The sequence below is a fragment of the Malus domestica genome, chromosome 10 (genome assembly GCF_042453785.1).
Source record: "Malus domestica chromosome 10, GDT2T_hap1".
Classification (NCBI taxonomy): Eukaryota; Viridiplantae; Streptophyta; class Magnoliopsida; order Rosales; family Rosaceae; genus Malus; species Malus domestica.
In genome coordinates, this window is record NC_091670.1 from 124,846 (window position 1) to 269,024 (window position 144,179).

The 144,179-nt window shown below is 38.0% G+C and overlaps 3 protein-coding genes, 2 long non-coding RNA genes and 1 other non-coding gene across 8 annotated transcripts; 2 read left to right on the forward strand and 4 right to left on the reverse strand.

The window, feature by feature from the left end:
* Window positions 1–21,986: 21,986 nt before the first annotated feature.
* On the forward strand, window positions 21,987–24,519 carry LOC114827236 (uncharacterized). Of its 2 annotated transcripts, none has more exons than XM_070806671.1 (6): window positions 21,987–22,647; window positions 22,918–23,156; window positions 23,261–23,479; window positions 23,600–23,698; window positions 23,791–23,871; window positions 23,955–24,519. In XM_070806671.1, the coding sequence occupies exons 1-6, from the start codon at window positions 22,428–22,430 to the stop codon at window positions 23,973–23,975; spliced, it is 879 nt and encodes a 292-aa protein (XP_070662772.1). In that variant the 5' UTR covers window positions 21,987–22,427; the 3' UTR covers window positions 23,976–24,519. The 2 variants fall into 2 exon arrangements, with proteins under 2 accessions (XP_070662772.1, XP_070662773.1); XM_070806672.1 differs by having other exon boundaries at window positions 23,603–23,698.
* Window positions 24,520–55,903: 31,384 nt separating this feature from the next.
* LOC103419997 (uncharacterized) lies at window positions 55,904–57,525 on the forward strand. The gene is made up of 2 exons (XM_029108890.2): window positions 55,904–56,151; window positions 56,240–57,525. Exon 2 carries the CDS (start codon window positions 56,312–56,314, stop codon window positions 57,446–57,448), a length of 1,137 nt encoding a protein of 378 aa, XP_028964723.1. The 5' UTR covers window positions 55,904–56,151; window positions 56,240–56,311; the 3' UTR covers window positions 57,449–57,525.
* A 3,552-nt stretch (window positions 57,526–61,077) lies between these two features.
* On the reverse strand, window positions 61,078–62,173 carry LOC114827235 (uncharacterized). The gene is made up of 2 exons (XR_003776449.2): window positions 61,867–62,173; window positions 61,078–61,590 (listed from the first exon to the last, which is right to left on the reverse strand). It is a non-coding gene; the product is annotated as an uncharacterized lncRNA (long non-coding RNA).
* Window positions 62,174–81,564: 19,391 nt separating this feature from the next.
* On the reverse strand, window positions 81,565–81,672 carry LOC114819352 (small nucleolar RNA R71). Its single transcript, XR_003766409.1, has one exon. It is a non-coding gene; the product is annotated as a small nucleolar RNA R71 (small nucleolar RNA).
* Window positions 81,673–82,322: 650 nt separating this feature from the next.
* On the reverse strand, window positions 82,323–88,290 carry LOC139188346 (uncharacterized). Of its 2 annotated transcripts, XR_011571722.1 has the most exons (6): window positions 87,886–88,290; window positions 87,451–87,479; window positions 85,581–85,629; window positions 83,807–83,886; window positions 83,299–83,358; window positions 82,323–82,532 (listed from the first exon to the last, which is right to left on the reverse strand). It is a non-coding gene; the product is annotated as an uncharacterized lncRNA (long non-coding RNA). The 2 variants fall into 2 exon arrangements; XR_011571721.1 differs by lacking the exon at window positions 82,323–82,532 and having other exon boundaries at window positions 83,193–83,358.
* Window positions 88,291–111,274: 22,984 nt separating this feature from the next.
* On the reverse strand, window positions 111,275–114,541 carry LOC103454051 (protein BEARSKIN2). The gene is made up of 3 exons (XM_008393638.4): window positions 114,227–114,541; window positions 112,339–112,619; window positions 111,275–112,145 (listed from the first exon to the last, which is right to left on the reverse strand). Exons 1-3 carry the CDS (start codon window positions 114,390–114,392, stop codon window positions 111,405–111,407), a joined length of 1,188 nt encoding a protein of 395 aa, XP_008391860.1. The 5' UTR covers window positions 114,393–114,541; the 3' UTR covers window positions 111,275–111,404.
* Window positions 114,542–144,179: the final 29,638 nt, after the last annotated feature.

A 144,179-nucleotide genomic window follows, 5' to 3' on the forward strand; every position in this document is an offset into this window, starting at 1 on the left:
TGTCAGAGGGTCGAGCCTTGGTTGATCCTAGCCAGGGATTTGGGCATGACGCTCGGCCTTTAGCCTGTTCACCTCTTCGAGGAGATGCAGGATAAGAGGGTCCTGAGTGGAGTCAAGCATCATTAGAACTCTCAATTGCAAGTTTTCCTCATCCCTTTGAAGTATGGAAGTTTGGTCAGAGGCATGTGATGCGTAAAATAACTAAACACACAAATTAAACCCTCTTTTTATCAATTGTAGTAAAGTATGTAAGTAGGGATCGTTCTAGGCCGGGGATTAGGAGGGATTGCTAAATCACTTGGAAACTGACTTGAAAACGTGAAAACAAAGTTTAAAACACTAACTAGACTCAAAGAATGCAAAACTATACTTTAAAACACTAAAACAAACCAAAAGACTCAAAACAGCCCCTAAACACTCAAAACTACCTTAAAAACACAATCTGGGCAGTTTTGGGACTCTCACACAAACTTGGACAAATTTTGGTTTTCTAATGAACTAAAACACTTAAAAACATAATCTAAGACAAGTTCTAATTAATATGACTCAAAGAAATAAGATGGGGTTGATTTTCGACGAAAATAATTAAATTAAGACAAGAACAAAGTAAACAAATTCTTAGACAAATTTGGGTGAATCAAAACACTCTAACACACAACCAAAACAGAAATTAAACACTTTGAAACACTAAAGTAAAAGGGGGATTTTGGTTTTAATGAATTTGAAAACAAAACAAACTTTGTAAAACAAAACAGATTGTAAGTGAATTTGAATGAAACTTATGGATGGAAGATTAGCTAGGAGGTTCTTCTCCACATATGTCACACTTGCATACAAAACGATTTCCAGTTGCTTTTCGATAAGCTATGAATACTCAACGCCCCAAATTAACCGTGAATTGCACTAATTAACCCTCAGTTTTTTCCACAAGTTATTAGGTTGGATGATTGCATACGACAACCCAAAACATTCCCTACAAGTTCCCTACATGAATTGCATAATAGAGATACAAGCAAGAATCATTAAGTTCTATGAAAAACATAAGCATTGACGAGGCACTCGTTACTATGATTTGCATGAAACTTATGCCAAGAGTTTACTTAACGTGATTGTGACTAGCAACCTTCACTACTTGTGAATATAAGTTTATAACGATTAGGTGAAACTCCCTTATATTCTAGCGTCAAATTCATGCATGAAAATTAAGCGTGCACTCTTAACCAACATACACAAATTAGTTTTTATATGAACGGATAAGTAAATTGAATTCACAACTTATGAATCACAACTGGATGTAATCAAATCATATTGCAAGTATGAACATAGTTTCGAATCACCCCCTAACTAAGAGGGGTTTAGTTCCTCATACTCACAAAGCAAAGATACATAAAATTAGACATTAAAATCAAAGGAAAGAAAACACCTAAAATGCTCCAACTTGGTAGCAAGTGCATCCAAGATTCCTCATTTCCCTTGCTTGCGGCAGATTGGGTTATGGACAGATTTTGGGTAGTTTTATGATGTAGAATGGATGGGGAATGGTATGGAAGGGTTTAGGGTGAGTGTGGAGGAGTGTTTGATGGTTGGAGGGTGGTGGAGAACTAGGCAAAGAGGGTGGAAGAAGGTGGAGTGGCTGTTATGTTTTCTAGGCACTAGAATGGTGTTTTTGGGGTGTTTTGCTTCCTAGGGTGTGTATGGACGAATTTTTGTGATAAAATGATGAATATGGGGGATTGTCCTTTGGCCAAGGGGTGTAAACATGTATTTATAGGCCCCAAAAACCTTAGAAAATCAGGTTAGGTTAAGGATGAAATGCATGGCAATTTGTGTGTGTGGTGTGCAATGGTCCAAGGGTGAAAATGAAGTAAGTGTGAAGGGTAAAATGGAGTGGTGTTGTAGCTAGGGAGCATGAATGATTGTGTACATTGCATAGAGATGGAAAAGGAGGTGAAATGTGTCAACAAATGGGTCAAAGGTGCAACAACATGTGTTGCACATGGCATTGGATTCCAAATGTGAATGATGGAGCATCAATTGGTGCATGTAATGGATGTAAATGTTGTCTAAAATCTAATGAGTGAAGGGAACAAGAGGTATCAAGCAATTGAGTGTAATAATTAAATGAATTGAAGCATGAAATTAGAAATTATGTAGGGGACAAGAGTGATTAAGCATGGCATGGAATCCAAAGGGAATTCTATGTGGTTTGCATGGCAAGGAATGCAAGTTGGGGTGACAGATTTTTGGGCTGTTTTCTTCATCTTTTGGACCATAATTCTTTATATTCTTGGCCTCTTTAGTTCTCAAATTCGTCCATCCACTTGGCCCATGCATTTGCTATCCATTCCAAGCCCGAAACATGCTCCAAAGGCCTCCAAAATGCATCTTCTTGCATACTTTGTACTTAGAGTCTGAAAACACACAAAAATAACTTTAAACACTAAAATAACTAAGGAAATACAACGTAAATGCACAAGAACAAGCTAACTAAGTCGCATAAATATGCTCCTATCAAATTCCCCCACACTTAGCTTTTGCTAGTCCTCGAGCAAACAAAGAAATAAAACGAAACAAAACAAATAAAATACAACCTAAACCTTCCAACATTTGCCTCAGGGATTCCAATGCATATGACATGTTAAAAATCATTATCCCCACAGATTTGAATCATCTTCACACTTAAACATGTACTTAATCATAGTCACTACTTACTTGTTCACAATTAATCGATTAAAACAATGTTTTTGATGTAGTAACATGCCTTAGAGAATTTACTCAATTCCTTTCAAAGTATGCACTCAATTTTCACTCAGATTTTCTAACTACACACCCTATACTAGTTATATGTGAGAAGATTGATGTAGATATGAAAACGAACGCTCACATATATGTATCACAAAGAAAGCAATTTCTGGAGTTAATAAGCAAGTTTAGATATGATCTCATGAATGGAATGCTACTACTTAGATGCGAGAACCAGTGACACCATATGCTCATACCAAATTCAAACTCCACATATTGAAACGCATGACACTCAAGATGAAGTTAAGGGTTGTAACGGGGCTTGGGGTGATGGCTAACAAATGAAGGATAAGGATAACAATCGTTCTTAAAGCAATAGCAAGTAAAGTAATGAAATTGAAACTTAGAATTCACTTAGATTGCAGAAATCAGCTTTTAGACACGAAGGGAAAATTCAAGCAATAATTAGGGCCGAATTCTATGTTTTGGACCCTTTCTTCAACAAGCAGCACTTTAAAACTCTTTTTCGCATATTTTTCAACTCTTTTTTTTTTTTTTTCTCAACTCTTCTTTTCTTTTCAACAAGCATAATAACTCACACTTCCCCCACACTTGTTTTATGCCATACATTAATCAAAAGAAATTCAATTTGAATCATGTTTTACTATGCTTCAAGAACAAGGGTATGGATGGTCCTAAACTAGGCTAGGTAAGGATAATGTGGTTTAACAAAGAATGTAGGCTATCAAGGCTCAATGGGGTTAACTTAAACATAGAAGGATATGGGATACATGGCAGTTTGGCTTTGGTGGTGGTAACTACACAACTTTATCTTGAATATGTTTTATGCAAATCAATAGCATGCTCTGAATTAAATAGGCATGAGTTCTAGCATTTGGAACTAAATGATGAAACGCCTTCTAAGTAATAACCAAGCAAAGAATAATGAGATCATGCAACGACTTTAGAAAACAAGAATGCACAGATTTTAACTCTCCAAATAAACGTTTAAGCTCAAGTCTCACAAGGTTGTAGCGTTAGTTTGAGTTCTTTCCTTCAATCATGTTACAAAAACTAATTTTTTTTCTTTTATGATTACATGTGATTTCATAAGTTATAACCACAACCACGCATAAATAAAGAGTAAATCAAACTTTCATCCATGTTTATAACTCTCTTTAACAGTCATGCAATTACAAACCGAATCCTCATCATTGTGTTGGAAGGTACCCTAAGACACAAATAAGCGCACAAAAACAACTCTTTTTTGGATTTTCAAAAACAATTTTTCAAATTTTTATGAATTTTCGGATTTTTATGTCAAAACACATTGAAACACTCCAAAACAACTTAAAAAAATACTTAAAACAACAAGGAACAACACTAGAAGTAATGGGTGATAAATTTCTACGAATTTCATGCAAAACAATGGTTACCCCCCCCACACTTAAATCAAACATTGTCCTCAATGTTTCAAGCATATACTCACACCAAAAACAAGCAAATAACAAACGACAAATAAACATGACAAATATGGCAAAGTAAAAACCAGACAGAGTAGAGTTTAAGAACGCAAATCTGGTTTTGGAGATAGTTGATCTTGTTGACTTTCCACAGCTTTGATCTTGAACTGGATTGGAATTGTACGGCGAAGCTTTGCTCTTTGGTGATGTTGCAATTCCTTATTTGTTCTCCAAGCAGATGTGGCAGCTTCTCTAGTTCTTTATCTCAGACTCCTTCTGCTGGGTTGATTGTGCAAGCTGCATTCTTCTCTGCTTGTTTCTTCTGCATGACGGGCAGGCACGAGGTAAAGGTGTTGGTCTGTTTCTTTCTTCAATCTTTCCAAGTGCCCACCTCTTGCTTTCTTTCTCCTTGTCCCTAGTTGAGGATGAATCAGCACGTTGTCTCCACATACTTCGAGGTATCATCTTCACTTCCCTTATACGTGAGAGACGAAGCGGAAGCATAAGATGATGAGTACTCGAGAGCAGGTGCTGGCTGGAGAAAGGACAGGGAGAAAGCATGATATGAGATACTCGTGCTCTCAACCTTTATGATATGAAATACTTGTGCTCTGGATGAGTTGTTTGCAGGGGTATCCCAGGGGATGAAAAATACAGAGTGACTTGAGAGGGTTTGTTGGAAAGCCATTTCAGAGAGGATGAAGGGTTAAGTGAGGCTGAAAGTTGGGTGAGACTGCTTCACTTTGAAGTTCAACATTTATAGAATTTTCTTAATGGCTGGGAAGGCATTGTTCCATTACTCGTGTCGGCAAGCCTGGGATAATTTAACAGTAGTTTCCACGTGCATTCCGCTTCTCCAAAAAATTTCGACAGATTGCGCGTGATTTACGCAACGCAGATGTGCAAATTGACAGATGCTGACACGTCTCGATAAAGTAGAGGTCTCTTTAATATCTGGAATTTACGCTTCGAGTTCTGAGCTTCGTTGAGGGCAGAGATTGCATGTGACAAGTGCTGACGAGGCTGAGAGAGACAGATGGTTAGAATCGGTGCTTCGACAGACTGCCCGTGATTTTCGCAAAGCTGAGTTACGTGTGATGGGTGCTGACGAGGCTGAGACAGTTGACACTCTTCGGTATCTGGAATTGGTGGTTTGTGAGCAAGCCCAACTTTTGAGAAAGCTGGCGCCTCTTCGATCTCCGAATGGCTTCTTCGATTTCTGAGCTCACCTCTTCGATCTCTGAAATCCCATCGCGTGCTGATTTTTATAGAGATATGCAGGACGTTCAAAGCACACTTGAATTTCTGCCTGAAAAAACTCCCGTTTTGCACTTCTACGATCTTGACTTGTCCGATCTCCTCTTTCTTTAACACCTCTAAAAAATGTCTGGCCCTTCCGACCGTCGTTTTGACTTGAACCTTAGTGAAGGAGCAGCCCCTCCTTCTCCAGACAACATATGGCGCCCATCCCTCATATCCCCTACTGGTCCTCTTACCGTTGGGGATTCGATGATGAAAAATGACATGACCGCTGCGGTGGTGGCCTGGAACCTTGTCACCCCCAGAGATAACAGACTGCTTGCTAGACGGTCTGATGAATTAGCGGTTAAGGAGTCTCTGGCTCTTAGCGTGCAGTGTGCGGGTTCTGTGTCCAACATGGCCCAACGCCTATTTGCTCGAACCCGTCACGTTGAATCGTTGGTGGCTGAAATACAGAGTCTCAAAGAGGAGATTAGAGGACTCAAGCATGAAAATAAACAATTGCACAAGCTTGCACACAATTATGCCACAAACATGAAGAGGAAAATTGACCAGCTGCAGGAAAATGATGGTCAGATTTTACTTGATCACCGGAGGTTTGTGGGTTTGTTCCAACCGCATCTGCCTTCGTCTTCTGGGGCGGCACCGCGTAGCGAAGCTCCAGCTGATCAACCTCCGATACCTCCTCATTCCGTGGCCCCACCGAATGCTGAGACTCCGCCGACTACTGCAACTCCGCCGACTACTGCGACCTCTCCCAAGCAGCCTTTGTGAAGGCTTTCTCTTGTATTATGCTATGTTTCTTTATTTCCCAGTTTGCTGTTCATTTCCACGAAGTTTAATGTTAAAATCCTTTGCATATTTGTTAATGTTTCAAAATAGAAAATCACAACCAAAAATAATTAAACAAGTAATAAAATTGACAATCAAGCAGAATAAATGGGTTGCCTCCCTTAAAGCGCTTGCTTTAACGTCTTCCAGCCGGACGATGAACACAATTACTCCCCACTGGAGCCCACGGCATGCAAGGGAATGTCCTCCACAACATGCTCAACAAAGTTCTCATAGATTACATCCTTGAACGGAAATGGATAGTGATGTTTGTTGATGGGTGCGTTGTGTTGCCTAAGGTTCATGTTCATACACCCACCATCGGGGATTTGCTTGGGTACCTGCACTAAAGAAGGGAACCACCTATCAACTTTAATGGAAATTGTATTTGGATTAGGTGGCTTACCTATGTGTTGTGATGAAGTGGCAGCAATGTGAACATTCTTCCCCATGGTGCGTTCGGCCCATTTGAGCATTTTGAGAGCAGTTGCCGTATGATCCTTGTGCGCCACTCCAATTTCCTCGTCTTGCATGGTGATGCATCCTTTGTGCTTGGTGCTGAACGGTCCAGTCCTATCTTTTCAATTTTATCAATGGCACAACAAGAATGAACAACATTAGGAGTCTCAATGGATTCAGAAATTTTAAAACTAATCATGTCACCACCAAATGCCATAGTGACTAATCCTTTGGCCACATCAATCTTCGTTTGAGCCGTTTTCATGAATGGCCTTCCAAGGAGGATGGGCAATAAAGGGGCATGGTCCGATTCATCCATTTCGAGGACATAGAAATCTGCCGGGAAGATTAAATGATCAACCTGCACTAAAACGTCTTCCAAAACTCCCTTTGGATAAGCGTTAGATCTATCGACCAATTGTATGATTACACCAACATTTTTCAATGCTCCTAAGTTCATAGATGCATAAATGGAATATGGCATAACATTTATAGAAGCACCTAAATCAAGCATGGCAGATTTGAAACGGGTATTACCAATGACACACGGAATTGTAAAACTTCCCGGATCTTTGCATTTGGGGGGTAGTTTATGTTGCAAGATGGCGGAGACATTCTCACTTACATGTACCACCTCTTTCTCCCGGACACGTTTCTTTGTTGTACAAAGCTTCTTTAAACACTTGGCATACTTTGGGATTTGCTTTATGGCATCAAGGAGGGGAATGTTGACTTGCACCTTTCTAAACGTCTCTAGAACATCTTTTTCCTCCTCTTCGTTCTTTGATTGCAAAAATCTGCTAGAAAAGGGGACATTCAAAGGAAAAACATTAGTAGGAATTGAATTTAACACATTCTTACCCTTATTGGACAGATTTGAAGGTTTAGGGGCCATGGACACTTGCGGCATAGGCGTGTCCACCTTTGCCGTGGGTGGGCATGCTTCATCCTCCTCAAATTGAAGTTTTTCATCCTCTTTGTGACCTGTTTTTGATGAAGAACCTGCCCCAATCTCTTTTCCACTTCTCAAGAGTATGGCCTTTGCACTTTCAAAGCCTCCCTTCGGGTTTGGAATGGTAGAACTAGGAAGCCTTCCTTGGTCTCTAATCTGCCCAACAACGTCGGCAATCTGCCCCATTTGTTTCTCTAGTTGGTCCACTCTTTTGTTTTGATTTTCCTGCCCATTAGTCAAAGTGGTTAGTAACTTAACAAGTGTATCATTATCCAAAGCATTACCTGAATTATTTGGGGCAGATTGTGGTTGGACTTGAGGGGGTGCGTATGGGTTGTTGCCTAAAGCCTCCTTGTGGTTGGGCTTGTTGTGGCTCTCTCCATTTGAAGTTTGGATGGTCTCTCCACCCCGGATTATACGTGTTGGAATATGGATCATGCCTTGGCTGATTTTGGCTTTGAAACCCAATGGCATTAGCGCTCTCCCATCCACCATTCTCGATGAGTTGAGGACACTTTTCGGATGCATGTCCTTGGATAGAACATACGCCACACACCATGGGTCCTTGAATCTTCATTCCCTTGGCCATCTGTGAAACAAGAGAAGTAAGATTAGCTAACTGAGATTGAATATTGGAAGTGGAACTTACCTCATGCACTTGTTGCCCTGGGGGTCCTCTTTAGCCTACACCCTCGTATTGTTGAGCGTTCAATGCTCGATTAGCAATCAACATTTTTGCAGCCATGGGCGTTTTGTCTACCAATGCTCCACCCGCCGAGGCATCGAGCATTTGACGTTCTAGTGGTAGGAGCCCTTCGTAGAAGTATTGCAAAAGCAATTCCTCCTTCATCTGATGCTGTGGACAAGAAGCAACAAGTGATTTAAATCGCTCATAATATGTAGGAAAAGACTCACCTTCATCTTGTTGAATTCCACTTATTTTTTTACGAAGAAGAATGATGCGAGAAGTTGGGAAAAACTTCTCCAGAAACGCCCTCTTCATACTCTCCCAAGATGTAACTGTACCGGGAGCCAACTCGTACAACCAATCCTTGGCTTTGTCCATTAAAGAGAACGGAAAAGCCTTCATCTTTAAAATACTTCCGTCAACGGTAACCGGAGTCATACTTGAGCACAACACTTCAAATTCTTTCAAATGTTTGTTCGGATCCTCCATGGACAGCCCATGGAACTTTGGAATGTGGTGGAGCAAACTTGACTTTAACTCGAACTCTTCAGTTTTACCTTGAACAGCCATGGGATATTGGATACACAATGGTGCGGCATTATCCAAACCCGAGGCAGCAAGCTCCTTGAGCGTACGGTTGTCCATGGCTATACCTTGCTCTTCTCCACCCACTTGTGCCGTGGGCTTCTCTTCAACCTCAACTTCTTGCTCTTCTAATTCAAGCTCGGGACTAGGAGGATTAAACTCTTGCAATTTCTTTTTCCTTCTCAAAGTCCTCTCAAAAACACCGTCAAAGTCGGAGATATGCTCACGAACAGGTTGTGAGCTACGGGTCATAAACTAGTACCTAAAAACAAAGAAAACAAAACAAATCAGCAACTTAAACAGAAACTTAAACAAAATACAATAATTCGAAAGAAAACAATCCAAGAGATTAGCAAAGTTGCTAATCCCCGGCAATGGCGCCAAAATTTGATGCGTAAAATAACTAAACACACAAATTAAACCCTCTTTTTATCAATTGTAGTAAAGTATGTAAGTAGGGATCGTTCTAGGCCGGGGATTAGGAGGGATTGCTAAATCACTTGGAAACTGACTTGAAAACGTGAAAACAAAGTTTAAAACACTAACTAGACTCAAAGAATGCAAAACTATACTTTAAAACACTAAAACAAACCAAAAGACTCAAAACAGCCCCTAAACACTCAAAACTACCTTAAAAACACAATCTGGGCAGTTTTGGGACTCTCACACAAACTTGGACAAATTTTGGTTTTCTAATGAACTAAAACACTTAAAAACATAATCTAAGACAAGTTCTAATTAATATGACTCAAAGAAATAAGATGGGGTTGATTTTCGACGAAAATAATTAAATTAAGACAAGAACAAAGTAAACAAATTCTTAGACAAATTTGGGTGAATCAAAACACTCTAACACACAACCAAAACAGAAATTAAACACTTTGAAACACTAAAGTAAAAGGGGGATTTTGGTTTTAATGAATTTGAAAACAAAACAAACTTTGTAAAACAAAACAGATTGTAAGTGAATTTGAATGAAACTTATGGATGGAAGATTAGCTAGGAGGTTCTTCTCCACATATGTCACACTTGCATACAAAACGATTTCCAGTTGCTTTTCGATAAGCTATGAATACTCAACGCCCCAAATTAACCGTGAATTGCACTAATTAACCCTCAGTTTTTTCCACAAGTTATTAGGTTGGATGATTGCATACGACAACCCAAAACATTCCCTACAAGTTCCCTACATGAATTGCATAATAGAGATACAAGCAAGAATCATTAAGTTCTATGAAAAACATAAGCATTGACGAGGCACTCGTTACTATGATTTGCATGAAACTTATGCCAAGAGTTTACTTAACGTGATTGTGACTAGCAACCTTCACTACTTGTGAATATAAGTTTATAACGATTAGGTGAAACTCCCTTATATTCTAGCGTCAAATTCATGCATGAAAATTAAGCGTGCACTCTTAACCAACATACACAAATTAGTTTTTATATGAACGGATAAGTAAATTGAATTCACAACTTATGAATCACAACTGGATGTAATCAAATCATATTGCAAGTATGAACATAGTTTCGAATCACCCCCTAACTAAGAGGGGTTTAGTTCCTCATACTCACAAAGCAAAGATACATAAAATTAGACATTAAAATCAAAGGAAAGAAAACACCTAAAATGCTCCAACTTGGTAGCAAGTGCATCCAAGATTCCTCATTTCCCTTGCTTGCGGCAGATTGGGTTATGGACAGATTTTGGGTAGTTTTATGATGTAGAATGGATGGGGAATGGTATGGAAGGGTTTAGGGTGAGTGTGGAGGAGTGTTTGATGGTTGGAGGGTGGTGGAGAACTAGGCAAAGAGGGTGGAAGAAGGTGGAGTGGCTGTTATGTTTTCTAGGCACTAGAATGGTGTTTTTGGGGTGTTTTGCTTCCTAGGGTGTGTATGGACGAATTTTTGTGATAAAATGATGAATATGGGGGATTGTCCTTTGGCCAAGGGGTGTAAACATGTATTTATAGGCCCCAAAAACCTTAGAAAATCAGGTTAGGTTAAGGATGAAATGCATGGCAATTTGTGTGTGTGGTGTGCAATGGTCCAAGGGTGAAAATGAAGTAAGTGTGAAGGGTAAAATGGAGTGGTGTTGTAGCTAGGGAGCATGAATGATTGTGTACATTGCATAGAGATGGAAAAGGAGGTGAAATGTGTCAACAAATGGGTCAAAGGTGCAACAACATGTGTTGCACATGGCATTGGATTCCAAATGTGAATGATGGAGCATCAATTGGTGCATGTAATGGATGTAAATGTTGTCTAAAATCTAATGAGTGAAGGGAACAAGAGGTATCAAGCAATTGAGTGTAATAATTAAATGAATTGAAGCATGAAATTAGAAATTATGTAGGGGACAAGAGTGATTAAGCATGGCATGGAATCCAAAGGGAATTCTATGTGGTTTGCATGGCAAGGAATGCAAGTTGGGGTGACAGATTTTTGGGCTGTTTTCTTCATCTTTTGGACCATAATTCTTTATATTCTTGGCCTCTTTAGTTCTCAAATTCGTCCATCCACTTGGCCCATGCATTTGCTATCCATTCCAAGCCCGAAACATGCTCCAAAGGCCTCCAAAATGCATCTTCTTGCATACTTTGTACTTAGAGTCTGAAAACACACAAAAATAACTTTAAACACTAAAATAACTAAGGAAATACAACGTAAATGCACAAGAACAAGCTAACTAAGTCGCATAAATATGCTCCTATCAAATTCCCCCACACTTAGCTTTTGCTAGTCCTCGAGCAAACAAAGAAATAAAACGAAACAAAACAAATAAAATACAACCTAAACCTTCCAACATTTGCCTCAGGGATTCCAATGCATATGACATGTTAAAAATCATTATCCCCACAGATTTGAATCATCTTCACACTTAAACATGTACTTAATCATAGTCACTACTTACTTGTTCACAATTAATCGATTAAAACAATGTTTTTGATGTAGTAACATGCCTTAGAGAATTTACTCAATTCCTTTCAAAGTATGCACTCAATTTTCACTCAGATTTTCTAACTACACACCCTATACTAGTTATATGTGAGAAGATTGATGTAGATATGAAAACGAACGCTCACATATATGTATCACAAAGAAAGCAATTTCTGGAGTTAATAAGCAAGTTTAGATATGATCTCATGAATGGAATGCTACTACTTAGATGCGAGAACCAGTGACACCATATGCTCATACCAAATTCAAACTCCACATATTGAAACGCATGACACTCAAGATGAAGTTAAGGGTTGTAACGGGGCTTGGGGTGATGGCTAACAAATGAAGGATAAGGATAACAATCGTTCTTAAAGCAATAGCAAGTAAAGTAATGAAATTGAAACTTAGAATTCACTTAGATTGCAGAAATCAGCTTTTAGACACGAAGGGAAAATTCAAGCAATAATTAGGGCCGAATTCTATGTTTTGGACCCTTTCTTCAACAAGCAGCACTTTAAAACTCTTTTTCGCATATTTTTCAACTCTTTTTTTTTTTTTTTCTCAACTCTTCTTTTCTTTTCAACAAGCATAATAACTCACACTTCCCCCACACTTGTTTTATGCCATACATTAATCAAAAGAAATTCAATTTGAATCATGTTTTACTATGCTTCAAGAACAAGGGTATGGATGGTCCTAAACTAGGCTAGGTAAGGATAATGTGGTTTAACAAAGAATGTAGGCTATCAAGGCTCAATGGGGTTAACTTAAACATAGAAGGATATGGGATACATGGCAGTTTGGCTTTGGTGGTGGTAACTACACAACTTTATCTTGAATATGTTTTATGCAAATCAATAGCATGCTCTGAATTAAATAGGCATGAGTTCTAGCATTTGGAACTAAATGATGAAACGCCTTCTAAGTAATAACCAAGCAAAGAATAATGAGATCATGCAACGACTTTAGAAAACAAGAATGCACAGATTTTAACTCTCCAAATAAACGTTTAAGCTCAAGTCTCACAAGGTTGTAGCGTTAGTTTGAGTTCTTTCCTTCAATCATGTTACAAAAACTAATTTTTTTTCTTTTATGATTACATGTGATTTCATAAGTTATAACCACAACCACGCATAAATAAAGAGTAAATCAAACTTTCATCCATGTTTATAACTCTCTTTAACAGTCATGCAATTACAAACCGAATCCTCATCATTGTGTTGGAAGGTACCCTAAGACACAAATAAGCGCACAAAAACAACTCTTTTTTGGATTTTCAAAAACAATTTTTCAAATTTTTATGAATTTTCGGATTTTTATGTCAAAACACATTGAAACACTCCAAAACAACTTAAAAAAATACTTAAAACAACAAGGAACAACACTAGAAGTAATGGGTGATAAATTTCTACGAATTTCATGCAAAACAATGGTTACCCCCCCCCACACTTAAATCAAACATTGTCCTCAATGTTTCAAGCATATACTCACACCAAAAACAAGCAAATAACAAACGACAAATAAACATGACAAATATGGCAAAGTAAAAACCAGACAGAGTAGAGTTTAAGAACGCAAATCTGGTTTTGGAGATAGTTGATCTTGTTGACTTTCCACAGCTTTGATCTTGAACTGGATTGGAATTGTACGGCGAAGCTTTGCTCTTTGGTGATGTTGCAATTCCTTATTTGTTCTCCAAGCAGATGTGGCAGCTTCTCTAGTTCTTTATCTCAGACTCCTTCTGCTGGGTTGATTGTGCAAGCTGCATTCTTCTCTGCTTGTTTCTTCTGCATGACGGGCAGGCACGAGGTAAAGGTGTTGGTCTGTTTCTTTCTTCAATCTTTCCAAGTGCCCACCTCTTGCTTTCTTTCTCCTTGTCCCTAGTTGAGGATGAATCAGCACGTTGTCTCCACATACTTCGAGGTATCATCTTCACTTCCCTTATACGTGAGAGATGAAGCGGAAGCATAAGATGATGAGTACTCGAGAGCAGGTGCTGGCTGGAGAAAGGACAGGGAGAAAGCATGATATGAGATACTCGTGCTCTCAACCTTTATGATATGAAATACTTGTGCTCTGGATGAGTTGTTTGCAGGGGTATCCCAGGGGATGAAAAATACAGAGTGACTTGAGAGGGTTTGTTGGAAAGCCATTTCAGAGAGGATGAAGGGTTAAGTGAGGCTGAAAGTTGGGTGAGACTGCTTCACTTTGAAGTTCAACATTTATAGAATTTTCTTAATGGCTGGGAAGGCATTGTTCCATTACTCGTGTCGGCAAGCCTGGGATAATTTAACAGTAGTTTCCACGTGCATTCCGCTTCTCCAAAAAATTTCGACAGATTGCGCGTGATTTACGCAACGCAGATGTGCAAATTGACAGATGCTGACACGTCTCGATAAAGTAGAGGTCTCTTTAATATCTGGAATTTACGCTTCGAGTTCTGAGCTTCGTTGAGGGCAGAGATTGCATGTGACAAGTGCTGACGAGGCTGAGAGAGACAGATGGTTAGAATCGGTGCTTCGACAGACTGCCCGTGATTTTCGCAAAGCTGAGTTACGTGTGATGGGTGCTGACGAGGCTGAGACAGTTGACACTCTTCGGTATCTGGAATTGGTGGTTTGTGAGCAAGCCCAACTTTTGAGAAAGCTGGCGCCTCTTCGATCTCCGAATGGCTTCTTCGATTTCTGAGCTCACCTCTTCGATCTCTGAAATCCCATCGCGTGCTGATTTTTATAGAGATATGCAGGACGTTCAAAGCACACTTGAATTTCTGCCTGAAAAAACTCCCGTTTTGCACTTCTACGATCTTGACTTGTCCGATCTCCTCTTTCTTTAACACCTCTAAAAAATGTCTGGCCCTTCCGACCGTCGTTTTGACTTGAACCTTAGTGAAGGAGCAGCCCCTCCTTCTCCAGACAACATATGGCGCCCATCCCTCATATCCCCTACTGGTCCTCTTACCGTTGGGGATTCGATGATGAAAAATGACATGACCGCTGCGGTGGTGGCCTGGAACCTTGTCACCCCCAGAGATAACAGACTGCTTGCTAGACGGTCTGATGAATTAGCGGTTAAGGAGTCTCTGGCTCTTAGCGTGCAGTGTGCGGGTTCTGTGTCCAACATGGCCCAACGCCTATTTGCTCGAACCCGTCACGTTGAATCGTTGGTGGCTGAAATACAGAGTCTCAAAGAGGAGATTAGAGGACTCAAGCATGAAAATAAACAATTGCACAAGCTTGCACACAATTATGCCACAAACATGAAGAGGAAAATTGACCAGCTGCAGGAAAATGATGGTCAGATTTTACTTGATCACCGGAGGTTTGTGGGTTTGTTCCAACCGCATCTGCCTTCGTCTTCTGGGGCGGCACCGCGTAGCGAAGCTCCAGCTGATCAACCTCCGATACCTCCTCATTCCGTGGCCCCACCGAATGCTGAGACTCCGCCGACTACTGCAACTCCGCCGACTACTGCGACCTCTCCCAAGCAGCCTTTGTGAAGGCTTTCTCTTGTATTATGCTATGTTTCTTTATTTCCCAGTTTGCTGTTCATTTCCACGAAGTTTAATGTTAAAATCCTTTGCATATTTGTTAATGTTTCAAAATAGAAAATCACAACCAAAAATAATTAAACAAGTAATAAAATTGACAATCAAGCAGAATAAATGGGTTGCCTCCCTTAAAGCGCTTGCTTTAACGTCTTCCAGCCGGACGATGAACACAATTACTCCCCACTGGAGCCCACGGCATGCAAGGGAATGTCCTCCACAACATGCTCAACAAAGTTCTCATAGATTACATCCTTGAACGGAAATGGATAGTGATGTTTGTTGATGGGTGCGTTGTGTTGCCTAAGGTTCATGTTCATACACCCACCATCGGGGATTTGCTTGGGTACCTGCACTAAAGAAGGGAACCACCTATCAACTTTAATGGAAATTGTATTTGGATTAGGTGGCTTACCTATGTGTTGTGATGAAGTGGCAGCAATGTGAACATTCTTCCCCATGGTGCGTTCGGCCCATTTGAGCATTTTGAGAGCAGTTGCCGTATGATCCTTGTGCGCCACTCCAATTTCCTCGTCTTGCATGGTGATGCATCCTTTGTGCTTGGTGCTGAACGGTCCGGTCCAGTCCTATCTTCTCATACTGCTCCTGGATGGCCTTATTCTTCATTGCGATCTTGTTGTTCTGAGCCTCCAGCTTTTCGACTTTAGCTTGAAAAGCGAACTTCTTTCGTTCCTTCTTTTGCTGCCTCACACTAGGCGCGATGAGGGTGTCATTCTATGTGCTGTGGCTTCCTTCACTCCCCATGTTGGAGAGTGATGCCTGGTCAAAAGAGAGTGTACCAATGGTGGAAACCAGCTTAACAAAGCTGAAGATAGTAGGAATAAATGCGTTTCCCACAGACGGCGCCAAATGTTGATGCGCAAAATCAGTGAGGACTTTGGTACAACAGAAAATGTCAAGTTTGTGACCTTCGCTAGATTAATCCGATCACTAGTATGGATAAGTATGTAAATGGATAGAGACAGGGAAGCAAACATAAGATGTACGTGGTTCACCCAGATTGGCTACGTTCACGGAGTAGATGAGTTCTCAACAAATTGTGAAGGGTTTACACAAGTACATAGGTTCAAGCTCTCATTTAGTAAGTACTAGTGAATGATTTAGTACAAATGACATTAGGGATTATTGTGGGAGAATGATCTCCTTTTATATAAGAGAGTTTCTAGCTTTGTTTTGACATTGACACGTGTCGTGTTGTGATTGGCCTCTAATGTTAACACGTGTCGTGTTGTGATTGGCCTCTGATGTTGACAAATGTCGCTTTGTGATTGGCCTCCTGGTGGGAGGGAAACTCTTCTAGGTCCTTGACGGTATAACGTTGACCGATGCTTGGTAGTTTCAGGATTGGTCAATTATGGTACAAACAAATTTAAATAGCTAACGTGAATGACAACTTTAATTTATTTAATTACATTCAAAATAAAATTGTTCGTATAATTATATATATATAAAATTAAAAAAAAACTAAACTAATTAACCTAACTACTCAGGTAGGTGCTGAGGTAGTGCCTGAAGGTCGCTCAGGGGCTCAGGAATGCCAATGCTAGAAGCTAACATTGTTTGGGCTATCCCAGCAATGTACATGCACTGCTTCTCGATCACGCACAATAGCTGTTCGCTCAGAGCAAGTTCTTCTCTCAAGCATGCCGTTTTTTTTTAGCGCTCAGCTTCTTCTCCTTTGCACGCTAGCTTTGTCTTCATTTGCTAAAGTCTGGAAGACGTCACGGTTAAAAGATTAGAGCTTACTGAAGAAGAAGACACCCCGAGGTCCCAAACTTGACCCGCTCCTAAGACGTGAACTTCCTTGCGTTTTCGTCGCCCAACTCTGTCCATCATCAACTGTAGAGACACTTCTGGATCAGGTGTTAGATTCTCCATAGGAACGTTCGGTTGCTGCTGAGATAAGTTGGCGAGGTACACCTCATTCTTTTGCATCACAAAAGCCTACCAAAGAAAAAGAAAGGAAACCAATAGATTATGGATCATAATTTTAACCTTATTTATTGAAATGAAATTTACAATTAAAACATAGAAATGAATACTTACAGAAATGTCGTTTGTGACCTCTTTACCATAACTGGCATGTGTTTTCCCCTAGACCTCAACATCTAGGAAATGCGAACTAGTCACCCGTCGTTCCTCGATCCAGTTAGATAGAGGTCAAGAACCAGAGTGGTGAATGTACGACTTCTTCTCCTGATTACCATTATTTACCGCATATTTTTTCTATAAATTAAAATATATTAATTAAACTTAACTAAAAGAACGTTAACTAAAATTAAAATATAAATAAACTGACATGAAATTTTGGCTCTGAAAATGAGTGCACAACTACTGCCACTCGCCCATCCTTTCTACAAACTCATCAGGTGAATCGTTAGGAGTTCTATCAAGAGACGCACAAGTATGGTAGTAGCAGTGTAACTTGTACTTCCACTCTATGTATTGCTCTCTCCACACCCGGTCTATGAACTGGACACAAGCCTTGTCCTTCATGTCCCACTTGCTAGTTTGAAATTCCCAAAAAAAAAAACAACAAACCCAAATTTATTATTTTAAAACCACATTAAATAAGTCAAGGAAACAAATTAATAAATTAAGAAAGTTGTACACTTAACGAAAGTTGTCTGTCCATCTCAGCACGGGCCCCCCAAACCTGGTGACAATGGGCATTTGGTGTGGATGATGGCACCCATGTTGGCGAGTTAACAAACTGTTAACTTTGTCTTAAGGTCGATGGTGAATCGAGAGGTAATCAACCAGGATCTGCTTCTATGTGAACTGGGTGATCTGGTTATTCACCAACCCTCTGCAAATACCCTGAGTTTTGCTCTTCGGCTAGGTGGGCAACTTTTTGTCTCCCATCTGTTGCACGGCCGCCAAATCAACCTCTACGCTAGAGTTATCTTGAGCAAGGTGGGATGGGCACTAGTAAAAAAAATAGGTTGCGCGACGAACAAAAATTCGTCGCATAAGACGCACTTGCGCGACAAAAAACAAATTCGTCGTGCAAAATAGAAAAAATAGAGAAAATAAATAAATTAAACTTGCGCGACAAATATTTTTTGTCGTCACTAAAAGTCAGCAAGAAAACGCGGGTAATTGAATTTGGCGGGAAACACTTGCGCGGCGAAATTTTACTTTTGCGCGACAAATATTCGTCGCGCAAGTTCCACCAACTTTTCACCTTCCAATACATCTGAATCAAGTAAATCTGAGGCTATTTAATGCAGATGTTTGCGCGACAAAGAGTTCGTCGCACAAAGATCCTAACTTTGCTATTATAGGCGCTTCCACTGTCCCTTTCTTCACAATTATGTTCGTGCTAAGATGGCTGATAAAAACAACAATGAGAGTGTGCGCAAGGCTGACGCGCATGATATGAGAGAACATTTTGCGTTTGCTTGTGCAATTGCTGCAGCTATGAGGAATAATTGCCCTACTGCTGAGTGGCATTCTTGGAAAGATGTGCCTGGAAATGTGAAAAAGCTTGTGATGGATGAACTATTAGTAAGTATATTGTTTATGGATCAATAATTTAGTTTGCGAAATTTTTAGTTATATGTTGGAATTAATTATATGTATATATGTGTAACAGCATAAGTATGTTTTTGATGATGAACCGAAAGAACAATTGATGAAGTTGCTGGAGGATGCGTTGGAGGAAGGTTACAATATGTGGCGTTATGAAGTCTTGCAGAATGGAGCAGGATCATCCAAATAGTAGTTTAAAGTTTATGTTTTGTATGACAATTTTAAATTTAAGTTTTTTTTTTCTAATTTATGTATTTGGACTTAATTAGGTTTGAATTCTTGTTCGGTTTTTTTTTTTTAGACCTAATGTAAGCACCCTGTCTATGGTTTATATGTGTTTTTAATCTTTAATGAATATCGTACTTATGCTGAAAATAATTGTATGGATGAAGACATAAATTATTTGTAGAATAAATATTTAAGGTATTAACTATTTTTAGAATAATATATTAGGTATTAATTATTTATAGAATAAATATTTAAAGTATTAATTAATTTAAGAATAAATATTTAAGGTATTAAATCGTTTGTGAATATTTGTTTGTAATTATAAAGTTTACGTAAACATAGATATCTATGTTTACGTAAACTTTGTAATTACAATTATTTTATTCTATTCGTCGCTCAATATATTGCGCGACGATAATTCGTCGCGCAAATACACCTTGCCCGAAGGATCCATTATACAAGCTTGGGTGTCATATGAGGCACTTACGTTTTGTGGAATGTATTTAAAAGATGTTGAGACAACTTTCAATCGTCCTCCTCGCAATAATGACGGGGGTGTGAGAAAGGAGAAACTTTCAGTTTTTGCCCAGGTCGCTCGACCATTCGGAGATCCTATTTGTGGCGAGTCGTTTTCCAAGAAGGACATGGATGTAGCACATTGGTTCGTACTCAACAATTGTGACGAGACACTGTCACACCTAGACGAGCATGAAAATATGATGAAGCAGACACATCTTTCACATTTGTATGCCAAGAAACACCATGAATTGTTTCCGCAGTGGTTTCTCGAATATGTAAGTTTGAAGTGTTTTGTATTGGACATATATATTGTACCAATTAAGTTGCTCGAACTAAAAAATTTAAATGTTTGTCTAATATTAGGTGAATCAACTGAAAGCATCGAATTCCCCCGCGTACAGTGAAGAGTTATATAACTTAGCGTTCGGACCAATTCGCATTGAATTATACTCGGGCTGCCATGTCAACGGCGTCAAGTTCTTAGTGGGTGCACGAGATGACAAGTTGTGTACACAAAACAGCGGTGTTCATGTCCCCAGAGGAGGCGAAAGTACAGATATTGAATTCTATGGCAAACTAACAAGTGTCGTGCAATTGCTTTATAAAGACCGGTGCCAAGTGATCCTATTTAAGTGTCGATGGTTTGATACACACCCAAATAGGCATGGAAGTGTGAAAACAGATCATGGATTACTATCAGTGAACACTACCAAAACTTAGTACGATGATGACCCTTACATATTAGCAACCATGGCAAAAAAAATTGTGTATCTAGATGACCCTAAATCCGTGAGGGGTTGGAAAGTTGTTCAGAAGATGGATCATAGGAACGTGTATGCTATACCAGAACAAGACCGTACTGACGACGACATCAACAATGTTGCTGACCAATGTCTTGAATCTTTCATGGAAAGTGGTGCGGAAACACTCCGAGATACTAATCTTATCCAAGAACCATTTCAGATAGATGGAGTATCTTCAATCGAAATACCGATTCAGTCCATCACGATTGACCTCGATAATATTCCACGATACGATGGTCCAGTGCGCACGAACGACGATGGTGATGTACCTATCGATGATAAGGAATGGGACACTGAAAATGATGATAGCAACGAAAGTGAAAGTTATTATAGTTCGGATGAAGATTAAGGCAATTTTTTTGTAATTTTTTTGTAAAACACATGAAATGTTTAATGCATTATATAGAGTGATGGAAAAAATGGTATGAATGATTCCCATTTTATATGTGAATTACTTTGTAAATAAAGTTGTTTTGTTTGTATTTTATAATAAATTGTAAACAAAATAAATTAAAAAAAAACCAATTTAAAACACAATTGCGCGACGCATAAAAATTTTTTGGTCGCGCAAATATACTTTGCGCGACGAAATATATGTATTCGTCGCCCACGTGTCTGAAAATTCAATTAAAGCGCTTTTTTCGCGGAAATTTTAAAAAACTTGTGCGACGAAATATATTGATTCGTCGCGCAACTGTTTGAAAATTCAAATAAAGCGCTTTTTTTCGCGGAAATTTTAAAAAACTTGCGCAACGATTGTTTAGCCTTGCGAGACGAGCACTCTGTCGCGTAATATTCTATATTATTAACTCCCGTGCATCTCGTTCCTCCCTTACTTCCCTCTTCTTCCTTTTTTCCCCGCGCTATACCCTCTTTTTCCTTCCTCTCTATCTTCGTCTGTCTCTCCTTCACTCATCTCGTCTCTTCATCCCTTTCTCAGTCCTTCGCCTCTTTTTCTCCAACAGGTAATTTCCTTTTCAGTTTTTAGTTTCAATTTTGTTTATTGACTGGAGGTTAGAATTAGGGTTTTTATTTTTTCAAATTGGGGGCGGTGGGGTTAGATTTAGGGTTCGTAAATTGGAGGTTACATTTAGGTTCTTAAATTAGAGTTTTTAGGGTTCTTAATTGGGGTTAGATTTAGGTCTTAACTTAGGGGAACGATTTTGGGCAGTGAGGTTAGATTAGGTTTTCTTAAATTGGGGGTTAGCTTTAGGGTGCTTAACTGGGGGTTAGATTAGGGTTCTTAAATTAGGGTTTTTTTTAATTTCAAGTACAGGGTTCGAATTAGGGGTTTTCTAATTTAAGTACAGGGTTCTTAAATTAAGGATTTGCATTGTTGACTACCACGATTTGTTGATATATAATGGGGTATTACCCTTTGTTGTTGCCTTATTAATATGATAGACTCGATTGTGTTGCTTGTTGAATTTGGCCTCCCAATTTTGAAGTTACATTTACGTTTTGATATTAATCTTTCTTTTTTGCACAGTAATTTGAATTCCTCCATTATAGTTTAGATTATATATATATTAGATTTTCATGAGAGGTATTAGCAAACTTCTTTTGCTGCAAATCGCAGAGCACATGAACTTTGTTATGATGGGAATGTTTCAATTATTTTCATATTTCTACATCTCCAAAATCTGCCCATATGCATTTAGAAAATGCTTTTGACCAACCAATGGACTGGAATTCCCATATGTTTATTTAAGTTAACAAGTTAATTTGAAATCAAATCAACAATTAGCAATCCTTTTGTAGCCATTGAAGTTGTAAGCATGTGAAAACTGAATCAAAATCTGTGTACTAAACAAATTGATTGCCTACTACTGCCGCCACAACACCTAGCCCGATGACTATACCTACTACTGCCGCCACTGCTCCGGCAGAGATGGACCATAGGCTGGTCAATCCGGTTCACTCAGATGGTCCTCCAATCCCACAGGCACAGGCATTGTCGACTTCTTCGGTGGTGTTACCTATTAGTGCCAGACGAACTCACCGACGCCCCCGCACTGTGGACCAGATGTCGCCATCGGGATCCACAACCGATGCCTCCGGTACACGGCCAGGTATACAATCCTAATTCACTCCCTCATTCCCTTGTTTACTAAGTTTTTTTATTTTAGGTTCAATTTGTTATGTCATGTAAGGATTAAAAAGTTTTCATCGTTTCGAACCTTTTATTAAACTGTTGTGATCATTGTGTTGGATATGTATATTGTTTATGTTATTTTCAGGGTTTTGGGAAATGTTTGAATTACAAGGGAGGTTATGTCGAAATTTTAGTAGGATTTTTTATTAGTTATGGGTTAATGATTTTTTTTTTCATCTCTTTGCAGCGAAGAAAAACACCCGGGGACCTTGTCGGCAATTGAAGACGGGGAAGGTCGCCCGGGTGACCAACGGTAGTATCCCAATCGGATACGATGAGCGACATCGGGCAGCACCAATGGCGGAGCAGTATAGTGCATTGGCCCACGACATTGGGCATGTCGTGCGGACCTTTTGCCCTATGCTGTGGAAGTCTTGGAAGGCGATGTCGGAGGAGACAAAGATTACGGTGCGCAATCAATTGTCCGTAAGTAGCATCGCCTTTTTAATGCCTTTCATGTAAAATTTATATATTTATATGTATTACTGTCTTTTATTACTAATGCTTTCAAAATATTTGTTATATTGCAGACAAACTACAATTTGGAGCACATGGACGAGGACAAGTTCGCGTATGTCAATCGGCTCTTCTCCGAACGCTACAAGCAGCGGAAGAGTGACCTACACCAATGGTTCCAGGAGTTTGATGATCCACAGGTCGCTCTTGAGGAGGGATGTCCGAAGGAGTTGGAGGACCGACAAGATAGTTGGGTTTGGCTTTGCGGTCATTTTAAGGACCCGACATATGTGGTGCGTTTTTAATGACGACTTCTTCATTTTACTTTTTTTATTTTTTAATAATGTTTATTATTAATTTTTTTTAATTTTCTTTAACTATTACAACTAATACGTTTATTTTTTGTATAACAGAAGAAGGCGAAGGCAAACAAGATCAATCGAGAGAATAAGACTCTTCTCCACCATTCGGGTTCGAGGCCTTTCTCCTATAGGATGGAGGCGCGACGGAAGGTATATATTACAACTTTCATTTCCAATTTTAAAATGTCGCTAATAATTTTTTTTTTTCGTACTAACATTTTCCTTATCTTTTTCGATTTTAGGAGGGTTTAAAATTTCCGGAGATCGACGTCTTTGCTGACTTTTATGTTCGGCCTGGGAATGAGTTAACCCAGTCCCTTCATGTAAGTAATTTCTTATGCATTAAACATTTATACTAATTCTTTCAAATTGTTTTCTATTAATAATCCATGTTTTTTTTTCACAGACAACTATGGTGGAAAAGTGACAGGTGGTGCTTCAGGAGTCCGCCTCCCACCTTCCTTCGGACATGCCAATAGAGTCTGTGGATCCCCCTGAGGATGCAGGATTTCACATCGTCACTGAGACGTTGGACTAGACTTTCGGTCGGAGGCCAGGGACATATTGTCGGGGGATGGGAAATGCCAGGCGTCGGGAGACTGGAGCCTCGTCATCCTCGCAGTCAAAGACCAAGGTTACGGCTTTGACGCAGGAAGTTGCTGGGCTGAGGAGTGAGCTGGCATCGTACAAGTCTCAAATGTCAATGCTTGTGTAAGCCCTCAGTTCCTCTGGAATACATCACCCCGGTTCTTCTACACCATCGCCCTCACAACCCTTCCACACCGAGCAAGCACAGCAATCAGGCTCATCGACCTCCGACCTCGTCCCCAACTAGCAGCAATATTACCAAGCACCTCCAAATGACATGCCTATAGATTTTGCCTCTTTATTTTCGTAGTTTTGTTCCCTTTTTTTTTTAACTTTACATTTGTACGTACATTTTATGAAATCTGTTTTTTTTTTTCCTTTTATTCTATTTTTTTTATTAAAAATTACACGTGCGCGACGACGAAATGTCGTCGCGCAAAATTAAGCGCGTCTTACTTTTCATCGCGCATTACCACATGCCTAGTATAGATTTCATCACGCAAAAAGTTTTGAGACAAATTACCCACAAACGCACTTGTACTCATTTATATCGTACGACGAAAACCTTTGTCCATATAACTTTTGCGCGACGACTAGTAAAGCGTCGCGCAATTGTTAAGACGCGCTACAAATTTGAAGATGTTCGTCGCTCAATGTCTTTTTTCACGAGCTTTGTGCGACAAAATATGCGCGACGATTTTCTGGTAGCCAAAGTTTATGTGCGACCAAATAATTCTTTGCGTGACAAAATGTCCCTAGTCGCGCAAACTGTTTAATTTAGTAGTGGGGGTAGGGGCTGCCATAGGCTCATGGCATTTGCGGCTGTGAGTTGAAATTTTAAATTTGATAGACGAATTAGATTTCTTCAGAACAGTATATTTGAATGAGCTGAAAAATTGAGGAAGAAGGGGTGTTTATAAAGTAGATGTGGAGATGAATCAAATGGTAGGGATTGGATGTGGTACTTGTTTTGGGATATTTTTTTTATTATGAATGTGGTATACTCTCTATGTTCTTCCACATGCAAGACATCCAAGTAATTTTTCGTCATAACCTTCTCCGGCATAGAGAAATTATTCAAGTACTTTTCACGGCGATCCTTATATCTTTCAACTACTAGTTCTAATATAACCATTAGAAATCTTATAGTTAACGCAAACCTCCACAATTGCCTTCGACTCTTTCATCTTCTTACACTTACTCCTTTGAGTTTTACCACCAATACTACTCGCCAGACCTCCATAACTGAAGGTGCACCTCATTCGTCCCTAACTAGCTGTGTGGGCCCAAGCATCGTCATCTTCTGGTTGTGGACTCCACCATAGCTATTGCTTTGCTACTGCTATTTTTCATAAGGTACTTGGGAACCTTGTGCAAATTGATGAAAGGGTAGGGTTTGGGTAGTGAAAAAAGGGGTATTAAAGCAATTAGTAGTGGCGGTTTGATGGAAGTTCGTCGGGAAGGTTGATCGCCCTAAACCCTAAAACCAAATTAAGCCTAATTAAATCTTTGTGCGATGGAACTTTTTCAAGTTCGTTGGGCAAGATTTCACTACCTTTCGCGCCATTTTTCCCCTTAATGTCAAATGCTTTCCGACGAACAATGACTTGCCTAACCAAAATCATTTGTCACACAAAGCTTCTGCAAAAACAAAATGTTGACCATATTTGCCCGACCAAGACAATTTTCGTCAGGCGAAGTCTATTAACCCGTTGAAATCCCTTCAGGCAAATGGTAATTTGTGTTAGTGTTCTTACATTTGTGCCTTACATATGTTTTGAACACCTAAGCCTCCACTACAATGATGTGTTTTGTTGTCAAAGTAATTTAAACGTGTCTTAAACATCACTCAATATATGTGATTTAAATGTGTCTTAATGCCTTATTTTTAGTATGTATTTGTGTATTTTTTTTTAAACTAGGATGAAACCTAGGTGCTTAGTAAGCATATTTTACCAAGTTGGAGACGTATTATATATGCTATGCATATTCACACCTCATGATTACTATTATGACTTAGCTTTTCAGTTGGAAGGATTAAGGTGGAGTTGTCATTACGTTTTCATATAATCGATAAGTGTAGTTGTGATCATATATTTACCAGTAGGAGCTGTCAAAATAAGGAGAAAGGTTAACCAATGTGAAGCTAAGTACTTATATATGCCGTCCATTTCATCCAAGAGGAAGAAGTGTCTGCCGATTATTTCTCCTATAAATATGTAGGAGCAGCACCTCATTAGTTTCAAATGCAGCAAATGTATAGTTGAGAACTAAGGTAGTTGAGTAGATATGGTGATGGCATGCAATGCATGGAATTGTCCACGTAGAGAGTGAAAAAAAAAAAAAAGATGTGAAGAAAGGGAGACAACAGAAAGGAAAGAAAGTGATTTCATGTGGATATTTTTAGTAGGCTTGTAAATGTGCCAATTCATGCATGGTCCATCTCTTTCCCTTGCACTACACCTCTCTGTGTCCCTCCATGTCTTTATGTGGAAAACATATGTGCACTTCCCAAAGCTGCTAATCCCATTTTTGACGCCATGTTGAAATTAATTATCACTTTTTCCGCGAGTTACTCAACCAAAATGTTCTTCGCACTCGTTATGTTCCCTTTGTTCATCAACTAGCTGATGTGTTTACCAAAGGTCTCTCATACGAACGTTTTCAGTCTCTTGTTCTCAATCGCAAGCTCCACCACATTTCGTCTCGCTTGAGGGGGTGACAAGACTCGCACGCCATCAGCTCCTACACTTATGCCATCATCGACATAAGTCAAACCCTAATCACAATCATCCTTAATTGTAGGGGTTCTCCTTATATTTGTAATCAGAATCATAGCATGATTGTATTCAATTTACTTACTATAAATATGACTGGTTAGTGAACACTTGTACCTATAAAGATATCAATGTAATATTGAACAGGGTATCAAGGTCATGACAACCAAAGCACATTCTCCTCTCTACTTCAACCAAGTCTATATTCTTATACAAATAGGTCCATATTTTTTACACTACGTAGGTTCCAATACTATCACGAGATGGAGGGGTAGAGAAACGTATGAGTATTGGACGACTGAGATAAGCTCAGAACATGTAGGGGTAGAGATATATAGTGTGATAGAGGTGAGCAATTCGGAAGCAAGACCTTTTAATTGGGGCAAAAGGAGGAGGAAGGCAGGTGGTATTATCTGGCAAGTGGGGCAACTGTCTCCCGATTGGTTTGACCAAAGAAAGTGACAATCCGATCCATTCCTAGGCATCCTTGCTATTACTTTTCCTCCCCCATATGCCACAGCCAGCCGTATACCCATATCAAACTCACAGTCACACACCCTCTCTCTCATTCTCTCCAATACATACATGATGTATACACACAGTATTTTTTTTTCCTTCACATTAATTAATTTTTTTTGATCGACTTCACATTAATTGTTTGTTTTTGTTTGTTTTTTTCTCTCTCTCTGAGGTGTGAGGACTCATTGACTTGAGTCCCTTGCACAGAGAGAGTGGGAAAGCAGAGAGAGAGAGAGCTGGTGGGTAATTGTGTTATTAATTTATTACCAACACATAACGCACGCATGCACATGCTGACATTATGCATGTTTGTCGCAATGTCTCATGCTATGCAGTCATGCTCATGCTCACATGCATGCACGGCTTTACTTTATCTTTTATCCTACACAGACACAAACACACCCTCGAGTTCCTGCAGGTTCGAGCTCAGTAAACGCTTGCGTGGGGCTCCACTTCTTTAGTTCAAAATTCAGTTCAGTTTGTACGTATTCGTATTGATAGATCCGGAACACAAGATTGGCGGATGGAAATAGGGGTTAAAGTGGTCTCAGTATCACTTGAGTTCAGAAAATATACATATGAAGGTTTTTTGAGGACTCTCTGTATATTTAATACATGTTTATTTTGTGTTTACTAAATGTTTAATGTAAGAGAACTTTAACGAAAAGATTCTGGTACGGTTCACTTTAACGAAAAACCATATTTTTACACTAAAAAGTCAATCCTGGTGCTATTTACTTTACCCTTTATTTTGTCCTTATCGTTAAAACTCAAAGTTTTCAAACATTTTTCATTAGTTTTCCTTTAATGTAATCCACGTGAGGCATATTTAGACAGATTGTGTTGAGGACACTCAAAAAATTCTCTCTATAGCACTTACCATATTACATCAGCATATGCTGAAATCTGTAGATATGTGCACAACAACTCCACGAAATGAACAAATTGATTTATTTTTACACGCTTCGCGCTCTATTCTTATCTAAAAAATTTGTATTAATACGAACCCCCAAAATTTAAATTTGGATCCGCAACTACAAGTTCCTACAATATTTGTCATCATAATATACGTGACATATCATGCCTAAAAAATTTTGTTGTTCCTGTGGTGGCCTGCAGGCCCTGCACACACATGATGCCGCCCCCTTATATATCCATATATGTTGCCGTAGCTAGGCGCAGGTGAGGTCCTTGTTGGGAAATGAGGATTTTATCTGGATTTTTTTTGTAAGGTCGAAGATCTTTCAATCGCGTTTGTTTATAGTACATCATACAACTAGTTTTCTTCAGTACTATTCATATTTAATTTTAAATAAAAAAAAATTACAATAATTTTTAATCGCATAATATACGAACAGACATAATTAGAGAATTCCCAGAATACTCATCAAAAGAATCCGAAGATAATCCTCTTTCCTTGTTGGGCGGCTTCATTTCTCACTTCTCAGTTTAATTATATTCTACTTCGTACATATTTACGTAAACGTAACATAGGTACAAAACTTTGGGAACCTTTCATTTCCATCCAGCTTAAGCTGAAGCTGATGACATGAATGCCCATTTTTTCTTTCAATTCCTTTGGAATAAATTTAGGGAAAATTAATGAAAATGACTTGAAAACTTTGAAAGTTAATCAAAAGCCATGTGATAACTTTATTTAATGGTTATGACAAAGCCCAACACTTAACCAGTCCAATCAAAATGACCCAAACATTGAGTTCCCTATTTTACCGCTAATGCCAAGCTCTCCCCGTTCAATAACTCTTTCCCTTTCTCAATCTCTCTGTCCATTCTCTGCTATTATTTTTATTTCCAATTCAATTCCACTTCCTCCATTGTTGCAGTTGAATTGATCGAATCTCTCCCTCTTTCGATCTCTCCACCCAACCTGTTTTTCATTTTCAATTCAAATTCCACCATTTTTCGAATCAACTGAATCAATCGAATCCGATAACACGGGCGAGCGTCTCAGCATCAAGCCTCTGGAGCTCAGTTTCTCCTGTTAATATAACGCACTCTCTTTGTCGATTTCTGCAATCGAATAATGATGACGGTGGAGACGATGACGACCGGGAAGCTGGAGCTGCTACGTTTGTTTTTGTTATTGAATTTTTGGTATTGAAATTCTTGAGTGAGGAAATATGTTTTCTTTTTTCATTTAAAGTTACTGAGTGAGGGTTTGCTGCTCCCCTGATTGTTGAAAATACAACAAAGAGGTTTGAAGGAGGAGTGCCATTTTTTTGAGCTTTATGAATGGCCTTTTCCTTTTGGGTGGGTTAGTTTAGGAATTAGTTGCTGTCTTTCTTATTTACCTCTAATTTGAAGAAGAATTGCATTTTTGGTTTGATGGAGGAGTGCCATTTTTTTGAGTTTTATGAATGGCCTTTTCCTTTTGTTATTTACCTCTAGTGAACTTATTTAAATATACAGATAGGGCAAAGCATTCGAGACAATAGCATATATGGTTGGTGTAGGGAAACAAATAGCAAAATAGCAAAAATATAGTTATTAGCTATAGGCAGCATGGTTTCATCGCATAATCCAGAGTGTTGGGGGCATGGTTTATAGCCATATATTGGTGGGGAATGGGAATGAGAAATAGCATATAATAGTAATAATAAGATCTACATTGCAGGATTACATACAGAAGAAAACTAGTCATACTATTGCAGAGGTTGAAAATTGTGGTATAAAATCAAATGAAGCAAACTAAGATAGGCTTTTTATTCAAAATGGTCCCTGAGATTTGCATCATCCATAATTTTGGTCCCTAAGATTTAAAATCAATAGAAGTAGTCATTGAAATCAATAGAAGTAGTCATTGAGATTGTCCACCATCCATGATTTTGGTCATTCCGTTAAAAACTCTGTTAAGTGTCCAAGAGCTCTTGGCCGGAAGTTTGGGCAATTTTCAAAGCTTCGTAACTCAACCGTTTCTTAACCAAATTCGACCTATAATATATCAAAATGAAGATAAGAAAGTGTAGAATACGATTATACCTATTTGGAAGCCCAATGGTTTCCGGAGATGACCGAAAAATAGATTGAAAGGTGACTGATCCGCGGAAAAACTGGAAAACTCGCCGGAAACTGGGTAAACTTTAAACGTTCATAACTTCTTCAATACTCAACGAAATCAAGTGATTTAAACTAAAATCATACTTCTCGACGAGGCGAAGAGAATGATATCTTTCTTGACTGCTAACTCACCGTGGTTTGGTCGGAAAAATGCTCGAAAGTGGCTAACTCGAAAATGGTTAGCCACTTTCGAGCCTTTGTCTGACCAAACCACGGCGATTTATCCTTTGAAAAAGGTATCATTATCTTTGTCTCGTCAAGAAGTATGATTTTTGTTTTTGAATCACTCGATTTCGTTGAGTATTGAATAAGTTATGAACGTTTGAAAATTGCCCAAACTTCCAGCCAAGAGCTCCGGGACACTTAACAGAGTTTTTAACGGAAGGACCAGAATCATGGATGGTGGAAAATCTCAGGGACTACTTCTATTGATTTTAAATCTCAGGGACCAAAATTATGGATGATGCAAATCTCAGAGACAATTTTGAATAAAAAGCCACTAAGATATAAAACATAGGAAATTTCAATCCAAATCCAAATCCAATTATTGAATACCAAACACAACTTTACGAAACTCAAATTACAAATTCACAATACGATAAACAGGTAAATGTTTCCCTTCACCACGTCCTGATTATCAAGAAAACACTTCCATGCATAGAGTCTACATCATTATATTCCAAAGTTGTTGAATGCTAGTCCACTTTTCAATATACCAAATATCCAATTCTGTAAAGCCCCAAATTACATAAATCAAACATAACAAAATATATATTACTTGAATGACTGAGATAGAGAATAATAAAGTTAAGAATCTAAATCCAAATAGTAAAAAAAGAAACATTCTCAAGAGTCTGAGCAGCAGCATGATTCCACACACTGCAATATACAAAAGAATAAAATATTTTGGTGCCTTAGCGAGCAAGATAAAGGTGAAGCTTAAAGGGACCACTGTACCATTGGTAAGTTGTGAAACATGATGAGCATGTCCAATAAAGAAGAAACCAAATTAAACCTATGATACAAAAATACTGCATAAAATGGGAAGTAAGGAATCATTTAATAACTATATTGTAGTAAAACTTTTTTATTTTATTTGTTGCATCACTACTCTAAGCTAGACGAGAGGGAGGGGGAAGGTAATGTTGTGTTTTCTTAATGAGTTTGATCTATAATAGTAGTATTCAAAGCAAAATTTCCAAATTTCTTAATGTATAATACCCGGTTTTGTTAATGGAATTTGTTGGGACTTCCTCTCCTTCACATTAGCTAATCCCAATTCGAAACCCCTATTTGATTCCCAATTCAATACCCAGTTTTGTTTATAACCAAAAAGATGGAAAAAAAAGATACAAACCCCAGATTCGCAATTCGAAAACCATAACCCAATATTCCCAATTCGAAAACCCTAACCCAAGATTCCCAATTCGAACCCTAAATCCCTAACCTAGGATTCCCAATTCGAATCCTAAATCCCTAATTGTTCTAATTAAAACAATTCATTAGAAAAAAAATGAAAAAGTGCACTAATAAATAATTGAATTAAGGGAGAGTGAATTAAGGGATACTGGGTGCTTACCTAGTAATGTTGCGGCGGCAGTGAGAAGGTGTGGAGTCAGAGTGCGGCGGCGGATGTCATGTGCGGAGGAGAGAGTGACAGAGAGACAGAGAAATAGAGAGAGGGAGAAAGGGAGAGAGGGAAAGACTGAGATAGTGAGTGATGAGAGTGAGATATGGAGAGAATCAAGAAAGAGAAAGGAGAGTGAGATTCAGACATAATCGAGAGATAGAGAGAAGAGTGAGCTTTATAGAGAGTGATAGAGAGATTAAGTCTGAACTTCAACAAAATAAAAACGCGCCCAATGTTCGCCAAAAAAATCGAATTTGTATATGTTTGCGTGACGAGGGTGTTTTAATTTTCGTCGCGCGTCCAGTTTTTAAATAAAAAAAAGAATTTTTAAATATTTACGCCACAAACATTTCCAAAACATCGTCGCGCAAGTAAATTTAATTTATTTTTTGTTTAAATAAATAATTAAATTTTTTTTGTTTAATTAATTTTTAACAAATTTTAAAGGAAACTTTTGTTTGTATACAAAATAAATACCATTCAATAAATATCATTACATTTACATCACAAATTTTCATTAATCCTCGTTTGAACTAGAATAAATATCATCACTTTCATCATATTCAAACTCCCATTGATCCTCGTCTGTAGGCACGTCAACATCGTCGTTCGCACGCTCTGGTGCATTGAATCGTGATAGATCCCCGAGGTCAATCATAATGGAGTCGATCAGTATTTCGATTTCAAGACCTCCTGCTACCTGATATGGTTCTCATACAATAGTCATATCCTGCAGTGTATCTGCACCAAGTTCCGTTAAAGTCTCCAGTTGTTAGTCAGCAACGTCACCATAATCGTCATCGTTAACAAGATCTCAGTCTGGAATATCATACAGCCCTTTGTGCTCAATCTTCTGAATTACTTTCCATCCCCTCCTGCCCTTAGAGTCATCTATATAGAAAATTTATTTGGCCATCGTTGCCAAAATGGGTCGTCGTTATACCAACATTTGTTAGTGTTGACCGATAGCAAACCATCGTCTCGCTTAACACCTCCAACCCTTCATGCGTTTGTATCAAACCAACGACACTTAAAAAGGATAACTTGACTGCGGTCTTTGTAAAGCAATTGCACAACACTTGTAAGTTTTCCATAGAAATCAGTGTTTGCAATGTTGCCTGCACCCGGGACATGTACCCCACTATTTTGCGTACACAGCTTGTCATCGCGATCAACTGCCAAAAACTTGATGCCGTTTACATGACAAGCGGAGTACAATACTGTGCTTAGGGGTGCAATAGTCAAGTTGTACAATTCTTCAGTATAAGCGGGCGAATTCATGTCCTTCAATTTCTTCACCTAAATTAATGATAAAAAGTTGACGTGTTAGTTTACCATTTACAATTATGCAAATAACCCAAAACACGAACAACTTACATTGTCATGAAACCAACAAGGAAACAATTCATGGTGCTTTTTGGCATATAAATGTGAACGATGTTCCAGCTTCATCAACTCTTCATGATCATCTAAGTCGGTAATTGTCTTGTCACAATTGTTAAGTACAAACCAATGTGCTACTTTCATGTCCATTTTGTTAAACGACTCCCCTCTGATTGGTTTGCCAAAGGGTCATGTAATTTGGGCAAAAACATAAAGTTTTTCACATCTCACACCACTGTCATTATTGCGTTGCTGTCGATTGAACGTAGTCTCAACATCTTGTAGGTACATTGCACAAAATATACACAACTCAAATGTGACTCATGCCTCCATGATTGATCCTTCGAGCTTTGCCCTGTTTCGTGCACTTTTTTCTTATTCACCAGTAGTCTGCATCAATAAACAAAATAACGTGTAAAATTAGTCAAATCGTACATACATCACGAACTAAAGTATTTATGGTGATTAAATACTTTTTTATTAGATACATCCATCGATAGTTGACGGGTTCGGCTAGAAGTGCCTCATCGGGCAAGTGAATCATGACGTGGATCATGCTTGTGAAGAAAGTTGGAGGAAATATTTGTTCAAACTTGCATAGCACTTCAATAACATTGTCATACAACTGTTTAACATCGGACTTGCTCAAAGATCTTGCAATTAATTAAGAAAAATATCTTGCCAACATCATAATCGGCTTCACCACTTCTTCGGGCAAGAGGTGTCGAATTCCTACTGGGAAAAGGCGTTGAAGTATCACATGACAATCATGACTCTTGAGGCCTGAAAATTTGCCTCCATCCATGTTAGTGTAACAACCGATGTTTGAAACATACCCATCCAAAAATTGTATAGAAGATAGAAATTGCAAAAACTATTTCCTCTTATCTAGTTTCACCGAAAACAATGGAAGCTTTTTTTCTAGCTATGTCTCCGTCCCTCGTCATCCATAAACTTGGCCTAATGCCCATTGTTCCAAATCGATCTGAGTTTTTATCGTGTCCTTTGTTTTTCCCTCGATGTCTAGTATAGTTCCGACCAGTGTATCAAACACATTTTTCTCAACATGCATTACATCGATGTTGTGTCTCAATTTTAATTTCGACCAGTACAAGAGCTCGATCAACCTCATCTTGTGTGTTTAGTTCAGATGTGTGTCTGATCTTATCCTATTTACGGATTTCCCCAACGGAGCAAAATCCAAACGATTCACCTGAGCCAAAATTTCATCTTCAGACCATTCTCTGGGTCTTGGCCGAATCTTTGGGTCTTTTAGATTATTGACCAATGGTTGTAAATAAACATCAATAAACGTGCCCGGATCTTCGGTTATCAACAATGTCATCATCATATATTCTTTCTTCATGCACTTCCAATGTGGCAAATTATACGAAATTGCGAAGATTGACCAAGTGCTATGGTTTTGATTTAGAACCCTGAACGGATTAAACCCGTCTGTCGCAAGTCCCAATCTAACGTTTCGGGACTCACGTGCAAAATCGAGGTACAACTGATCAAACGCTTTCCATGCCTCTCAATCTGCAGGATGTCTCATAACATCGTCATCCACTCGTCTGTCCTTATGCCACCTCATGTCACTTGCAGTGTGCGTCAACATATACAATCACTGCAACCTGGGCTTTAATGGGAGATAACGCATAACTTTTTATGGAATCTTCGTTGTTCTATTCTGAGATGTCATTTTAAACTGTGACTCATTACATATAAGGCATTTATCCAATGCTTTATTGTCATATCCCAATCTAAGATCATTCAGCACCTTCTTTGCACTTTTATGATCTTTAGGCAGATAATTGTCCTTTGGAAGCATCATCTTGAAAACCCCCAAAAAGTAATCAAAACACTGGTTCGACACACAAAACTTTATTTTTCCATGCATCAACTCAATAATGGCCGTGAGCACCGAAAATCCTTCGCAACCGGGGTATAATTCTTGCTTGGCACTTTTTAATAGTTTTTCATATTTTTCAAATGCTTCACTATCCATGGTGGGAGGGACATCATCTTCTACTTCCTCATTCGTATTTGAACTAGTGTTTGGGAAAAACATCATTGATAATGTCCATAATTTGTTGATTTGGGTCCACAGTAGATTCAACTGTCTTCACTGCTCGGGTAATGTGTGAGGATGAAGCATATCTGTTCTCCATGATGATTCCACGTAGTATAGATCTCCATCATCCCATTTTGACTAAATGGTATCAAACAGTTTCAAAATATACAATCATTGAGTTGTTACACTTTCTACAAGGACACGGAATTTGAGTTGAACCCTGGTTGTTTGCAATTGCAAAATCAATGAACTGATTTATTCCATCCAAATAATCATCAGCACATGTGTTAGGATTATGTATCCACTATTTGTCCATATCACCTGCAAACATAAAAAATTTATAAAGGTTACAACAACTTCAATTATGACATGTCACCTTATGCCTCCAGTATGGGTCCTATCTCATTCGAGAATGAACAGTTACATGTTGTAATTTACGGTTCCAACACATTAGAGTTCGATCGTGGGAAAATTTCGGCAGCATCTCCCTGCAGTTCTTCAAGTGCACGACATAGATACAAAAAACTACGATGCACTCGAAGAACGCAAAGAGATGCTACCAAATTTCCCACGTTCAAACTCTAATGCGTGAACCGTAAAATACAACATGTAACTATGCATTCTCAAACTGTACAAAATTTTGGAACAATTCAAGAATTAATTGGATCTTAGTCATGCTTTCACATCCATTCGCGAAATCCAACTAATTCTCAAACGAGAAACTAAGCTCATATGAACATTGCAAACCATTTTTTGTACATCTATACAAAAATGTTTGCATACAAATACATAAACTCACAACAATTATAAACTACATACAAAACAATTTAAATGAATGGAAATTAAATAAGTTAGTTAAGAAAATATACCTTCGAGATTAACAGCAACACAACTAGAATTGCTGGAAATTCCAAGAGGAAGGCAGATGCTGCAATTGTTTTGCAGCTTCTGCCTTCTTGCATTCTGGTTAAATTCAATAAAATGAACAGACTTTGCACGACAAAAGCACCGTTGCACATAACATGGTACTTCCACTTTTGGCGCCATCCAACTACACTTTGCCGCGTTTTTAGAACACTTTGAGAGACGAACTATAGTTCGTCGCGCATTACCTTTTTTTTTTTAATTCTGTTTTTTGAAAAAAAACAAAATTGAATTTTTTTCATTCAAGCTTCCATTTTTTTTTCAAACCACACAAATGTGACGACCCGTCCCTAATTTTCCTGGAAATTTTCTCTCCGATTGTGTGATTTGACGATTTTACCCTTTTGGGGAAAAATGTAATGTGACGTGGATATGTTTATGCAACTTTAAATTATTTTTCTCGTCATTATAATTATATTACACTCGTCGTTATGAGAGCGCGTTAAATTATTCAGTGTTGAAAACATTGTTTTGGATAGATTCCGTCTGATTTCACTTGTACGATTCTATCCTATTTTCCCTCTTTAAACTTGTCATGTGTGCCCTTCTTTCATACCAACCAATCCACTTCACTCCTCACACTTCTCCCCCAATCAGAAACTGTTCCCCCCATTTCTTTTCAGCCAATCAGACATCACCATCATCATTGTCTCTTTCTTCTTCCTTCTCTCTCTAACCCGTGTATCTCCTTCTTCTTTACAACAGGAAGACCATCATCTTTCCTTCACAGATTGAGCAAACCAATCACACCATTGAACTCTTCCCAACCCCACGAACCCAGTTGTACCCTCAGATCACGATTTGGACGAGTTTGACCAGTCAACTCGGAAGGTCTGACTCAGTGCTTTTGAGTTCGACGAGTTTCAGGTCGAGTCACAAGGTTCTAGGACGTGGGGAAGCTTCCTTATAACTCCATAAGGTCCCTAGACTAGGTTTGGGGAGGCGTTGATGTGAAACAACTCGAGTTCAAGAAGTCAAACTTTTGGTCAAGACTTTTGAGGCTTTTTTTAAGGCCATTTCCAGTCCACTTTTGGACATTTGGAAGGTACAATCTTGTTCTACTCTTCATAAGCTTCATTTGCTTATATATTTCATGAAAAATGGTTGAGAAATGAAGAAGATATGAAGTTTTGAAATTTTCCTTAGTTTCCGACGAAACTAGATGGTGGCGACCGACGAGGCTCACCGAAGAAGACAAGGGAATATTCCATCAAAGTTGACGGAATATTCTAACGATGTCAGGTAACGCCATTAACTTCTGTTAGTTAACTTAATAGAATATTCCGTCAGTTGGACGAAATATTCCTACAATTAGGGTTTTGGCCGCGCGTGGTGGCGCGTCTGGTCGTGGCTTAGATTGCGCGTAGCAGCGCGTCCGGCCTCTGTTTTGCTTTCTAAAAAATTGTGTAGGTTCGTGATGTTGAGCAGATCATTTTCGTATATTTAAACCCTAGGTTTGAGCAAATTATGAGGGTTTTATTTAAGTTTCCTTATATGTGTTATTAACCTAATTAAAATTAGTAATTTCACATATAGGGGAGACTTATCCTGAGGACGTACGTGGTCAAGCAAGGCGAAGGGGCTACGATCCTTCGACATATCAGTGAGTAGGCATTTTGTTTTCGTATATTACGCATATACTTTATAGTTTCCATAAATGTTTTAAATAGGTTTTAAGCATTTTATGCCATGACTCATATATTTTAAAATCCTATAATATGATTGAGTTTTATGCATCATCATGGCATATTCATATGCATTATACCTGCTCATAAGTGTTGTGCATGTTTGAAATGCTAAGATATCACGGGACACACAGGTAAGTCCAGGTAAGGTTATGTGGTGAATTGAAATGGTTAAATCTCTATGGCATGCTTTTACATATAGACTGCTCATCATTGCTACACCTTAGGTGAGTGCTCAGGCCCGAGCCAGGCTAGTCCTTCACGTGTATGTTCACCTCCCAGCATTGCACGCTCACCTTGGATCCAAGTAGGTGCTAGTCCTATCGTACATGTCACATTAGGTGACTCCGACTCGTAGGTGACCCGCGCATAGCGCTAGTCTTCACGTGATCGTAGCACTAGTGCTAGTCTTCACGTGATCATAGCACTAGAGCGATTATTATTACACCTAGTTTTGTCGTATAGCTCACATTAGGTGACTTCGACTTGTGTATTAGCATATGACTGATGAGCGACAGGTGCAGTCGTACAGGTCATATTATGTGACTCCGACTGACATGTTAGTATAGATTACAGCACATGATCATATATATACTGTTGTTGAGAATATCTATTATGACATACTTCTGGACATACATTTGGCATGCATTTGATTTTCATACCTATACGTAGTATGATATTTTAGAAACTATACATGTTTTACAGCGAGGGGTTAGTATGTTCGGATAGATAAATGGTTTTATAAATCTTTATTTTTGTGCCCATTCACCCTTCTGTTTTTCGTCCTTCCAGGTCTTAGATAGCTGTCTTATTTTATGGCACACCAGGATCACCCGGCGATTCTGACATATCTCCACCCTAATGTAGGAATTGTTCTCCAGTGTGTATTAAGTACATTTGCTAGATCGACTGCACTATTTATTATCTATGCTCTAACATTGTAACTCTTGGGTTTTACCACTTCCGCACACTCTTTTTAGTAGTTTAATTTAATTTCTAATTCGGTTTTAATTTATCCACATTCTTACATCACTTGCACCTTGGTTACATTATCTTCGGGTGACGGCCAACACTCCTTACCTCGGGGCGGGGTGTGTCAGTTGGTATCAAAGCATAGGTTTAGGCAGTCCTGCATTCCTCATTTGTGCTATAGGTTCTAATAATTCTTGATCTCTTATGTTAGGACCATGCCACCTCGTAGAGAACCACATGTCCATTCCGAGTCTAATTTCCCCCATTTTGGGCAACTTGGAGAAGCCATTGCTAATGCTATTCAGTCCTCTCTTCGTCCTCCATAACGGACTACCTTGGAGATAATGTCCCATTTCCAAATCAATAATATATTTGGCAATGAGGGGGCTGAGAAGTTAGAGATATGGCTCGATCATGTTAAGAAAACTTTCAGAGTTATGTAGCGGCAAGGGAACCTTTAGCCTGATAGATGGGTCGAGACAGCGACCTAGTTTCTTCGCTTAGGAGCAGCGTCATGGTGGGCCCAGGAGTCCCTTCAGTTATTGGCTCAGGAGGCCATGGATTGGGATGTTCTTAAACGGCGGTTTGAGGCTAGATTACTCATCCAGAGTATAAAGATCGTGTAGACATCAAAATTTTGGTGAAATAAATGTTGGCCAATAATTAAAATTTCAATGTTCACGTGTCACATAAATTTTATACGTAGCATGTAACTCAACGAAAAATCAAAAATCATCGGAAAAGTCATCAAACAGGACACTGGCATAAATGATTTATTTCATCTGATTATTTAAATCCAAAAATCAATTTTTGAAATTCTATAAATAGGAAGCCAAGGCATTCATTTTCATTAACCAATTCACATCACACCAAAACCTTGAAGCTTTGAAACTCTAAAAGCCCTCAAGCAAATCCCGAAGAATCAAGAAAACACTATTCGTTCTTCATCAAATCCTCCTTCAAGATCAAGCCCTGATAGCCCTTGAAGAACTTTCACCAATTCAAGATCAAGCCCTGACGGCCCTTGAAGAAAGTATTCATCGTTCATCATCCGTTCATCCTAAGATCAAGCCCCAATGGCCATTTGGATCAACAACATCAACAAATCCACACATCCAACCGTTCTTCAAGATCAAGCCCAAAAGCCCTTCAAGATCCGTTCATCCATCAACCTTCAAGATCAAGCCCAAAAGCCCATTGAAGACCCGTTCATCAACTTTCAAGATCAAGCCCAAAAGCCCTTGAAGAAACTTCTCTCAACCATCAAGATCAAGCCCCAACGGCCCTTGAAGAAACTTCCAACCGTTCATCCAAGATCAAGCCTCGACGGCCCTTGGATCAATCGCACATCCATAAATCAACACCTTATGGAGATCGAATCAAAGGATCAAATTTGAAAGAGATTGTAACCCCAAAATTATTAATACATTATCTTTATGGTGAGAAATGTAAGATCTTCACAGATCATAAGAGTCTTCAATATCTTTTCACTCAGAAGGATCTTAATCTTCGTCAACGAAGGTGGATTGAGTTGCTTAGTGATTATAATTGCATAATTAAGTATCAACCAGGTCGTGCAAATGTAGTGGCTGATGCACTAAGTAGATAGACTCCAGCTAGACTTACTGTCATTTATGCTTGTCATGTTCCTCTTCTTGCTGACTTGAGGTCCACTGGAGTAAAGTTTAGGGTGGAAGATAAAGATGAAGCCATACTTGCTAACTTTCAAGTTAGGCCAGTTTTAGTGGATCGTGTGCTTGAAATGCAAATGGATGATGAAGAAACTTAGGAAATAATTCAAGCCATGAATAAAGGGAAGAAGAAAGACTTCAGGGTTAGAGAATCAGATGGCATGCTTATGCAAGAAGGAAGAATGTTTGTGCCAAATAATATGGAATTAAAGAAGGCAATTCTTGATGAAACACATATTTCAGCTTATGCAATGCATCCAGGAAGTACTAAAATGTATCATACTATTAGACCATTTTATTATTGGCCAGGTATGAAAAGAGAAATTGTTGAGTATGTAAGCAGGTGTGTCATTTGTCAACAAGTCAGAGCGGAGAGAAAGAAGCCTTTTGGATTGATGTAGCCGCTTCCTGTTCCACAATGGAAATGGGAAAATATTATTATGGATTTTGTGTACAAGCTTCCTCGTACACTAAATGGTTATGATGGAAGTTGGGTGATTGTTGATCGGCTTACTAAGTCTACACATTTTATTTCGATGAGGGAGAAATTTTCTTTAAGCCGAGTAGCGGAATTATTCATATCGAAGATTATGAAGTATCATGGAGTTCCAGTTAGTATTATCTCGGATCGTGACCCAAGATTTACTTCTAAGTTCTGGGTAGCATTTCAGGAAGCTTTTGGTTCGAGATTGCTTTATAGTACAACATATCATCCTCAAACAGACGGATAGTTAGAAAGGACTGTTCAGACTTTGGAGGATATGTTGAGATCTTCGGTATTGCAGTTTGGTGACGCTTGGCATAAACGGTTGGATTTAATGGAATTTGCCTACAACAACAACTTTCATTCAAGTATTGGTAAGTCACCATTTGAGGCACTTTATGGAAAATCTTGTCGTACACCTTTATGTTGGTCAGAGGTTGGCGAAAGAGTTTTAGTGGGCCCTAAGATTGTGGACGAGACTACTCAAAATGTTCAGGTAATTAAGTTTAACCTGAAAATGGCCCAGGATCTACAGAAGAGCTTAGCAGACAGACATGCCACTGATCGGGTGTTTAAGGTAGATGATTGGGTAGTTTTGAAGTTGTCACCGTGGAGAGGTGTAGTACGGTTTGGAAAGAAAGGCAAGTTAAGTCCTAGGTATATCGGGCCGTATTTGATCACTGAAAGAGTTGGTAAAGTTGCTTATAGGCTTGAGTTGCCTTCATAATTGTCTAAAGTGCATAATGTGTTCCATGTTTCGATGCTTCGACATTATATCTCAGATCCTTCACATGTGATTCCTCCTCAACCTTTGGAAATTAATTCGGATTTGACTTATGATGAGGAGCCAATGACTATTTTGGATTGGAAAGATAAGGTTTTGAGGAATAAGACAGTGCATTTGGTGAAAGTCATATGGAGAAATCATTCAGTGGAAGAAGCTACTTGGGAGACAGAGGACCGGATGAGAGAGATGTATCCACGCCTATTTTATGATTATTAGTGGATTGTAATGATTATATAAATTTCGAGGATGACATTTTATAAGGTGGGTAGATTGTCACATCTCGTCCCAAAATATTATACTTCTAGGCGTGAAATTACTTATTTACCCTTGGACGTTTTGCGTGGTTATGTGGGTTGAGTTTTATTTGGACCAATTCAAAGATTTTCCTAAGTTTTTATAACACTTAGGACTTAAAGTGTTTGTTTTGTGTGTTGGAAGACCAAGTAGGACCACATATACACCTAACCTTTCCCCTATGCACTCTCTCTCCTCTCCCTTTCGATTTTTCCTGCAACATCCATACAAGTGTACGGATAAATCTCGAACCCTCTCATTCAGTCACGGATCGACGTCAAGAAGGTAAGATTCGAACTCCTTACAAGCTTCTGAGTTCGTATATGCTATTTTTAGAACTTGAAAGCTTCAAAAACCCGGAGAACTCTAACCCCAGATTTCATGCACTGTTCATACACTAATTAATGTGAGGTTTTTAGGAGTTTTTAAGGACATAGGGAGCTTTGGATCATCCTCATGAAGCTCGAAGAAGAAAAACCAAGCAATTTGGACTTCGGGAAATCGAGTTTGACAAGTTTTAAGTTTTCGTCGGATTATCGAACTTTCTCCGTCGAGTTTTCATGGGTTTCAAGCCTTGAAATTGGTAAGGATGTGTTCTTCTAGTTATAAGCTTTAAATTGAGGATAATTTCATGAGTTTTGGTTAAGAAATGACTGAGATTTAAGGATTTTAAGATTTTCCAGTTTTCGACGCCGGCCACGGTCGCCAGAGTTCGAAGGTAGGGGATGAGGGAATATTCTGTCAACTTTGACGGAATATTCCTAACGGCGACTAACGGCGTTGGTTATTTTAATGGAATATTCCTTAAATTTAACGGAATATTCCTAACGGCCGTTAGGCCTCAGTTAAGGTTTGGCTGCGCGTGGGGGTGCGTAGGGTGCGTGGCGATGCTTGAGTGGTTGGAAAATTTTTCTGAAAATATGAGGATGTTCGTGAGGTTGTGTAAATCACGTTGGTATATTCAAACATCCCATTTGAGCATTGTATGAGAAGTTATTAACTAGTTTTGTCTGTGTACTTAAAATAACGTTTATTTAGTTATTTCGTATATAGGTAAGACCCATCCAGAGGACGAGCGCCATCAATTGAGGCTCGGGGGCTACGACCCTTCGACTTATCAGTGAGTGGGCGTTTGGTTTTCGCCCCTCCAGGTTCTAGGTAAGAGTTCGTTGGTGGATTACGAGGGCTTAGCGGAGGTTCTGACAATTCACCACAAATGCAGGATCACCTTTAGGCGTTGTTAATTAGTAATCATCCTGTTGGACTACACCTAGACTTATTTATGTTTTGGTTGTGTATATCTCACTTAAACTTGCACTAGCACTTTATCTTAGCCGATACTTCTGGTAGTTGGTTTTTATTTATTCGTATTTCACTTTATCTTATTGCTCCACACTGTGCAGATGGTTACGTCACCCTCACGTGACAGCCAACATGCCTTGACCTTGGTCGGGGTGTGTCAACTAGGAAACTAAATAAATTGAAATAAAATGGGAAACATAATCCCAAATTAACTTGGTAAATTCGCCTAGAAGCCTGCACAGCCATGTTTTGAACCCAAATCAACTCCAAAACCAGGCCAAAATAGCTGGATTTAAAGCTTGAACTATTCTGAACACTTCTCCAGAAAGCCACGAACCCATCTGAGATCATCTTGAACTCCAAAAACGTAATTTAGGCCCAAAAACGTCACTTTCCAGCAACGCGCACTGCTCCTTCATTTAATCTCCAGAAAATAACTGCGTGGTAGAAATTGCTGAAATTTTGACATGAACCAAATAAGGAACACACGAATCCTCCAATTTGAATCACTCCAAAATTCGTCTGTTTGGTCATGTTTTGCTCCAGAGGAAGTCGAATGTCCTACATTAAAAATATAAAGCAAAGTATCAAAATTCTAAAAAAATAATTACCAAATACTAAGAATAGGGTGAAATATATAATATAATATTCACTCATCAAGCCCTTCTTAAGATAGTTCTCCAAAAACAATGTATTGATGTTAGAAAGTAATAACTTAAATCAAAACAAACTTTAGGACTCACTGATTGTGACATGCTCTGACCCCAATAACACAAGTTACGAGGCCGTAATGTGCTGACCGACACTAAATTGACCATATAACCCCATCGAGAGATGATGTCACAGACTAACTTAATGGCGAAGCAATAGTAAGATATTTATTATGTGCAAGAATTTGAACAAAAAACGTTCATAATAATAAATCCAAAGTTGCTACAAGTTCACTTATCAATCTCCTCACTTGGGAACACAAATTATCTCAAGATTAAATCCCTTATTATCACGTAACATCAAAGCAACTAGAAGTTTCACACAACAGTAAACACATAAAAGTGCAGTGATATGCATAATCAATAGTGCGATCATGCAATTATTACAATAAAGATACAACTGCAGTAAATGAAACATCACCCTAAATCCAATGGATGAAAGCCTCACTGCCAATCCCATTCATCACCACCGATGTTCTCTTTATTCTCGTTACATCTTGAAGGGGTTGACAAAACAAAATGTGAGTGGACTAGTTTTATCACATTTAAAATCATTAAACATAATAACCCCTGTTTTGAAAACATATACAGTGAAAACTACATACATAGTAGTAATACTAGAATAATAGTAGTCAAGATCGACTCAATCTTGCTTGTCATGTCAAAGAAAGTAAATCAATCACAAATAAGGTAATGTCTAGCAAACAGGTGAAGTGGCGTATACCTGATCATTATCTAGCGTCTACTAGCACATTCTAACCTCTACTAGAAAAGAAGGTACATGCAATAAGTCCTATGGTTGTAGCTAGATATACGATATTTATGATAACCATGTGGTGAAAATAAATCACCAATGATCTTAAGATATCATCTAATACAATTTAAGTATAAATCTTACCTAAGAGTAACATAGGTAATATGCATCCGCATATAAAAGCATATATAGATATGTATAATCAGAACAACGTTTATTTTTTCGAATGGGTCCACTCACAGGTAAGCAGAGCGTCTCTCGTCAATAAGCTACTTGCCTAAACTCTTTCGATCCTCTAATAAGCATGTGATAATCATATAAAGCTAAGTTAAGCTTTAATCAACAATCTATGGAAAATCGTCCAAAACTACTATTTAGGAAATAAATTTGACAAATGGAGGGTGCCACGTGATTTAGAACACCGAAAAACCTAAGGATAGAACACGGGTCCTACATGCATTGCCGCATTGATGTCACGCACCGTCACGCACTGGGAAGCAAGCGCCGTTGTGAGCCACCATCACTACTACAATATTAGCTTTAGGTGGTGGATGATGGTGGCGGATATTAGAAAAATCCTATCAGATAAATTATATCCGACACATCATTTAATTAGTGACGGATATTAGAAAAATCATGTCGGTTATATCCGACATAATTCCTGGCGGATATCAAAAAAATATTGTCGGTTATATCTGACAGTATTTTCGAATCTTTTTTTAAAATATTTTTGACACATTTTGGTGGTCTTTAAGTTAATGGTGGCAGTTATAACCAACAGAAATGGACTATTTTATTATTTAACTTTCTGGCGATTATAACCGACAGAAATGAAAATTTTATTATTTTAAAATGTTATGTTGATTAAAAATAAATAAATAAATAAATAACCACATATTTTAAATATTTTTTTTTTCACTCATGACCCTAAAGTCTAATGAACCCAATTCCCACGAGCCATAAATTTTCTGAGAGAATAACAACAACAGACTACAATCTAAAGCTCTATCATTTTTGTAATAAGGATTATGCTCCCTCACAGGCAAGCAACAAGATACAAAGAAATTCAAACAATTTTTTTCAATGCGTCACAAAGCACATTGTCTAGCACATAAACACACATGAACATCTGGTGTACTCTATCATGTATGATTTTATTATTTTAAAATGTTATATTGATTCAAAATAAATAAATAAACAAATGTTTTAAATATATATATTTTTTTTTTTTTGCGATTTTTTACACATGCTATCTCGGAGTATATACAAACATATTTGACAGTTGAATCGTTGAAACTAGTTTCGTAGAATGCATATCCTATCAAATTGATAGATTTAACAAACACTTAAGAGTTAGTGTTATACTTCCATTAAGTATAAAATAAGATTTATCAACTAGTGTAAATATTTTAAATTGAAGATCAAATTCATTCATTGCATTCTTATAGGATCGAGGAGTGTAGCTACAAAAAATCATCAAAATCGAAGCTAAAATAACCGTGAAATTGTGATTTTTTTTTTATAACCATCGAAATTTTTTGTTCCGTTATCTAATCTTTGAATGTTTCTTTTTTGCAATTTTTTACGTTTGCGATCTTGGAGTGTGTACAAACAAGTTTGATAGTTGGATCGTTGAAAAATATTTCGTAGAATGCGTATCGCATCAAAACAGTAGATTAAACCAACACTTAGAGTTAATGTTATACTTCCCCATCAAGTATAAAATAAGATTTTGTGGTATCCACTAGTGTAAATATTTTAAATTGAAGATCGAATTCATTCAATGCATTCTTATAGGGTCGAGGAGTGTAGCTGTAAAAAATCATCAAAATCAGAGCTAAAATAACCATTAAATTGTGATTTTTCGTTTATAACCGTCGAAAACTTTTGTTTTGTTACTTAATCTCTGAATGTTTTTTTTTTTGTGATTTTTTACGTATGTGATCTCGGAGTGTGTACAAACAAGTTTGACAGTTAGATCATTCAAAGAAGTTTCGTAGAATGTGTATCGCATCCAAAAGGGTAGATTAAATAAACACTTAGGAGTTAATGATATACTTCCATTAATTATAAAATAAGATTTTGTGGTATCCACTAGTGTAAATATTTTAAATTGAAGATCAAATTATTCATTGCATTCTTATAGGGTCGAGGAGTGTACCTGTAAAAAAATCATTAAAAGCGGAGCTAAAATAACCGTTAAAATTGTGATTTTTTGTTTATAACCGTCGAAAACTTTTGTTCCGTTACGTAATTTCTGAATGTTTGTTTTTTACGATTTTTTACGTATGCAATCTCGAAGTGTGTACAAATAAGTTTGACGGTTGGATCATTGAAAAAAGTTTCGTAGAATGCATATTGAGTCAAGATGGTAGATTAAACAAAGACTTAGAGTTAATGTTATACTTCCCCATCAAGTATAAAATAAGATTTTGTGGTATCCACTAGTGTAAATATTTTAAATTGAAGATCGAATTCGTTCAATGCATTCTTATAAGGTCGAGGAGTGTAGCTGTAAAAACTCATCAAAATCGGAGCTAAAGTAACCGTTAAATTGTGATTTTTTGTTTATAATCGTTGAAAACTTTTGTTTTGTTACTTAATCTCTTAATGTTTTTTTTGTGATTTTTTACGTATGCGATCTCGAAGTGTGTACAAACAAGTTTGACGGTTGGATCGTTGAAAAATGCTTCGTAGAATGCGTATCGCATCAAAACGGTAGATTAAACAAACAATTAGAGTTAATGTTATACTTCCATTAAGTATAAAATTAGATTTTGTGCTATCCACTAGTGTAAATATTTTAAATTGAAGATCAAATTATTCATTGCATTCTTATAGGGTCGAGGATTGTACCTGCAAAAAATCATTAAAATCGGAGCTTAAATAACCGTTAAAATTGTGATTTTTTGTTTATAACCGTCGAAAACTTTTGTTCCGTTACGTAATCTCTGAATGTTTGTTTTTTACGATTTTTTACGTATGCAATCTCGAAGTGTGTACAAATAAGTTTGACGGTAGGATCATTGAAAAAAGTTTCGTAGAATGCATATCGAGTCAAGATGGTAGATTAAACAAACACTTAGAGTTAATGTTATACTTCCCCATCAAGTATAAAATAAGATTTTGTGGTATCCACTAGTGTAAATATTTTAAATTGAAGATCGAATTTGTTCAATGCATTCTTATAGGGTCGAGGAGTGTAGCTGTAAAAAATCATCAAAATCGGAGCTAAAGTAACCGTTAAATTGTGATTTTTCGTTTATAATCGTTGAAAACTTTTGTTTTGTTACCTAATCTCTTAATATTTTTTTTTTGTGATTTTTTACGTATGCGATCTCGAAGTGTGTACAAATAAGTTTGACGGTTGGATCGTTGAAAAATGCTTCGTAGAATGCGTATCGCATCAAAACGGTAGATTAAACAAACACTTAGAGTTAATGTTATACTTCCATTAAGTATAAAATTAGATTTTGTGGTATCCACTAGTGTAAATATTTTAAATTGAAGATCAAATTATTCATTGCATTCTTATAGGGTCGAGGAGTGTACCTGTAAAAAATCATTAAAATCGGAGCTAAAATAACCATTAAAATTGTGATTTTTTGTTTATAACCGTCGAAAACTTTTGTTCCGTTACGTAATCTCTGAATGTTTGTTTTTTACGATTTTTTACGTATGCAATCTCGAAGTGTGTACAAATAAGTTTGACGGTTGGATCATTGAAAAAAGTTTCATAGAATGCATATTGAGTCAAAATGGTAGATTAAACAAAGACTTAGAGTTAATGTTATACTTCCCCATCAAGTATAAAATTAGATTTTGTGGTATCCACTAGTGTAAATATTTTAAATTGAAGATCAAATTATTCATTGCATTCTTATAGGGTCGAGGATTGTACCTGCAAAAAATCATTAAAATCGGAGCTTAAATAACCGTTAAAATTGTGATTTTTTGTTTATAACCGTCGAAAACTTTTGTTCCGTTACGTAATCTCTGAATGTTTGTTTTTTACGTTTTTTTACGTATGCAATCTCGAAGTGTGTACAAATAAGTTTGACGGTTGGATCATTGAAAAAAGTTTCGTAGAATGCATATCGAGTCAAGATGGTAGATTAAACAAACACTTAGAGTTAATGTTATACTTCCCCATCAAGTATAAAATAAGATTTTGTGGTATCCACTAGTGTAAATATTTTAAATTGAAGATCGAATTCGTTCAATGCATTCTTATAAGGTCGAGGAGTGTAGCTGTAAAAAATCATCAAAATCGGAGCTAAAGTAACCGTTAAATTGTGATTTTTCGTTTATAATCGTTGAAAACTTTTGTTTTGTTACCTAATCTCTTAATGTTTTTTTTTGTAATTTTTTACGTATGCAATCTCGAAGTGTGTACAAACAAGTTTGGCGGTTGGATTGTTGAAAAATGCCTCGTAGAATGCGTATCGCATCAAAACGGTAAATTAAACAAACACTTAGAGTTAATGTTATACATCCCCATCAAGTATAAAATTAGATTTTGTGGTATCCACTAGTGTAAATATTTTAAATTGAAGATCAAATTATTCATTGCATTCTTATAGGGTCGAGGAGTGTACCTGTAAAAAATCATTAAAATCGGAGCTAAAATAACCATGAAAATTGTGATTTTTTGTTTATAACCGTCGAAAACTTTTGTTCCGTTACGTAATCTCTGAATGTTTGTTTTTTACGATTTTTTAAGTATGCAATCTCGAAGTGTGTACAAATAAGTTTGACGGTTGGATCATTGAAAAAAGTTTCATAGAATGCATATTGAGTCAAAATGGTAGATTAAACAAAGACTTAGAGTTAATGTTATACTTCCCCATCAAGTATAAAATAAGATTTTGTGGTATCCACTAGTGTAAATATTTTAAATTGAAGATCGAATTCATTCAATGCATTCTTATAGGGTCGAGGAGTGTAGCTGTGAAAAATCATCAAAATCGGAGCTAAAGTAACCGTTAAATTGTGATTTTTCGTTTATAATCGTTGAAAACTTTTGTTTTGTTACCTAATCTCTTAATGTTTTTTTTTTGTGATTTTTTACGTATGCGATCTCGAAGTGTGTACAAATAAGTTTGACGGTTGGATCGTTGAAAAATGCTTCGTAGAATGCGTATCGCATCAAAACGGTAGATTAAACAAACACTTAGAGTTAATGTTATACTTCCATTAAGTATAAAATTAGATTTTGTGGTATCCACTAGTGTAAATATTTTAAATTGAAGATCAAATTATTCATTGCATTCTTATAGGGTCGAGGAGTGTAATTATTCATTGCATTCTTATAGGGTCGAGGAGTGTACCTGTAAAAAATCATTAAAATCGGAGCTAAAATAACCATTAAAATTGTGATTTTTTGTTTATAACCGTCGAAAACTTTTGTTCCGCTACGTAATCTCTGAATGTTTGTTTTTTGCGCTTTTTTACGTATGCAATCTCGAAGTGTGTACAAATAAGTTTGACGGTTGGATCATTGAAAAAAGTTTCATAGAATGCATATTGAGTCAAAATGGTAGATTAAACAAAGACTTAGAGTTAATGTTATACTTCCCCATCAAGTATAAAATAAGATTTTGTGGTATCCACTAGTGTAAATATTTTAAATTGAAGATCGAATTCATTCAATGCATTCTTATAGGGTCGAGGAGTGTTACTGTGAAAAATCATCAAAATCGGAGCTAAAGTAACCGTTAAATTGTGATTTTTCGTTTATAATCGTTGAAAACTTTTGTTTTGTTACCTAATCTCTTAATGTTTTTTTGTTGTGATTTTTTACGTATGCGATCTCGAAGTGTGTACAAACAAGTTTGACGGTTGGATCGTTGAAAAATGCTTTGTAGAATGCGTCTCGCATCAAAACGGTAGATTAAACAAATACTTAGAGTTAATGTTATACTTCCATTAAGTATAAAATTAGATTTTGTGGTATCCACTAGTGTAAATATTTTAAATTGAAGATCAAATTTATTCATTACATTCTTATAGGGTCAAGGAGTGTAGTTGTAAAAAAATCATTAAAATCAAAGCTAAAATAACCGTAAAATTGTGAATTTTCGTTTATAACCGTTGAAAAGTTTTGTTCCGTTACGTAATATCTGAATGTTTATTTTTTACGATTTTTTACGTATGCGATCTTGTAGTATCTACAAACAAGTTTGACGGTTAGATCATGGAAATTAGTTTCGTAGAATGCATATCTCTGTTAAATTTGCCTAAATTTGAAGTGGGAAAAGTAATTTGTGCTAACTTTTTATTTATGTTTTTCAAGTATTGATAAGACAATATTTAGTTTGTGTGATGACATTTTCATTGTAAAATTCTCTTTTTGTTTCTTTATCGCATATTTTACATGGATTATTATCTATTAAACCAAAAGTGTAAAAATTATGTATTAAAGCAAACAATTATTTATTTAATTTTTAAAAACATATTATTTATTTATTAAACCAAACAATTATTATTTTATTTTTTAAAATCGTAACAATTTTTTTTTGGGGGGGGGGGGTTGGAATTTAAAATTTTGGGGGAAACTTTAAAATTTTCAAAGGGAATTTTGGGGGATTTTTGCCTCCATTTTGTTTCTGTCGGTTATAATCGACAGTAATGAAATTTTTTTATTGGTTTTTAATTAAAAAAAATGCTTCTGTCGGTTTTAACCGACAGTAATGAAAATTTTGCAAAATAAAACCCCTCCATCTCTTCCTTGCGCTAGTGCTTCTCCCTACCCCCTTTTCTCCTCTCCTCATTTCCTTCTCATTCTCTTCTCTCCTCATTTCCTTCTTCTTCTTGTTCATTTCCTTTCTCCTTCTCTTCTCTCCTCATTTCACTGGAATTCGTTGTCAGGGCTGGGTTCGAAGGTACAAAAAATTGCAGAGGTTGAAGCCCTCAAGTTTCAACATAAAACCAACACAATGGTGTGTAAAATAACATGATTAAACCCATAAATTTAAAGGATAAATAGAGGCCTCACCTGGGTTCGAGTTTGAGAGCTTCAAGCTCTCAGCTTTAATGGTGCCAAGGTTTGCACTGCATTGATCTCACATGCAAGAAAACCATTGTGATCCTTGCATCCCATAGACTTCGAATATGTAAAATTTGGGTTTGATTTGTGAAGGTAAGTGAGAAAGTGAGAGCTTTCTTCTCTCGGTGCTAGGAAGAGAGAGTGAGTTCGAGATAGAAAGAAAGTTTAGAGAGAAAGTGTGTTCTGAAAGTAGAAGAGAGAGGATCGGATGTGGGTATAATCCCACTTAAAATAATTTAAATTACCCAATTACCCTCATAATTGCAAAAATTACAATTGTGCCCTTGTAGTCTCGATTCGAATTTCATTTTCGACGTTGAACTAATGTTCGAGAAAATAGTTTTGAAACTTAAGAAAGTATAAGAATATAAGTTTCGAGACAAGGCTGGAAAATTGTTTAAGACACCCACTCAGGGGGAAAATGGTCATTTCACATGTCTTGGAAATAAAATTTCACATGTCTTGGAAATAAAATACAATATTTTAATGAACAGATCGTAACAGATTGTAAGTTTACAAATGTTATTATATAATAAGTAAAAAGAGTTACAAAAATAACCTTCACTAAATAATCAAAACTAGTTCAATCTTAAACAACCAAATAAGAAAAACAAAATCTTTAAAAACTCTAGCTCAGCTGATCGAGTGAGCAGTTGTTCCTCTAATAGTTTTGATTTCAGACTCGTTCCGCTGAGTCACTTAGAGTTGGCGGACCCGTTTTGCCTAACTTAAAACAGCCGCCTCCGTCCAACATGAGATTGCCCATCACTAACATAAGAAAAGTGGGGCAAGCACACGAAGGGATATTCAAACACAAACAGAACTCAAATAATGCTCTGCTCGATATATCCAACGCAAGGGATCGTCTCCTTCCATGAATCTGGGAAACTCCATCTTCAAGAATGGTGTACGAGCTGGCGGATTGTAATTTGGACCAAAACCTTGACGATTATTGGGGCCAAAATTAGGGTTCGTCCCATTTGCAAGATTGGGATTTGCAAGCGTTGCTTTCGAAGATTCACCAAATGAACCTCCACTTCCTCTTCCTGGGACCGATTGCAACTGCAACAAGATCATATCTTGACTGGTTTTGAACTTTTTTTTGAGGTCAGCGATCATGGTTTCAAGATTAGAAACGTAGGGTTCCATAGCTTTCCTGATAGCTTGATTCGTCATACAATGATGAAGGATTGAGGGGAATCAAACGACTAGCTGATACCAATGTTAGAACCCAACTCCACTTCTTCACTATTGTTACAAGATATTTGCATTATTTCATCAATCAATCACTAGGGGTGGTATTGGTATGATTATCGTAACAATTACCATACCAAATTTTTGGTATGGTAAAATCTAATATTATTACGGTGCCAAACTTTCGGTATACTGAATTTCGGCATATCAAATAATTCGGTTGGCATGGTATAGTAATGGTAATTACCACTTTATTTTGGGCCATAACTTGGTTTGTTTTGTCAACCTAATTCAAGGCCCAAACTTGTTTTGGCCACTCTATTTGGGTTTCTAAAACTTTTTTATTTAATTATGAGAATTTCACAGAGATTCATTTAAGAAAAAAAAAAACAGGTAAATAGATGGAAGAATTGCTGAAAGACCCGAGCATCCCTAAAAAAATAGTACAAAGATTCCTAAATTCTATCTCTACATTCTTTAAAATTGTACAAAAATTAACTTGATAGACGAAGCCAAGTAGAAAGACAACCCAATTTGATGAAGGAGCAAGGTATAAAATATCGATGATATCGGAAATATCGGTAGTTCAAAAACACTGAAATTTCGATGGAAATATCGGGATATTATCATATCGATAAAAATTGAATAAAAACCACGAAAATTGTAAGAAAAACTTGGAAATTTTTATTGAAACTTTGCAAGATGTTTATTTAGTCAATTATCTATTAGTTTATCACAAAAAATTGGAAGGAAATGCATTGCATGATAGATATAACTGATTTAAGTTGATTATATAGCGAGCTGGCAAACATTGTGAGTGTAGAAAATATGTAGTAATTAATGAAAGAAATTTAAACACACCATAATCATTTATATATAATGAATTAGTACAATATTTTACACTTTATACATTGCATGGTAAGATACATGAGTGACTTAGCAATGTCTAAAATATCGATGATATCGGAAATATCGGTAGTCCAAAAAAATATTGGTAGTCCAAAAACATGGAAATTTCGATGAAAATATCGGGATATTATGGATATTTTAGACCATGTGAAGGAGAATGTGAGATGGACTGCGGAGAGAGAGAGTCGCCGGAACCGGAGCCACGGAGATGAAGTCGATGGCAAGGTGAGTGAAAAGATGAAGTCACAAAAGGCAAGAAGGCTTAGGTTTTTTTTTATTGGGAAAGTAGAGGTTAGAGGGTGAGAGGATGATTTTGGATAAATGACTAGGAAAAAAAATATAAGGTGCATATATAATGATAATAATACCTAATTATATATATAAATGAATAAATAAATGATATAATATTAATAGTAGTGGTACAGTACGGTATACCATTGGTAATGGTTTTGAATACCATTATCGTATCGAAAATGTGTGGTACGGTACAAATACCGTACCATTACCAATGGTACAAATTGTTTGGCACAACTTTAGTATCGTACGGTTGGTATGGTAATTTGGCAAAAAATTTCACCCCTATCAATTACACAACAATCTTCATTTAAAGGGTCTTCATTTATATGGATGCCCGAAACTTGTTACATTACCGAATAAGGTGAAGTCTGAAGTTTCATGTAGTGTACGACCACTTCCTTTGGTGCTTCCAACTAGCACAAGGATTTCACATGACAGTTACATATCTTTAGCGCTACCCAATCTTAAGCAATTAAACGTCCAGGGAGGCAGTTTATCAGAAATGAATTTCCTTGCTACTCTTGATTGTGTGTCTACCTTATTCAAACTTGAAGTATCGGGAAGCAATAAAGTCAGTTATCAATAAAGCTTCAGTTTTATGTTTAAAACTCTTCCATATTCTCTCATATCCATCTTCCTCCAACAGAGGATTCTAAACTTGCATGGATGCAACAGGCTTGAGAAAATTCCAAAACTTCCACCGAAGGTAGGACGTGTAGATTTCAGTGATTGCGTATCCTTGGTAAGATTTTCAAAATTGTCAAACATTTTGGAACTTGGAGGCGCACAAATGTTTACTTATCTTACTGCCAGAGACTCGGTGACAATCTTGCTAATGATGTTGCGGAAAGGAAAAAAATATTATCGAATGGCAAGATGAAAGGGAAAATATCCATACAAATAAACTGACCTAAATGTATTTGATTTCTATGGTAAAATATCCATACAAATCTCAATCGAGTAAACACAGGTAAATTTTTATTTGGTTTGTATGGTAGAAATCTGCGAAAGATGGTAATTGTATTGTTTCTCTATTTGCTCTTAATTACTACGCTGAGGTTTTCTAACATTCTAACTTTGCTACCCAAATTTTGTGGACACTAAAGGTTGAAAGGGAAATGCTAGCAAGACTCGCTCATAGAGCTGGTCTAAAAAGACTCCGCCCATGTGTATTCCCGTCTTGATAGCAAGTGGAATACACGTGGATGAAGAGTCTGTTTAAACTTGCTCTTTGAATGAGTCTTGCTATCATTTGCCAAGGTTGAAATTGAATCTTCAGTAGTTTTGTTTTTTATTTCAAAACAAAGAAAATAATTTCAAAACGTACTTTATATGTCCCAATGAAACACGTTAAATTGGGTAGCAATTTACAGTGAGCCATCATCAATCCCATTTTCCTCCCTTTTTCAATCACGCCCTTTCTAATTTCTGCAAGCTTGAAATTTCTGCCGCGAGCCATGGATCCTGGTGATCCTTGTACAAAAGGAACCAGCTATGTTTCAGGTACTAAAATCTCAGATTCCATGGTTCATAAAATTGATGATCTGTCTGAGCATTTATTGGTGGAAATCCTGTGTCGACTTCCTTGCAGTAAATTCATTTTTCAATGCAAATGTGTGTCCAAGCGTTGGGGTGAAGTCTGCAACGTGAATTGCAAAATCCCATGTTTAGCACTCTAGTTGTGGGAACTGGAACCTTTTTTCCAAGCATTACGGAGGAGGATCTGACTCCGAATCTGCAGCTACCACTTATTCTGGAAGCAGAGACATTATTTGTGCTAGGGGCATGTAATGATTTGCTTTTGTGCTGCCCAGCAAAGGATGATCAGCGTGAGTTATACATCTGTAATCCATATACCAAGCAGTGGGTTGCTGTTCCTCCTCCCCCAGAAGTCCAATGCATATGCCCTCCCATCGGATTCATTTGTGAACCCTACTACAACAGCTCCTCCAAGAAAGACGACTTAGACGACAGTGTTAATGATCATCATTGCAAATCACAACACAAACTTAGTTGTACTAGTACCGCTACCACTTCGTATACTAATACTACCATCCAGCTGAATGCTGAGTACAGGTGCAGGGTTGTGCGAATACTTCAAGATGGCCATGTCGACTTGTTCTTTTCAGAGACTTGTTATTGGAGAGAGTCAGTTAATGTAGCATTCCCAAGGTGTTATACTGAGATCTGTAGTGGTGGTGTTGCTCACAATGGGAAGTTGTATTGGCACGGCTCTGATGAGTTTTCAACCACGGATGATTTTACAGCCTTTACTTTTGAGCTGGATCCATTCGGTACTACTACTGCTGATGGTAATATTATTGTTGATAAATGTTGTATAACTCTGGGGCCAGTTGATTCTACGGATTTTCAACTAACTACAACTTCGTGTCATATGTCTCTTGGTTCAAGCCAAGGGTGTCTGCAGGTGTGCCCACGAGAGTTTACTGATAATTTCAGTGTCTGGGAGTTGGAAGAGGTTGCTGGAAGAGGAGATGATTTGAAGTGGCGTTTGGTAGTTGATGAAGTTTCATTGTATCAAATAGACTCCTATTCCAAACACCCTTTACTCCTAAACTATGGAGGCCAAAAGTTCATCAAAATTGAGCTAGGCTTCCACCCAAATTATAAGGATATCATCTATTTAGATGACTATAGTCAAGTTCTGATGTGCAACCTTAGCGCAAGAACGCTAGAGTTAGTTCCAGGGATTCCGAGTTTCGGCATATATTTGGATCAACAGGGTATCCACCCATTTGTGCTTCCATGGTGGCCAACACCAGTTCCCAAACTTAACTAGTGCAACAAATGTATTTCACGCAATGCAACTAATGATTTTTTCTATAAAAGGTTTGGTGCAATTCCAGTTTACAGTTCTATGAATGTCTGCACATAGTATAATCGCTCATGTCTCTTGTAGATCACCCAAGTTAAAACAGACATTTTCGTGCCTATTGTCGTCTGGTGACAGTATGAACGCCACAAAACGTGTTTTCCTTAAGGGTTGACGCTTACCTTTCGGAATAAGTTGGCGATGCATCCATCCATATTCCTATATAAGCAAATTGTTGTATTTCATAACTGGTGTGCTGTTGAACTTTGTCCTGAATGAGTTGTTATTTTATCCATTGTTTCCTAGAAAGTAAAATTTGATTCCTATCAACGGATTATGGCTTAGGTTGGGTCTTTTACAATTTCCTTCGACGTCTTAGTTATAACTTGGCTTGGTTAAATTTAGTTGGGTTTGGCCGTGACCAGTGCTACATATTTTATGTGATTGGAATGTCCTTGCCAAGATTAGTACTGTGATTACATTTTGATTAAATGGGGAAAGCGTTTTAGTAGGTAAATGATAATCTACTTCATCGTAAATGTCTTCTCATGTTCCCATGCTTGAAAATATATGTTATTACAGGCTTGTCAGTAAGGGCTGCAAGTAATTCGATCTGGCTTGGCAGTACCCAGTCATAATTTACTAATGCGATTATTGAAATAAACTTTCACGGGTTATTTGTGTCCCGTGACAATATTGAATAACAATACATTTATTTATTTATTTTTTACAAACAATAGTGTTAGTGGGTTAAATTGTTAGTTGTTAAGGAGGAAGAGATCGGTGGGGATCAATCTAGCTTCACATACTGAAATCACTTTGCACTTTGTATATTAAAAATTACATTAATATAAGTCATGTACTTACTAAAATTACCCTCAAAGCCCCCACTCCAACATAACGATGTTGTTCACACAGCCGTCTCTAAGATTTCGAGGGCCTATGCGAAGTTTATAAAAGAGCCCTTCTTAAGATATTTCTCCAAAAACAATGTATTGATGCTAGAAAGTACTTAAATCAAAATAAACTTTAGGACTCACTGATTGTGACACACCCCGACCCCAATAACACAAGTTACGAGGCCGTAATGTGCTGACCGACACTAAATTGACCATATGACCCCATCGAGAGATGACGTCACAGACTAACTTAATGGCGAAGCAATAGTAAGATATTAATTATGTGCAAGAATTTGAACAAAAAACGTTCATAATAATAAATCCAAAGTTGCTACAAGTTCACTTATCAATCTCCTCACTTGGGGACACAAATTATCTCAAGATTAAATCCCTTATTATCACATAACATCAGAGCAACTAGAAGTTTCACACAACAGTAAACACATAAAAGTGCAGTGATATGCATAATCAATAGTGCGATCATGCAATTATTACAATAAAGATAAAACTGCAGTAAATGAAACATCACCCTAAATCCAATGGATGAAAGCCTCACTGCCAATCCCATTCATCACCACCGATGTTCTCTTTATTCTCGTTACATCTTGAAGGGGTTGACAAAACAAAATGCGAGTGGACTAGTGTTATCACATTTAAAATCATTCAACATAATAACCCCTGTTTTGAAAACATATACAGTGAAAACTACATACATAGTAGTAATACTAGAATAATAGTAGTCAAGATCAACTCAATCTTGCTCGTCATGTCAAAGAAAGTAAATCAATCACAAATAAGGTAATGTATAGCAAACAGGTGAAGTGACGTCTACCTGATCGTTATCTAATGTCTACTAGCACATTCTACCTCTACTAGAAAAAAAGGTACCTACAATAAGTCCTACGGTTGTAGCTAGCTATACGATATTTATGATAACCATGTGGTGAAAATAAATCACCAATGATCTTAAGAAATCATCTAATACAATTTAAGTATAAATCTTACCTAAGAGTAACATAGGTAATATGCATCGACATATAAAAGCATATATAGATATGTACAATCGGAACAATGTTTATTTTTTTGAATGGGTCCACTCACAGGTAAGCAGAGCGTCTCTCCTCAATAAGCTCCTTGCCTAAACTCTTCCGATCCTCTAACAAGCATGTGATAATCATTAAGCTTTAATCAACAATCTATGGAAAATCGTCCAAAACTACTATTTAGGAAATAAATTTGACAAACGGAGGGCGCCACGTGATTTAGAACACTGAAAAACCTAGGGATAGGACACAGGTCCTGCACGCGTTGCCTCGTTGGTGTCACGCACTGGGAAGCAAGTGCAGTTGTGGGCCACCATCACTACTACAATATTAGCTAACTAGTATTTGTCCTACTGGACTACACCTAGACTTTCTATGCTCTGATTGGGAGTGTTTACTTCTGTATATTACTCCTAACACTTCCTGTTTAGTAGTGCACTCTAGTAGTTCGGTTTTAAATTATTCATATAATTCTTATCATTGTTGCTTCCGCACTATGCACATGGTTACATCACTCTCACGTGACGACCAACATGCCTTGATCTCGGTCGGAGTGTGTCACGTACAGGTTGCAATAATAGGAAACTCAGGCATTGTCGTACAGGTTTCCCATGAGTCGTGCATGCCATATTAGATGCATTTAGAGCTCATAAACCTGCACCCCGGTGTTAGTGCTCCCACTCGTAGCCAGGGCACAGTCCTTCATGTGATGTTCACCTCTCGCACCTTACACTCACCTTGGATCCAAGGAAGGTGCACAGTCCTGTCGTACATACCATTATAGGTGGTTGTGACTCGTAGGTGACCCGTGATCATTCACACAGTCTTCATGTGATCGTAGCACTTGAGCGTATTTATTTACACCCAGTCCTGTCGTACAGACCACTTTAGGTGTTTCCAACTCGTGTGCAGGCATATTTGTTGAGCTATGGATTGAGTCACACAGGTCACTATAGGTGACTCCGACTTATGAGCTAGCATTGATTGATGAGATATAGATAAGTCGTACAGGTCACTATAGGTGACTCCGACTTATGAGCTAGCATTGATTGATGAGATATGGATTAAGTCGTATAGGTCACTATAGGTGACTCCGACTTATGAGCTAGCATTGATTGATGAGATATGGATAAGTCGTACATGTCACTATAAGTGACTCCGACTTATGGGCTAGCATTGATTGATGAGATATGGATAAGTTGTACACTATAAGTGACTCCGACTTATGAGCTAGCATTGATTGATGAGATATGGATAAGTCGTACAGGTCACTATAGGTGACTCCGACTTTTGAGCTAACATTGATTGATGAGATATGGATTGAGTCGTACAGGTCACCATAGGTGACTCCGACTTATGAGCTAACATTGATTGATGAGATATGGATAAGTCGTACAGGTCACTACAGGTGACTCTGGCTTATGAGCTAGCATTGATTGATGAGATATAGATAAGTTGTATCATACAGGTCACTATAGGTGACTCCGACGTATGAGCTAGCATTGATTGATGAGATATGGATAAGCCGTACATGTAACTATAGGTGACTCCGACTTATGAACTAGCATTGATTGATAAGATATGGATAGTCGTATAGGTCACGTCCTTGAAACACTCCTTAAAGCACTCCTTAAAGCACTCATTAAGGCACTCCTTAAAACACTCCATATCTATTTACAATAACAAGAAAAGCAAAGTCCCTTAATTGAAGGGAAAGTACATCATGAATAAGTATTCAATGAGACTTTTTGTAACTGAACAACTCATCTTTTCTATCATAATTTCTTGTAGAAACCTCCGAATCACAATTTGTAAAGACCATGAGAAAGAAGACTTCCACGACTTTCCAACCATATATGGCCCATTTTCTAATTCATTCTGAGCACTTCGGGGCAAAGCTCGCAAGTTGGCTGTTTTACGAGGGCCTTTTCTGGCGGATCTTGGGCCACTTGTGGGCTATGGTCTGGTCTTGGGCGAGTTGGGCTTCCAACTATCCATTTTAGGCTCTTAAAGTATTCAAAATAAGATGATTTCTTCAAGCCCTTTCATCCTTTTAAACACCAAAACGTCCAGCCCATATGCTATCTATGCATGCTATCCAATCCAAGTCCAAAACTGCTCCAAATTGCTCCATTTGACTATTTATTGTCATCTTTACTCACTTGACCTACAATAATACGAAAATAACTTATATTACTACAATAAATGGAAATTATCCAAGTAAATGCAAAGAAATAAGATAATAAAGTTGCATATATATGCTCCTATCAGTTTGCATGTCATTTAGCAATTGGTTAACCTCCTGTCAACTAATTATTATAATTAAAAAGTTACTTAGATTTTGGTCATAGCTATAACATTAAAAAGAATCAATGAAGTTGTAAGCGTGTTTGGGAAATGAAGCATGAATTAATATACAAATTATTATAACTAGAAAAGTTACCAGATTCATGTTAAACTTTGCAGCTTGCATAGGAGCATTGCATGTTACTTGTGCTGAGAGATTTCCTGGTCACATTCCGAGTAAGGTGAAAACAATTTGATTAGGACATGAGATGCAACTGGACTTTTGGCATTTAATCGAAGGCCATTGCAATACAAGCTGCAGGTTCTCAGTCTTGGGTGATAACTGGAGTAGCAAACAAATAGAGTGCCCATATTGCCCTCACTCCATCTCTTGGACATTTCATCAAATAGTTCAACTGCATTCAAAATGCCTTTATCTAATTTTCCCACAAGGTACTTACAAAACCACCCGCTTGAATCATTAAAAAAAACATCACATGGAAGCCAATAAAATAAAACCCTCCCCAAAACAATCATTCAAGGAAATAAATATCTCAAGTCCAGTTTTCGTAATGTCAAGGAAAGAGAGCTTACGAAGGTGCATAAGTTGCAAATTGGCTTCTAAGTGTGTGAGCAAGAAACCCATACTTGGTACACCTTTGTCTAACCATTCGGATGGGGTAGTGCATCGTTGGAGTTGGTGGAATTTGGGACCAACGATGGCCCATGAGAAGTCAGAATAGTATAGGCAAAGGTCGATGAAGGAGAGCCCAACATTGACATAGTGACATTTGGTGGTGGAGCTGTAGTGAGATTGATAGAACAGAAATGTGGTTGTGTAACCATGGATGGATGCAGATAGATTATGAGCGGCTCCAAAGTAGATTTGGAAGTCATAGGTGGCGATGGTGAAGAGGGCAACGGTAGCCGATTTGGTAATGGATTAAAATGCCTCGAAGGTTGAAGCAAGTTCTTGGGAGTGTAGATACGAGGCAATAACAGACTGAGAATGACTGCAATCGCAAGTGGCTCCATAAGCAGAGTGGGGATTATTAATGAAGGGAATGAGAGCAGCGGTCGGGCTAGGAATTGAAGACACTGATTCAACTACACGGGAAAAGTTCAATCCAAGTGTTGAATCCAAACCCTCTAGTGGAGACTCTATCCCTTCTTCACCTTCCGTAGTCGAAGTTTGCATCATGTCTTGGAAAACACATAGAGAGGACACGAAGTCCGTACTGTTTGCGTCAGGAATTTCTGTCGGGGCTGGCCGACGAGCGCACAGCTCCCCAGAAGGTTGACGCCGGTTGAGGGCTGCTGTCGGGCTTCTGCTTCACTGTCGAGCTTTGTTGGGCAAGGCTCGTCGGGCACGGTCTATCGGGCAAGACTCGTCGGGCACTACTTATCGGGCAAGGCTGGAAGAGAATGACAACGTTAACTTTGAGAGGTGCCTTTGTGGGGCCTTAGGTGTAGGCCTTGAGGCTCACAATCAAGATTAACTTCTAAGTACTCAGGCGTGCCACTGCCATCTTTAGCATGGCAGATGTAAAATGGATGTCGCGTTTTAGTTGTGTGTGTATATATATATATATATATATATATATATATATATATGCCCGAGAAACCGTGTTAGCTATAATAGGTGCCTTTGTGGGGCCTTAGGTGTAGGCCTTGAGGCTTCCCGTCAATAACTAAACCAGTGCTCGAACATATAATATTCGTTCGATTGATTGCAGGAGCCTTACAACTATTATACTTCTGATTACCCGAATCTGAGAGATAGAACGAACCCAAATAGGTGCCTTTGTGGGGCCTTAGGTGTAGGCCTTGAGGCTTCCCATCAGAATTCGTTCTTATACTCAAACGTTCCAGACCGCGAAATGGAATGAATCCAAATAGGTGCCTTTGTGGGGCCTTAGGTGTAGGCCTTGAGGCTTCCTATCAGAATCCATTCCATGCTTAAGCGTTCTATGATAATCATAATATAATAGAAATAAAACAAAGGGATAGGTCGATTACTTGCGCCCCAAGTAACTTCGGACATCTTGTTTATCAAGGGCTATCGTGGATGGGTTAAGTCCACATAAGGTTCTTTTTTATGCCTTGAGGCCAAGGACTTTCAACTGATCAAATTTACATGCCCGAGGGCTTAGAACTTAGATCTGGTTTGAACAATGAAGATATATTCAAATCGGATCCAAGCACTAAAAGATTCTTTTAATAGTCATCTTACTAGAAATAACATGAATACAACTGGAAGTATACAACATATTGCTAGGCTAATGAATGAAAAGACAAAAAACAAAGAAGGTCGGGCAAGTCTGGTCGTCTTGCAGGTTCCTATCTTTGTGGCTTATCAAGGGTCTGAGAGCTTTTAGGGAGAGATAAGGAAAGGAGTTTTACAAAGAGAAATCGATACTACAGCAAGGTTGAACAGGGTAGCAGAGCTATTACAAGGGTTTGAGTGAAGGCTTGTCCCGAGAGGGATGAAGGCTTGGGCTGACTATAGCTTCGTTCTGAAGGCAAATCTGGCTTTGAGCAGAGTTTGTGCTTGCATTTGTTTGTTTGTTTGAGTGTCCTTAATCCTGATTTCTCTTTCTTCTTTAATAGACAACTCAGCTTGGCCTTTTGTAGCAGCAGCCTTGCCCGAATGCAACTTGAGAGGCAGTGACTCATAAGTTATATTACTTGTTCTGCCATTATAAAGTACTTTATGGGCTGTATAGTTGGTCAATCTATACCACTTGGCTTTTGGGTAGGTGAGTAAGTGGGCTTCATGAGCTGCACCAAGTCAAAAAAGCCCATTTTTTGCTTTCTGGGTTTTGGCTGGGTTTAGGCCAGCTCTTCCTTTAGGCATCCTTTTGGGCCAGCCCCTTTCCTGAGCCCAAAGTTCAAGTTTTGATCCAAACACGTACCACTCGTAACCTGCTTGCCTAATCCTTCACAGTGAAGAACAGGCACGAGCACTGCTGTTGTGAACTCCAAAATAGCGGGTGTGGACTTTGTTGTCCTCAGGAAGTCTAAATCTGGAATGTTCATGGTCGAATTTGTAGGGACCCTCGCCATTTGAAGCAGTCGAAGTTCCTCCATAAGGGCTTCTTGTAATACAGCTTGGTGGTTATTGAGTGTTGTCATTGTCTTTTGGAATTCAGCCATGCGGATCTAAAATTCCTCTTGTTTGTGAGCTTCGATTTTGACATTGTCCACCACGGTAGTGGAATTTGTCGACGGCCTTAGGGAAGTAGGAACTAACGACAAAATCAAGGAATTCCAATATTGTCGTCGGCAAAGGCTCCTAGACGAAGGCTTCCTCTTCATTAGCACGAGGGAAACCACAACAAGATTTTTCTCTACTGGCCTTGATTTAAGCAACGGCTGCTTAGAAGTGTGGCGAACATCTCTGACAATGTTGAAGCCATTGTTGGTGGCAAGAGATGCAATGAGGCTGTCAAAATTAGGAACCCACGAATGTTGTTCGAATGTTGTGGCATAAGAATTAGGGATTGAGATGCAGTCAGAATACGTAACGGAATGTGGTGCGGGGTGTGGGAGGAAAATGGGACTGGTAAATGAAGAAGCTACGGGAAGCTCAGACATATACGAGGCTGGGTAATATAGCGATCGATAGGTACAATCGGAGCAAGGAAAAGTAGGCTTATACCCCATATGGAATCTAGTAGTGATCTGGAGGATAAGGTGGTGGAGGTGGAGCCGAATTTGGATGTTCATAATGAGAAACATTTGTTTCTAGTTTCCAATAGAACGCTAGTCCACCAAAATCATCCATCACATTTCTCCACGATGCTAGAAATGTGGGATCGACTGAGGCAAACCACAGATCCACAGTGGATCTTTGGCTCTGGTACCAATTGATAGGATCAGACATGATAAAAGGGAAATTGCAAGAAAACAAATGCAGAAAATGGAAAAAAAAAATCAAAGTAAATTCATATCTTCATTCCTCGTCTCTTTACATCATAAAAGGAGTTTAAATACACCCAAAGATAGCTAGGGTTTGATGTTGGAAATGTACCCTAAAACCAATCATATGGTGATACTTTATGGACATTTCACATGTTAAACTAATCTAGTTTAATATAAAGGGCGAAGGTTATTATTTTAAGCCATCTCATATAAATGTTATATGCTTAAACAATAAGTCCAAGGAATATGTAATTGGGAGAATGTGATCTAAAGAAGTTAGATTCAAGAGACCATTCTCTTTCGTATACATACCCTAAGCGTTTCTGATCATAGGATTGCCAATTGGGCATTGACAGTCCATTAAGATCATTACGTGATATGTCTTCTCTTAGGAAGAGTGACTAGTCTCGACTCATTGGTGTGGCTGACACCAAGCAAGGAAGAAAAAATCGATAATATCGGCGATATTTAGCCGATATTATCGATTTTTCACGGTATCGATATTTTAATAGGTATCCAACGGGTTTTCGTCAAAATATCGCGATATTATCCATAATATCGTGATATTTTTTGAAATTATCGCGATATTTTTGGAACTGTGCTACTCGGAGAAGAACGCCGGAGCTTCTACAGCTCCGGCCGACTGTAAAACAGGACCCTAGACTCAAATCTAGGTATCAAAATGAAATAGAAGACGAGATGAACGTTTTTATATATTCCATTTGCGGTGAAACGGTCGGAGGTGTTCGGAAAGTTCGTTGACACCCACGGCCTCGCCGGAGATGGGTGTGCCTATTCCTGAGCCGATTTCGTCCCAAAAACCTTGCAAAAACATGATTTTGAACTTAAATTTCACATATAAGGTTCAATCTAGAACAGAAAGAGGCAAACCCGAAGCTTACCTAACCGGAGAAATTCAAGAAACTCGCCGGAGTTCCTGCGTTCGTCGAGTTGCAGAGACGAGAAGGAGATGAAGAAAGACGAGGTTGCTGATGATGATGGGTGTCTTCCTGAAGCAGGTGCGATGGTGTGCGTGTGTGTATGTGGGTCTCGGACCTTCGGTGCAGAGAGAAAGGAGAGAGACGGCGCTGACGAGGGAGGAGCAGAAGGCAATGTGGGAGAAGGATCGAGAGACCTTGGGTCTCTGTGCGTGTGTGTGGGAGAAGGATCGAGAGACCTTGGGTCTCTGTGCGTGTGTGTGGGAGAATGGAGAAGGGGGAGAAGGGAGAAGGGGGAGAAGGGAGCTCAGAGAAAAAGAAGGATCGAGAGAGAATGCAATGATGGTTCGAATGAGAGATGGAGAGCTGTTCGGCTCGGGAGTCAAGGAATTGCAGAGGGCCTTTTTCATTTTTCCACAATTAAAAAAAAAACAAAAAAAAAACACAAAGGAATGGACATAAAGAGCCGTTTGGCTCCGGGTTTGATGCAAAGAAGAGAGCCGTTGGCTTGGCTCTGGGCTCGAGGCAGATGGATGCATAACATCCAATGTGAGATCAAAACTGCAGCTAGGATTTTATGGTGCACGTGTGTGCATGCATGTGAGCTGCAATTGGGCTGCCTTATTCAACTTGTAAGTTTCTTGCGGCCCAGGTCAAAATTTTCAAGGCTTCTTTATTGGCTGCCCGTCAATCATGGCCCATTGTTCAGAGCTTTTTGTTCCTCATCTTCCTGAGTTTGACACACCAGGTCTTTTTTTTTAATTTATTTTATTTTTCTATTAATTCATTCTCTGTTAGTTATTTTCTTTCATTTTTATTTTCATGTTTTACATAGTTTAGTTTATCTTAGTTCCAGTTTTTTTTTTAGATTGTTCTTTCTTTTCCACACCTTGAGGACAATGTGTGATTTAAGTTTGAGGGTGGGAAATAAGAAATTTTAGGTTTTTAATTTTTGTGTCAAGTTAAAAATTTTCGTTTTTAAGTTAATATCCATAGTTTATTTTAAACGTTAGAACAAATGGACAAGGTGAAGGTTAATTCCATATTAAAGTCTTTTCTATTTATCGTCAATTAAACATTAATTCACGAATTATACTTTGAAAATTTGCATTATATATAAATGATTATGGTGTGTTTAAACTTCTTTCATTAATTACTACATATTTTCTACACTCATAATGTTTGCCAGCTCGCTATATAATCAACTTAAATTAGTTAAATTAGTTAAATCCATCATGCAATGCATTTCCTTCCAAATTTTTGTGACAAACTAATAGATAATTGACTAAATAAACATCCTGCAAAGTTTCAATAAAAATTTCCAAGTTTTTCTTACAATTTCCGTGGTTTCCATATTATTTTTATCGATATCGATAATATCCCGATATTTCCATCGATATTTCCGTGTTTTCAGACTACTGATATTTCCGATATCATCGATATTTAATACCTTGACACCAAGACAAACATGTAGGTGCTCGAGAGAGAATGAGTCCACTGAACGCGATCAATGAGGAGTTCTCATATTCATGTCACATGAGAACTCATGGTTGGGATAATGCAAAGTAGTCCTTTGACCTGAGGCATCATAGTTGTCTTGTGGTTAGGTCCTTGATCTTTGACTATGTCAAAGTCACTCTGTCAGAGGGTGTCCACAACATAGTTGGGGTTAAGCCACTTAGCCATGGAGGCAAGTGAATGCGTAACAAGGGATCTCTAACCTTCAAACCGTTTGAGGGAGAATACTCTATGATATGATTAAGAATTTCTGGCTAGAGTATGAATGAGATTTAGGAAGTCGTTCCAAATCACATTCAAGGTAATCATATAAGTAAGAGAATCACATTGGATAGTAGACATGAATAAACTATCAAACCAAACAATGTGGTCAAGAGTATTGTATTAGAGAAAGACTGTATTGCATTGTAATCCCAAACTAAATAGGTTCTCCAACCTCTTCTGATTAGCTTGGGTAGCCATGACATACTGTTAGGTGTCACTCATGGTTTGTGGAAGCCCCAAAGGTGTATAATCGCTAAAGGGAGAACTGAAAGTAAGTTTCAATTCACAATTGATTTGAAGAGTTCTAATAACCCACTGCCTCGCTAGAAGAAACCTAATGGATCGCACACCATGTAAGGTAATGATTGAAGGATATAACGAAGTTGAGTAAGGACAATTAAATAGTTTAATTATATATGGAAAGGATTAATTAAAAGTTAATTAATCTAGAACGAAAGGTTCGTTTTAGGCCTTAAGTTAGTTTTGGGTTTCAAGACACAAAAGGGTTTTGGTCCACAAGGCACACAAGGTTTAAGTAATGTGACAACTAAAGCAAAATGGGCATTTAACCCACTAACAATAGGGAGGCTGGCCATGCTTAGAGAGGGAGTGGGTTTTGGACTTATTACAAGTTTGTCACTCCAATGAAGGTAGGTATAAATGTGACTTTATAGCATTTTCTTTATTAGGGTTTTCTTAGAGGAAAGATGAGAGAACATTGGCTCTCTCTTTCTCTCTAGAGAGGCCGGCCACCATGGGGGAATTTACTAGCATCTAATTCTTCCATGGTCATTCATCTTCTTCCTCAACCATCCTTAGTGTCGGAACTTAGAGGTTTCCAACTTTGGGGACTTTTGGAGAAACGAATTCTTCCATCCATATCCATGAAGACATGGAGCCAAGAAGCAAAGTTCCTCCATCCACATCCATGGAGCCAAGGAGCAAGGTGACAAAGGAAAGAAGGTCCTCACAAGGGTGATTAACCTTTGCTAAGCAAAGAGGTGCTTCAAAGGTATAAAGAAATCTCAACTCTTTCTCTTAGATCTTGAGTTGAGTCTTGGTTCACCATTACTACTAGCTTTGAATTTGATGGGTAAAGTTTTGTTTTTGAGTGCATACAAGCATGATTCCACCTTTAATTGTTAATTGCATGCATAGATGTTGCTCAAATGAACTAGTTTTCACAAATATTTCCTTCAAGTGGTATCAGAGCCTAGGTCTAGTAGTTGGTGAATTCTTTTGGGTTTTGTAGTTCATAGTCTTTGATTTGAATGTTGTAATTGTTACAAGCTTTATTCTTGCTTCTTTGAATGTAAATTTTGTTAGAAAATTTGTCATCTCAAATGTTGTAGATATAGTTCATATGAGCATGAATTTTGGAGCTAAAAATTTGGTGCCATGTTTATGGGGAAATTCGGCCAAATTCAAAGGGTGGATTTTTGGGTTCATATTTGTCTTGTTAAAAGTGTTTTAAAGTGACATTAGGAACCCCTAAGTACCCTAGTATGCTAATATGATATTTCCCTTAAGTTTGAGAGGTTTTGGGGTGTCTTTAGGTGAAAAATGTTCATGGAGCTCTTATGGGTTTTCAAGGATATTCTACATTGTTCTTGAGGTGTTCATGTTCATAACCAAGAACATAAAGTTTTGGGTGTTTGATTCAAAGTTGTTTTGAATTTGTTTAAAAATTTGTTTGTAATAGTTGATGTGAGATACTATTCACATCACTATTCATGTCAAAATTTTTTCGATGTTTCATGGACATCACCTATCACCTTTTGTTTTAAAACTTGCAAAAGTGTCTCACCCCCACTCCTCTATACCAAAACCGGCCACCCTGTTAAAGTAGGGTATTTTTGGGGTTTTTATGTAATTACATAAAGTTTTGATACTTTTGTGTATTTGTACTTTGACCCGAAAGTTTATGTTTTTACGTAAAGGTCCAAAATCACTAAAGGACAAATTGTTTTGCTCCTTTAATGAAGTTTTTGTATTTGTTGAAATTTTTGGGTTCTAGTTGTAATTACATGAAGTAGTGGACTTTTGTGTTTTTACAAAGTGACCTCAAAAGTTTGTGTTTTGCCATATAGCCCAAAAAGTTGAGGTTATTGCATTTTGGCCCAAATTATTTGAGAACAAAATAGTTTTGTATCTTTAAATGAAAATTGGATTTTCATTTCATTTAGCTCCATCTAAATCAATTCTATGGATACAAAAACGAAATGACAATGTTGCATTCAAGTTTAATTAGTTAAAGCGTTAATTAATTAAAGAAAGGGTGATTATGAACCTAAGCCTACGATAATTGAGTTATGTGAAAGGCCGTTTCTCAAATTTGCTTGAACCTTGGGAATGTGTTGATTAGATTTTGGTTGTAATTTGATATGATCAAATGTTGTAAAAGAGCATAAGCTCTTCTTTACTTTAAAGTTATATGATTTGATCAAGTGTTGTAAATGAGCATAAGCTCTTCTTTACTTTGAAGTACTCATTTCTTGTTTTATTTGATATGCATGAAATTGGAGTAGTAGGGTCCAACGCCCAATAAGAAAACACGCATTAATGTGATTAAACGCGTAACTAAAATCAATTACCATCCCTAGACCGAGATCCAACACTAGGCTCGTGTTAGATCGAATCAAAGGTTCATAGTCATCCTAAGGCCCTAGGGCAACTATATAGTCCATCAATGAATGCAAAGCTTATGTTAGTAGTACCATATACTCTTGCTTTAAAAATCGTTTTACAAGCTTAGTGGGAGTATCGTATACTACTAAATCAATCACATGGACCAAAGTTGTAATAGGACCAAATTGTTTTAATGAGATTAAAATGCATGATAATATGTGATGAGATCTAAAAACCCTCAACCAAACCATAGTTAGGTCCTTGAACTTTGACTATGTCAAAGTCAATCCGTCAGAGGCTGTCCACGACATAGTTGGGGAGAATACTCTATGATATGATTAAGAATCTTTGGTCATAGTATGAATGAGATTTAGGAAGTCGTTCCAAATCACATTCAAGGTAATCATGAAAGTAAGTTTCAATTCACAATTGATTTCAAGAGTTCTAATCGCCCACTGCCTTGTTAAAAGGAACCTAATGGATTGCACATTGTGTAAGGTAATGATTGAAGGATATAACGAAGATGAGTAAGGAAAATTAAATAGTTTAATTGTATATGGCAAGGATTAATTAATCTAGAACAAAAGGTTCGTTTTAGGCGTTAAGTTAGTTTTCGATTTCGGGACACAAAAGGGTTTTGGTCCACAAGGCACATAAGGTTTAAGTTGTGTGACAACTAAAACAAAATGGGCAATTAACCCACTAACAATAGGGAGCCAACCATGCTTAGAGAGGGAGTGGGTTTTGGACTTATTACAAGTTTGCCACTCCAATGAAGGTATGTATAAATGTGACTTTATAGCATTTTCTTCATTAGGGTTTTCTTTGAGGAAAGATGAGAGAACATTGACTCTCTCTTTCTCTCTAGAAAGGCCGGCCACCATGGGGGAATTTACTAGCATCTAATTCTTCCATGGTCATTCATCTTCTTCCTCAACCATCCTTGGTGTCGGAACTTAGAGGTCTCCAACTTTGGGGACTTTTGGAGAAACGAATTATTCCATCCATATCCATGAAGACATGGAGCCAAGCAGCAAAGTTCCTCCATCCACATCCATGGAGCCAAGGAGCAAGGTGACAAAGGAAAGAAGGCCCTCACATGGGTGATTAACCTTTGCTAAGCAAAGAGGTGCTTCAAAGGTATAAAGAAATCTTAACTCTTTCTCTTAGATCTTGGGTTGAGTCTTGGTTCCCCATAACTACTAGGCTTTGAATTTCATAGGTAATGTTTTGTTTTTGGGTGCATACAAGCATGATTCCGCCTTTAATTGTTAATTGCATGCATAGATGTTGCTCAAATGAACTTGTTTTTACAAATATTTCCTTCATTTGAGATATAAATGGGCCTAATAGATAATAACAACAATAGCTGGTCCAGTTGATCTAACAGAAGCCCAATAGCTTAGAGTCGCATCACCCCAGTTGTTCATCTTCTTCTCACTTTGTTTCCATTTTTATTTTTCATGTTTTTAATTATATAGAAACAAATCGAGATGGACGAATCAATCTCGCGTTTAAGATGTTTTATCTCTTGTCTTCGTTCCCGGGTTTGCAGAAATAGGAAGTCGATCGGAAATCATGGAAGGTGCCCAAGCTCTTGTGGCGAAACTGATTTCATAATCACCTACCTCTAAACCTAATAACTGTTGTGCCGTTAAACAAATACATGAGAGAAATCGCAGAGATAGATGAAAAGAAAATAAAAAATTATGGGCTGGGGTTTTGACAATTAATGCGACTAGATTCTTTCTTAGAAGCAAAAGATTAAAGTAAATGTGAAGATGACAATAAACGATTAGAGTGAAAGTGAAGATGACAAAGGAATAAGCGACACGAATGCTTTCAAAGTGCCAAAATGGAAGGCTGCTTGGGGTTGGGGATGGCAAAGCTGCTAGGTTCATTCTTCTTGGCTGGTTTTTTAATGAATTTTAAAATACTTTTTAAACTTTCTTTTGTAAAATCCATGTGGACTATTTGTGATAAAAGCCCTAAAAACTAACATCGCATTTTTATGACTAGTTGCAAGAACATTACAACTAATGATATAAATTTTTTTTATTTTAAAAAGAGTAATATTACACTTATCATCTATTTGTACAATCAATTGTACCATCTCTCTAATAAAGGTAAGGCCGCCAATGCATATGGGTCTCATTCCTATTAGAGAGATGATACAAATGATGGTACAAATAGATGGTAAGAATAACATTTTTGTTATAAAAAAAAAGTGTTTTAAAGAATTAATTCCCTATTAATAAATATTGTACTATTGTAGGCCTAATTTACTGAACAATATAAAGGACAAAGAGAGGGGGTGTTGTGGCAACAAGAGAGAAGAAAGAGATGTGTAATTGTGAGGTGTGTATTATGCCACCCCATTATGGCTTTATTTATAGTAGTGGATAAGGTAAATTCCTTAACCAATAGGATTACAACTCTAATAGGATAATATCTACCCTAAGAGATATAGTAGATTCCAATGAGGATATCTTAAATATGATAGGATTCGCACAATCGCATTCCTAAACTAATTAGTCCCCCTTGAGTGTGTAAATACTCAAACAAAACATCACATCAGATCTTCAACAAATAAAGTAGATTAATTGACGAAGTCATCGACACAAGGCTAAGGAGAAAAGTGAAAAGTATGCATAATGTCAAAAAACAAACGTTATATGAGACGAAAGTAGTAAACCTCAAAAGAGTATGATCATCCCATGATTGGTGCCTCATCAAAACCTCGTTGGGTAGCAAAAACCCAGTGGGAAAAATGCTTCTAATCGCAGGGAAAAGAATACAATCAGATCAAGTGAGTATGCTTCTAGATACTCCCCTGATTTTGACATAATTTCCAAATAAGAGAACTACAAGCTATTTAGGTAAGAAAGTTTCCGCATATTGATTCCTTGAACGAGCTTTAGAAAAGTAAACTTGGGCTTCGTGAAAGATCGGTCAAGCTATCTTAGGAACAGATTTGTTCGACTTCAATGTTCTAATGTTGTTGTTGCTGGTGAGAATAATAAAACTTTGGTACTATGCTTGGTGTTGTCTCCCTTGATGTATCTATTCGTCAATTAATAGATACATGCAGCGTTGTCTTCAAAGATCATCGTAGGAACGTCAACGATAGTAGAAGATCACTAGTACTTCGAATATGTCCATGACAACACTCAGGTAAAAGCATTCATGCGACACTTCATGCAAGGTGAAAATCTCAGCATGGTTCGAAGAAGTCGCAACTAATGATTGCTTGGTAAACCTCCAAGAAATTACGGTGTCTCCAACGATAAATCTCCCTAGGATTCATGGCTGTAGAACAAACCCAAACCTATCGTACCCTTGAGGTAGCACAAAATGTTTTTAATACCATTCCAATGTCTGCGTGTGAGCGCATTGCTGTATCTTGCCAAAAGATTTACAGCAAAGGAGATGCCAGGTCTAGTGCATTGAGCCAAGTACAATAAAGAACTAATTGTACTTAAGTTTGGAACTTCAGGCTCCAAAATCTCTTCCTTATCCTTCTTAGGATGGAAATGATCTCATTTAGCATCTAGAGTACGAACGACCATAAGAGTACTTGAAGGCTTTGCTTTATCCTCATTAAAATGTTGTAGCACCTTCTTGATGTAGTTCAATTGATGTACTAGGATTCCATCCGAGCAGTGCTTGATATCCAAGCCGAGGCAATATTGAGTTTTCCCAAAATCTTTCATCTCGAATTCCAATCTCAAGTGAGCGGCAGTTTTCTCAAGCTCTTCAGGACAGTTCGTTGTTCACATAACCCTGACTTATCAAATATTTACCCAGATTGTTATACCACATCTGTCCAGATTGTTTCAATCTGTAGAGTGATTTCCTTAATCGAATAGAGATGGTGTTCTATGGGTTAGAACTATTTGATCTAGTCAATGTAAGTGCTTTTGGAACTTTCATGTAGATTATCGTATCAAGATTCTCATAGAGACACGCGGTTACCACATCCATAAGCTGTATATTTAGTTTTTTGGAAACTACCAAACGGATACAGTAATGGATCGTTATGATGTCCATTATGAGATATTGCGTCTCCTCGTAATCAATCCCAGGACATTGAGAGAAGTCTTCCGCTATGAGGCATGCTTTGTATCGCACTATTTCATTCTTCTCATTACGTTTCCTCAAGAAAATCCACTTGTAACCCACGAGCTTCACATGTAGAGGTATAAGAGCTACTGAGACATAATGGGACCAGTCCACAACAATTCGCGGTATTCTATAAGAATGTTAGCTTTCTTATCTCCCTATAACGACAAGAAGACTCAAAGTGACAATCTGCAAAACGTGAGGTAAAGAGATCTCATGTCATGGGTGCTAAGTAGTGAATAATTGATGGTGAATCATAACCAACATAGATTCATATTCTTCTCTGAAGACCCAATTTAGTATGTAGTGGCGATGATATTGGCACATAGACTGCACTCCCAAACACACGTAAATGTGAGACGTTAAACTCGTATCCAGTAACCAACTATAACGGTGAATGAAGTTGGGTAATGGTGGGCCTCAGGATGACCAATATGGCTACATGCAATATTGCATAGCCCCGGGCAGATACCGGTAATTTGGTTCTCATAACAAAAGTCTGAGCTATCAATTGAAGATGTTTTATGAAAGCTTCTGCCAGGCCGTTTTGCTTATGAACATGGGGTACTGAATGTTCAACTTCAATCCCAACATACATGCAATAATTATCAAAAGATTGTGACTTAAAATTGTCTGAAAAATTAACCAATAAACCTAAAAAAAAAGGAAGGGGGATGGTTCGGCCACTCCTAGTGGATTTGGCCTCTAGGGGTAAAAACCTCCCAAACATGTCCAGAAAAATAAACTTATTCTTCAATAGGAGCGGATGCCTCTTGAAAATCTAAAATATTCATGGTTGTGGTAGTATCTCTGGGATTTTTCACATGTGCAAAGTTAGACTCACGACGGGAATGATACTCGACAATGGTCTCAGGATTAGCTTGGCATACGCGTGAGCAACATTTCATTGATCCACATCGATAACACATGTCCAATTCAGTGGAATCTGATTGAATGATAGCTCCCTATGCATGGTTTGTGCATATAATGTGTATGTATTCTGCATGTCATGGTATTTTAGAATTAAAGTGGTTTTTTTTTTAAAAAAAAGGTAGAAGCAACTCCTTGTGCATGGGTTGTACATATATATTGCATGCATTCTGCATGTCATAATATTTTAGGATTATAGTGTTTATTTTGAAATGGTAGAAGCAGTTCCTTGTGCATGGGTTGTGCATATATTGTGCATGCATTTAGTCGTGCATTTGTTGTGCATATAAGAAAGATATTCAGTTGTCATGTTTATAACTACTCTGAATGGGATGGGGTCTATGTGAAAAGGACATTTATACAAATCCACCATGATCTAGGTGAAAACCCATTGGTCAAATTCAATGCCCAAGTAAAACCTTAATTAAAACTTTTTTTTTGTAACATATTATTATTAAACATTTATGAGTTGACATGAGAAGAAAGGACATCTTACACATTCACATGCAATGTACACTTCAAGTAGGTTAGGACAAGACATAAAGGTGAGGTCATATACAACACATGTACAACTCATCTACCTTGTCTTATCAATAAGATTATGAAGTGAACCAACCAATCCATTTACAAACCATGGAAGGCAAAATTTGCTAACCAATTTTCACTTTTTAGCTTGGGATTAACACTAATACAAGGATGGTGCCTTTTCCAATAAAAGAAACCTTAAAATAATGGGGTAAGTATCCTTTTGGCGCCAATTCTTGAAGAGAGTCCCAAAGCCAATGTGACATTGTTCTTTATCACACTCAAGGTATTTTTTTGGCGTCACGTATCCATCCTTTGTCTACAAAACCATAACAAATGCTCGAAAGTCCTTTTGATCGACCACCCTAAAGGCATCTCCGCTATTATAATCCACTTTACACACCTCATATCAAGTCTTTTGTGATTGAAAGTGTGAGTGACAACTGCACCTCCCATCCTTGCTTATGTCAATGTTGGTTGGTTCGGATCCACACTCTTAAAGAGACTAGAACCCGGGCATTTCTTCAAATGCTTAAGAATTCCCGCCATCCCATGAATTCTAGGGTGTGCAGGTACTAAGAGTTTACAATGCATGCATTCAGCCATGTACGATTACACCCCATTATTATCGGTGATAGTTACCATCTTAGCATCGTTCCACATCGGACTTGGGCCCTTTCTCCTATTGCCCTTTTTCTGAGGAGGACCCTCCCATTCTCTCACTACTTCTTCTACTTCCTCTTCCCCCTTTTCTCCCTATTCTTCTACTTGTTCTAATGCAATATCCTTCTCCACATCTGGATAATCATCCCAACAATCTTCATAATAATCATCATGCAGATAATCTTGAGGTGAGGGAATGCCTAGTTGAAGGGTACCACTAGGTTGGATTTGTTTTCGTTTTCCTAATACCGAGATCATAGGTGTACTAGATTGGCTACTAGACCCGTCTATCCTAACAAATATAATAACAATGCACATTAATATATCACAACCATAGTTCAACATATATCCAAATTCCAATACAATAAATCACATATCCAATTCAAATGCAATAACATATTCAATATGTGCAATGTAAGCACAACATTAAATTTAAATCTATTCATGCTAAATGGAATTTCTTAAGAGGAAGCAATTAAAAAAAGTTCATATCTATTCATAAAGAGAATTCATATTTATTTATATGTAACTAATGTCCATACGACATAAACAACACAAACATGTGAATGCAAAATGAAACACATGCTATATCCATACAAGAAGCACAAATTTCTCAACAATGAAGATAGAGTACTAACCTTAAAAAGCCTCAATTCAAACTGAGGACCGATCTCCTTAAGCTCAGTTCAAGGCCAACTTCACCTTATACAAAGACCTCCTAGTGTCAATGAAGATAGAGTATTAATGTTGAGTTTTCAATGGTTCATAGTCTCTTAACTAACATAATTTTACATTTTTTTAGCCGGGACACATTTAAAAAACAATTGAAATATGAGCCTGCGGACTTTATCTGCAGTGCATAATCTGGGCTTATTGCATTCAAATAGTTTAGGAGTTAACAATATCTTCCAAGTGCTAAAGTTAACAGTGCCTTGACCCTATAAAAATACAAACAGATTCTAGGTGCTATAAAAAATCTTCCAAATGCTAAAGTTACCAATTAAGGTGTTTTATTTTATTAATCATCCCACCACCATGAGGTTAAACAGTGAAGATAAACACTAAAGTTAACCCTATGAATCTTGTTAAAAAGTGGACACGAAGGCACTTAAACGACAATAACCTTCAACTTGGAACTCTCAAGTTAACTCAAGTGATAAACACTAAAGTTGCAGTAGAATACAAGGAGACGTTCTGTTTATGTGAACCTAAGATCTCTAAATAGCAATGGCTAGCTAATATACAGTGGAGCTTCCGTGGCAAATCTATTGATGCAACAGCAGCACATTTGAGTTCTAATTGCCCATCAGAGCAGCAGGGTGTATGAAACTATATCTAATAATTGGTGAATCCAATTTCATGTTAACTACATTGAAATGTTTGGGAATCGAAGAGAAAAATCAAGAAGAACGATGAACAGAAGGATGAACACAGAAATCTCAGAGAGAGAGTTTATAGAGAAAAATATGATTTGTATTTGACTGAAAGAATGAAGATTACACACTTTGTTTTTATACTAGTAAGAATAACAACTCTAACCAAATACTAACGAACTTGCTAACTATATTTCTAACTGTATTTCTAACTATATTGCTGACTTGTACCCTTAATACTCCCCCTCAATCTCAACTGGGGAAACCTAGTTTGAGATTGAATAACATCTGCAATGACTACTATGAAACCCAAAAAAACAGAACAGACTTGACCCAACTGCAATCTTGTAATCCCTCTTCATCCACCTCAGATTCATGTCATGTCATAATATCTTCATGTATATCACCTTGTTCCATATCAAAACCATTTCCACCTAAGCTATAGATCAAGTGACCTTACTGTTGTAAACACCTTCCAACTTGATTATGCTGCACATAAAGACTAGTGACTGGAAGTTGCTAAGATAATCGCAGAGTTGAGATCTTCAGGTATTTGTGGAAGCTTGAATTCCTTGACTGGTGCAATCTTGCCTTCTTCAACCAGTTTTTCAAATGTTTACTTGATAGCAATTTCCAAAGCTTCATGAAGTGGGAACAACAGCACCAACATTCCTTAGGGCTTGATTCTTTGCTTGTGCATGACCAAATTGCCCTTCGGATTTGAAAAGCCTTTCACAAGTCCCACTAATCCAAGGCAACCACTGGTTTGGTAACATTGCCCTGTTTCAAAGCTTCAACTAGAGCATACTCGTCTCTGCCACCAAGTTCCCCAAGTACAATGATGAGTCAATATTATATTATATATTTTACCCTATTCTTAGTATTATTTTGGTAGAATTTTGATACTTTGCTTTATATTTTCAATATAAGACATTCGACTTCCTCTGGAGAAAAATGTGAACAAACGGATAAATTTTGGAGTGATTCAAATTGGAGGACGTTCGTGTGTTCCTTAGGTTGTTTGTGTCAAAATTTCAGCAATTTCTACCAAGTGGTTATTTTCTGGAGATTTAATGAAGAAGCAGTGCGCGTTATTGGAAAGTGACGTTTCTGGGCTTAAATTGCATTTTTGGAGCCCAAGACGACCTCAAATGGGTTCGTGGCCTTCTGGAGAAGTGTTCAGAATAGTCCAAGCTTTAAATCTAGCTATTTTGGGCCAGTTTTGGGGCTATTTTGAGTCCACAACGTGGCTGTGCAGATTTCTAGGCGATTTTACCAAGTTAATTTAGGATTATGTTTCCTAATTTATTTCAATGTATTTAGCTTCCTAGTCTTATTCTAAGACCTTTTACTAGGAGGATTTTATTTAGAGTAGTATAAAAAGCCTTTTGGCAGACGTAGGGTTTCTCTTCAACGTATGCAACTTTTGGGAGAAGACTTTGGGAAGAGCTTAGAGTTTTCAAGACTTATACTTTCAGGTGTTTTCATTCTTTTTCTGGTTTAATACAATTATGTTGATTTTAATTATGAGTATGCGTAGCTAATTTTCTTTTGCTAGGGTGAGACCATGATCCTTAGCAAGAATATGTAGTCTCTTTTTAATTTTCTTATGAATTTATGCATGCAAGTTTTGAATTGTTTATCACTGTGCTTTAAACTATCTATTTATCTTAGTGATTCACGACCATTAGGATATTTAGAAAAGTAATTTGATGCAATTTTGGCGGAGGGTTGTCCCTAAAATTGACTAAGGCTTCTTATGGTTAACATGTGTAACTACTTAGGATGGACGACACGTCTTAAGAGTTATATGGTTTTTCAAAAGGTTTTCACAAAACTTAATGAGTCTTGCATGTTCACATTCAATCTGGACGTCACGCACGAGTTGCATGTTAGATATACGTTCTATGTTGGGGGTTCCAAGTAGGGCATACTTTAGGAAAATCTAACCTTCAAAATATGCATGTGTAATTCATAAGGAATTAGAAGAACTACGTAGGATTGTTAGGGTGACGTCGGAACCCTAGTATTTTCTCATTTTGAATTCTAAAAATTGTTTCCTTTTTCTTTCCTAAAAATTGCAGATTTTTATTTAGCCTTTTTAATTAATTTCGTTTTTCTTAATTTAGATCATTAAATCACTCTTTTCTCATCTTTGTTTTTAAATAGTTAACTAAAATTTTGGTTTTTCATAAATTGTTTTAAATAATCCCAGCGGAGAACGACCTTACTTGAGCCGTTTATACTACAACAACCTTGTTATGTGTTTTTATCCCTACTTTTGCAGGTGGTAAAAATCTTATCAAGAAATTAGCGCCGTCGCAGGGATTGTTTTAACAATTCTTTGTTAATTAATTCTATTAATAAGTAAAAAAAAAGAAATAAATTTTCGTTTTTTTTAACAGATCGCACAATCTGGGCAGATCCAGTTCATTGTCTGCACCAGTTCTCAAAATCAGCAGTTATTAGAATTCAACCTAGAGCCGCAACGAATTTTACAAAAAAGGCGCAGGGAGCAGAATTTAGCGTGGGAACCCTCGTTGGAGGACACTTTTATGAAAAATCTGTTTTCTGGGTTTTTAGACAGTGAGGATACCATGGCGTTCACCATACCAGTTGCTGGGCTTCCATTGAGGGATACATTAGTAGCCCGTGCTAATGAGTTACCAAGTTGCATTGTATATCCAGACGAGGAAGGCGACGCGTTCGAAATTAGACATCACATGTTGGAGATTTTGCCTACTTTTCATGGATTAGCTCATGAGGATCCTAATATGCGTATCACAAAGTTTTTAATGGGGTGCAGAAATATTTTAGTGAAGGGTTTTACTGTAGAGTCAATCAAACTTCGTTTGTTTCCTTATTCAAGGCAAGAACATGGCTGCTTACACTACCATTTGCCAGTATCACTTTTTGGGCACGGACGAGTAACAAATTTCTTAACAAATATTATCCAGCCTCTAAAATCTTAATATGAGAACTCAAATTTTATCATTTGCCCAAAAGCCTAACGAAGAGTTTCACGAGGCATGGGAGCGTTTTAAGAAGTTATTCAGAAAGTGTCCCCATGCAGGCATTGATGGAGACACACGGATGGGCATATTTTTTAGAGGATTAAATTGAAACACTAAAAATCATGTTCATGCTTCATCAGGAGGTTCATATTCAACTAAAAATGCACAAGAAGCCTATCAATTGTTTGACAACATGGCATCTGAATCTCAATAATGGGCAGGGGATCAAACACAAAATAGGGGCGTTTTTGAAATGTCCATGTGTCTACTCAAATTGAAAAGATTGAGAGAATAATAGAAATTTTTGCACAAAATTTGACATGATCTTACATAAAATTTCAGCACCAACGCAAGTTGCTATCCAACAACCTACAGCAGTATGTTGTGCAATTTGCAGCTAACCCACACATGATTTTATGGGCTGTCCACAGAGAGATGCATATCCAGATTTTGTGGCAGAGCAAGTTAATGCATTCAACAATTATCCAAGGCAAAGAAATGATGTTCATTCAAATTTTTATAATCCAGGTTGGAGGGATCACCTAAATTTAAAATGAGGTGGTGAGCAGCAAGTTAAACCACCATTCTCACCATCAGTCCAGTAACCTGCCACACCAGCTGACACGCCCCGACCCTGATATTCCCTGAATACCAGGATAGACACATGCTGGCCGACACCCGAGGGTGATGAAAGCTAATAATTGATACAAAAGCTAAGAATAAGAAATAAATAAGGGCTAGAAATTTAAAATACAATGAATTAAAATTTTTAGGAACGTGCTCAGAACATACAACTAAACCTAATCACTAAAAAGAATTAAGATAAAATTGAATGAATAAACAAGTGGGTCCTACATCGAGAGGATTCAAAGATGCTGCTGCGGAAGTACTTGACGCCGGGATTATGTGCCTTGATTCTAAGTCCTAAATGGGGGCGCAAAACAAAGGTGAGTGGACCAAGTTCATACATACAATAAAAATAAAACAGTTATCAAGATACTAACCCCCACCGTTTATATATAATGAAAACTACTAGCATAATAAATGATGGATTTAATAAAAATCCTAGCATGCCAAAAATATCTCAAAAGTCATATTGCGGAAAAACATCATATAAATCATCGCGTAAATCATCTCGTAGATCGTCTCGTAAGCGCGGTGTGCTGCTAGTAAGATCATTGAATAAATATAACTCCCGGCCCAATGCCTCTTCATGGTCTCTGCGCCCGTAGCCAGAAATTACCAACTCCCGACCCAATGCCTCTTCATGTCCCTCAGCCCGTAGCTAGGGATTATTTCTCCCGGCCTAAATGCCAACACCAGATCCTCGCCCCAGGCGGCATAGTGTCCACTAGGTACGCACAAATAGTTACGCCTCTCATAAATAACCACTTCATAGTATAAATGTCGTCCATCGTCTATACTATAAAGAGGGGTTTCAAAACATGTTCTAGAATCCTATCGTCATCCATCAGATAGTCTACTAGTTCATGGTTTTTATAGAAAATACGATATATCAAAATATAGCTCAATATAGGCCAACAATTGATTCCTCACCAAAAACACGAGATGAAAATCAATATATTTAATAAACAGGCTTCACATAAATCAAATCATAAACTCGTAGGCATGCTAATCATTTATGCAATTAAACTATAAAATCATGTAATTTTAGAAGGGGTCCACTCACAGTACTTAGTTGCCAAAAGCTGCGCCACTAGCGAAGACGGAAACGTCACAATAATTGGCCCTAAACACATAAAGAGTCCAATAAATAAAACTATATAATAGCAATTGAATTTGGGAAAACGGACATTGGAAACGGATTCAGAACGTCGAATTATCCTAATAAGGGTCCCGGACGAAAACCTGAAAAGTCAACGTTGACCGGCAGTCAATGGTCAAATTAGGTCTAACGGGTTTTAGGCTTGAAATCCGTATTAGGGTTTAGGTTTAGGATCTATTGGGTTTTGGGTTTAGGGTCCTAAGGTTTTTGGGTTAGAGATGGCCAAGAGAGTGTGAGGGAGAGAGAGAAGGTTGCAAAGAGAGAGAAAACGAAGAAGAAGGAGGAGGTTACGGGAGAGCAGAGAAGTGAGAGACCGGGGGAAAAACAAAAATTCATAAGGTGGGCCCCACGTGGCTCACCATTTAAGGCCTTAAAACAATTTTTAAATAAAAGTGGGGTTGGGATGTTTCACCAGCTAGAGCTCCGTGGGAAATTGCAATTGACAAGTTGGCAGAGGCTACTCGCATCAGTTTTGAACAAAGCAATCAGAACCTGCAAAAGATACAACAGACAATGAATCAAAACATGCAGAATATGCAATCTTCCATAACTAATTTGGAGAGGCAATTTGGGCAGCTAGCAAGTAATATCATAGAAAGAGAACAAGGAAAATTTCCCAGTCAAACAGTTCCAAATCCAAGAGGTATAGAAGATTGTTGTGCAATAAGGACGTTGAGATCTGGAAAGAGTTACGACAATCACGACAAAGAAAAAATTGATAGTGGGGACAAAGCTACAAAAAGTGCAGAAAAAGATGCATAAACTTTTTCTGGACAAATTTCAAACAACTCAGAATCTGCCCCTACCCAGAAATCAGAGCGTGTTTATGATCCTCCTCTTCCCTATCCCGAAAGGTTACAACCAAAGCTCAAAGATCAGCAATTAAGGGATTTCATACAGACCTTGGCTAAAGTTCAAATTAATTTGCCATTGTTGGAGGCCATTAAAAAGATTCCTTCTTATGCCAAATTTTTTAAAGAAGTTTCTAGTAAGAAAAGAAAGCTTGTTGAGTAAAAAAAATTTGTGCTAATAGAACAGTGCAGTGCGGTCCTATTGCAAAAATTACCTCCAAAGAAGAAAGATCCAGGGAGTTTTACCATCTCTTGCACTATTGGAAATTGTGATTTTACTAGTGCTTTAATTGATTTAGGTGCTAGTACTAACTTAATGTCTCATGCTGTTTTTAAACGTTTAGGTGAAGGTGAGCTGAAGCCAACCTCCAGCATTATTCAATTGCTTGACCGTTCAATTACCTATCTTAGAGGGGTCATTGAAGATGTTATTGTAAAGGTGGACAACTTATTCCTGCTAGCGGACTTTATGGTTCTAGACATGGATGAAGATTTGAAAACACCAATCATTTTAGGCCGCCCTTTCATGGCAACAGCTCATACTCTTATTGACATTGAAGCTGAAACTTTAACACTAAGGGTCCAAGATCAATCAATGGTTTTGAATTTGTTTGAAGCAACCAACAGCCAGCATAAACGCAAGAATGCATGCGTGTTGATGCATTAGATGGTTTATCTCGTGACAAATTTATGACCAGATCAACATACCATCTGTCTATAAAGCCTCCAGATTTCAATCATGATTGCACAAGTCCTGAACCACAGTAGCAAAGAGTGCCGCATGATGTCTAGCCGATTAATATTAAGAAAAAACATAGAATGTTGTTGCCAGGCAGCCAAAATTTTAAGAAAATATGGCCTGGTAAAAAGGTGTGGTTGTTGATTCCAGGGAGACAAGAGTCTCAGTGGAAAGGCCCTTATATGGTTCAACAGGTTTTTCATAACGACAACGTGGACATTGAAACAAAGGGCAGGGGTTGTGTGCTCAAGGTCAAGAAGTATCTACTAAAGTCATTCCTAAGGAAGTTCAGTGCAAACGAGTCAATGACTCTGAAGGATCCAGCAACTTAATCACTGGGCTTCTGTTTTGTCTAGCTACAGACATTAAATAAAGCGCTTATTGGGAGGCAACCCAATTCAAAAAATAAAAAATAAAAAATAAACACAGAAAAATAATAATTTCTTTTACTTGTTTTATTTTAGTTTCCCAATTGTATTTTCTACATTTTATCTCTAATTTCAACACTTGGGTTTTTGCAGACAGCAAACAGGACAAACAAGAACCTCAACTTCAACCACATATGTGATTCACATAGCAAGGATGGGAAGTTATACCTTTCTTTTGCTCAGCGGCCATTCTTCAGTGTAGAGTTTTGTCCTCAAGCTGTTGGAAATGTGCCATAAAACCAATCATGTGATGATGCTTTACGGACATTTCACATGTTAAACTAATCTAGTTTAATATAAAGGGCAAAGATTATTGTTTGAGCCGTCTCATATAAATGTTATATGCTTAAACGATAAAGTCCAAGGAATATGTGATTGGGAGAATGTAATCTAATGAAGTTAGATTCATGAGACCATTCTTTCGTAGACACATCCTAAATGTTCCTGATCATAGGATTGCCAATTGGGCATTGACAATCCGTCAAGATCGGTACGTGCTATGTCTTCTCTCAGGGAGAGTGACTAGTCTCGAGTCATTGGTGTGTGTGACATCAAGACAAGTACGTAGGTGCTCAGTAGAGAATGAGTTCACTGAACGCGATCGACGAAGAGTTCTCATACTCATGTCACATGAGAACTCATGGTTGGGATAATGCAAAGTAGTCTTTTGACCTGAGGCATCATAGTTGTCTTGTGGTTAAGTCCTTGATCTTTGATTATGTCAAAGTCACTCCATCAGGAGGGTGTCCATGGCATCGTTGGGGTTAAGCCACTTAGCCATGGAGGCAAGTGAATGCGCAACAAGGGATCTCTAACCTTCAAACTGTTTGAGGGAGAATACTCTATGATATGATTTAGAATCTCTGGCCAGAGTATGAATGAGATTTAGAAAAGTCGTTCTAAATCACATTCAAGGTAATCATATAAGCACACGAATCACATTGGATAGTAGACATGAATAAATAAACTATCAAACCAAACAATGTGGTCAAGAGTATTGTATTAGAGAAAGACCGTATTGCATTTGTAATCCCAAACTGAATAGGTTTTCTCTACCTCTTCTGATTAGCTTGGGTAACCATGATATGCGGCAAGGTGTCACTCATGGTTTGTGGAAGCCCTAAACGTGTGTAATCACTAAAGGGAGAATTGAAAGTAAGTTTCAATTCACAATCGATATAAAATGGTTTTAATCGCCCACTGCCTCGCTAAAAGGAACCTAATGGATCGCACACCGTGTAAGGTGGAGATTGAAGAAACAATGGAGATGAGTAAGAATGATTAAATGGTTTAATCATTTATTTATGGCAAGAATTAATTAATATGTTAATTAATCAAACGAATAAGTTCGTTAAAGACCTCGGGATAGTTTTGGACATTAAGGCCCAATGGGCTTTGAACGTCAAGCCCATTGACTTAAGTTGTATGACAACTTAATGACTAATGATTCACAAAGGCCTAATTAGCCCAAAAATACCCTAGGGCCGGCCATGATGCTAAGGGTAGTGAACTTGGACTTATTTACAAGTTTGCCACTCAAATGAATAAAGGTATAAATATGACTTTATAGCCTAAAATTCATTAGGGTTTGTTTTGGAGAAAATTGGAGAGAACATGTCTCTCCATTTCTCTCTAAAGAGGCCGGCCACCTTGGGGGGTGTATCTTGCAATCCCATTACTCCAAGGTCACTCATTTCTTCTCCAATCTCTCCTTGGTGAAGAGACTTAGAGGTTCCCTATTTTGGGAACTTGGAGAAACCTATTCATCTATTCATATCCATAGATTTAATATGCAAGGAATGAAGGCCCTCTCTTTGGGTGATTAGCCTTTGCTTATGCAAAGAGGAATCTACAAAGGTATAAATTTCAACTCACTTTGTTTTGAGTTGATTCATGGTTCACCAATCTACTAGGCTTTGAATTTCTTGGTTAATGTTTTGTTTTTAAGTGCATGCTAGCATGATTCCGCCTTTAATTGTTAATTGCATGCTATATGATGTTGCTTAAATGAACATGTTTTCACAAAATATTCCTTCACAAGCTGCCTTTGACGATCTGGGGTATCTCCTGCCACAATGAAATCAAGTGTTTGAGTTACAGTAGCATTGGACCATATATCTTTGTTATATTCGAAGGTGCCAAGGATGCCATTATTTCAGTTTGGGGGTGGTTCTTTCTCTGTTCTTAGCATGGTTCAAGTCTAAGTGGTCCATACATATGTTCTGGGGTGATACAGGTTGTCAATAATTTTTATTATTGGGACAAGGCGTGTTCAAAGTCCATCTTCTTCATCAACATCTCAGATCGAAGTTAAATTTATTTTTCTTAGCCTTTACAAGTCCTCAATCCATTCTTGTGCCAAAATCAGAACATGTATGGGATGTGAAAATCACCAAAAAAAAAAAAAAAGAAAAAAAAAAGAGGCATTTAGAACTTCGCATCAGAACCGAAGTGTGGGGGTATGCATTTTTACCTGCCTAATGGAGGAACCTTGGATGATCAACCATGGATTTGTGAACTTTTGGGTGTTGGTGTGTCTCTCTTGTTATAGATCCGTTTACTCTCGCAACACAACAGTGCATGCATGTGTTAGATATTTGATTTTTCAATGCAAATAAACCAGTGGAACGCAATGGCAGCCAGGAAAGATTCTTACCTTTGGGATTTGGGGTTCTGTAACCAAGCTCTAGCGGATGATCTCTTGGAACAGACTCGAGAGCACTAGAAAAAATGGCAAGGAAGCTCACGGATGAAGGCTAGGTTGTGCGAGGTTGAGAGAGAGCACGTACCACATTGCTTTTGAACTGAGATGGAGGAGCAGCTATGGTTCTCCATTGGAGAGAGATGGATGAGAGAAATGAAGAGCCTCTTTCGGTTTTTGAAATAATGTGCGAGAGGGTTGTTTTCAGAAATGGGAGAGAGATCTGACCTTTCATTTGGAATCCTAAGGATGTAATGCACTGATGCTTGCCACATGTCCAAGGCTGGTGTTTGTTCTGAGATGAATGTTTTGAATTAAAAGAGGGAGAGCCGTTCAGCTCTTTGGCTTGAGATTAGTAAATGAGGAATCCAATGTTTTCTTCCCACCAGTGCTAGGGTTTTGATACACATGTGCCGTGCACATGGGTTCGCGTGGGCTGGGCAGTTGTTTTGCGGGTTGGGTTTTACCACCCAATTGACCTTCCATCAGCCGTGTATGTGTTTCTTCCAGGCCCCACGTTTGTTTCCCAACTGGAGTCCATTTCCAACCCAAGTGTGTCCATTTCTTATTTTAATTTTTAGATTGTTTTGAGTTTTCTTTTATTTTATATTTGTTTTTTTTAATATGTCGTTTTTCTTAGAGTCAGTTAGCTTGAGATTTTTTTTTCTCACACCTTGAGGACAATGTGTGAATTAAGTTTGGGGGTGGGAGAATAAAATTTTTAATTTTTAATTTTTGAGTCAATAAAAATAAAATTTTCATTCTTTTTAAGTTAATATCTATAGATTATTTTAAACGTTAGAACAAATGTGCATAGTGAAGATTAATCTCACAGTAGTCTTTTTTATTTATCGTTGCTTAGACACTAATTCATGAGTTATACTTTGAAATTTTGCACATTCACGTCAACATGGTTTGTGAGGAGTGAGATTGAAACACTTACTTTTAGTCTAAGTGTATTTTAATTTTTGTTCTTAGTAAAGTTAGTATGTGTTATAAAGTAATAATTGTTCCACCCGAGACTTTGCCTAGTAACCGGGCTAGTCCTGCCTAATCAGCAGTGATTCTCGCGTCAAACGGTAGAGTCTTGGCATGGGGCAGGGTGGTTAGTTGGTTTCGTAGCCTTTTCAGCTCGAGTTAATAAGTCCTTAGGGGTGTTCTACACCTAGTGCCCTAAAACCCTAGTGGTTTGGGAGTCATTGACCTAAAGCTCGCTACATGGGTTGGATCGAAAGCTTAAGTGAACTAACATTGCACGACCATTACTGTTACTGAAAAAAAAAATAGAAAAAAACAGAGAAAAATCGAAAAAAAGAAAAATAGTTATATTTAAATATAGTATGTGTGAAATAAAAGGACGAGAGATAAGGATTTTAGTCAAGTCTCCTTAACTATGTTGGTTCACTTTACACCAAAGGAATTTCATGAATTCTTTTCTAATTGATTCTAAATGGCTTAGACTTTGTAGTGGGATTAGCTGGAACTTTTGAAAAGATGTTCTGATTTTTAATATTTTCTATGGATTGCAACTTGAAGGTGAAATTTTTGTCATTTAGTTTTAGTTAAGTTTCGAGTTTGTTAGCTTTTGTTTTTGTTTTTTGAGTTCTATTTTGCTTGAGGACAAGCAAAAAGCTAAGTTTCGGGGTATTTTGATGAGTCAATATTATATTATATATTGTACCTTATTCTTAGTATTATTTTGGTAATTATTTTGGTAGAATTTTGATACTTTGCTTTATATTTTCAATATAGGATATTCGACTTCGTTTGCAGAAAAATGTGACCAAACGGACGAATTTTGGAGTGATTCAAATTGGAGGACGTTCGTGTGTTCCTTAGCTTGTTCGTATCAAAATTTCAGCAATTTTTACCAAACGGTTATTTTCTGGAAATTTAATAAAGAAGCAGTGCACATTACTGGAAAGTGACGTTTCTGGGCTTATATTGCATTTTTGGAGCCCAAGACGACCTTAGATGGGTTCATGGCTAGAAAAGTGTTCAGAATAGTCCAAGCTTTAAATGTAGCTATTTTGGGCCAGTTTTGGAGCTAATTTGGGTCCAAAACGTGGCTGTGCAGATTTCTAGGCGAATTTACCAAGTTAATTTAGAATTATGTTTCCTAATTTATTTCAATTTATTTAGTTTTCCAAGTCTTATTCTAAGACCTTATACTAGGAGGATTTTATTTAGAGTAGTATAAATAAGCCTTTTGGCAGACCTAGGGTTTCTCTTCAACGTATGCAACTTTTGGGAGAAGACTTTGGGAAGAGCTTAGAGTTTTCAAGACTTATACTTTCAGGTGTTTTCATTCTTTTTCTGGTTTAATACAATTATGTTGATTTTAATTATGAGTATGCGTAGCTAATTTTCTTTTGCTAGGATGAGGCCATGATCCTTAGCAAGAATATGTAGTCTCTTTTTAATTTTCTTATGAATTTATGCATGCAAGTTTTGAATTGTTTATCACTGTGCTTTAAACTAACTATTTATCTTAGTGATTCGCGACCATTAGGATATTTAGAAAAGTAATTTGATGCAATTTTGGCGGAGGGCTGTCCCTAAAATTGACTAAGGCTTCTTGTGGTTAACATGTGTAACTACTTAGGATGGACGCCACATCTTAGGAGTTATATGGTTTTTTAAAAGGTTTTCACAAAAATTAATGACTCTTGCATGTTCACATTCAATCTGGACTCCATGGACGGGTTGCATGTTAGATATACGTTCTATGTTGGGGGTTCCAAGTAGGGCATACTTTAGGAAAATCTAACCTTCAAAATATGCATGTGTAATTCATAAGGAATTAGAAGAACTACGTAGGATTGTTAGGGTGACGGCGGAACCCTAGTATTTTCTCATTTGAATTCTAAAAATTGTTTCCTTTTTCTTTCTCTAAAAGTTGCAGATTTTTAACTAGCCTTTTTAATTAATTTCGTTTTTCTTAATTTAGATCATTAAATCACTCTTTTCTCATCTTTGTTTTTAAATAGTTAACTAAAATTTTGGTTTTTCATAAATTGTTTTAAATAATCCCAGCAAAAAATGACATTGCTTGAGCCATTTATACTACAACAACCATGTTCTCTTGCAAGTATTTTGTGTGTTTTTATCCCTACTTTTGCAAGTGGTAAAAATCCTATCATACAACAATAAGTTTGGCCTGGGGAATACAATCTTCCCAAAGACAGATTGTCTTCCAATATTGTATAGTAACCTGTGAAAGTGATTGTCCACGCCAAATATGATACCTTTTTTTCTCCAAGTATATTCACTGCCTCACTGCAATGTATTGACCAAGATCTTAGAAAAGAACTATGCTGCACACATCCAAAAGTCTAATATTCCTCTGCCTCTGACAGGAGCTTCACAAAGAACAACCTTTTTATAAAGTTGTAATACATCCTCATGCCAGTTATAACAATTTCTTACGGGATTACCCTTCGTGGGATTTACCGTCAACAACTTCATTTAACATTGGCTTCGGCCTTTAAAACAAAAAATTAACAAACTATAGTGTGGCATCAGCCTTAACTATAGTACCATGAGATCGTCCTTTGTGGATTTTACCAAAAACAACTACTCTTAACAATGGTATCGGCCTTCACAATTTCAACAACTGAAAATTAATATCTATGTAGGATTACCTTTCGTGAAATTTACCTACTCACATCACGGAATTACCCTTCGTGGGATTTACCGTTAACAACTTCTTCTATCCTTCGTGGAATTTACCTATTCATATCACGGAATTACCATTCGTGGGATTTACCGTTAACAACTTCTTCAAACTTCTTCGTATAACCGGACTTACAGTAGATACATGCTAACAATTGAGTTGATTAGACTCTACATTATAGGCTGTGATAAGAAAACATACTACACAAACTCCTCAATAAGCACTTGAACAATCTTCTTAGACATTACACTTCTCATTTTGGCACAAACCATAATTTGAACAACCATAAAATTGTACATGCCAGAATGCAAGAATTCACACCCATTTCTCCATATATATCAAGAGTTGCAGAAAAATCAAACCCAATAAACTTGCAGAATATTAGTGAAGCAGATAGACAAGAAATAGGCACCATACAAATTGCACAATTATTGGTTTTGAAAAATCCAGCAAATCAAATGCAAACACTAATCTTGAAGCAATGACCAATCTTGAACCCAAATGTTGCGGAAGAGTGCAGAAAAGACTCACAAGAAAGATGGCTTCAAGCACTTAATACTCAACATATCAACTGAATGACATCATGGCCCACAACAATAAACTAATTGATTTACATAATACTGAAAGAATCATAGTAAGAAATTCAGAAGAAGTGACTAAATAACTTAACCTTCACATGAAAATTATGAGCTGGGCATTTCGTCAAACACTTGGACTACAAAAAAGTCTAAACTTTCTTCCACGCCAGAGAGCAGAGCACAAATCAAATTCATAGACAATATCAAGGGCACTGAAGAGAACGCACCATAAACTGATGACCAGATTCACGTTCTCAAGAAGATGGCTGGGTCGAAACAGCCTTTGCCGGTCGCTCCCGACAAGGAATCGAGAGTCACTTCCAAGAAGTCGCATTTGGAAAATGGGGATTTGATGAAGAATTGCGGGCAGGTATTATCCAAGCTGATGTAGTTGTTGTTTGGATTAAAAGTTAACTTTGGGCTCAAGAAAGGAGCTGGCACAAAAGGAGGCCCGAAAGGGAAGATAGCCGAAGCCCAGTCGAAGCCCAGAAGGCAGAAAGGGCCTTTTCTGACTTGGTGCAGCTCATGAAGACCACTTGCTTACCTACCCAAAGGCCAAGTGGTATAGACTGATCAGCTACATAACCCATAAAGTACTTTTTGATGGCAGTACATGTAAAAGAGTCGATGAGTCATCACCCTCAAACCGCATTCGGGCAAGGCTGCTGCTACAAGAAGCCAAGCCGAGTTGTCTATATAAGAAGAAGGAGAAACCAGGAATAAGGACACTCAATCAAACAAATAAATGCAAGCACAAACTCTGCTCAAAGCCAGATTTGCCTTCAAAACAAAGCTGTAGTCAGCCTTCATCCCCCTCGGGATAACCCCCTCTTCAACCCTTTGTAATAGCTCTGCTACCTTGTTCAACCTTGCTGTAGTATCGATTCATCTTTTGTAATCTCTCTCTCTTTATCCCTCTAAGCTTTCAGACCTTTGACAAAACTACAAAGATAGGAACCTGCAAGACGAGCAACCTTACCCGATAAGGTTTAACCTTGCCCGACCTTCTTTGCTTTGTTTTTGTCTTTTCAATATGTTGTATACTTCCAGTTATATGCAAGTTATTTCTAGCAATATGACTATTAAAAGGCTTTCTCAGTACTTGAATCCGATTTGAATATATCGTCAGTGTTCAAACCAGATCCAAGTCCTAAGCCCTCGGGCATGTAAATCTGATCAGTTAAAAGTCCTTGGCCTCAAGGCATAAAAAAGAACCTTATGTGGACTTAACCCATCCACGACAGTCCTTGATAAACGAGAAGTCCGAAGTTACTTGGGGCGCAAGTAATCAACCTACCCTCTAGTTTTCTTTCTATTATATCATGATTGCCATAGAACGCTTGAACATGGAATGGATTCTAATGGAAAGCCTCAAGGCCTACACCTAAGGCCCCACAAAGGCATCTATTTGGATTCATTCCGTTCTGCGATCTAAAGAGTCGAAGTATAAGAATGAACTCTGATGGGAAGCCTCAAGGCCTACACCTAAGGCCCCACGAAGGCACCTATTTGGGTTCATTCTACTTCTTGGACTCGGGTAATTAGAAGTATAATAGTTAGAAAACTCCGGCAATCACGAGAACAAATATGATGTGTTCGAGCACCGGTTTAGTTATTGATGGGAAGCCTTAAGGCCTACACCTAAGGCCCCACAAAGGCACCTGTTATAACTAACACGGTTTCTTGGATACATACATATATGCAACTAAAACGCGACATCCATTTTACATCTGCCATGCTAAAGATGGCAGTGGCACGCCTGAGCACCTAAATGTTAACCTTGATTGTGAGCCTCAAGGCCTACACCTAAGGCCCCACAAAGGCACCTCTCAAAGTTAACGCTGTCCTTCTCTTTCAGCCTTACCAGACGAGCCTTGCCCGACGAGACTTGCTTGACGAGACTTGCCCGACAACGCCCGATAGTGAAGCAGAAGCCCGACAACATCCCTCAACCGGCGCCAACCTCCAGGAGAGCTGTGTGCTCGTCAGCCAGGAAACATCCCCAACGGAAATTCCTGACGCGAACAGTTGTGTTGATCCTTCACGATTACTACGACACCATCAAGAAACCGATGGATCTCGACACCGTCAAAACCTATCTCACCAAGGGTCTCTATTTAACCCCTTATGATTTTGCAGCTGATGTGAGATTGACTTTCGAGAATGCCATGCGGTACAAGAATGAGATCCCAACAAATGGAATACAAAAAGATCACAAAAAATTGCTTGACATTCCATCTTTTTTTGAGATGAAGAACTTGATGAAAATCTGAAAACAGAAAAATTCAAGAACTGAAAATCAACCTAGAAGTTACAGGATGATCACAGAAGTGAACTTGACAGAATTTCTGAAGAAACGTGAGCCTGGTGGCTCTAATATCATGTTAACTACATTGAAATGTTTGGGAATTGAAGAGAAAAATCAAGAAGAACGATGAATAGAAGCATGAACATAGAAATCTTAGAGAGAGTTTAGAGAGAAAAATATGATTTGTATTTGACTGAAAGAATGAAGATTACACACTTTGTTTTTATACTAGTAAGCCTAACAACTCTAACCAAATACTAACAAACTTGCTAACTATATTTCTAACTGTATTGCTGACTTGTACCCTTAATATTTCAAACTATACATCGTTTATCTCACCCAAAAGAAATAAAAGACGCTAATTATTAACCTATGCAGATCATCTTGAAACTTTGGGGTCAACCAAATTCCAGTAAAGTATCATACTGTTATTACCTTTCTATCTTTTTATTCTTTTTTCGAGAAAGAGTTCCTATCCACATCTAGCAGCATTCTTTTCATTCACAATCCACAAAGGATAGAGTCTAAAGATTTTATCTATGGGAATACCATATGTTTTAGCAGTAACTAGATGCTAAACATAAATATATAGAAATTAAATTAGGGCTGGAATCATGAACATCCAATTCAAAACATGAACAAATTTCACAAACCCTAATCTAGAATTCAAACCCTAAATTAAATTTCAAACCCTAAATTAATTCCAAAATTTACCTGATTTGGGGGAGAATCGGTGCACAATGCACTGGATGAAGAAGACTCTCAGACTTTGAGTGTTTGATAGAGAGAATCATGTGAGAGAGAATTGCGAGAGAGAGAGAGAGAGAGCAGTGGTTGTGGCTCTGTGTGGTGAAGGAAGGCTCCACAGTGAGGGATGAGAAGTCGAGAGAGAGATAGAGAGATTAGTGAGGTTAGTCGAGAGAGAGGTGAGTCACTTGTAAGATGCGGGTGTGGCCGGATTCGAAGACGGCGAGGAGGTGAGTCACTTGAGAGATCGAGAGAAATAGGCGACGAGGGTAAGGTGAGGTCGAGAGAGAGATAGAGTGACTAAGTGAGGGTTTTATTTGGATTCAACAGTTGCGATTAAATTTCAACCAAATCCGATGGCTGTTACAATTCTAAATATATATTTAAAATTAAATAATATAAATACATTTTTTATTTCGGTTCGGTTCGGTTTGGGATTACTGAACGAATGAAAATGTGAGACCGATTCCCTTACCAAAATTTCAGGATCGGTTCGGGATTTTCGGTTTGGGATTTTTTCAGTTCGGTTTCGGGATTTTTTTTCGGTTCGGTTTGGAATTTTTGGTATTTTTTTCCGCCCCTATTATCTACATTAAAAAAAAAAGGTGGGCTTAGCTTCCAATAAACTAGTAATAATATGGTTCAAATTCACTTTCAGTTTTTTATGTTTGAGTTCAATCTCAAAAGCAACTAAATTAACCTTCCATCTTTACTTACAAAACTCCACACACATCTTGTCATCAGTTACAAAGGGATTTGAATAGATTATAATTATATTGCTTCGTCCATTATAACTATATGATAGTAATATTTATACACTTATTTTTACCTTCTATACACTTCTATTAATTTTGGTTATTGATCTTTTTCAATTCATTTGATCCAATAACCAAAAATTAAAAAGAATGTATAAAAATGGTGTGTGAATAGCACTACACTAATTATATTAGCTATTAAAGCCATATTGTGCATTAGATGCATATGGACCACCATATTGACCGCCGAAGCATTTGTAGTTAACCGGCCAACATGGGTATTGTGACCCCTATTGGTTGTCCATATAGAGCGTCTCACCGATTGTGTCAAAAATGTTTTTCTTTTTTGGCTGGACCAGACGACCTATAAGGATTTTCGGTCCTCCTTTAGATTAGACGTGTGCGTGCGTCACCAAGCGACCTAGATTGGCCTACGTAAAAAAGATGTGAGTAATTTGTGTTTGTTCCTTTTCTCGGCCTAGGTTTTCTCTACCTTGAAGGCAAGGCGTTCAACGAACAACCAACTTTATGTAATGGATGGGTAGAAGGGAATATGGAATTAGAAAAGGAATAGAGAATAGACTTGAAAGAGAGTAAATTAAATGGAGAACGAGTACGTAGAAGATGAAGGTACTTTGAACTTAAATAAAAAATTGAAACTACAAAAGAGCAAGGAAAGTGCGTAAAATAAATAATTGAAAAGCAGAGTGCTTGAATTAAATTGCTTAGAGTAAAGAAATTGAAATACAATGCGTTAATAAAAAATCTGAAGATATTAGGCTTTGGAGTTTGGATGAATGCAAGCTTGTTACTCCAGAAAATATTAGTTGAATGCATTGCATGCGGGTTTATCGGGGAATTATGAAACTATGATTTCATGTATTTAATTATCTTAGGAAAGCAAGCAATTTCCTCTCTTGCCAAATTTGAAGGAGGTCAACGTAAGCATTCCGGAATGCGCTTCACGTCCTTTTGGTTTTATGCAACACTGGAAAACACCCTTGTAGCTGAAGATCTTGAATTCCTACATGTACCAATCTCACATAGTTTACTGTTAGACCTGGCAATGGCCTGTCATTGTCGTTGTGCTTCTTATTTTGCAGTATTTAAAACCCACATAAAAAAATAATAAATAAAGATAAAAAAAAAAAAAGAGAAATTGTTGGGGTTAATATTTAAACTTTGGGCTTTCAGGAAGGGAAGCCCAAAAAGAGCTCAAGAAGGAGATTTTGCCCGAGGTCCATGACCTAAGCCCAGATTATCCATTTCAATATCTATGGGCACTCCCCCATTAAATGCAAAGGCTAGTTGCTTACAAGAAGTGACAATTGATGGAAATCGACCTACTCTTAGCCCAAAAGCATTTTCTGAATGGCAGAGCATGTAACTTATTGATGAGTCTCTACCATTCAGTTGCTTTTGGGCAAGAACAAAGTTGCAAGCAATCGGTTTAATTCGCCTATCACTTATAAAAGGAGGAAGAGGGCCCAGAGATAAAGACATTCAACCAATCAAACAAACAAATATACAACTTGTCTATCAGTCAAGCAAACACTCAAAAAGCTGCACTTCGTCAAGATTTTGCACCCCTTTTAGCCTTAGATTTCCCGTAGAAATACATCTTTTGTCTATGTAAAAGCTCTATGACTTTCTCCAAACACTGTAGTATCGATTCTCTTGTGTAAACTTGTTTACCATCCATCCCTCCTTAAATTCGCAAATTGTTGTAGTTGCAAAGAAAAGAAACTGCAAGAGGTTCAACCTTGCCCGACTCTCTTTGTCTTATCTTTCAGTTAATAGATCTGGTGTTATAATGTATTCCTCAGTATATATTCAAGTCATTTCTAGTCTTTTGATGATCCAATGTTTCACTAACTCTCAGATCTAGTTTACTTTGTGGTTTTACTATCTTAAAAGTGAATTAAGTTAATGACTTGATCAGATCTGGACCTCCACCCTTTTACCATACAAGATGAATAAAAGTCATTAATCTCAAGGCATAGAAAAGAACTTAATGTGGACTTAACCCATCCACGAAAATCTTTTGATAATAAGAAGTCAGAATAACTTGGGGCGCAAGTAATCGGCTTAAATACACTTATTCTACATCTGCCATACAGAGATGGCAGTGGCACGCTTATACACTTAAGTTAGTCACCCGAAACTCTGGAAAGTACCATTGCAACCATAATTGGATCATCCAGATTGGTCCATTAAGGTTGGTCTCAAACGGTTCTCCCCAAGTCATCTAAAAAAAAAGATGATAGAAATGAGAAAGACAAAAAGGGTCTGTGGCCACATCGTCAAAATTATGAAGTGCTTTAGAAGAACCTGCACCTAAGTGGTTCTTCACAAAAGGGATGAAACCCTTGAAATATGTCCCATAACTCTTGAAAGTTGCAGAGTTATATTCCAACTAGAAAGATGAAGCCGAAGTGCCCGAACTTGTGCCTGAACTCTTAGCAATCGAACGAGAAGGAGGAGCCTAGTCATGAGTTACATCCACAATTCTGTCCGATGGTCTTAGCCCGAAGACTTGCGCCTTATCCAAGATATTCAGAGACATGGAGCCCATCCTGAAGTCAAAAGTGTTGGTACCCGAGTTCCAGAAAAGGAGAGTAGAGGTCAATAATTCAGGCTTTGCAACCACAGTGGTCTTTTGAGAGCATTATCAACTCAAAGATACCATTATTCATCCATTTCTTTTTTAAGGTAGGCTCGAGCTCGTTTATCCACTTAACCCAGGCTTCATCGTTCATCAGAGGGAAGCCACAGCGGTGATTTGACCACTTAGATGAATAAATGCCCGATTCAGCCAGGAATAGGTTCGGAGTGAACCAATTGGCCCTTGGCATGTTGGCCTCTACTGCAATTAGGACCTTAGAAACCCATGCAGGTCCCAGTGAGTGTACCCCTCATTATTCAGAAAAGAGTTCAGAATGTAGACCTGCCCGAGGGCGATGAAGGGCATTGAGCAAACGGCTCAGGGTGGCTATGCCCTCACCAGATTCATAGGATGACCGGTTTGAAGCGGCTTTTGGGGCCATTGATTAGACTTGGAGGGAAATGAAAAGATTTTAAAAGATAGAAAGAAAGAGCCAGAAATAAGAAAGGTTTTTTAGAGCCCTAGAAATTCTGAGAAATTCTGGGGATTCAGGGGTTTAAAACAGTTTAAAGGAAATTATATAATGAGCGGTTGATTAAGGACAAAGATCGTGGGTTAGTGGACATGACTCAGTTAGCGCCGGTTGCATGAACGGTTGATTTAAAACTAATTAAATGGCGCGCATACCAAGTGCAGGCGTGCGGCAGTTGTTCCATCATTATTAGTGCCTCGGTTTGCAGGCTTAACAACGATTGAAAGGGGCACTGTTTGGGTTAATATTTAAACTTTGGGCTTTCAGGAAAGGAAGCCCAAAAAGAGCTCAAGAAGGAGATTTTGCCTGAGGTCCATCACCTAAGCCTAGATTATCCATTTCAAGATCTATGGGAAGTCCCCCATTAAATGCAAAGGCTAATGGCCTACAAGAAGTGACAATTGATGGAAATCGACCTACTCTTAGCCCAAAAGCACTTTTTGAATGGCAGAGCATGTAAATTATTGATGAGTCACTACCTTTCAGTTGCTTTCGGGCAAGAACAAAGCTGCAAGCAGTTGGTTTAATTCGCCCATAAAAGGAGGAAGAAGGCCTAGAGACAAAGACACTCAACCAATCAAACAAACAAATATACAACTTGTCTATCAGTCAAGCAAACACTCAAAAAGCTGCACTTCGTCCATATTCTGCACCCCTTTTAGCCTTAGATTTCCCGTGGAAAGACATCTTTTGTCTATGTAAAAGCTCTATGACTTTCTCCAAACATTGTAGTATTGATTTTCTTGTATAAACTTGTTTACCATCCATCTCTCCTTAAATTCCCAATTCCTTGTAGTTACAAAGAAAAGAAACTGCAAGAGGTTCAACCTTGCCCGACAAGGTTAAATCTTGCCCGACTTTCTTTATCTTATCTTTTAGTTAATAGATCTGGTGTTATAATGTATTCCTCAGTATATATTCAAGTCATTTCCAGTCTTTTGATGATCCAAAGTTCCACTAACTCTCAGATCTGGTTTACTTTGTGGTTTTACTACCTTAAAAGTGAATTAAATTAATGACTTGATCAGATCTGGACATCCACCATTTTACCATACAAGATAAATAAAAGTCCTTGATCTCAAGGCATAGAAAAGAACTTAACGTGGACTTAATCCATCCACGACAATCTTTTGATAATAAGAAGTCAGAATAACTTGGGGCGCAAGTAATCGACTTAAATACACTTATTCTACATCTGCCATACAGAGATGGCAATGGCACGCCTTTGCACTTAAGTTAGTTTTGATTGCAAGCCTCACAACCTATACCTAAGGCCCAACAAAGGCACCTTTCAAAACTAACTTTGTCCTCTTCTCGTAGCCCGACAAACAAGCGAGAGCCCGACAGCTAACCAAAGTGCCAACTCCGAAGGGATCTGTGTGCTCGAGCTAGGAACGCCCACTAGTGATATTCCTCCTCAAACAGAAATGTCGGTGTGCACGTAGGTAATATTGAAAAAAAAGATTGTGTCTTTATTGCTATATAATTTGATTTTATCTTGTGCAGTTGATTGATGAACATAAAAATATGTCAGAGAAAGTGAAGGGAAATGTATCAGGTGATCATGTTATGTTGTATCTCCATGTTTTCTTTTATGGAAGTGACCATGTTCAACAGTTTGAATTAGCAATGGCATCGCTTGTACACTTGAAATCTGTTTCTTTGTGTCTTGTTCTCACTCCTGATCCTGACATTTTACTTGTGTTATGTGGATGTAGATGATTACATTGAGAAGTGATGCACAACTTGAGGCAGTGGACTCCCTGGATCCTTTCTCCAAGGTGTTGTTGGTTGCAACTGGAAACAAAACCACTGGTTCTGGTATTGAATTAGTTTCAGCCGCCACCGCTGCTTATATATATGTGTAGTGCATCATGTATGTTGTTGAATCTTGTGTTCGTTTTCATGTATGTTGTTGAATCCTGTGTTCATTTGGCCTCAGGAATAAAGAGATTCACAAATAGTTAGTTGTAATATTGTTACAAGTTTGTTACAATTGTCCATGTAACTAATACTAGTTTAGTGAGTTAACTAGGTGTAATTAGTTACTAAGCTATTTTCCAAAGTTGTATATAAACCTAATTGTAATATCTTATTCATTAAGAAATGAAATACCAAAGTTATTTCACATATGGTATTAGAGCCTCTCTGCTCACGCACCAATCTTAGCTTCCTCTGCAATCTTTGATATCTCTGATCAAATTTTCTTCTTTATCTACAAATCTTGATCGATAATGGTATCTTCTACTTCTTCGCCTGCAAATCCAGAAGTTTTCACTCTGAATCCCACTTCTCTCTCATCAAATTCTGCTTTGATAAACCCAAATTCTTCGAATTTCTTTTCGATCTCTTCAATTTCCATCCAATCAGTTGTATGGTTACTACAAAGCTTAAGAAGGACAATTATCTTGCCTAGAAAGCTCTTTTCACTCCAATTTTTAGATGATATAAATTTACAGGCATCATCGATGGATCGGAGAAATGTCCACCGCCATTTGTTCTTGATCAATCTGGTGTGAGTACTGGAGTACCTAATCCTAACTTCGAGATATGGTTTGAAAAGGATCAAAATATCCTCATCTAGTTGAATTCAACTCTCTCTGAAGACCTTATTTTGTTCACCGTCGGTGTTACTTCATCTCGAGAATTATGGTAGAATCTTGAACAACGATTTGGCGGAGTCTCTGCTGTTCACATTCATTAGCTCAGATCGTGCCTTCATGCGATTCAAAAAGGCAATAAACCTATCTCTGATTATCTGCAGCGTATCAAAGGCATCTCATATGCTCTTATGGCTGCCAGAGCCCCAATCTCGGAACAAGATCTCATTGCTGTCACTCTAAATGACCTCTCTGATGATTACGAATCCTCCATTGATTCTATCATGCTTCGAATTTCATCTACTTCCTTAGATGAACTTCATGGTTTACTCCTAAACAAATAACTTTTCATGCATTGGAAAAAGAAAGCTCCTTCATTTTCTGTCATAGAACCGTTTCAAGCCTTTGCTACTCAAGCTCTGCCTCTACAGCAAGGTCTCTTACCTACGCATTCTCTCTCACATTCATATGTTGTTCAACATTCCAACTACAACAATCGTAGTAATTTTATTCGTGGCCTAGGTAATTTTCAGAAAAACAATCGAGGTAGAGGCAATTATCGTGGCAATTACAAGAATTTTGGCAATGGCACTGGTAATTTTCGTAATCATTATGGCAACTACAATCGAAATTCTAGTGGTTATAATCGTAATACTGGTAATTGGTCTCCCTGTCAAATATGCAACTCCTTTGATCATGAGGCAATTGACTGTTATGCTCGAATGAACCATGTTTTTGCTGGAAAGATTCCACTTGCTAAGCTTGCTGCTATGTGTACCAATACTGTGTCTTCTTCTCAGCCTACATGGCTTCTGGACTCTTGCGCCACTGCTCATGTCACCAATGATATCTCAGCAATCTCTTCTCCCATCCCTTACTCTAGTGAAGATAAGGTTTATGCTGGTGATAACCAAGGTATGCCAATCCACCACACTAGTTCATCTGTTTTTAAAACACCACATGCTACATTTCGCTTAAATAATGTACTCTATGTACTAATGATGCAATTCAATTTGCTATCTACGTATCAATTTTTAAGAGACAATTATTGTTCTTTAACTCTTGATTCTGATGGTTCTATAATCAAGGACCGTTCCACTGGGAAGATGCTTTTTCGGGGCCCAGTTAAGAATGGTTACTATCCTTTGCAAGGTCAGCCACTCAAAGCTTCATACTCTGTGCTTGTTAGCTCTCAAGCTTTATTACAACAATGGCTAAAAAGACTTGGTCACCCTTCAACAGCTATTCTCAAAAGGATTCTACATAATAACAAACTTGTTCCTAATAGTTCTGCTTTTGTTAAGTTTTTTTGTGCAGACTACAATTGGAAAAAATCACAAGTTACCCTTTTCATATAGTACTACAACTGTTTCTAATAGCTTGGATTTCGTTCATTGTGATGTCTGGGGACCCTGTCCAGTTTCATCTGTCAGTGGTTATAAGTACTATGTACTATTTGTGGATGAGTTAAGCAAATACAGTTGGATGTTTCCTTTAAAAGAAAAGTCTGAAGTCTTCTCTATCTTTGTAATTTTCAAAACATATGTTGAAAACTTACTTGACAATAAAATCAAGACTTTCAAAACAGATTTAGGGGGTGAGTTCACCAGTTCTGCATTCACTTCTTTCTTACTTCAGCATGGTATTTCCCACCAGTTTAGCTGCCCACACACACCTGAGCAAAATAGGTGTGTTGAACGCAAGCACAGACATCTCACTAAGACTGCAAGGACACTTCTTGTTGCTTTTAAGGTTCCACACAGATTTTGGGTAGAAGCATTTTCTACTGTAATGTATCTTATCAATAGGTTGCCTATTTCTGGATCTTACAAGTCTCCATGGGAAATTATTTTTAATAAGTCTCCTGATTATTCAAAGTTGAAAGTGTTTGGCTGCTGTTGCTATCCTTGGCTCAAATCCTATGTGCAATCTAAGTTGGATGGTAAAAGTAAACCATGTGTATTTTTGGGCTATAGTCTTCAACATATATAAAGGCTATAGGTGCTTAGATGTGCTCTCTAACGGGGTTTATATTTCAAGGCATGTTCTCTTTAATGAAGATCATTTTCCATTTCATGACCCCTTTTTACTCCATAGTAGTTTTTCATAGTGGTATTCTTCTGCAACACCAACTAGATTAACCGAGTTCTCATTGCCATTTCCTCAATCACATATACCTGCAACACAGCCACTTTCAGAGTCACAATTACCTCAGAGACGAAGTTCATGCTCTTCTCGAGACACTTCTTCTTCAACATCATCAGTCTCTCATCAATCCCAACACCCACAGCAACCTCAAGAGCCTACTTCATCTCATGATCACCAGGTCTAAAGCTTGAATTTTCAAGCCTAAAGTTTTAGCAGCTACAAAACATCCTATTGATTCAAGTTCATTTGTGCCTACAACCTATTTGCAAGCCTCCAAACATGATCACTGGAATAAAGCAATGCTTGAAGAGTTTTAAGCTCTTCAATCCATAGGCAATTGGACTCTTGTACCCTCATCTCCCTATCAAAATTTGGTAGGCTACAAGTGGGTATTTCGAATCAAAAGGAAACTGGATGGCTCCATTGATAGATACAAAGCACGCCTTGTTGCTAAAGGCTTCCATCAACAAGAAGGAATTGATTTCAATGAGACCTTCAATCCGGTTGCCAAACTTGTTACTATTCGAATCCTTCTCACTCTTGCAGTGCAATATGATTGGTTCTTAAACCAACTTGACATCAACAATGCCTTTCTTCATGGCAATCTCTAAGAAGAAGTTTTTATGCAATAACCTCCAGCCTTCATTGATTCCTCCAAGCCTTTATATGTTTGCAAACTCAACAAATCTCTCTATGGATTGAAGCAAACCCCTAGGCCATGGTATGACAAACTCTTTCAAACTCTGGTCTCCCTTGGTTTTACAAATTCACAATCTGATTGTTCTCTATTTGTGAAGCTTCAACCATTCCCTGTGATAGTACTTGTATATGTGGATAATATTTTGGTAATTGATCCCAATACATCTCTGTGTCAACACTTTATTAAGCAGCTTAGTTCCTTATTTCTAGTTAAGGATTTAGAGGTTCACAGATCAAATGAAGGTATTTTTCTGTCTCAAAGCAAATATGCTTTAGATCTCTTAGTCAAGACACACATGGAAGGATGTAAACCTTGTGTTACTCCTTTGGGAACTCATAAGCTTGATCATGTTGGTGTTTCTTTGGCTGATCCCATAGAATATAGATCCATAGTAGGGGCATTATAGTATCTCACTTGGACAAGACCTGATCTTTCCTTTGTAGTGAATCAGGTCTGCCAATTTCTTCACTGCCCAAGGGATTTAAACTTTCAAGTTGTCAAAAGGATATTACAATTCTTAAAGGGTACAATTGATCAAGGTATGTGGTTCAAGAAGAGTCCCTTGCATCTTACAGCCTTCTCTAATGCAAATTGGGCAGGCTGTGTGTTTGATCGAAGGCCTATTAGTGGCTATTGCATCTATTTGGGTAGAAATTTGATTAGTTGGAGTGCCAAAAAGCAACATACGGTTGCTCGATCTTCCACCGAGGCTGAATATAGATCTCTTGCACACACTGCGGCAGAACTCACATGGGTGTGTAAAATCAGAGATGTGGCTTTCTAACTCATTACTATTCCCACCCTTTGGTGTGACAATGTTTATGCTATCTCTCTAGCCTCCAATCTAGTCTTTCACGCTTGTACAAAGCACGTGGAAATTGATTACCACTACATTCGTGAACTTGTTCTTGCCAAACTGCTCCAAGTGCAATACATCAATACTCAACAACAAGTTGTTGATATTCATACCAAGTCTCTTTCCAAAGCTCGGTTTCAATATCTTTAGTCCAAGCTTTCACTCAGCCTTCCTCCGTTCAGCTTGAGGGGTGTAAAGAGATACACAAATAGTTAGTTGTAATATTGTTACAAGTTTGTTACAATTGTTCATGTAACTAATACTAGTTTAGTGAGTTAACTAGGTGTAATTAGTTACTAAGCTATTTTCCAAAGTTGTATATAAATCTGATTGTAATATCTTATTCATTAAGAAATGAAATACCAGAGTTATTTCACATAAGGAGCAATATGTTTGAGCTGGCAAATCGACTGGTTGGGATATACAAAACAGGTCATTACCATCAATCCAGGGAGTTTAGTGGTATGCGAAAAGGATGCTTGATGCAAACCAAATCTCCAAATTGTTTTCTCAAATTGCGCTTGGTATTTACTATTTACTCAAGTGGTAATTTACTCATGATTTGCTTGTATGATATATTATATCCATATTGGATCCAACGGTCAAACCTCCTCGCAAGGAACAGTCTTCGTGCTTGTCACATGCCATTCTTTTACAGAAAGATAGATACAAGTGAACGCCCTCTAACACGGGGTAAGGTTTGAGTGGTTGATCGAAGAAGGATTCTGCTTCTGCTAGTATTTTGAGGCTGCTTGGTCAACAAATACAGTTGAGCTAACTCCAGTTCATGGGTTGCTACGTTCCCTTCATAGTCGTACATTTTGTCATTCATTCAATAAGCTTTTGGCAAACATCTTCCTTTTTATTGGTTAACAACAATTAGTGCCACTTGAACTATCAAAAGGAACATCCCCATGGTAAACATCAAATCTGGTATATGAATTTCATCTTCGCCCAATTAATTAGTCAGTAATATCATATAATTGGACACTAACCGAATCTATAAACCTTTTCAAACCCTCTAATCTTAGCTTAAACATATATCATGCTGAAAATAATCACTTAAGCATTTTAAGCCCCAAAAAAAAATGTTCTACAACAGTTCAAGTAAGCTTTTGGCAACCCCGCAAAATACACTACACCCCACCACAAGTACATCTTACTAGGGAGTAGGAACTAGGAAGACAATTTTTCAAGTCCAAGTTCCTTAAGCCTGTTGGAGAACAATTAAGAAATAAACAGAATAACAGAAATAAACAGAACTTGAAATTCACAATTTTTATTTCACAAAAGGTACTTGCTATACAGAATGAAAAGTATATAATAAATACAGAAATTAATATAAGAATTGTCAACGGTACTAACTTGATTACAGAAGGTAGAGGCTAGCGTAAAAGCTATGTCCTTCGAACAGTAATTCCGTCCCACTCTTGTGCTTGTGGTTCTATAACGTCTGCTCGACCAGGATACAACTACCTAATCCTATAACCCGCACTGGATTATAGAATTCTAGTGAATTGCTTTGTGTGTTTACTCTCTCTGGAAAGTTTGTACGGAAGAAAATGAAGAAGAAAAGATGATTCATTTGGATACAATGGATTGCAGATATATAGGCTGTTTCACACCCTTTCAAATACCAGTTCAGTGTATTTGAAGGTTCACAACTCTTTTCTAAGAGTTGTGTCTTTTAATCAAAACGTTTTTAATTAATAATAAATTAATTAAAAACTTAATCCGAAAATTAAAATTAATGAATCAGATTAATTTTAAATTCCAAGGCCCCAAGTGCCCCAAGGCCCAAGGCCCTTGTCTTGATTAATTAATATTAATTGTATTTAGGCTATATTATACAAGCCTAATCCACACAACCATAAGGCCCAAGCCTTCAATCCATTTCCAAATGGCTCATATTCTAATTACTAGACTAAAGCACTAAATCTATATAAAGGCCCTTGAGAATCTTGTTTTCCCCAATGTGGGACAAGAGTCTCAAAACTTCCAACAAAGCCTTGATAAACATGAGATTAGAGAATTGGACTTCATTTATCCCACTCATCCAAAAGTTGTAGAATTATTGCTTTTCACTTTTGATCTGGTGTGTTGTAATGAAGTTACAGGCATGCCTCTATTTATAGGAGTTTGATCCGACAACTTCTTACATACAACAACAACAAAGCCTTTTCCCACTAAGTGGGGTCAGCTAAATGAATCCTAGAACGTCATTGCACTCGGTTCTGTGTCATGTCCTCCGTTAGGTCCAAGTACTCTAGGTCTTTTCTTAGGGTCTCTTCCAAAGTTTTCCTAGGTCTTCCTCTACCCCTTCGGGCCTGAACCTCTGTCCCGTAGTCACATCTTCAAACTGGAGCGTTAGTATGCCTTATTTGCACATGTCCAAACCACCGTAACCGATTTTCTCTTATCTTTCCTTCAATTTCGGCTACTCCTACTTTACCTCAGATATCCTCATTCCTAATCTTATCATTTCTCGTGTGCCCACACATCCAACGAAGCATCCTCATCTCTGCTACACCCATTTTATGTACGTGTTGATGCTTCACCGCCCAACATTCTGTGCCATACAGCTTCACTGGCCTTATTATCGTCCTATAAAATTTTCCCTTGAGCTTCAGTGGCATACGGCGGTCACACAACACGCCGGATGCACTCTTCCACTTCATCCATCCAGCTTGTATTCTATGGTTGAGGTCTCCATCTAATTCTTCGTTCTTTTGCAAGATAGATTCTAGGTAGCGAAAGCGGTCGCTCTTTGGTATTTCCTGATCTTCAATCCTCACCCCTAACGCATTTTGACCTCCATTTGCACTGAACTTGCACTCCATATATTCTGTCCTTGATTGACTTAGGCGAAGACCTTTAAAATCCAACATTTCTCTCCGAAGGTTAAGCTTTGCATTTACCCCTTCCTGAGTTTCATCTATCAACACTATATCGTCTGCGAAAAGCATACACCAAGGAATATCATTGAATATGTCTTGTTAACTCATCCATTACCAATGCAAAAAGGTAAGGACTTAAGGATAAGCCTTGATGAAACCCTACAGTTATGGGGAAGCTTTCGATCTGTCCTTCATGAGTTCTTACGGCGGTTTTTACTCCATCATACATATCCTTTATAGCTTGGATATATGCTACTCGTACTCCTTTCTTCTCTAAAATCCTCCAAAGAATGTCTCTTGGGACCCTATCATACGCTTTTTCCAAATCTATAAAGACCATGTGTAAATCCTTTTTCCCATCTCTATATCTTTCCATCAATGTTTGTAAGAGATAGATTGCCTCGATGGTTGAACGCCCTGGCATGAACCCGAATTGGTTGTCCGAAACCAGTGTCTTTTGCCTCAATCTATGCTCGATGACTCTCTCCCAAAGCTTCATTGTATGACTCATTAGCTTAATACCCCTATAGTTCATGCAATTTTGTATGTCGCCCATATTCTTAAAGATAGGTACCAAAGTGCTCTTTCGCCACTCATTTGGCATCTTCTTCGTTTTCAAAATCCTATTGAAAGGTCAATGAGCCATGCTATACCCGTCTCTCCTAAAACCTTCCACACTTCGATCGGTATATCATCTGGGCCCACTGCTTTTCTATGCTTCATCTTGTTCAAAGCTACAATCACTTCTTCCTTCCTGATTCGACAGTAAAATGAGTAGTTTCTACACTCTTCTGAGTCACTTAACTCCCCCAAAGAAGTACTCCTTGCATGTCCTTCATTGAAAAGATTATGAAAATAACCTCTCCGTCTGTCTTTGACCGCGTTCTCTGTAGCAAGAACCTTTCCATCCTCATCCTTGATGCACCACACTTGGTTTAGGTCCCTTGTCTTCTTTTCCCTTGCTTTAGATAGTTTATAGATATTCAACTCTCCTTCTTTGGTATCTAGTCACTTATACATATCGTCATAAGCTACTAGCTTAGCTTCTCTCACAGCTTTCTTCGCCTCTTGCTTCACTCTTCTATACCTTTCACCATTTTCATCATCCTATCATTGTATAAGGCTTTATAACATTCCTTCTTAGCCTTCACCTTTGTTTGTACCTTCTCATTCCACCACCAAGATTCCTTCTGGTGTGGAGCAAAGCCTTTGGACTCTTCTAATACCTCTTTTGCTACTTTTCGGATACAACTAGCCATGGAATCCCACCTTTGGCTAGCTTCCCCCTCTCTATCCCACACGCATTGGGTGATTACTTTCTCTTTGAAAATGGCTTGTTTTTCTCCTTTTAGATTCCACCATCTAGTCATTGGGCACTTCCAAGTCTTGTTCTTTTTTCTCTCTCTTTTGATATGTACATCCATCACCAACAAGCGATGTTGATTAGCCAAGCTCTCTCCCGGTATAACTTTGCAATCCGTACAAGTTATACGGTCCCCTTTCCTCGTCATTAGAAGAAAATCTATTTGTGTTTTTAACGACCCACTCTTGTAGGTGATCAAATGTTCTTCTCTCTTCTTAAAGAAGGTGTTGGCTAAGAAGAGATCATATGCCATTGCAAAATCCAAGATAGCTTCCCCATCCTCGTTTCTCTCCCTAAAACCATGGTCACCATGAAAACCTCCATAGTTGCCTGTCTCCTTGCCCACGTGTCCATTTAAATCTCCTTGCCCACTTACGGGTGACGCCCTAGCTTTAGCGCGAATTCGTCCTGGATTCATTTTCATAAGGATTCGACGTAACCTAGGAGTGCCGGTTGTCGACAACCTGACACCCTCCCCCTCCTGTATCCAGGCTTGGATTCATTTACATACAAGAAGAAAATATTTCACCTCCTTATGACATTTTCATCTAATGCATTTAATGACTTTCACCAAAGTCCACTTTGGTTAGCTTTCTTACACAAACACATGTGTGACATTCACACCACATTTCACAAGTGTCTCATTCTTTTCATTGGATAGCCCATATATAGGCTTAGGATTTTCCATATTTACAACAATGAGGACTAAAGTATTAACATATTACGTAGAACCCAGAATGTGGACAACCACTTTATACATAACATTTACAACAATTGGTTATAATTTATAGAAATAAAAAAAATTTGCAATGTGGTGGGTCATTCAGATACAGTCGAAATTAGAGAAAAACTTCTCAAAAATTTGAAAGTACGAAATCTACAATGGGTCCCTGCAAAATTTATGTAGTGAATCGAAAATTTATGTAGTGAATTGATAAATTACATTGATATTTATTGATTTTCCTATATCTCACAATATAGGGTAAGTTTTCATTTCACACTCTCATTTCCGTATTGATTCTTGATTTTTCGAATATTTCGATAAAAAATATCGACAATTCATGAATATTGTAAACACTGCATATATGTGACAATGACGTGCCCTTGCAATTTTTTTTATTGAAAAAATATTTTATTTATAAAATTATCTTTATAGGATAGAACAAATTTCGAATGTGAATTTAGGAATTAAGGCTGCATTTTAAAAATATATACTGCCTGAAAACAGTATCAAATGTATAAGGATCGCAATACAATTTGAATCCTTCTCCTGACCAGTAGGCGGGAACAGCAGGGGCTTATGCAATAACAACAATATATATGGTTTATCAATGACAACCATTTTAACTAAGTCTTTTTGTATTAACAAATTAATTCAAAATTCACAATAAATTAATTAAGAACCAGAAAAATGTCCAATATTTTAATGTCTAGCTAAAGGGAATGTCCAAATGCTTGGTAAATTAGCTCTAATCCATCAATAATCCAATCCGTTGATATATGATAATGGAACCCACACGCCAATATTATTTTGCGTAGCCCCAAAAATCCATCTCTCCACGCAACGAGAGGTGCTGGTGGTTAATTTGGTTGACGGAAGAGGGTGCATTTGCATCCCCATACCTGGCTGTTCCTTTGGACGACGAGTCTTGATCATTTCCAAGATCATGAGAAGTAACCAGGCGATCGAGCATAGCCCATTCACTCATCCCCTGGTGATCATGATTATTATCTCTTCCGCCAGCTGTTCCAGCTCCTCCTCCAACCATATTTGGTTGATGATCTGGTTCGCACGTGCCAACCTCTAACCCTGGTTCACACGCTTGGTAGCGGAGACCCTCACTACCACTTTTACAGTCTCTAGGGTTTGTCATGAGCTGCTTGACCATGCCGTGGGCAGGTGAGTCGTCGGAGGGGAGCTGGGAAGAGTAGTCGTCATAGGAGGAAAGGGGCTTGTGGGCGAGGGTCGGGATAAGGGCTTGGGATTGGAAAACAGAGTAGTGAGGCGGGGACTGCAGGTGGGCGTAGTGAAGGCTTGAGTTATTGTTTAGTTGGAACCCTTGGGTTGCTGCATGGTGTTGTTGGCGTAGTAAGTACTGGTTGTCTCTGTGGCTATGCATGAAGGAGCGAGCTTGCAATTGGCTGTTGCTTGATGCATTGTTGAGCTGCTGATGCTCTGAAGAGTTCATGCTAGAGCTTCCTCCTTCATTTGCAACCTTGAATAAATTCTTCTTCTTGAAAACTCTACAGATCACCCACCCATCTTCCTGCATATATGCAATATATATTTATGGATACAAATTAAAATCTTCGACTAATAGGTATTAACGTAAGAAAAACCTTAAACCCTAGCTAGTAAATTTTCTGATTATTTATGTTATAGTTATAACATAAAGTGACGAGATAACATATATATAGAGTGATGAAAATGAAATGGAGATGGAGACAAGTAGTGCATACACTAGATAGGTTTCCTTGAGGATCATCGCCATCTTCAAGGCGGTACTCATGCATAATCCAGTCAGTCTTTTGGCCGTGGGGAGCTCTGCCTCTGTAGAAAACAAGGGTTTTTCTCATGCCAATCTTCTTGAAGGTGTTTCTGATGCATTTGTCCCGCCCTGTTGCCTTCCAAAACCCAGCGTTTGTGGCCCTATTTGTCCTCGACCCTGTTGGGTACTTTCTGTCTTTGTGGCTGAAAAAGTACCACTCGTTTTGTGGAGTCGACCCAATCCTACATCTCTCTGTGCATACACGCGTGCATCAAACAAACAACCAAAAATTAATTACAGATGTAGATGTTGTTTAGGGTTGCATTTGTATATAACTAACTATGTCATTAATTTAAAATGGCCTCAGAGATATGACCCCCGTTGTTCTGATCTAGGTTAATTTACAGCGAATTAGCAATATGTATTTCAGTATTTTGTAAAAGAGAATGTGCATATCCTGGTCCACTGATTTACCTGACTAATCATATATATTAACTGTTCAACCCAACCAAGGTGTTCTTTATATCGGAAAAGGATCCTCACCGGATTTTTTTCCTCGGATCGTGGGGATTCTGTGATCGTGACCGTTCATCATGCATCGTGCGGCCATTTTTCGTTAGGTACTATTTATATTTAATTTTAAATTTTAAATTTTGAAATGATTTCTGGCCGTACGATGTACGATAAACGGTCACGATCATGGAATCCCCAGGAAAAGGATCTTCCCTTTTTGTCTAATTAACTGTCAAGTCCGGTGCGTATTACTAGTCAAGACTCAACAAATATTTTATATCATGAGAAATGATAAGGAGAGTCTTTTAAAGTGACATTTTTTATGTACTCTCCGCCATCTCATATTTTTTTTTACAATTTTCATGCTAATATTATAAAAAATTATGCCAAAAGCATTAGATGGTGGAGAGTCATGGAGAGTCCCACTTTCGAGAGTCTCCTTAGCATTTGTCTTATGAGTTTGGACAAAAAACATGAGATGGCGGAAAGACCATGGAGAGTCCCACTTTTAGGAGAGACTCCTTATCATTTTTCTTCTCTTATATCATGTACAATTTCATGTGTGCAACTTTTATTTTTCATGGAATTGCAAAAATTGAGAAACTTCAAATCTTTCATGAGAAATGCTAAGATACTCTCTCAAAAGTAGGTCATGGACTCTCTATCACCTCACAATTTAAGGTCAATTCTTTTACCAACATTATAAAATATTGTACCCAGAACGTGAGGTGAAAGAGAGTCTATGGAGAATCCCACTATTGAGAGAGTAATTCCCTTAGCATTTCTCCTCATTCATACGTTATTATATTCTATTCTAGAATTAATTATGTAAAAAAAGAACGAATTCATATGACATATACAAATGATCAATTATATGTTAATATATGCAAATGATCAATAATACATGTTGAATTCTTGGGGTGTGTGTGTCTGAGCAACTTTTGTTTATATTTTCATTTTTAATGGTATTGCAAAAATTGAGAAACTTGTACGAATCTCTTAAACGTTGAATTTATTCTATTCTGGAATTGTGTAAAAAAAGGAAAAATAAAACGACTTCGTATACAAATGATGATCAATTTAAACTTTTAGTGTGTAAATATAATTCGACTGAGCTAGAACTATATAAAGTACATGCATGACGATATTGTGAAAACAAATCTTAATAAAACCAATCACTATCGTGCAAAGACAGTAATCTTGGAGAGAAAACCAATCATTTCTATCCTGTTGCCAGCTTATTATTAATTAGAAAGGATTGCAGCGCTTGAACAAATTAACTAGATCATAATTAAGCTCAAAGTAGAATATTTATAATTGCAAAACAGATCATTAAGTTTTCATACCTTGCAACTCCCAAGGTTCCATCTTATTCAAGTCCACCTCTCTAATGACCTCCATGTCAAACTTCTGAAAGGACACTTTCTTCTTCAAATAGTAGTGAAGTAGCTCTTCGTCCGTAGGGTGGAATCGGAACCCCGGAGGCACACCACCAGTCGAAGAATTTGCCATCGATAATCACTTACCGATATCGAATATGTATGACTTGATTGCAATGTATCTAAAAATCGATATCCACATCAGTAGTATTGCTCTAGCAATTTAGTTAGCTAGCGCTTTACTCGCTATGTGTTTTGAGTTTGAGCAATGAATGAAATTTTACCTGGGGATGGTGTCATGAGGCTTAAATATCATGCCGAGTGTCAACCGGGGGGATGATGATTTATGGGAAAAGGTTGACGGCCGGTGACTACGCCTACGGGGATGGTTAAAGCTATCGTAAAAAGCAAGTCTATGGAATTGGAATGAGTCGACTAGGATGGCTTTTTTGGTATAATTTACCCTTGGGCACGATCTTTGTCACCTGCGTATCTTGGAGAGTGGCTACACTCTCATCCAATCTACTCATCAATAACAGCTAGCCTTGCTTCTTATGAGATTTTACTTTATATTAATTTTTGTTCGATATATACTGAAAAACAAACAGGATTACCTTCCTCCTGTGCCTTTTTAAAGCTAATAACAACGTCTTGTGTATGTGTTATGGCATTATTTGGGATCACGGTATGTAGAGATCTAATACCAATTGAGTTTTTGAGGAACATTATTTTTAGAAATTTATTAGTTAATTTACAGTTTGTTTGATAACTGTTTCGTTTTTAATTCTTAGTTCACTTTTTGTGCAAGTAATTCAGAAAATTGGGGAGAGAAGAACAACAAACCCTAACTCCATAAATCTAGGACTAGTATTCCCACATTTTTTGTACTAAGCACATATGCATGCTCATAAGAGGTTAATAATGTCATAATTTGATTTAAGGTGAAGATTGTTAGGAACTGTGGATCTAATAGTTGGCTGAATACAAGGTAAGGGTTCCAAAATTTAAATGACATGTTTACTTATAAGGAATGAATTTGTAAGAAACAAGTATATCATTCTCATTCATGTTGTGTCAGGCTTGACAATTTCTTATACGACCCATTAATCGGACACAAAAATAACGGGTTTCGAGTCGACGTGTTAACGAGTTGGGTCATTATTAGGTAACCCATTAATGTATTGGGTTGTTGTCAGGCCACCCGTTAAGATATTGTTTGCCAAACCTATAAATTAGGCATGTCAATTTATTGACCCGTTAATCCGACCCGAAACGACAAGACTCGTTAACGAATCAGCTCGTTATTGGGTCATCTGTTAAGAACCCGTTATTTTAATAGGTTTGACACGACATGCCTTGTTAAGATAACAAGTATAACATGAAAACAACACGACTCATTTACCAAGCTTATGTTGTATTATGCGTTTACTAACAACTAAAAAATAAAAAATTGTGTCATACATGAATTTGGGTATGAAGAGTTATGAGATAACCAAGAGGCGTGGTACTGTTTATCCCGTGCTCAATTGTCATCCACCTTCCTTCTCATACAATTCATGGCTTCTTCCATTTTTAAGTAAGTAAACATACAAAATGTTAAATTAATAAATATAGACCTAAGCCAATGACCCCCACCAAAATCTTAATTTTGATCCTTAATGATCATATACAATCCACGCGCTTCATAGTGACTTTGGACTACCTCTTGTTATCTAGTTTTCTAGTTAGTTAAAAAGGGAACTATTTAAAGCAATAAACGATCCCAAGAAAATACGAAGCAATATAATTATGGATTCTTGATTGTTTCTAAAGCAATGCTTGGAAAACCAGCTACCAAGCCTTCTTGGGATTTTCGCCTTTGATTGGATGGCCGCAATTTTATATGCATTATTAGCATTCATATTAGGTTTAATAATTTTAGGTTTGATCTTAATTCAAAATTTCAAACAGTTGGAGACGCAGTCGCCATAGCTTGAGCTCGATCGCACATGTAGGGGATGATCTTCAAGGGCTTCAGATAAAGTCGCTGGATTGAACTGCACTCTTCCTTTCTGTTTTATTGTGATTTATTTATTATCCATTCTGTACGGGTCTACTCTCTACTTATCATTATAATTTTAAGCTGTTTAACCAGAGGATCTCATCAGGCTCTCTATTTATTTGAAGTGAATTGTTTTCTTTGACGTACAATGTTATAAAGCCATGAGACCAACCACAAGTGTAGGCTTAGGCTTAGTTCGTTAATTAGTATGCCACATGCATGACACGAGTAATTAGCTCAATGCGTGGCTGATCCGTTTCCAGGATGGATGGATGGATATTTCATGCAAATTTATCTTTAATCATTATGTTCTCCTTGTTCTTGATGCCTAGGCTATTTTCTATCTCACATGACGAATGTGGTAGAAAAGTTCAGCCTTTTTCGGATTTGATGAAATTGTATCTACAACCCAAATTAAACACCTTCTGTTAACAACCAAATTTGCGCGCCTAGAAGAGAGGGGGGGGGGTTTGGCCAATGAACTCCCGATGCTTAAGAGAGTGTTTAGAGCTTAATTGCGTAGCAAAATCTTACCAAGAATTTGTAGGATGAGATATTTATAAAGCATAGGGCTGGCCGCATGTGTAGAATTTTCTGTCATATGTTGGCGTCTAATTGGCCAAGGCGTGCTATATGTTGGATGTAGTTAGGGGTGGTTCGAGATGGGATCCCAAACCGAAAATGGTCAGCCAAATCTCAAACCAATACTTTTCGGAACATAATTCCGAAAACCAAAACCAGAATCTTTTAATCAAAGAAATTCAATTGCAATGAATCCTTGATTTATTGCAATTGCGTTTCTTTGATTAAAAGAATCTATCTTCAAAGTTCAAACAGGAAAGCTTAAAGGTAAAAAAAGGTCGAACCCAGTGCACAAGGCTCCCGCTTTACGCAGGGTCTGGGAGAGGTGAATGTCGGCTAGCCTTACCTCCATTTATGGAGAGGCTGCTCCCAAGTCTCGAACCCGAGACCTACCATTAATTTCCTTATGTTATCTTCTTTGCCATGGGCATTTGAGCTTGGAGTAGTTCTAGTTAGCAGTTCAGGGCTTCTCATTGTTTGAACTGTCGTTTGAATAAGTGTGGGTTTCGCCAGTTAATGAGGGCATCTTTGTCAATAGTGAATAAAAGTCCATGTGTCAGCCCCATGATTTTTTTGATTATTTTTTGCTCCATAAATGCCCTCATATTTGATGCGCTGCACGTAGAAAGTCTATGTGCAGGAGATATAGAAGTCCCAAGCTGAATTGACATGCCAAAAATTGATTCATTGACTGGATTGAATTCTGAGACTTACTTGTAGTATAAGTCTTCTAAGAGTGAGGAAACCAGAAAGAGAATTTATCATCCCCTCTCCCTTGATTTTCTTCTTTGCGTGTTCTGCCAAGTGTTGTTAGTGTGTTTTGCCCCCACTGCATGTCATGAAGACTGGAGGTAAGTGGGCTGAGTGATGCGCGTGTGGTGAAGTGGGCTGGAGCCACCAGAGAAAGAGAGAGGCACGGGGCTTCATTGGTAGGTTGGCCTGCTTATTAGACCCTCTAGACTTGGAGTGGGAACCTGACTCCTCAACTGTTGTAGCAGCTAAGGATGAAACTGTTAAAACTGGAGCCGCTGAATATGGGACAACATAGGGCGTGAAGTGTGAGTTACCCAGCTTGTCATATGTTGTTGCCTCCTGACCGTGTGTTGGCACTATCATGCCAGTTGTTGGCTTCATCATGCCGGTTGTTGGCTTCATTGCTCAAAACTCATCTGACATGAGAACCTTTTTGTGCGATTGAGGCGAGGTTAAAAGGGTAGTGTACATTGAGCTTATTAGATCTTGTTCTCCACAAGGCCGAAGCTTGTGTTATGATGAAAGCCCACAAAGGCTGCTCGAAAAAAGTTGTACTGCACTTGTAATGTTGAGTAGTGATCCCTTGTGCTACTTAACTCGTAGCACAGCATGACAAGGCTCTGTGCAGTCACGAAAATCGCTAACTAGACAAAGAAAACGCATGTATTGTATGGAATTTGTGGACAACACTTCAGGGAATGTGCCGCATTTTAGGTCACCTATCCTTGAGATACGTAGCCCGTAGTGCAACATGATAGAGTTCTATAAAGACATGAAACTCACTAACTAGTCACAACAAACGTGTACATAAATTTATAGACATTTGTTCGGGGAACATACTGCACTTTAGGTTACTGATCCCTTGATCGGCATAGTCCGTAAAGCAACATGAGAGAGCTCAATTGAGACACAAAATTTGCTAACTAGTCACGGCAATTGCATGTAGTTGTATAAAAAAATTCATGGGCAGCTATCCAAGGAATGCGCTGCACTTATGGTTCTTCTGGTAATAAAGTCGGGTTCACACATTTGGCCAGGGGTAAGAATTCTTCAGTTAACTGAGTCTTGTATGGGGATCCCAGGAAGAGACTATGGTGGCTAATTTTGGGTAACATCATCGAAGTTTGTTGTGCTCCCAATTAAACTAGTGTAACGAACCCGTCCAAGTCTAGACATCCGAAAAATTTACCCTTTTTAGAAGGAGAGCATACCTAGATAGGTGTTGGAAAATTAGTTTACAATCTCTCATTGAAGAGCATACTAAGATGGGTGCCGGGGAATTAGTTACTTTCCCTCTCACATTGGAGAGGGTACCCAAATGGGTGTCGAAAAATTGGTTTACCCTCTCACACTTAAAAGCTTGGAATTGGTAGTTGTGCATGCAACCAAAGCTTTCTAAATAACTCCTTGAATCTTCATTGAAATAGGCAAATTGTAGTGAACTTTGCGGAAGCAAGACTACAGGACAACTAGAATAATTCTGAGGAGTTGTTCAGTGATTTGCTTGGGACTTTGAATTTATTTAGGTAAGCTAGATTGGGGTTTTGGTGGTGAAAACGAGAATTGCCCCAAAGGTCACCTAGCGCTCGTTGCCTCCGGCGTGCCAACGGTAGTGAGCTAATATTTCATTTTGAGTGGAATTTGTAAGAGGGTAGAGCTCACCGCTACTTTACATATTGCAAAATAGAAAAATAAATCCTCATCTGCTTCTTATTTGGATATTAAGGGAGGTATAGTCAGTTGATGTCGAAGCACCTCGTCCACAATCCTAGTACGCTAGAATTTGCGCAGTTGCTCGTTGAGGAGATTTTTTCTGGCTTCTAGATTTTCCCTTGTTGAGGTAGTGGTGTCTTAGGCTTCCCCCTATGACGATCTGCAAGTGTGTAATGTTGTTCCCTACAGTCTGCTCATACGTGTTGCGGCTATGGGACACTTGATTCATCTATAGTTGATGCACGTGCTGCTGGAGGTTGAGCTTCTAGTAAACGCGCTTGGCGATAAAAGACAGTTGAACTTGATCTAAAGTTCACTTGAGGTTTTTCCTATTCCTTGTGTTGTCTACCCCGGTGTGAAATTAAAGAAGTTTTTCTATGAGCTAAGTCGCAAGTGGACACTATGCATAGCTCAGGTTTTAAGTGTCCTTCAGAGTGTGGTCCCAACCTTGAGTCCACTTTCGCCTGCAGACCAAGTCAAAAGTGAACACTTCTTTGCATACCAAGGTGGGATATAACGTTTCCACAAGGGCCAATTTAAGAGTTCACACTGCCTAAACACTCGATTCAAGGCTGGTCGAGTGGCCACTTGTCGAGACGCCTTAGGATGAGGCTTCATCTTGTCCTATTTCGGGACACCTAGTTAAGAGCGTGCTGTGTGGTGATGTGTTATAAGAGTTAGCTCACTAGAATGGTTTACTGCACAGTACACTTGTCAAGTTTACAACCTGCTAGTCATATTCATCTCGCCATTCAGAATGAAGGATTTAGGTTGATATGAATCTCTGTGGGTGGTGAAAGTGTAATGGACAGCGTCAAATCTGCCAGAAAATGAGTCAAATTCCCTAAAAAAGAGCTGGATTCATCGAAAAACGAGCCAGTTCCTTTACACTTGTCAAGTTTACAACATGCTAGTCATATTCATCTCGCCGTTCAGAATGAAGGATTTAGGTTGATATGAATCTCTATGGGTGGTGAAAGTGTAATGGACAGCGTCAAATCTGCCAAAAAATGAGTCAAATTCCCTAAAAAAGAGATGGATTCATCGAAAAACGAGCCAGTTCATTGACTGGAAGAACTGGTACAGCTTGAATCAAGGTCAATTCAAGGAGGCAATCCGAGTTTGGTTGGACCGGCCCTGGAGTCGATTTACAAGAGCGGTTTGGGCATGAGTTTGGGTCGACCTATGAGGGCCTGCTGGAAATAAGCTTACGCACGCTGGGCTGGCTCTATCTAGGACTGCTGCATTAGAGGCACTGTGGCCTACATTGCCTGGGCCTAGGCTCACTATTAAGAAAGAAACATAACACTCAGGCTTGATTCTACAAGACTGGAGCCGTGGTTGCTGCTTGTGTGGTGTCAGGCACTGTTGTGACAAGGATCACAGTAAGGCCTGATGTAGTTGTTGATGGAGGTGGCAACCGTCCCGCTTCTATTTTTGCTGCGTAGAGCATCAGAGAGGGGTCGAGGGCCTTCCATTGTCTCTATTCTCTGTTCCAAATCCAAGCACGTAAGGAGTGCCATTAGTCGTGGTTTCGAAATTTCAAACCATGTTTTTCTTTCTCTAGAGCATGCAAATCAAAGAATTTAAAAAGTTTTAGAGATTGGGTGCATTAAAAAATTCAAAGAAGAATTGCAAAAGCTTTTTGAGAATTTTCAATCAAGCTCTCAAAGAAAGCACAAATTTGTGGTAGCAAAATTGTGCCCTTCAAATTTGACAAAATTGTACCTACAAAACAAATTAAACATCTTCGGTTAATGACGAAAGCCACGTGCCTAGAGGGATAGTTATACCTTTAAGGCCTTCTCCAACCCTGGGCTAAAACTCATATTTCCACTTCTATTCCCCCCCCCAAAACTCAACCCAACCCAAGGCTAAAATGTGGCCTAAAACCTAAAACTCAAATGGAAGCCAAATTTAGCTCAAGATTAGTAGGGTTGGCCCACCATAAATGTATATTTTATTTAGTTTTATATTTACAAATTCATTGAATCCAACAGTTAAGATCTAATTTGATGAAATTCAACGTTAAAAAAAAATTTATCAGTCCAAATTTAAATTTAACGGCTAAAGTAATTTTAAAAAAAATCTTTCATTTGTTTCATATTTTTTCATAGTGTTTAATGAGTTTCATGGTGTCAATTAGTGATTTTTCAATATTTGTCAGAATCTAAATATTTTTAGGTTAAAATCTTCATAAAATTAAATTAGGATAGTCTACATAATTTTTTTTATTTGAAAAAAGTTACTTTAAGAAAAAAATTAGTCTAAATTCATTATTTAATAATCTGGGGCTAAAATTTTAGGCCATAAGGGTTGGAGCAGAAAAGTTGTTTCTGGGTTAAAACCTAAATGTTCTAGGCCAAAAATTTTAGATTTTAGGTCAAGGGTTGAAGATGGTCTAATAGAGCCAAAGTTGGAGGAACTTTTCATAGATAGGCCAATGCAGGATTGATCTTGTGACGACCCGTCCCGAATTATTGTATATATTATATCCCCAAGTATGTGAAGTGACGATAATGCCCTCAAGGTTTAGTGATGTGGATGTACGTATATAGTTTTAAATTCTTTTTCTCGCTGACATAATTAAATTGTACGCGTCGTCACGAGCGTGTTGATGCGAGTTAGGGTCGAATCGGATTACTAACAAAAGTATTACGTCAATTTAAGGGTAAGATTGGGTGGATTATATTTATTTTTTTGTCTACCAATCATTTCAGATCCTACTTTATTGGAGCCCAATCAGATTTTGAGTTGAGTAAATTTCCTTTGGGCCACATGATTCTCTCATTCTCCCTTTTTCTTCTTTTTCCCCACAGTAGCCCAATTAGGGCCTGAGATTTCTTTTTCTTTGGCCAACCTGTGACCAAGTACACACACATACACATGTCCAAACCCTTTTCTCTCCTCTTTTCTTGAAATTTCTTTCCCGTCCGTACAACCACGACTCCAACCCATAAACATCATCTAAACACCACAGATCGAACCTTTAAGGACCTCCATCGTGTTCCTTGCAAGCTCACGATCCTATTTATACCATTTGTTCGAAGTAAGGACCCCGAGAACCTTGGAACTCAGAACTCCGGCGAGGAGTCGAAATTACTTCGACGTGATCGTCGAGGTTTTACAAGGCTTTAAGGCTCGAGGTGGTTCCTAATCAACTTAATAAGGACCTTAGGTTAATTTTGAAGTGATTTGGATGTTGAGACACTCAGATTTATAGAGTTGCAGACTTAGCCAGAATATCAAAGGAGTTTTCGATCATTTTCCATCGGTTTTAGGACCTTAAAGAGGTAAGGTTTTATTCCCCTTGTTAAGAGCTTCAAATCCATATAAGATTTGTGAAGTTTGGTGTTGAAACGAATGAGAAATTAAAGTTTTAAATTCTCCAGAAACCAACGACGCAGCGCCGACTGACGTCAGAATCCGGCAAACCACGTGAGAAGAAAAAAGAATATTCTGTCCAGTTTGACGGAATATACTGACTGCGTCAGGTAAAGTTAACGATATATGCTACTATTTAATAGAATATTCCCTAACGCCGTTAGGGATTCCGTCCAATGTGCCAGGAACGTGCCTGCATGTGGCCAGCGTGTGTGGCCGTACGTTGGCCGGCCCGTGTGGCAGTGCCTTAGCCGGCGCGTGACAGCTCGTGAGTTATCAGAAAGTTTTTTTTTTTTAAATATTAGGGTGTTCGTGGTGTTGTGTAGGTCACGTTGGTATATTCAAACACCCCAATTGAGCAACGTATAAGAAGTTATTACACGGTTTGGTTTATGTACTTTCGAATTAACATTAAATTAGTTGTTTCACATATAGGTGAGACGTATCTAGAGGACGAGCATAGCCAGGCGAGACATGGGGGTTACGACCCTATTACATACTAGTGAGTGGGCTTTTGCTTTCTATATATACGTATATATGCTTTACATTTTTCCCATAAACTGATTTAAATGCCATGTCAACTGCATTACATTTTTGTATATGCATAATATTGCATGACGTTGTGGACTCTCAGGTAAGCTTCAGGTGAGTATATGTTATTGATAGAAAGTACAGTGTGTATGGTTATGTTTAGATGCATATTGTGCTCATTATCCTGCACCCCAATGTTAGTGTTTCGCCCGAGGTCAGGGCCTAACCTTCACATGATCGTTCACCTTATGTACCACATGCTCACCTTGGATTTAAAGCAAGTGCCAGCCTATCGTGCAGACCACATTAGGTGGTTCCGACTCGTAGACGACTTTCGATACTTTTCATACCCTTCACGTGATCGTAGCACTTGAGCGTACCAATTTACACCTAGCCTGTCGTACAGACCACCTTAGGTGGTTCCGACTCATGTGAAGGCATACTTGATAAGCTATGGATTCAACCGTACAGGTCATGTTAGGTGACTCTGGCTGGCATGTTGATGAGTTATAAGTTCAGCAATACAGGTCACGTTAGGTGACTCCAGCTGGCATATTATTTTACCTTGATTTTCACACCTGGCTTACATATTACAGTGTTGAAATGTTATGACATGGCATACTTGGTTTTTACTGTCTTGGTGCATTATTTTACGTATATACGTAGTATTATTTTCTGGGAAATTATACGGGTTTTACAGTGAGGGGTTAGTACGTTCAGAAAGATAACTGTGTTTCAAAAGCTTTGTTTTTGCCCACTCACGTTTTCTGTTTTGCACCTCTCCAAGTTCTAGCTAGACGTTTGTATTTGTGGGTCACGAAAACTCTACGACGGTTCTAACGGGCCTGTAATAAATGTAGGAACTTTCTTTCATGTTCTGTATAATTAATACCCAGCTTGCTAGACTGCACTTAGGTTACCTACGCTCTTAATATGTGTATTTTCACTTTAAACACTCTCACATTTTCGTATCACTATCACTTCCGCATTGCGCATATGGCTACGTCACCTTCACGTGACGGCCAACACGTCTCGACTTAGGTCGGGGTGTGTCAGTTTGGTATCAGAGCCCTAGGTTGGGCAGTCCTATATTTTTGTTTAAGTCTTGATTATTTTGATCTCTTATGTCAAAACCATGTCGCCTCGTATAGAGCCAAGAATTTCTTCTGAGTCTAATTTTCCAGATATTGGACAACTTGGTGAAGCTATTGTTAATGCTATTCAGTCCTCAGTTCATCCTCCCTAGAGAACCCCCTTGGAGACTATATATAACTTGAAGCTAAATGATTTCTTTGGTAATGAGGGGTCCAAGGGAGCTGAGCGTTGACTTGAACATGTTCAGAAAACTTTTCGGGTGATGCAGCGACAGGGAAATCTTTTAGAGGACAGATGGGTTTAGACATCCACTTAGTTCTTGCTAGTGGAGGCTGTATCGTGGTGGCGACAGGAATCTTTTTAGATGTCATTGGAAGATGCCACAAATTGGGAGATTTTTAATCATCTATTTCAGAAGAGATTTATACCTCCAGAGTATTTGGATCGTAAGAGGGAAGAATTCTCACATTTAAAACAGGGGAAAATGTCAGCAACTGAGTATCACTGAAAGTTCACTGATTTGTCCCGATATTGTCCGGAGATTGCTGCAAATCCTGCTGAGATGTTTCGACGCTTTAAGTGGGGTACTCGAAAAAAGTGGCGTTCTATGGCTACTACGACTCCCTGTTCCACATATCGAGAATTTTTCAAGGTTTTACTTCAGGTTGAGGACTCCGAGAATGTTCCAAATGATAGTGATGAGGAGGAAGAAAAAAGTAATGTTTAGAAAAATGATAATAAAGATAAAGGACAGTCATCACAGGGACCTCGTAAGACGTAGAGCTTTAAAATGAGTGGTACTAGTTCTGGTTCTTCTAGTGGAGGCTCGAGTTCCACTGCGCCATGGAGGGGTGGCCGTTCAGGAGGTTCCCATTTCCAGAGATAAAGAGATTTTAGTAGTTCTGGTGGTCCATTCTGCCGTAGATGTAATAGTCGGTATATTGAGGAGTATAAACAAGGAAATAGAGGTGGATGTTTTGTTTGTGGTCAGACGGGACATCGGGCTAATCAGTGCCTACAGAACCAGCAGAAACCCCAGCCTCCTGCTTTACCACCAGTGGTTCCCCTTCAGCAGATTCAAGGACCTCGTGGATATACCCCGACGGGTTACGATGGTGCTTACCACTATCAGGGGGATGTAGCTCCATATTCTGGAGGAGCCTATCAGTACCCAGCGGATTCGTATTATTAGAGTGGTTATCCACCATATCAAGGAGGTTATACGCCATACGCACTGTATCAAGGCGGTGGATCATATTGGTATCTTGGAGGGCAGTCCCAAAATGTTGAGGTTGCTTTTAGCAGTGCAGGATCGTTGAGGGAGCCTAATCAACTTGGTCAGGGAGGTTAGCAGCAGGTGCTAGGCCGTGTCCACCACATTACACTATAGGATGCTCAGAATAATCCTGATCTGATTATGGGTACTTTGAACATTCTTGGTCATTTTGCTAGAATATTAATTGATTCAAGTGCCACACACTTTGTTATTTCTCATACGATTGCTCAAATGACTCAACCATCCACACCTCTCGGTTATGAGTTAGAGTTTTCGATGCCTAAAAGTGAGACATGTTATGTTAGATGGGAGTATCAGGGGTGTCCTATTCTAGTAGAGGATATAGTTATGCCAGCTAATATTGTTCCACTAGATATTGTTGATTTTGATGTCATTCTGGGCATGGTTTGGTTACATTATAATCGTGCTAAGTTGGATTTTTATGAGAAAATTGTCACTTTCCATCGGTCGAGTTTGCTTGTGGTCAGTTTTGTTGGCGAGCGTTGTGGATTAAGATAGGGTATTATCTCGATCATGATAGCAAAGAGACTGTTGAGGAAAGGATGTCAGGGCTACCTAGCTCATGTGGTGCTGAATGAGGATACTCCTACTCGTGTGAAAGATGTTCGAGTAGTAAGACATTTTCCTGATGTATTTCCTGATAATCTACCTGGATTACCACCAGATCAAGAAGTAGAGTTCACTATTGATTTGATTCCAGGTACAAATCCTATTTCCTTAACTCATTATCGAATGGCTCCTGCTGAATTAAGGGAATTGAAAGCCTAGTTACAAGAACTTGTTGATAAGGGTTTTATTTAGCCTAGTACTTCACCATGGGGAGCTCCAGTTTTATTTGTACGAAAGAAAGATGGGACTTTGAGGCTATGCATTGATTATCGACAGCTGAATCGGGTAACGATTAAAAACCGTTATCCATTACCTCGCATTGATGACCTTTTTTATCAGCTTAGAGGTGCCTGTGTATTTTCAAAAATTGATCTAAGATTTGGGTATTATCAGCTGAAAATTAGGAGTGAGGATGTTCCGAAAACAGCATTTAGGACTCGATATGGTCATTACGAGTTTCTCGTAATGCCATTTGGGTTAACTAATGCTTCAGCAGCCTTTATGGATTTAATGAATCAGGTGTTTCGCCCGTATCTCGATAGGTTTGTTATTGTCTTCATTGATGATATTTTGGTATATTCTAAATCTAAGGCAGAGCATACTAGACATCTCACTCTGGTTCTGAAGAAGTTGAGGGAGCATCAACTGTATGCTAAATTTAGTAAATGTCAATTGTGGTTGGATCAAGTGTCATTCTTAGGACATGTGATTTTAGCCTAGGGTATTCTTGTGGACCCTTAGAAGGTAGCTACAGTAGAGAATTGGAAGCGGCCACAGATCGTCACCGAGGTATGGAGTTTCCTCGGCTTAGCAAGTTATTATCGACGCTTTGTGAAAGATTTTTCAGTTATAGCTCTGCCATTGATGAGGTTGACTAGGAAAGATGTTAAATTCGAGTGGGACGAGGACTGCAATCAAAGTTTTCAGCAGCTTAAGTATTGCCTCACTCATGTACCTGTTTTAGCACTTCTAGATGATAGTGGGAACTTCGAGATTTATAGTGATGCTTCCTTGAATGGCTTGGGTTGTGTGTTAATGCAGCATGGCATGGTGATTGCTTATGCCTCGCGACAATTAAAGCCCCACGAAAGGAATTATCCTACTCATAATCTTAAGTTAGCCACTATTATCTTTGCATTAAAAATCTGGAGGTATTATCTTTACGGGGAAACTTGTCGGATCTTCACTGACCATAAAAGTCTCAAATATATTTTCACTCAGAAAGATCTTAATCTCAAGCAGCAGAGATGGGTTGAGTTGCTCAGTGATTATGAATGCACGATTGTGTATTATCCTGGTCGTGCAAATTCTATAGCTGATGCTTTAAGCAGGAAATCCCAGGGTCAACTCAACACACGTTATGCACGCAGTGTTCCACTCTTGACTAAATTGTGATCTACTGGAGTCAAATTAGGGGAAGACTACCAGGGATCTCTACTTCCTAACTTTCAAGTTAGGCCAATCTTGATAAATCGTGTGCTTAAGGCTCAAATGAATGATGCGGAATCTCAGGAATTAATTCAGGCAGTTTCGGACGGGAAGAAGAAAGATCTCAAGATTAGGGATTCTGATGGTATGCTGATGCAGGGTAACCGAATGTACGTGCCTAATATTGAAGAATTAAAGAAATATATTCTTGATGAGGCGCATGTTTCAGCTTATGCGATGCATCATGGGAGTACCAAGATGTATCACACTATTCGACCTTTCTATTATTGGCCTGGTATGAAAAGAGAGATTGCTGAGTATATGAGTCGCTGTGTAGTTTGCCAGCAAGTTAAGGCAGAAAGGAAGAGACCTTTTGGATTAATGCAGCCACCTCCCGTTCCTCAGTGGAAATGGGAGGATATTACCATGGATTTTGTGTACAAGCTTCCTCATACGTGAAATGGATATGAGCATTTGGGTGATAGTGGATCGGCTTACTAAGTCAGCTCACTTTCTACCAGTTCGAGAGAACTATTCATTGAGCCGATTAGCTAAGCTTTTCATCTCAAATATTGTAAATACCATGAGGTTCCAGTTAGTATTATTTCTGATCAGGATCCTAGGTTTACTTCTAAGTTTTTGGTGGCTTTTCAGGAAGCTTTTGGTTCGAGATTGCTTTATAACATGGCTTATCACCCACAGACAGACGGACAATTCAAGAGAACCATTCAGACACTAGAAGATATGTTGAGATCCTCAGTGCTGCAGTTTGGAGACGCTTGGCACAAGCGTTTGGATTTGATTGAGTTTGCCTATAATAACAGTTATCATTCTAGCATCGGTATGTCACCTTTTGAGGTGCTTTATGGTAAATCTTGTAGTACTCTTTTATGTTGGTCTGAAGTCGGCGAGAGAGTGCTAGTGGGCCCAAAGATTGTGGATGAGACTACATAGAATATTCAGGTGATTAAAGCTAACCTGAAAGCGGCCCAGGATAGACAAAAGAGTCGTGCCGATAAACATGCCACTGACAAAGTTTATAAAGTTGGAGATTGGGTATTTTTGAAGTTGTCTCCGTGGAAAGGCGTGGTACGATTCGGTAAGAAAGGTAGGTTAAGTCCTCGGTACATTGGACCTTATCAGATCACCGAACGAATTGGTGAAGTTGCCTACAGGCTTGAGCTACCTTTAGAGTTATCGAAAGTGCACAACGTTTTTCACGTCTCGATGCTTCATCACTATGTCCCTGATCCATCACAGGTGATCCCTCCTCAGCCACTAGAAATTAATCTAGACTTGACTTATGAAGAGCCAGTGACGATTTTAGACTGGAGGGATAAGGTTCTTAGGAACAAAACGGTACGCATGGTGAAAGTTTTGTGGAGGAATCATTCAGTCGATGAGGCCACCTGGGAGACTGAAGATCGTATGCGAGATTTATATCCATGCCTATTTTATGGTTTTTGATATGTTGTTGCTGTGTAGAAATTTCAGGGAATAAATTTTCTTAAGGGGGTAGATTATGACGACCCGTCCCGAATTATTGTATATATTATGTCCCCGAGTATGTGAAGTGACGATAATACCCTCGAGGTTTAGTGATGTGGATGTACGTATATAGTTTTAAATTATTTTTCTCGCTGACGTAATTAAATTGTACGCATCGTCACGAGCGTGTTGACACGAGTTAGGGTCGAATCGGATTACTAACAAAAGTATTACGCCAATTTAAGGGTAAGATTGGGTGGATTATATTTATTTTTTTGTCTACCAATCATTTCAGATCCTACTTTATTGGAGCCCAATCAGATTTTGAGTTGAGTAAATTTCCTTTGGGCCACATGATTCTCTCATTCTCCCTTTTTCTTCTTTTTCCCCACAGTAGCCCAATTAGGGCCTGAGATTTCTTTTTCTTTGGCCAACCCATGACCAAGTACACACACATACACACGTGCAAACCCTTTTCTCTCCTTTCTTCTCGAAATTTCTTTCCCGTCCGTACAACCCTGACCTCCAACTCACAAACATCATCTAAACACCACATATCGAACCTTTAAGGACCTCCATCGTGTTCCTTGCAAGCTCACGATCCTATTTATACCATTTGTTCGAAGTAAGGACCCCGAGAACCTCAGAACTCCGAACTCTGACGAGGAGTCGAAATTACTCCGATGTGATTGTCGAGGTTTTACAAGGCTTTAAGGCTCGAGGTGGTTCTTAATCAATTTAATAAGGACCTTAGGTTAATTTTGAAGTGATTTGGACGTCGGGACACTCGGATTTATAAAGTTGCAAACTTAGCCGGAATATCGAAGGATTTTTTTACCATTTTCAGTCGGTTTTAGGACCCCAAAGAGGTAAGGTTTTGTTCCCCTTGTTGACAGCTTCAAATCCATATAAGATTTGTGAAGTTTGGTGTTGAAACGAAGGAGAAATTAAAGTTTTAAATTTTCCAGAAATCGGTGACGCAATGGCGACCTGTGCTGGAATCCAGCGAACCATCGGAGAAGAAAGAAGAATATTCTGTCAACTTCGACGGAATATACTGACGGCGTCAGGTAAAGTTAACGGTATATGCTACTATTTAACAGAATATTCCCTAACGTCGTTAGGGATTCCGTCCAACGTGCCAGGCACGTGCCTGCGCGTGTGGCCGTGCCTTGGCCGGCGCGTGACAGCGCATGAGTTATCAGAATTTTTTTCAAAAAATATGGGGGTGTTCGTGGTGTTGTGTAGGTCACGTTGGTATATTCAAACACCCCAATTGAGCAATGTATGAGAAGTTATTACAAGATTTGGTTTATGTACTTTCGAATTAATGTTAAATTAGTTGTTTCACATATAGGTGAGACGTATCAGGATAACGAGTGTAGCCAGGCGAAACTTAGGGGTTACGACCATGTTACATACCAGTGAGTGGGCTTTTGGTTTCTATATATACGTATATATACTTTACATTTTTCCCAGAAATTGATTTAAATGGAATTACGTTTTTAAATGCCATGTCAACTGCATTATATTTTTGTATATGCATTAGTATAGATATGCATAATATTGCATGACGCTGCGGATGCTCAGGTAAGCTTCAGGTGAGTATATGTTATTGATAGAAAGTGCAATGTGTATGGTTATGTTTAGATGCATATTGTGCTCATTATCCTGCACCCCGGTGTTAGTGCTCCGCCCGAGGCCAGGGCCTAGCCTTCACGTGATCGTTCACCTCCCGCACCACACGCTCACCTTGGATCCAAGGCAAGTGCAGCCTGTCGTACATACCACATTAGGTGGTTCCGACTCGTAAGTGACTTGCGATACTTCGCACAGCCTTCATGTGATCGTAGCACTTGAGCGTACCTATTTGCACCCAGCCTGTTGTACATACCACCTTAGGTAGTTCCGACTCGTGTGCATGCATACTTGATGAGCTATGGATTCAGCCGTACAGGTCACGTTAGGTGACTTCGGCTGGCATATTATTTTACCTTGATTTTCACACCTGGCTTACATATTATAGTGTTGAAATGTTATGACATGGCATACTTGGTTTTTATTGTCTTGGTGCATTGTTTTATGTATATACGTAGTATTATTTTCTAGGAAATTATACAGGTTTTACAGTGAGGGGTTAGTACGTTCAGAAAGATAACTGTGTTTCAAAAGCTTTGTTTTTGCCCACTCACGTTTTCTGTTTTGCGCCCCTCCAGGTTCTAGCTAGACGTTTGTATTTGTGGCTCACGAGGACTCTATAGCGGTTCTGACAGCCTTACAATAATTGTAGGAACTTTCTTTCATGTTCTGTATAATTAATACCTAGCTTTCTAGACTGCACTTAGATTACCTACGCTCTAAATATGTGTATTTTCACTTTAAACACTCTCACATTTTCATATCACTATCACTTCCGCACTGCACATATGCCTACGTCACCTTCACGTGATGGCCAGCATGTCTCGACTTAGGTTGGGGTGTGTCAGATCTTAATGTGGTGTTGTCACACATTGTGATTGGTCTCCAAGTTGAAGGAAAATCTCTCATTAGTTATGGGAATAACCAATCAACGGCTGACATCTGTCATGGCTTCCACTTGGTTTGGGGTTGATTTGTGTGCTTCGGTATAAGTGTCTTAGCAAGAACCTTTTGGTGGATTCATGATGTTCACTTAACTGGTATTCAATAGTTTCAAGATCGTTCTTTCTACTCTAAGAAGACTCTACCTATGTTTTAAATTGAAATTTTCATTTTCCGCTCTTATCAATGCCAATTATGTCATACTTCAGATATGTCAAGTTGTCATTATAAATTAAAATGGTTCAAACTAGCACATGAATAGTTAATTTATTGACTTAGAGGCTTTGCTCCTGGTGGTAATGAAAGGGCAAAGTAGCTAGAACACAAAAAAGACAAACATTTTTACTCATTACAAAAGCATACAATTGGTCCACTATTTTTTACTCTTTGATGTTTGAATGAAATTAACAAGAAAACAAGGCTTGTTTCTTGCTTGATGCTTATGCCGCCGACCCCCCAAGCCCCAAAGTAAAATTAATTTTTCATGCATTATGAATATATCATATCATGTCATAAGAAAAGCGGGAGGGAGCAACGTTTGAAAATTAAATTGTTCAATCATGCTTTACTTTTTGTTTTTGAATACTAGTACTAGTACCGGTGCGTGTAAATAGCGGACTATTTTGATTCATATTCTAGCTAAAAGCAAAACTCAAAAATAAAAGGACCCCACGATAGCCGAAAGACCAATGTATATTATAAAAATGTCCACCAAATAAAATACCACCACACACGTAGCGTTGCTTTGCTCTTAGCAAATAGTAATTCACAGGCATGCAGGGGCGGTCAAAAATCACAGTATCAATGAGCAGTGGAAGCTCTGTGTGGCAGTCACCAGCAGCTGGGAATGAAGATGAATTCCATTACCAAACATGGAGGGCACAGCCATCAAGCCTTGCTCTTGAAAACAATCAATTCATGAGAAATATGACAGAAATTCATGACTTGAAAGCGGATATTGATCATCATCATGAATTAGAGGATCGCGAAGAGTACTATTATTATCGAAATAAGATGAATAGTCTCAACATTACTTAGTATACCAATGCCATGGAATAAGTTGTTGAAGATGAAAGAAGGAGGCCAGCAGCATCATAGTTCCAGTTACTATGTGCAGCTGCAGCAGACTAATAGTAATAGTAGTAATAGTTTTAGTCATGATAAGTGGCAAAAGACTTTGCCTCAGTCTGAAATGCTGCCAAGGAATGAGGTTTTGGGCAGTTACATTTTCGTATGCAACAACTAAACAATGCAAGAGGACCTACACCGTCAACTATTTGGTATGTAACTTCTCTCTACCTACCTAATTACTACTTCTTGTTTCTGTTGATAAACTTCTTGTTTCTGTTGATAGAAGTACAACATATATGAACACTAACTATTTGTTTATGTTTACCTTTTTATTATCATGGTTTGGAGGTGTTGGAAATTATATATTATAAAATGAAATATTGTAATATATAATTTTAATAATTGAATGAAAAATAGTGTTAACCAATTTCTTAGAAAGGTTATGTTGTTTAGGTGTATTCCTTTGATAAGTGATGTATGCTTTTGGATGAAAAGTTACATCTCTTTAATAAGTAGAAATTGGATTCTATATAAACCCATGAAACGATTGGTATTAGAGATAGAAAATTAGAGTTAATTTTTACTTTTGAGAAATTGGGTTTCCCCACTTTGTTTCTCTCATGCTTCGTGTGTCAAATTCCGAGTCGTGTCTTGAGAGTACGGAATATATAAAGTTCGCCAGAGTCCGAAGATTGAAGTGCTTTGACTTCGGATTATAGATTGTTGAATCCTGGGAGATGAACGCCTATCGAACTACAAGCACAAGAATAGGGGCGAAATTCTATCTTTAGGACATTGCATTTATGCAAGCCTCAATCTCCAAGTTTGTCAGTTATTCTAACTTTCTCTCAAGTTGTTTATATTAATCTCATATATAATTGATGTTGTGAATTTCTTTATGATTATTAGCATTGGAATTATATTGCTATTTTTCATATTTTTTAATATTGCTCCAACAATCTAAAGATAGAAACACTTATGCAATAATTAGAAAATATGAAAAGTATATGATTATATGAGAACAGATGCATGAAGGCAAGAGATGCCATCTTTCCAAAACGTTCGAAGGTCATAATGAATTATGGGTCTTTTGCCAGACAGTAACCATTGCGTTTTTACAAAAATGGTGTGATTATGAATTTGATCCTTTTCAGACTAACCAAAGATATCAATGGTGTCGTATGAGTGGCATCTGTTTGTTTTATTGCATGTGTGAAAAGCAACTATATGGAAGTTACTGTCCAAACTGTAAAAGGTTTTCGATATCATCTTTATATCATCTTTATGCTAAAGATGTAAACGGTGGTGCATCAGACTCATAACTGTTCGTGAAATAACGTGTTGTGTGTATATACTTATTTGTTTAAATTTAAACTTATATTTTTTTGGATTTGTTAACTAACTCATGCATTAAAATTTGGGCCATGGCTGATGGTAAGTGAAGTGATATACATGGTGTTCACACCGTTCTGTGAATGCATAGTCTCGTGTTCCTTATCGATTTAACAGATGCAACGATTCGAAGCATGGAACTAAAGAGATCCTTGGTCCTGCCTGAAGACAATCTCTCTTTCGAATGGAAAATGATTAAATTTCCAAGGTTGGATGTAGAGGACCAAAGGACAAGACTGGCGGTTTTTTAAAATTGGCAGAAAGGCACGATCACTTTGTCTGCATCATTTAGCTCTTTTCCAGACTGCAACTATTGGCTTATAGAGATGGTGTTGTTTGGGAAGAGCTTTGATATTTTAGGTTCTGTGAACATCCACTGGAGCAAGCAGGGCAATTCAATAAAGCAATGATGCAATCCTTATGAACGGCCATTCTATTTCGAAACGAAAATTAAGTCGTTTTGTTTTGGATGTATGTTACTCTAGATCGCAGTGCCATCATAAGATGTCTGTTGCAGAACCAAAAGACGTCCACAAATGCTTGAAAGCGGTGCTTCATGCATATAGATGTTCTGATGTAACATGATCACAATGATCAATCATTCTGCTCTAAAGAAGTGTGCATTTCCGAGAAGAGGGAAATGCCATGGCCACCAATAATTTAAAGTGTGGGGGTCTTTCATAAAAGGAATGACGAGACACTACAAAAGAGGCTTATTGAGTAAGCATGCATAGTTGAATTAGACAAGATCATGCTTATTAAGTAAGCATATGAATGGACATGGCCATTGGGTCATGCATGTTAGTCATAGTAAGGAAAGAATGAAAGTCAAGAAGTGAGTTTTTCATAATTTCTAGTGAGGCATGAAGGCCTAAAAAGATAGATAGAGTAGAGTCTATCTTAGCTATTCCTTACTTCTTAAAATGGAAAATGTGATCGATTTAATGATAGCATTAAAAGAAACTACAATTATGAAAGAATTGTGGGGGTTGGTTAAAAGTAATTTGCTAATTGAACGACATTTAAGATGTCATCTCTTGTAATGAGTACTTGTTTAAGGTATGACAAGATTAGAGATCTTCTTACAAATACCTTAAATGTGGGGGAGTTTACCCAAGTGCTTAGTGTTAGCAAATTACTTAGTAATTAAGTCCTAATATAATTTTGAGGACTTGACATTTCAAATAATGTCAAACAACTACTCTAGTATGAAATATAATTTCATAAGATGGATTGTGCACACCATTAAAGATAGTCAACCTAAATGGTACCAAATATTAAAGGTTTGACTAGAGAGTAAGTTGATCATCGAGGGGAATGAGGCTAAAGCCAACATAACTAATGAATCATCCGAGCGGAAACCTAACTTAGTTGATTGGAGATCCCATGGTCTAAGTTCAATAGGCAAACTGGTTGGGCATGATTCAAAAAAGTTAACACACTACATACCTCATTCTTATGATGGAAGAAGTGTGTTGTCTGCAGAAGTTTTAGGTTGTATATTTATACTTAATGACAGTGATATCTTATAAATAAGAGGAATAGAGCAGACTATTCTTAATCAGTGGTCACCTATGTGAGAGTAGAAGTGGGTCGCTTCTATGAGAATGAGATGGCTAAATTCTCTAAAGCTCTCATGAATCCGGGATTTGTTCAGGACCAAAATGAACACAACCGTATGAACCGGAATATATTAGGATTAGTGATGTGTGTTGCTTATTGTCTCGGTTTACTACTGCGGTGAACAGTTCAAGATTTTATATTCACTGCGTCACCAAGTAAATCCGATAAGTATTCACTAGGGTAGGTTCAAGTCCAAAAGACACCTCTCCCGATGCATCTCTTGTCCGCCTGTACTCTCAAAGTCTTCCTGATTTTTCATTCATGTGGGGGATTGTTGGAAATTATATATTATAAAATGAAATATTGTAATATATAATTTTAATAATTGAATGAAAAATAGTGTTAACCAATTTCTTAGAAAGGTTATGTTGTTTAGGTGTATTCCCTTGATAAGTGATGTATGCTTTTGGATGAAAAGTTACATCTCTTTAATAAGTAGAAATCGGATTCTATATAAACCCATGAAACGATTGGTATTAGAGATAGAAAATTAGAGTTAATTTTTACTTTTGAGAAATAGGGTTTCCCCACTTTGTTTCTCTCATGCTATCTCAAATTTCGACTTCAGGTGCACAGCAGTTCTTGCGAGCTCTTCAGGAGTTCTGATGAGAATCATGTCATCGACATATACTGCAACAATCGTAAAACCAGAATGTGACTTCTTAATGAACACACTAGGGCATAGTTCGTTGTTCATATATCCCTGACTAGTCAAATACTCACTCAAACGATTATACCACATTCTTCCGAATTGCTTCAAACCGTAGAGTGAACGCCTTAGCCGAATTGAGAGCATGTTCCGGGGTTTGAAAATATTTGATCCAGTCAATGTAAGTCCTTCGAGAACTTTCATATAAATTTCCATATCAAGATCCCCATAGAGATGTGCAGTTACTACTTCCATCAGCTGCATACTTAGTTTTTCGGAAGCTACCAAACTGATAAGGTAGCGAAAAGTAATCATATCCATAACGGGTGAATAAGTTTCGCCATAGTCAATCCTAGGGAGTTGTGAGAAGCCTTGCGTAACAAGACGAGTTTTGTAACGCACAATTTAGTTCTTCTCATTACGTTTCCGAACGAAAACCGACTTGTAGGCAACGAGCTTCACATTTGGAAGAGTAGGAGCTACAAGTCCAAACATCTTATGTTTCGCAAACGAATCGAGTTCGACTTGAATTACTTGTTTCCAATTTAATCAATCGGTTTTACGTCGACATTCATTAACGGAACGGGGTTCATTGTCATCGCTCAACATGATCTCAGTAGCTACTACATATGCTAATGCATCATCAACAATCATCTCATCTATACACCAAACATCATCCAAGCTAGCATAATAGACCAAAATCTCACGATTCTCGAAAAGTGGATTCGTCTCTTCAAGGACACTTCTATAATCTATAATTTCCTTATGAGTTGGATAAAATGAGTAAGCGACAGTCGGATTCACGGTAGGTTCTTCAGGGGCCTGTTCCGTGGGTTTCCTCTTCCAGGGATGTGAATCATTTGAACAAAGTGGTCTGCCACGCTTATGTGTAGGGGCGGATGATTGGCTAGCTGCTAATGTACATGGATCGCCAAAGTTGGCATCTCGAGCCTCTAGGAAGGAAGTCAGTCGTACATTCACAGCTGGAATATGTGATCTTGTCACTCACGCTAGATCCATGAAAGCATCTGGCATGCTCTAAAGATCTAATATGCGCTGCATTTTAGTTTCAGACTAAACGGTGCGGGGATCTAAATGAGACAAAGTGGGAGTCGTCCACGATAATTCGCGTCGTTCTTCAGGAACTTTGACGTTCTTATTTCCCCCTAACGACAAGAAGACTGTCTCATTGAAGTGACAATCTACAAGACAAGCAGTAAATAGATCGTTTGTCAAAGGTTCTAAGTACGAATGATCGAATGAGAATCATATCCGACATAGATTCCCATCCTTCATTGAGGCCCCATTTTTGTACGTAAGGGTGGCGAAATAAGCACTTAAACAGCATAACCAAAAACGCGCAAATGCGATATGTTGGGTTCATATCCGGTAACCAACTTAAGGGCGATATATGGTTGGGTCACAACAGGCCTCAAGCGGACCAACATGGTTGTGTGCATTATTGCATGGCCCCAAGCAGCGATCGAGCAATCATTTGTAAGCGCTTAATGAATGCCTCTGTTGGGCCGTTTTGGGTGTGAACATGGGGTACTAGATGTTCAACTTCAACCCCAATCGACATGCAATAGTCATCAAAAGTTTTAGATGTGAATTCTCCAGCATTAGTCAATCAAATGGATTTGATTGAATAATCAGAGTGGTGAGCCCTAAGCTTGTTAATCTGAGCCACCAGAGTGGAGAAGCCAGGGTTCTTTGTGGACAACAAGCACACGTGTGACCAATGTGTGGGAGCATCAACCAATACCATAAAGTATGAGGATTCGGACGAATCTTGTCATAAGAAGGCTTAATCATAAGCTTTCCCATGAAGCAGGTTTGATATGTGATTCCTTGAATCGAACCTAAACTTCAGGTTAGTGGATGCTCGTGTGATGATTTGAGGATACGGTGCATCAATGTTCGTCCAGGGTGTCCCAAACGATCATGCCAAAGTGTAATTTTGTGCGCAGTCCCAGAGGTAGGGCCGGCCACATAGTGGCTTTCTATAGGGCTTATGGTCGTAGTATATAGACCACTCGGGATACGCTTCATTTTCTCTAGAATACGCTTCTAGCCATATTCGTAGGAAGTTATGCATAGAAATTCAACTCCATTTTCTACATAGGTTTTAGCGTGGTAATTATTATCTCTAATGTCCTTGAAACTCAATAACGTTCTTCCGGAACGCAGAGAATAAAATGCCTCATCAATGGTTAAAATTGTACCATTGGACAACATTATATGTGCCTTACCGTATCCTTCGATCAGGTTGAATGGGCCTGAGAGGGTTGTCAGCGGTGCATTCTTAGGTATTAAGTTAGTGAAATAGATGCTTTCACGCAAAACAATGTACGTGGTTGCACTATCTGCCAGACAACTAACTTCCTCACTAGTCATACCTAGGATGAAAATTAATTTGAATCGGTCACATGCATAAAAGTTCTAAAAACAAATATCCATTCAAAGTAAATTAAGTACTCAAGCATGGTAATTAATTAAAAACTTAATATCCAAAAATAAATCACCAACAAATAATCCAAATATAAAGAAAAATTGCTCAAAATTAAACCAAAAAACAAGGGAGGGTTCGGCCACTAGGTGGAGTTCGGCCCCATTGTCTAAATTTCAACTAGAGAAATAGTTTATGTCTAAGATTCTAATCTTCCATAGGGGTAACAACCTCTTGAAAGTCGGAAACCTCTATCTTGGTACTCTCCGATTCATCCACTTGCATTAAGTTTGATTTAAACTCCTTACGACGAGAATGATATTCATCTACAACCTTCTGGGAAGCTTGGTAAACACAAAACCAATGGTCATTTGAACCACAGTGATAGCACTTATCCACATCCATGGTTTCAGGTGCTTTGCCCTTATTCTTGAAGTTTAGGGCCTTAGGAGCGAGGTTATGGCACTTCTGGGCTCGGTTTCCTCCCTTAGATGGGCCTTGGCTCTGTTAACCTTGATAGGTTGGCTTCTGGCCGCCCCTACCACGCCTATTTTGATGTTTTGGGTTTTTGATTGTGATATAATGTGTTTCAGGCACAGCAGTCGCCCCAATAGGTCAAGCTTGATGATTTTTCATCAACATCTGATTCTGTTTTTCAGCGAGAAGTAAAACAGAGATCAAATATGAGAATTTAGTGAACTTCTGAGCCCTATATTGTTGCTGCAGGACAATATTAATAGAACAGAAGGTCGAATAGGTATTCTCTAGGAGATCATCTTCAGTCAAGGTCTTGTTACAGAATTTGAGAAGTGATCAGATTCGACAAACTTCATAATTATATTCATTCATAGACTTAAAGTCTTGGAAGCGCAAATGTTGCCAATCATGTCTTGCTTCAGGCAAGAAGATGTCCTTTTGGTGATCAAAACGATTAGCCAAAGCGACCCAGAGTGCTCGTGGATCCTCCTCAACAAGGTACTCGGTTTGCAATGTGTCATGAATATGCCTTCGGATGAAGATCATGGCAATGGCTTTCTCAGTTTCACCAACAGAGTTGTCTGTCTCATCTTCAATGGCGGAACGCAAGTTCTTTGCAGTGAGGTGGAACTTCACATCTTGGACCCACTTGAGGTAGTTTCTTCCAGAGACCTCTAAAGTGGTGAAGTCGAGTTTGTTCAAATTCGATATGTTTCTATCAAAAAATAGATAGACAAGATGTTAGTGTAATGGAGAAGAATATCAATCCATTCACATAGGAGTAGAACATTCAGGTTCTAATAGACATGTGTTGGTTTAAATTTTTATGAAAAAACTTCGGGTTTTCATGGGTGATGTTTGTAAGGAAAACTTCAGGTTTTCAAACAAGGCATGTTTCTAGAAACTTCAAGTTTCAAAATAATTATGAACTTTAGGTTTATATGTTCCTATAGACAAACGCAAATATATATACAGAAATATGCAACAATAAAATATGCAAATAGAACTTCAGGTATATAATCATAATTGAATTAATCACATTAAGGCATGTTTTCTTATTGGGCATTGGGCCCTACTACTCCAATTTCATGCATATCAAATAAAACAAGAAAATGAGTAATTCAAAGTAAAGAAGAGCTTATGCTCTTTTACAACATTTGCTCAAAACAAATTACTTTAAAGTAAAGAAGAGCTTATGCTTTTTTACAACAATTGATCATATCAAATTACAACCAAAATCTAATCTACACATTCCCATGGTTCAAACAAATTTGAAGACGGCCTTTCACATAGCTCAATTATCGTAAGCTTAGGTTCATAATCACCCTTTCTTTAATTAATTAACGCTTTAACTAATTAAACTTGAATGCAACATTGTCATTTGGCTTTTGTATCCATAGAATTGATTTAGATGGAGCTAAATGAAATGAAAATCTAATTCTCATTTACAGATACAAAACTATTTTGTTCTCTACTAATTTGGGCCAAAATACTATTTTGTTCTCTACTAATTTGGGCCAAAATGCAATAACCTCAACTAGGCTATATTGCAAAACTTTGAGGTCACTTTGTAAAAACACAAAAGTCCATGATGTGAAATAAACTAACACTCAAATTAAACCCTCTTATTGACAATTGTAGTAAAGATGTAAGTAGGGATCGTTCTAGACCGAGAATTAGGAGGGATTGTTAATCTACTTAAAACTGACTTACAAACACAAAACTAGGCTTGAAAACACTTAACTAGACTCAAAGAACTCAAAACAAACTAAAAAGACTCAAAACAGCACAAAACAATCAAACAGACTCAAACTAGACACTAGATGATGATTTAGACGAAAATTGATTTTTACTTGACTCAAAACACTTAAAAACACAAGTTTGGACAGATTCTAACTAATTTAACTCAACAAAGTAAAGGGGATTGGGTTTTTGACGAATTTAAAGTAAAGACAAGTAACTTAAAGACTTGGACAAATTTAGCACGAATTTGGGGGAAAATATGGGTGATGGCTAGCTAGAGGGTTCTTCTCCACACATGACACACTTGAACATAAATCAATTTCCAGTTGCTTTTTCAATAAATCATGAACCTCAACACCCTAGATTAACCGTGAACAACACTAATTAACCCTCAGATTTTCCTTAAGTCGTTGACTTGGATGGACAACGCATCGGCAACCAAATTATTCTTCAATAGTCCCCTACATGAACAACATAATAGAGATACAATCAAAGATCATTACGCTTTGTGAAAATCATAAGCATTGACAAGGCATTCGTAACTATGAACAGCATGATACTCCTGCCAGGAATCTACTTAACACGATTGTGACTAGCAACCTCCACTATTTATGAATATAAGTTCATAACGATTAGGTGAAACTCCCTTATATTCTAGCATCAAATCCCTGCATGCAAACTAAGTATGCATCCTTAATCAACATACAAGAATAAGTTATCAATCAAACAGTTAAGTAAATTGCATTCACGATTTATGAAATCACAACTGGAAGTAATCAATTCATATTGCAAATATATTCATGGCTTTGAATTTCCCCTAGCTAAAACGAGTTTAGCTCTTCATGTTCGCAAAACAAAGGTAATTAAACTTAAACGTTGAAAACAGAAGATGGATTACACCTAAGAATGTTCCAGAAATCCAACTTGAATGGCAAGCACGTCCAAGGGTCTTCCTTCTTCTTCTTTGTTGCGGCACAAGGTGTGGGTGAAGGTTTGACTAATGATTTGTATGGAAGAATGGCTGAAAGTATGAATGGTAGTGAGTGGACGGATTGAATGGTGCAGCAAGGGCCTTTATTTATAGGGGAAGGAAAGGGCACGGCTGGGAATTAAATTGGGAAGGTTTAAGACTCCAAATCCTCCAAGAAAAGGGTAACAAATCAGAATCCTGAGAAGAAAAGGGTAAGAAGGGTGCGGCAAGCCTTAAAAAAAACAAGGGAAATGTGATTTGCCTTGCACGGCAAGGGAAAGGGAAAGGGAAAGGGGTGCGGCATCCCTTTGTGGCTGGGATAAGGCCTTCTAGAACCTATTATTAAGTGTCCTAATATAATTAAGGATCCTCTTTTGCAGCTAGAATTTAAATGGTGAAGGATTAGGAAAGTTTGGGACAAAATAAGGTAACTTTGGCTAACATTCCTTCTTTCTTGCTTGCATCCTTTACTTCCTTTTGTTGAATTAATTTCTTCATAACTTCAGCATAATCCTAGCCTCTTTTGGTCTTCAAATTCGTCCATCCACCTTTCTCCATGCATGTGTTATCCATTCCAAGCCCAAACTGCTCCAAAATGCACAAAAAAGCACTTTCTTGCTATTTTAGCCCTTTGGACCTACAAACACACGAAAATAGCTTAAAATACATAAATAACTATGAACTAACAACATACATGCAAGAAAACAAGCTAACTAAGTCGCATAAATATGCTCCTATCAGTCCACTACTTCATGCGATTACAACTAGAACCCAAAAATTTCAACAAATGCAAAAACTTCATTAAAGGAGCAAAACAATTTGTCCCTTAGTGATTTTGGACCTTTACGTAAAAACGTAAACTTTTGGGTCAAAGTACAAATACTCAAAAGTATCAAAACTTTATGTAATTGCATAAAAGTTCCAAAAGTACCCCCATTCTGGGGGTGGCCGGTTTTGGTGAGTAGGAGAGAGGGTTGGTTTTGTTGAAAATTCAGAATCTTAAAGTGTGTTAAATAAGTGAAAGGTATGGGTTGAAAAGTTGATTGGCATGATTGAAAAGTTTGATTGGTATGGGTTGAAAGCTATAGGTAAGGTGTAGCATTTATCAAATAATAATACACAAATCATCCATCACCAATCAATAACAAACCAAAACTTTATGAAAAACAACAAACACATTGAATCAAAACACCAAACATTTTTGTTCTTGGTAAGAACATCAAGAACATTGAAGAACATCCATGAAAAACCCATAAGAGCTCCATGAATGTTTTCACTCAATAAAACTCAAATGTTCACTACTCAAAAGGGGGTTAACACCCTAGGGCACTTAGGGGTTCCAAAAGTCACTTTAAACACTTTTAACAAGACAAACATGAACCTAAAATTTCACCCTTTGGATTTGGCCGAATTTCCCCATAAACATGGCACCAAATTTTAGCTCCAAAATTCATGCTCATATGAACTACATCTACAACATTTGAGATGGCAAATTTTCAAGCAAAGTTTACATTCAAAGAAGCAAGAATAAAGCTTGTAACAATTACAACATTCAAATCAAAGACTATGAACTACAAAACCCAAAATGATTCACCAACTACTAGACCTAGGCTCTTGATACCACTTGAAGGAAATATTTATGAAAACAAGTTCATTTGAGCAACATCTATGCATGCAATTAACAAATAAAAGGCGGAATCATGCTTGTATGCACTCAAAAATAAAACTTTACCCATGAAATTCAAGGCCTAGTGAGTGTGGTGAACCAAGATTCAACTCAAGAACAAAGTGAGTTGAGAAATATTATACCTTTGTTGATTCCTCTTTGCATAAGTAAAGGATAATCACCCAAGAGATAGGGCCTTCATTCCTTACTTCCTAGCTCCATGGAATTTCTTGGATGAGGATGGTAGAATGGATTCTTCAAGTTCCCAAAATAGAGAACCTCTAAGTCTCCACACCAAGGAGAGCATTGATGAAGAGATGAGTGACCTTGGAGGAAATGGATGCTAGTAATTTTCTCCAAGGTGGCCAACCTCCTAGAG

What these genes read in the sequence shown, in the direction of transcription:
- LOC114827236 (XM_070806671.1), top strand. Translation starts at nt 22,428, where the DNA reads ATGACTATACCTACTACTGCCGCCACTGCTCCGGCAGAGATGGACCAT. An exon ending in CGGTGCGCAATCAATTGTCC is followed by an intron (nt 23,157 to 23,260) that starts GTAAGTAGCATC and finishes GTTATATTGCAG; the next exon opens with ACAAACTACAATTTGGAGCA. An exon ending in AGTTAACCCAGTCCCTTCAT is followed by an intron (nt 23,872 to 23,954) that starts GTAAGTAATTTC and finishes TTTTTTTCACAG; the next exon opens with ACAACTATGGTGGAAAAGTG.
- LOC103419997 (XM_029108890.2), top strand. Translation starts at nt 56,312, where the DNA reads ATGTTTAGCACTCTAGTTGTGGGAACTGGAACCTTTTTTCCAAGCATT.
- LOC103454051 (XM_008393638.4), bottom strand. Translation starts at nt 114,392, where the DNA reads ATGGCAAATTCTTCGACTGGTGGTGTGCCTCCGGGGTTCCGATTCCAC. An exon ending in GGAACCTTGGGAGTTGCAAG is followed by an intron (nt 112,620 to 114,226) that starts GTATGAAAACTT and finishes GTGTATGCACAG; the next exon opens with AGAGATGTAGGATTGGGTCG. An exon ending in CTCAAGGAAACCTATCTAGT is followed by an intron (nt 112,146 to 112,338) that starts GTATGCACTACT and finishes GCATATATGCAG; the next exon opens with GAAGATGGGTGGGTGATCTG.